The sequence below is a fragment of the Lichenostomus cassidix genome, chromosome 1 (assembly GCF_008360975.1).
Source record: "Lichenostomus cassidix isolate B80296 chromosome 1, HeHo_3.0, whole genome shotgun sequence".
NCBI lineage: Eukaryota > Metazoa > Chordata > Aves > Passeriformes > Meliphagidae > Lichenostomus > Lichenostomus cassidix.
This window is the reverse complement of record NC_139479.1, coordinates 36,403,084-36,547,262: the sequence shown is the minus strand read 5'-3', so window position 1 is coordinate 36,547,262 and position 144,179 is coordinate 36,403,084. Positions and strand designations below refer to the sequence as shown.

Below are 144,179 nucleotides of genomic sequence, written 5' to 3'. Positions count from 1 at the left end.
AAAGAGATGGATGTGCTTACTGTGGGTATGTTTCCTGACATGAGATCTACATTTGTAATTATTTGTCTGCTTCAGGGTTTACGTAAAATAGAATATATTTTGCATCATTGATTTTAAGGGCTTTATACATAGCTGAATATTGACGATTGCATTTGAAATTACTATCCATTTAGTTTGTTGTTGGATTTTTTTTCAGTAATGAAGTGTTTGCAACTTTCTTTGCTAAAAAATATTATGTTGTGATGATCTATGATTGAACCTTCAGTGTCCTTGATCCTTTTCTTTTTTTTTTTTTTTTTTTTTTTAACTTGACTCCTGAAAATCTTATTTTGCAGAAAAAGCTTAGATTAAATCCAGGTATGGTCAGGTTGACTGCTGTGTAAATGCTAAACTTTTTGATATTTGAGTCACTATGCAGAGAGAGTGAAATTAACATACTTCATTCATTGGAAAACATATACCTTAAAGACTAATAAAGAGCAACTAAAATTTTCATGTATCAGGAATCATAGACCCTAAAATTTTATTTTGTATGAATGAAGAATGAAAAACAATATTTTTTTGCTACAGAAGAGACATTGAACTGTGAATTTAAGGCAAATAATGACTAAAAAAAATAAAATAAAACACAGAATATTCACATTCCTAAGTGTGATACATACATTCAAGTTCCTAGATTACTTGGGAAGGTATTTTCAGAACCAGGTCTGAAGAAGGATGTAGCCCACTCAGGGATTTATATGGAATGGCAGTTTCTGAGCACACTATTAGAATACTTGCCATATTTTGCTGAGTCTCAATGCAGCAATCATTGAACAATTTCATGTTGCTTGAAATGTCTTGGAAATATGCTTTATTTAATTGCATGGCTTATGTTGTCCACTAATACTAATGAATGCAGAAAGCGTTTTTAACGTTTCTGAAATTACATCTGCTTTACAACTTGTTTTGAATTATCACTATGTATTTCAACTGCACTTTTTTTGTGTAACATTTCAGTATCTTGTTTGGGAGATGCTTTAACTCAAAGGAAAAGAATAGAAGAGCTATCTTCAATTCATGCACAGACTACAAATAACTTTACCATTTGAAGAAAATGTTCTTTATTTTGATGTATCTAATTTAGTCTTCTTCTTTGGGGACTTGGATGCTAGAACACAAAGGATGCTTAGAGTGAAAATTATTTAGAGTCTGCACTGTGACTATTTTAATCTCTGCATTTTGTGTTGGAGAGGTGGACAAAGACTTTTCCCACTATGAAAAGCATCCACCAAAACTGAAGGTGAGAGATGAAGGATTAGGTCCTTCTGGTAGATGATTTATCTTCCTTGTTTTAGTCCCAAGATTAATAAAAGAATATATTTATGAGACTAAGAGCTCAGACAAATCTAGTGCTCTTGTCTCCTGCTTACATGCCCTTAGTACTCTCATTAGATATTGATGAGTATGCTCATGGTCACTTTGTACAAATAGAGAAAAAATCAAATTTTATATATATATATATATGTACATACACATACACCCTGTATTGCAAGAAATATGTGTGTGTACAGTCCTATATATTCCTATAGATACACAGACATTCCTTTCCTCAAAAAACTGCATGCCCTTGTAAGAAATCCCACTCTATCTTTCTCATAGGCTCCCTTCAGGAACTGGAAGGCTGCAATTAGGTCATCCCAGAGCCTTCTCTTTTCAAGGCTTAACAAACACAATTCTTGCAGCCTCTCCTCATAGGAAAAGTACCTATATGTGTTGTTTTTTGTTTTTGTTTTTTGTTGTGTTTTTTTCTTTTACTTTGGAGTACTACTGGGCTGATGGTCAAAATTCCCATTAGTGATTGACTTGAGCACACTAGGCAAGGCTCCAAATTGCACTTTCCAGAAGACTTGCTGTTGAAAGGACTGCAGCTCATGTAGCTAAGACCATGAATCAAAACCCAACAGATCACACCTTCATCTTCCTTTGGATCAGGTGTGCAATTTGGAAAAATATTCCCCAGCTGTTTTCCTTCATTGCTCTTTGCTTCTTATTGCAGGGAAATCTTAGAAAGCAGAAAATGGATCCTCTTAGATGGAAATGAATTAAAAGGTCACCTGAGAGACAGTGACTGCCGACCAGACTTGAGCTACTTCAAGGTCACCTTGTAGTGTGTTGGGTCCCAAGTAACCTATTTAGTTTCATAGAATGGCTTCTATTCCACTGTGCTCCTTGCTTTGTGTGGATGTCTGGAAGATTTGCTTCTGGCATGCACTCCTGGCACAGGCTGAGCTGTTAATGTCAATGTATCCATAGAAAATAAAGTCTGGTTTGAATTGCAATAAATATCAACAAAATATTATTAAAATAACTAAAGCAATCCTAAAAAAAGAAGACAGAACAGATTTTGATACCCATAATGTCTTTGAATTTATAGGCCAAAAAAAGCATTTCTGCTGTTTGTCATCATGTTTTTTATTATGAAAATAATGCATCAAGTGTTGTTGACAATATTTGCACTGGTTCTAAATATGAACTAGTTTGTAATTAGTTCAAGAACAGAATTTGACCTTGGGCTGTAGAAGAGTTGTGAATGAGGGAAATATGTCAGCAGCATGCCTAAAATAAGAGAGGAAATAGAATACAGGATTTTGAAGTGACAATGATTGATATGTATACATCTCTATGAAAATGAATGAGCAAGAGTTTTCTAAACACTGGCAAAAATGAATTAATAATAAATAATGAAGAAAAAAAATTTACTAAATATTTGATAATGAGAAAATTTGATGTAATAATTATTGTTCGGAAGGAGGAATGTGAGACAAAAACAAAGTAGCTTTGTATGGAGTCCAGAACTTGATCCAAAGCCTTTGAAGTCAGCAGGAAGCCACTGGCTTCCACACACTTTTTGGCAGCCTTGTACTGTACTCTCAGTGGGAGAAATCTGGCACATCTCTCAGTTGCTCCATAACTCAGTCCCAGTCTTATAATACTGCTTCAACAGTTCATTCCTTTACCCATCTTCCTAAATTAATCTCATGACAATACATTTTATAGACTCTTCCTGACCTCTATAATCATGATGGTGCTTGTAACCTAAATGATGATTTGAAGAAGATTCCCCTGTATTTGTCTTTCCTCCCCAGAGTAGAGAACATTTGCCAGGGTCAGAAATGAAAAAGAGTTACTTACTGGAGAAAGCAATTTCTATAACATCACAGGTGCATCAATGAATTAATGAACTTTGTTAAACTAAATATTTTGGTTATAGACTGTTGTATTTCTGTCCATCTAACTTTTTGCTTCACATCCTGTCTGATAGGCTAAATATTTACCTCCTGCTTGGAATTTCTGCTCTTAACTAAAATCATCCCTTTTTTTTCCCCAGAAATGTCAGGTTCCTCTAGAAATATGCAAACCAAAGGGAGAAGAAATATCTTCAAATTCTCAGAGAAAGAGCTGGAGCTGTTCAGCAGAAGTGGCAGAAGAGCCAGGAGTGCTGCCATGCTGTGAGATGCACAGCTGAGAGTTCATGGCTCTCTGTACTGGGATACCCTGACAGCTCCCTTAGCTCCACAGACATCCTGACAGGTGTAGCTCGTGCTCCCATGGGATCTGGGCAAAGCTGGACAGCCCTTCCACTGCCTGGGCCTCCATCCACATCATCACTTTTGGTTGCAAAACAACTACACAAGAGAACAGTAATTAGTAAAACAGTAATTTAATCATCCAGTAATTTTAGAAAGTGCCAGTCTGGTACTGATGCATTGGTAAAACTACAAAGCTGAGAAATGTAAGAGACTTAAACCAAACCAAACAAAAACAACCCACAGAAAAACAAAACCAAAAATAAGCAAAACAAAACAAACAAAACAAACAAAACAAAGCCCAAACATTTAGCCATTTCTTTATTTAATATTGTTCAAATTGTTTAAGGTGTAGGAAGCTTTTCACAGTAACTCATTTGTCCTCAATATTTTTTAAAATGAAGTATTTTTATAATGAATGCTTATAGAAGAAATATATATTATAAGAAAAAAAGTGATCTGGAGGGAAATAGGATTGATTTAATTTTCCAAACAGGATACATTATTTTTGGCACAGAATTTCAAATGCGGAAGTTTAGTACTGCATTACAATGCTGCTTCTCCCTGATGGTACTGGTTTTATCTGTTCTGACTGACTTTTAGGACTAAAATGATTTTTTTTTCTGTTTCTCACATTATCTGAGGATCTGTAACTAGTTCAATTTACAAAAGAAAGCAAAAGAAATGACCAAAAAAAGGAAAAGATATATTGCTAAGTCTGTTAGAGGGGTTTTGGTATGTGGTTTTGTTATATGTTTTTCCCTTAATAAACTGGAAGGCTTAGAAGATTATTTGACAGTCATATGACAACACTGTATAGATCTGTGTTCTTACAGAGAATATTCTGAACACATATATTTGTGTATAATAATAATAAATAAATAACCAGTAATAATAATAATAATAATAATAATAATAAATAACCAGTACTGACAGACAATCACCCTAATGAAAAATTTTAGGTGAAAGGAGGCGCAAGTAGGGTTACAAAAATGAAACAGTCCTTGTTGTTAAAAATTAGTTAGGTACAGAGATTTCAAATTTGATAGGTGAACATAAGCAAAATACAAGCAATCAAAATGAGGGAACAAATGAAGTTGTAGGTACATGGCTGCTAACAGGTAAAAAATCTGTATGTATAACACAGAAGAGCAGTCATTATAAACTAATACACATATATACGATACATAGGTAATACAAATGTAAAAAAAAAAGAAGTATTTCTTTTTTGGCTTTCACATGGCACAGATGACTTTGACATCACTATTTCTCTGATAATGAATATAATTTGTGATAATTTATCCTTTTCTTCTTTCTTCCATTGTTCTAATTCACTCTTTTTTGAGAAATTGAAAACTTAATAGAACTACTTGCTTGTATAAAGTGAATAAAGTTACATTTGCTACATTTCTTGAAAATATAACCTCATCTTACCTTAAAATATAGTTTATATATAAAGGTAGAGTAAATAAATTCTTTTTTTTTTCTGTCATTTGAAAGGAAAAATCCCAAAGAACTTGTGCTTTGTTGCTCACAGAGATAAATTTATTTGGACTTTTAAATGTCAGACTATTGCAAAACAGATTTACATCACTTCATGATTAGAAGCAGCTCAGGCTTATACAAACAGAAAAGAAACCACTCTGCAGAGGTCACTGAGAATGCAAATACAAGTTGTTCTACAACTGCTCCTTTTAATTGTCTTAGATGTCTTTGTAACCCACAGTATTGTAAAAGAAGAACTATTTGATTGTGGAATTTATAAGTTAAATTGAAACAGTTCGTTGTTTTCCTTGTCAGAGCCATCAATGAGAAACTGAGACAGAAGCAAAATGCAGTAAGATCCTGACAACCTGTATTTCTCTTTCCTTCTAGCTGGTCCCAAGACAGTTCCCTAAATTATAGCTGCACAGGTGATACCTAAAGTAAAACAAGCACAGGAAAAAAAAAAAAAGATAATAGTTCAATTACTGATAGTTCCTTTCAATCATCATTACTGCTTTCTTGTAAAAAAAGCATGGCAGAAAGAGAATAGAATTCTAGTGTTTCAGAAATAAAACTAGATGCACTTTGAGGCTTACTTTCTTGCAGTCCATTACCTCTCAGTGAAAAGGTGGAAAAAGCAGACTTCTGGAAACCCTGCAGATCCTGAGTACTATAGTGGAGGAGGTTGTTTTTAAGTAAGTCTTCACTAGAAAGTAGATGGTCTGGTAAAATGTAAATTTAAACAGCTAAATGAGTAATAAAGAAAATAATAATTGGAGACATTCTGCCAAATAAATGCTTCAGGTATATTTCAGTCTGTTATGGGCTAGACAGTCATCTGACTTGTTTGGTCAGTTACAGGTTAATTGTAGGAATGGGACATGCTATCGAATAAAATTAGTACTGGTCTGTTAGCCACACCCTAATCAAAACAAAAGGACTCAATTAGTTGCTACTGTGATTTCCGACAGCATTTTACATCCATTTATTGCATTCCTGGGATGAAAATCAAAATTATGAATAGATATATCCTTTAGGAAATTATCAAATAATAATACATTTAGCTATAAATGTATCAAACAATTAAAATTTTGTTTTGCTACACTGACTGATGATGATAACTGATTTTAACAAAACTTTTCAGTAAATGACAGATTTTCAGCATGTGGAAAAGAAAGAACTAATTCCCTGACCAAGTTCAGAAGGGGATATAAAACTTGCAGAAAGGTACATGGGGTGTGAACACCATCTTACATTATTCCCTATAATACTTGAATCTGATGATTTGAAAGCATTTATTTTATATTTATTATATTTGCATTTACTTCTGTTTGAATTCCCCCAGGCATCGTCCCTTGTGCAGGTCTGTACAACATCTCCAATGTGTTTTTCTGAGTCTGCCTTTTCCATCTGAAGATGCTGGTGCAGGTTTTGCATGTTTGTTCCCTTTTTTACCCATTTGCTGTAACATGTAGGAAGAGGTAGAAGGTGTTTACACATGAAGAATGGATACACAAGCAAATGCAAGCAGACTTACAGCTTGTGGAGTGGAAGGATTGTGTCCTATCAGTACTTATGGACTCATCAGTGAATAGACTTAAGTAACCCTGCATATAAATATTGGTTCACATATATCTTGTATCTGGCAAATTGGGTGGTAAAAACTAAAAACCATCAGAGAATCATGCACACATATTTGTACACAGAAATAATACAAAAAAATTGCTGTTGATTCTACTTTTTACAATAAATAAAATATATAAAATGTTCATAAGTACTTTTCTAGTTGTAAAAGAGCACATCTAGAGAATCTGGTTAAAAGAGTCAACCTACTAAATGTGCTTAAATCTTTCTGTGACCCAGGGCTTACATGGGTGTTCAAGACTGCCCGCCCTTGCAATAGAGATAATAATTTCCTTTTACTTGACTGAAGTACATTAAAGCTCTTAGCACATTTGAACTTAGGGTGTGAGTCTACCTTTTAGGTGAACAGAGGAACAGAGAGCTTAAAAGGAAGCAATGACCAGAAAAGTGTGTGTTGAACTGCCTGAATGATCTCTTTTTCTTTTATTATCTCAGCCACACAGTCACCACAGTCTCCCCTACAAAAAAAAAAAAAAACAAACCAAAACCAAAACCATAAAAAACCACCACCACAGAAAGCCTGACATATCAAAACTAGTCTATCAACACCAAATTCCATTTAGCTACAGAATGTACAGTGCACTGTGCTGTATTTCAAATGAATAAATGAATGTCAACTCTCTTCAGCTTTTCATTTAAGGCACGAAACTGAAATCCATGCTGGTACTTAATACTGAAGAAGTATCACTGAATTAATAGAATTGCCTGAGTGAATGCTATTCACAGCATGAATGAGGATTGTAAAATAATTTTAATCTTGTTGGAATGAACAAGTGCTTCAGTAATGTCACTGAAAAAGGTTTCCTATATATTAATTCTTTGGTGCTTCAAACATAATTTCTTTGTATCTTACCCCTCTCTCATGTCCCCTTCTTTAAATTGGTAAGTAGTATATGTAAAGACTTAAAAGAATAATAAAATCCTCATGCATTATATGAATAACATTTTGAATAGTTACTTGATGCAGTAAATCCTTGGTCAATGACTCTTAATTATTATTTTTAATTAAATACAAGATTATTACCTTTGATAGATTTAAAGTTTTGATAGTAAGAATTGGCAACTTCTCATCCTTCTGTTAATTCATTTTCCTAATTCAAAGGCCAGAAGTAACTTAATGACTTTTTTTCAAAGTCTAATAAGATACTTTCTGAAATTAATTTAATTTACTTGGTCTATAAGCAACATATCATTGTAGCTAAGCATTTTCATCAATGTACACTTAATGATTGAATGGATCACCATAGGAAATTTTATTAACTTGACTACTGACTCCAACTCTAATCTAGTTCCTTTTTAAATTTCATCTATTATACATAAAATATGTCAGAAATTAATTTAAAGAGAATTATATCTGGCTAGTAAAATAAAGACCCAAAAGGCAGATTTTAGATTGTTTTTTCTAATTTATTTTTTCTATTTTACCTATTCTTACTTATTTTATGAGTAGTCAGATCTTGCATTGTGTGAAATAGCCACGACAGGTAGAAAATTTTGGTAAAGACATTCAACTCTGATGGGTTTCCTCTCTGATGATATTCTCTTTGCTTCTATTTTGATGACAAACAAAATCAAAACTTGAAATTATTGTTCATCTATATTCTCATGAGGAACTTCAAGGGGAAGATAAATGATTACAAGTAATATTACCTGGTATAGATTTATACATTCCAAAAAGTTTGTTGTGTCTGCTGAAGATAAGCACAGACCCTCCAAAGGAAATGGGAATAATATTCCAATAATATATCAATGTATGCATTTAACACACAAAGGACATACTGTATGAAATTTGATAATGTATGTTGATTCAAAATGAAAAAGTATTTTGCTTTTAAATAATTTTATTGTCTGGTTGTTCTTATTTATAACCATCACAGAATCACAGCATGGGGGAGGTTGGAAGGCACCACAGCAGGTCATATGGTTCAGCCTCTCTGCCCCAGTATGGCTATCCCAGAGCACAATGCACAGGATTGTATCCAAATGGCTCCCGAGTATCTCCAGTGAGGGAGACTTTCCAAAACCTCTCTGGGCAACTTGTTCCAGTGCCCCATCACTCACCCACACAATAAAGAAGTCTTCCTCTCTAGTGATATTAATTTTGGAGTTTTGTGGGGACAGTGTCAAAACAGGCTGAACACACTGGAACACTGTGAAAGTTCCTTCAAATATTTCGCATGGTGTAAAACACCTGAGTTTCACTATAGTTTTTGTTCTGTTACTCAGTCTTTATCTGTCTATCTTGTCTGGATTGAAATGTATCTGTCTGAGAGAAAATATGGAATCACCATGGAAGATGCACTTACCTGGTCTGCCAATATTAATTATTTTTAAAAATCAGCATTTAGTAGGGCTGAAGAAGATGAATGTGGTAAAAATGCCTCCCAGTTTCAAAGGAAAGAAAAGAACAGGTTTATGGTAAAAAAAAAGAAAAGAAGAAAAAAGTTGGCTGCGAGGATGGAACAGTGAAAATGGAGAAAGAGAAAGGCTAAATTATTGGTATATTGATATCCCCATATGAGAATAAATATTTGTGACTTGTTCCTGAATGAGAAGAAAACAGAGTTTGTCTCTGCCTAGAAGTAAGGGAAATTGAATCACATCAAAAGGAAGATAGGCCACAATGATATCACACATGCTGACTGAGGGTCCTTAAAAGTTTTGTGGAAATCTCTCAGTGCAGTACCATATTGGAATGCTGGGATCACAGCTGAATTACGCAGCTCCAAAGCAGGAAGAAACCTAGCCACATTTGTATACCATCATATATGGGCTAACTAGCACTACTGAAAAATACTAATCCTACTCTTTCCTTGTTTTATACATCACACTACCATCTCTGCATTTCCTCTACCTCAAAATTAAAAATAAGCTTGCAGCTTTGTTCCTACTCTTTGGAGGAGAACAAATGATCTGTTAAAAAAAAATAGAGAAAAGAAGACAAAAAAAGAGAAAAAAAGGTATTTTGTTCCCTGTCCCATTTATAACAACTCTTACACTCTCACATGGAGGCTGCCAGACTCAAATTTTTTGCAAAGGTTGCAAGTCTCTTTTTTGTGGTCAAAGCTGTGAACAGATGTACAAAGGGAGAAGACAGACATTTGAAAGAGTCACAAGGAAGGAACAGATACTGTGAAATTTTTAAACCTGAGATACTCCTACTGTGCAGCCAAATTCACTGCCAATAATCCACAGATGTACAGCACATGGGTGTGCAAAGCTGTGACTGTTAGAGGTGTGAAAGGAGTTCTTAGTATGTTTATTGAATAGCAAACGTACCCATCTGTTCTGCTGAAATAAGTAAGATCTACATCTAAAATCTCATACGTTTGGAAAGTTAACATTTCTGGGTAGTGACATAACAGAGGTAACAAGGTATGCTCCCTGATAGTGACATGGACAAACTTATTCAGTATCTAAAAGTAAATATTCAGGGCTTGTAAGAACCAGTTGCGCATTTTTTCTCACTTTCTTTTCTGTCATGTTTTTTCCCATCTCTTCAATGTCAGCCTATGTTATCTTTGTAGGGCAGAGCAGCAACACACCTGGCCAAACAGCTCTTTTATGTAGTATGAATAGTGGCAAGGAAACTGAACAACAATCCCCATGGTAGATATTTATAGAATGGTGAATCCAAAAGGGAAGGTTCTTTATAATTTAACAACTATTGGATATCCTGAGGTTTGAAAAAATAGCAAGAAATATGAAAGCACCTCTTTGATTGAGAGCCCTGAAATTTCCTTCACAACAAAAGATGGCATTGCAGATTACTCAAAAAACCCCAAAACCAACATACCAAACCAACCAACCAACAAACCAAACAACAAAAGAACTAGCTCCAAGCAAGGTGAAGCTGGGACTCCAAATTTTTCCATAGAGCAGCTCCCTCAAGTTGCTGCATGTCTGAGTCTGAATCTGAGTAAGCTCTTGTCTAATTTTCATTGTTATCAATAAGGAGGGGAACAGATATCTAAGTTCCCTAGGGCGCAATCACACAGACATTTCTTGAGCATATCATATATATGTATACAGTCATTCTATATTACACTCTATTATAGCCATAGATCTTTACAGAGACCATAATAGCTAGAATGCTCACCAAAACCAGGGATAATAACATTAATTTGTCTCCATCATTCAAATGGAATTCTGCCCTTCCAGAAGAAGAGGCTTCAGCTGTGAAAAAGCTATAAGCTATATGTTTTCTAGAAGGGCTGTACCTTGTTCTCCTTTTATAGTTTTAAAATAGTCCTAGAGAATGGCAAAGAGTTTATAGTATTTGTAGTGAGGCCAACATACAAAAATTATCACGGGACTAGATTAATAGGGGCAAAGCAGAATTCTTAATCTTTCATGTCTGTGCCAAGATTCATTTATGTGCTTAAAATTAATCAGTTAATTGAACTTATTAACGATAATAAGAATAGTAAAAACAAACAACAACTAATAATAACAATAACAGTAATAATTAAAAAAATTATCTACCCCCATTTATAAAGATAATTTTAGAAGCAGGATTTCCATATCTAAGTTGAATTTCCGAAACACTGGATTGAGTTGCATCTCCTGTTAAGTGAATACTGTAGAGTGTACTATGGTCTCTTTATTATATATAATTTTCCAACTTAAAAGTGAATTTTGTTTCCTGTTGTACACAATGACAAAATGAAATTAAGAAATATAGAATTCTGGAACAATTTCAAAGCCTGAATAGCCTTAATCAATATTAACTGAGAAGTGCTTTCTTCCTCTATGCTTTAGAGGTATAAGCTCCCACCCCCACCCTCTTCCCCACCCCAGAATATTTATCTTTCTCACATAAGACTGAAGTCAGATGCAAAACCAAATCTTTAGTGATTTTACCTCACAGTGATTGTAGCAACTCCACTTTTCAGAAAAAAAATCTTGACTTATGACTTGTTTGTGCTTCTACTAATTTTACTTTCCATGTGAATTGCTCTCATTTGACAAAGTGATAGGAAATTATTTTTGTGGGTTTTGAGGCTGCACAGAGATATCAGACTTCTTTCAAAAGAAATAATATAACTGGATCAATGTTGTGCTGTTTATCATTTTGTTAGCAATACTGAAAGGTCACAAAACAATAGGATTTAAGAGCACTGTGCTCAAATCAGACATCTGGAAAATGTGGCATGAACCTTCTCTGTGTAGTCTTCATTTATTCACTGTTTGTGGCCAGTCCAATAAGAACTTTTGATGCTGCCAGGTTTCATAATTTTTCCTAAGAAATCTTCCTCCCAAACTGCAAGACTAAAGATTTTGTGCTAAAAATGAGTCAGTACCAAGGTTCACTTTAAAAGGTACTTGATCAAATTGAAATTTAAGAGGCTGAAATGGAAAATCAGACATAGTTAAAACATGGAGATCAGCATCTTGTTACTGGGAAAAACACTTTATAAAATCAGTAAAGGGGGCCTGAAGGCAAAAGAAAGATGTCAATATTGGAACTGTATATAATATCACCAACCAGTGGCCAATGTCACTGTGTAGGAGTTTACAAAATGGAAGCACATTGGCAGCCTTGGGCACTGAAAACAATGTATTCATACTGACCTGCAGGTTGCACTAAAAATCACCTGTGGTTACATGCAGCTCTTTCCTACAACAGAGACATAAAAACGTTGCAACTCAAATCAAAAGCAGTAAGTAATTCATTTGAACTTTGTGATATTCATGTTACACATAATTTGTTTTATAACATTCAGACTATCAATAGAAAACACTGAAGGGAGACATTTGTTTCGGAAATATCTCTTCATTAAAGTATAGTGGTCCCTTACATTCATCGCTACTATAGTTTTCTTCATTATTCAATAGCCCTTTCAACCCCCATGTGTGTGACTTTCATTATTACGGATCATTTTTCCTTAGGATGTGTGATTTAATTTTAATGCAGGAATCTAAATCAAAATCCTTTGCTATTTAGTGGCTCTCTGGTGTAATAAAAGAGAGTAAGGCTTAGCCCTCTGCTTTTGTACTCAGAAGCATTTTGCCATGTATTTGAATTATGATAAAATCAATTGGAAGAGCCTGACAGTGAAAAGTAGGAAGAAAGTATCCATATATAAAGCTAGAGAACAATTACAGCTTTTTTTTTTCCCCAGCACAAAAATGCTGCTGGCAAATAACTTGTTAATTCAGCATCTATCACCATTTAACCTTGTTTGTCCTCTCGTTGATAAAATAACACAATTAAAAGGCTTTCCCTTTGAATCATCAGTGTCTGAAGTTAAAATGGCCTGTGTTTTATGAAAGCTGTGTTCTCTGTTAGTTCCATAAAGACATGTCTGAATTGTTCTCTGAGGCTTGTTCACTCTTAGCATCTCTGGGACTGCAGCACCAATGAAAGCTTTTCTCTTTCTGGCACATAGCCAAGGCGAGCCATGATCTAATACTGCAAATTATTTTTTCTCTTTTGCACTGGGGAACTACTGTGTTAAAAGCTAGCTTCCTTTCCTAGCTCCGGGAGAGTGAGGCACAGACAGGTGTAGCCCCTTTGATTGCACTGAAACCAGTCTCAGGGCCCTCCACAGTCGATGCTTCGGTGCACAAGCGTGAAGGAGAAGGAGCGCATTTTCCCTTACTCTCCATTTTTAAACCATGGCCTAATCAGCAGCTTCACAAAAGTGTCTTGGCTTGTGAATAATTTTTCCCTCTGTCTGAATACAAAGCTGAATACATGGGAAATTACAGCACTGAAAGAATCATGTCATTTTTACCCAGGTGCTGTCTGTCAGTACTGGCATGATCTTGAGCTTGAAATTCAAGAAATACAAATGATGTTAAAAAAAATCACACTTCAATACAGGTAATGTTAAGCAAAAAATACTTGATCTAGGGCTTTGTGCCATAGAAGATGAATATGCTCTCTGTTTTTTTTTTTAGCTTCCACCTCCCATCCCAGCCAAAGAAAAGGGAAGGGATGTGGAAAAAAAAGATTCACCTGTTGAAAATACTTTGGGAATGACAAGAAACATAGAAACAGTGTTATCTACAATTTGGAAAAATAAATTTTCTATTTTATTATATTGACCCTAGGTTTTCATTCTGTCTTCATGCCAGTTCACCTTAAGCTGGTGAATACAGCTGACAATTCCCTATTTCTAAAGGTATTACTGCTGCTGGTCCTGTTGCTGTTCCAAATGATGGTCAATGCTTTCACTGTAAAGTGTTTCCCAGCTTGTAACTTAATGCCCGCTATTGTTAGGAGCTTTTTCCTGTCTATAAGCTTAAATGATCTTCTGAGGCCTCTGCAACATATATAGCTCTATTCTAGAAGCCTGTCATTTCTCAGGAGGCAAGCAAGGTTGACTGGATTCAGGAGGTGGGTGGGTGTGGTAATTTGCTCAGTTTTATGTCAAGGGGATATTGCTGTTGGGTAGTGGGGTCTGTTCTTCTAACTGTATCCCTGAAACCCTTTCCTGGTGTGATGTAGTGTTGGAGGTAATACACATTTCTGCAGGGTAATGACAAAAGTCATCGTTGATGATTTATGCCAGTTTTGTGATGGAATAAGTGACATCATGCAAAGAGGTGCTGTGAAGAATCAGCTCCTGCTGTATTATAGAATAAAGGCATAGATGAGCCTTTTATGAGCTGATGTTCTTCTACCTGAGAGTAGGGTTGAACACTGGCTTTGATGTGGTGTTCTTTTCTTTCTGCTCTCCCCTGCAAGTATGCTACTGCTCTCCACTTTTCATGTCTGTCACTATCCCACTGTCGTGAGTATGTTTCTGTAAGGATGAAGTAAACTGAATCCACAGGGTGCCTCACTGTGCTCTTCCCACCAAACTCCATCATCAAACTCTGATTTACCCCCAACCAGACAAGATGAAGAACTATACTTTTGTTTCAGAAGCCAGATTTTGTCCCTGCTTTGACCTTGAATCCCCTCTATCGCTTCTGTCCCTAATTTTGAACATTAGAAGTGTGGCTTAGGCTATTATGTTCTTTGGCTTCAAGTTTTGTTTTCTCCTTAGTTGATTCAACATGTCATGTGACATTTAATTTTGGAAGTTATGAGTTTGTCTTTTCCCTTAATAAGTGATGATTTTTGTTCAGAAATTTGTGCTACCCATTGTTTTCAAAGCTTTTTTTTCTTTATGTGTGTAATTAGAGATTGCAAGTTGAGGAAAAGAAGTCTGGTACCAAATCAACGACTGTCTGTCAGCTCTGGCATCAGAGGCGCTCCATCATCCTTCCAGGGACTGAGGTGAGACTGGCTGGTAGTTCCCTGGGTCCTACTTACCCTTTTTGAAGATGAGGGTGATATTTATTTTCCTCCAGTCCTCAGGCACCTCTCTAGATCTCCACTACCCTTCCAACACCGCTGTGTTTTAGCTGTGCTGTCCGACAGTTCTCTCAGCACTCATAGATGCAAATGTATTAAATGTAGATTTTATACCTATCACTGATATTGGGTCAGCACTGTACCAAAGAAACATGCAGCTTTCCTAATGAAAATAAATGAAAATTGTTGCAAACAAAGTCTTCCTTTTCTCCTGTTGGGAGCTGACTGTTTCACAGCTTCAACCCTTCCTGTTCATCTGACAAAATCGTCATGGACCAGACATTTCTTGGATGTGTGAGAGAGCCACAGAGACAGAGAAACTGTTCTGAATGTCTCTCTCCAATATGAAAAATGTTTAGCTCAATTTGTTACTGCCTTATAGCCCATCATAGGCACTCCTTCAGTTATTAGGAATGCCACGAATGCTTCATAAGAGTACCAGAGTTGCCTACAAAGAATATCTGTTTTTCTGAGGATTTTTTTTAGTTTTGTTGGTTGGTTGGTTGGTTTGTCTGTGTGGGTGTTTTTGTTTCTTTGGTTTTTTTTGTTGTTAGTTTGTTTGGTTGGTTGGTTTTGGTTTCGGGGTTTTTTTTGTTGTTTTTGTTTTTTGGGGGGGTGTTGTTGGGGTTTGTTTTTATTTGTTTTTGCTTCTCTTTTACTGAAGAATTTCAAATCGGAAATAATATATTTTTGCCTACAGAAAGGAACATTTTAGAGATTCTCATTCTTTGTTACTCAGACAGGAAACCAACCATGGAATGCCATCTCCCCCTTCAAATAGGAAAACAGTGCAATATGGAAAATGTCATGGTTTCTATGGTATGCTCCCGCTGATTAATCTTCTGAAGAAAAAGACACTTTAGTCAAATTATAAATAAAAAGAAACAGAGCAGTATCATACACAGTGTAAGTATTTTTTAAAAAAAATCTATTTCAGAAGGAAGCATGCTTTTCAATTAAAAAGAAAAAGTTTGAGATCTAATTTTTTGTTAGATAATAAAGTCAATGGAATATAATTAATATATTATTCCTATTTTTAATTTGTTCCTATCTTGCACAAGACATGCCATTTAATTTTTAACCTGCTAGGTCAGTTCTGGAGCAGGATTAAGATGGTTCTAAGAAATGTAGTCCTATCAGCTCATAAGAATATGGATCCTCTGTTTGCATAATGTTATTCCTTCTTGCCTTTTTCACTTAAACATCTTGGAAATGGTGTCAAAATTGATGTATTTATCAATGTTGACAGATGATAGGTGCTAGGGCAGTAAATATTTCCTCCAGGCTATCTCTCCTTCAGAACACTCTTCAAGCATCCAAGGCATGGATACAGTCCATGGTGCCATGTATAAGGACCAGTAGAAGAATAATTCCTGTCCAGGGTCTGTCATTCCTAGGAATGAATGTTTGAATCTAGATTTTTGTGAAGTCCACTAGTTTCCAGGCTGGATGCCCTTTGGAAATAAGTAAACTTTCATAAATCATGCAAACAGTTCAGAATAAGGGCATTCTCCAATCCTCATACAATATCTCTATGCTATTTATTTAAATTATGAAAAGAAAAAAAAAAAAGAGACCTTTTTTCTTGCTTTCCTTTTCCCAAGCTTTTGTCAGTGCTTTCAGAATGCATCAGCACTCTAAGACAACACCCTGTCCTCATTTCTACACATTGTTTGTGTACCAGGCTCAGAACTGCCATTTCAAATCACAGTACATTGATCTTTAATGTTCTTTTAATTTAGGCTAAAGATGCAGAAATCTTAGCTCAGTTAGGCTGTATGCTGACCTGCATCTGAACTTCTTACCAGCTGCTGTTAGGTCTGTGACAATGACTTTTTTTTTCAAACCACAATTAAAATAAAAAAAATAAATTACATTCTAGGCTGTTTTAAATTATGGTTTAACATTATTTTTGTTCAGTCATTTACAAATATGTGCTTTCAAAATAGTTGTAAAGGACACAGGATTTAAATAGATGCAATAATCTCACTTACTTCTGTCTCATTCGCTCTTTAGATCTATTGCTGTTATCTGATTTACTAAGACATAGCAGCTGGTATGGCCTTTTTGAGCTTGCTTTGCAAGATTAAATTCTACCACCTTGACCTAGCATAAATATTGAGAAGTGGCACAGGGCAGGTTCATCATGGGATCTGGTGCATGAAATTAATGCTGGAAAGTAGGATAACAGAGTGACAGTGACATGGATGTGTCGGTCTGGATAATCCTGGAGTTCTGGAAGAGGGGAAAAGTTCAGTATGACAGCATTACCTTACTCACTATTGCAAAAGAAAATAATGTGTTCCCACATAAGCTGTTTGGGGCAGAGAAGAGTAGCAGGACTAGGATACTACCATATTTAAAAAGATTTATATGCTCTGAAAAATGAGCTTTTGCATTCCTCTTCTCAGCCTGATATTACAGTTTTCACTTAGCTCAGTTAGCAAAAGAATAGAAATTCCCTGAAAAAGTTGGAGTAGCAAAACTGGAATCTAGTCCTGTGATATCAATAAGTGGAGCTCCCTTCATTGGATATTTTAAGCAAGCATAGACTGCAGAAATAACTCTTTATTTCTTTTTTTTTTTTTAACAGAAAGTATGACTAAAAATGAGGGTATTTTTAGTATACTTCTATTATTCTTGCAGAGCCAATTTTAGCTTAACCTTCTCTTTCTGAGGCATGATGGAAAGCCGCAAAAACTGTTGAGTTCTTGGTTTCATTCCCAACGGCATACTGGCACACCACTTTCACAAGACTGCCTTGAGCAGTATTCTGTAAACTAAATGATGATTATGCATATATGAGCACTGGGCCAATAAAGCACAGAATTCGCTATTCACTTTTATAACTGCTGCGTGGCATCTCTTTCTGTTAAGGCAAATAGGCATAATTTTATATTAACACGCTGAAGAAAACAAAAATCAACTTGAAAATCTCTGTGTATGGATATGCACACAAACATAGTTTCATTTAATCATATATTCTTTGGTGGACGCAAGCGAAAAGGAATGATTTGGCTGGTTTGGTACTATAAATCTTAAGGTACCAATTTATTTGCAAACTGGAATTTTGCTGTTTGTTCAAACTAGATACTGTAGCTCCTAATAAAATAATAATTTGGTCTGCAGTAAATGTCATTCTGTAGTACTGTTCAGAATGTAGGTTCCTAAAGGGCAAAATCGACTCAATTTTAAAAAAGAAAATTTACAAAAAAACCCCACCTATAACAGATGCTCTAGCATATGGCTGGGTTTTAAGTGAGTGCATAGTTGAGCACAGAAAATAAATAAGGGCATGACAAGACCCCCCCTCCCCTTCTTTTGCCCCATAGATACACTAATCACATGGTCACCAGATGGCATATACAGAACTTTGAATGCAGTACAATATTTATAGCCACCAATTTGCAGCCTTAAAGTCAGAATATTAAACTATTTATTTCATATGGCTGAAAAGAGGCACTTTAATGCTGTTTATTTTTGTTGTCATTAGTATTGAGAGCCCAGGAAAGAACTGGTTTGTGCAACTGAAGTGGGCAACTATGCCTTGAAATTGCCTCAGTGATCTTGCAGCCTTGGTGAAGATAGCAAAACTGGTTGTAAATTAGTCTGGGAACCTCTACCACCTTAATTTATTCCTATATTGGAGTAGACATTCCTTTTAATTTTTAACCTTCTAGGTCAGTTCTGGAACAGGATCAAGATGCTTCTAAGAAATGTCAGCCTACCAGCTCATTAGAATGTGGATTCTCTCTTCACATAATGTTATCCCTAGTTGAAAATCTTAGTTGAAAAGCACTGGACCTAATTTTTTTTGCAAAGTGGGGGAAGTTGATCAGCTCCCCACTGCATCGCAGAGTCCCCAAGGGCAAATATGGCAAAGATGGCTTTCCTCCTGACCCTGCAGTCATCATTATCCCTGTGTCCCTCTTGGCTGGAGGGAATCACACTGCACAGAAGCCCCTCCAGTGCTGAGGTAGCATCTGCATCCTATGACACTTTCCCCAAAAGTCTGGTTTTCTCCCGAGCTGTTACAGGAGCAAAAGCCATGCTGGATGTCAAAATGTCTTGTTTGCTCTTCCTATTGGAGGCCACAAGAGGGAGAAGGAGATAACGAAGCCACAGCACCAACGGTTGCGTGCTCCAAATCCTCTTTGAGCTGCACAAAGTCTGTCTGCTCCTCCAGCTTCCTGGGTTCAAGTAAACAATCATTAAGCTTTCAAAATCTGAACATCAGAAAATCGCAGCTGAAAGGTAAATGAAAATGACGCTGGAGCAATGTTCGCCTTTATGTTGCACCATACCCTAACCGACAAAGATGGAATATTTCTTCACGAAATAATACTAAATGCCTCACAGAAAAGAAAAAATTAAAACACTTTAATACAAGTAGAAATCCAATTAACCAGAATGCATTTCTGCCTGGAACACATTTACAAAAAACAGTATGTAGGTTTTTCCTTGATAGAAGATACTGCAGAAGCTTGCATAGACTTTGGGGGTTTTGAGCCTTTATGAATTAAAAGAGAAATATTCAGTTTCTTTTGTGGATGTTCTTTCATATCTGGAGAAACTGATAATCCATACTCTGAGTATTTTAAAGAAATTAATTTGCATTACAGCACAAATTTCTCAGATGCAGTTGAATTAAAAAAAACTACAACATCACTATAAGGATGTACTCTTGTGAAAGCAAAATGTAGGAAATGTATAGTGTTTCTATATATAGACACTATATCAGCCCTGCTAGTATTAAAAAGCACAATTTCTATAGGTGCATTATCATCTTTTATATTGTTTATGTAACCATTTGCATGAGTTTACACTGTCAACTAGAGACCTTTAGTGAACCCACTGTTTAACAACATTGCTGAAGAAAGTATGCAAAGATGATGTATAAAACATATTATCCTGGGCTATAAAATACCCCTTCAATTTCTTCCTTTTTTCTTTATTGTTTGAATGCTGTGTTTTTAACATTGTTTGAAGACCACCAGGGGACTGTGGCAATTCATAATGTTGCAACACTGAAAATAATTGTGTTTGATTTATTTTTAATGTGAATACAGCAGTGATTTTGTTTGTCAGAAGCCATGGGGAACAAGTTGGATATTATACACTATCAGCATCCATTTAATGTAACAGGAAATGTAACTAGATCATAAACAGAGATATGATTTTAAAATGCACTCTTTCATGTCTAATGATATGATATTAAAATGTTTTGCTGTTACAAATAGAATCTATCAAAGTTATAAAGCTTCTATTGCAAAAGAAAAATAAAAAACAATATGGAGAGGAGAGATAGAGGGTAAGAAGTAGCAGAAACTGCATTTTTTCACAGAAAATTTTATTCTGTTTCTGAACTGACTTTTTTGTTTTGATTGATTTATTCTCTCCATTTTATTTTTCTGATCTAAAAAAGAATAAGCAGCAAAAGAGAAGATGTGGACATAAATAGGCAGAACAGCTAAATTATTTAAAAGATTTTGCCTAATTTTGTGCAGGTACTCATGAAAGACCAATTAAATGATATATGCAGATCTTTGTAACAGGAAGCCAAATCAATTTAGTATTTAGTTGGGAATGACAGCATGATCTCAAACTACATGGGTTTTTTTCTCTTTTATTCTTTTGTTTTGTTTACTCTTTAAAAATATAATTCTAAGTTATACACTCTGTTTATGTCTTATAGAAAATAAAATATATATTTTCATCACGAAACAGTAGGGTTTTTTTCATCTCTTATTGTCTTAATTCCATACTTTTCCTGTCATGTCTCCACTGCCGATTGCTCAAAAGTTGGCCATTCAATCTTAAGAAAACAAGATAATTTTGCTTTAATGTAACTAGAGCACTAATTTTAAATTCTAAGTTTGCATGACTTCAGGATTTTTTTCCAAGAACATCTTTGCTTTTTCCTTTCTAGATGGAGACATCTTCTCTAGATCTAGGGATTAAAGCTTTCAAACTCAGACTTTGTATTCTATAAAGACCACAATTTTTCTATAGCCACTATTTCAGCTTACTTATTTAGCACATTGGCAAGCTTGATCATGGTTAGATTTACTTAAAAACTATACAAAGCAGCTGTACATAAATGTGGGCTTTTTCATTGTTTTGCTTTGTTTTATGTTGTTTCTTTTACTGCAGAGGGTTACAAAATGTGCTGGAAACTCTAAACTGGTCTCAGGCTACAACAAACGGTGTCACTGCTCACCAAATGACAGATGCTTCACTGTTGTGACAGCAGTAGTTGTGTGGGCCACCTGGAAGACTAGAGACCACCACTTTCTTGCAAGCCATTGTCATAAAATACTCCTTGATTTACCATCTGCTTTTATGAAATGCCCATGAAATGAAATATCTTAATGGAAGTGTGGAATAGGATGGTATGGGGTGGTTCAGGGTAAAACTTTCCTTGTAAGTTCAGTGAAGGAATAATCCACAGCTGCTCTTGTCTGTGCTGTGCTGTGATGGTTTTCAAAACCTGTACTCTGCTTCTTTGCCTGTACTAAAGCCAATTAACAGTGGATTTCAGTTTTTATTGTAAAACACCACATTTTTATGCACTATTCTTATTTTTTCTTAACAAAACAGTGTTCAGCTGTGTTCAGAAACTGCAAATGTATTACTCAAATTGTTAGTGTTTATATAATGTCAAATACCACAATATTTATGATACAAATTTGCAGGCAAATGAGCTATTTATTTGAGTACAGATGTATGTGTTTCCTAGATCCGATTTATATTACTGTAATGGATTTAATTATATAGACCTTGTTTTCATATCAGTTTATAGAGAGAGTTATTTAGATGCAAGTCTTCTTCTGTAAGGAAGAGTTATGTAGGAGAGGCTTAATTTATAAAAATATATTTCCAGAGAAAACTAAAATGAACGTGAAAGGAGTTGGGAGGAATACTTCAATGCATATAGTATTACTAAGAGGAAATATTCAGTTTTTTATTACATCTTATAATTAGTAGACTCCATGGATTCACTATAAAACCACTAAAAAATATGCTTGATTAATAATAGCAATTACAGGATTTTCCTGAGTACTCATGTGAAAAAAAATATTTGAAAGCCAAAGCAGAGAGATTTTTTAAGTGCTAAGGGCAACAAAAGAGAGGAACATTTTAGCATTGGTAACTGCCACTTGTGCAGGTGAGGTCTATTTTTATACGTCATCTGAACTCATTTCTTTTCTTTATAGACACAGCTAATATTTGGAAAAATGTTTAATATCTTCTCATAGTCAAAATAATTCCATTCTATTTTTGTTGTTGCTGTTTATTTGTTTTGTGGTGGTTTTGGAATGGTTTAGTTTTGTATTGGTTGATTTTTTGGGGGCTGGTGGTTGGTTATTTTCTTTTTTTTTTCCTTTTTTTTTTTTTTTAAGCACCTAAAATCTATGCAAATAAAACATCCTGCTCTTTGGCATAAGAAGTACAAAGCTTTGTATATATATGTGTATAAGCATTGATAGAAAATTTCTATGTGCAATGGATGAAGCAGGATTTGCAGGGAGAAACAGCTGGTGATCAAAAAATTCATTTGCAAACAATACTGGTTGGAAGCAATTCCCAGTCGGATGTGCTTGAGCTGGCTGAGTGCTGGAAGGGCAGAGATGATCTTGCTGGAGTTCAGCAGCCGACACACAGCCACATCCAGGAGGCATACACGGGAGTTGAAAAGTTCAGGGTAGGCCTTCAGCATTCCAGCATTTTAGGAGAGGCAAGATTTCTAGTTTATTTAAAGTCAAAGAGTTACTGTAAAAAAGATCACTGCTATGGACTGTATGTAATGACAAAAGATACTGGTTTTCTTTGCTGAGTTACGGGGTTTTTTTGCTTCTTGGATTTTTTCATATGATTCAATTCTATTACAGGTTCAGTTATATAACAGAGGTAGGCAAAGATATGCACTTTTAAAACCCACAGTTGTGCTTGGGTTGTGGAAACTGAGGCAAAAGTGGTATAGCTTTGTGATGTGTGTGGGACAGAAGATTATTTCTTGTGCAAGCACAGAAGGGAAAATAAGGTCTTTTTTCTTTCTTTGCATTATAGCTTATTTGTAGAAACTAACTATCCTGTGGAATGTCACACAGAAATATTCTTTCAAATATTTAACAGAAGTTTTCATTGAATTATATAAAAGAACATCCAATGCTCTTTATTTTATCTCAATACTTTTGCAGTGACAGCAACTATGCCTTTTTTTCTGCTGTATTTTATAAGAGAATATTAAACTTGTGACACAGCCACCTGGCTTTATGTGGTATTTTCTTTCCCTTTTCCATCAAATTACTCATATTTTTAAAAATAATTCCTATAATTATATAGCTTTATAGAAAGATTCTTTTTCCATTTATGGTCTGTGTGCTAGTCATTTATGCAGGTAAAAACTCTTCCAGTCTGTATCCTCAAACACATCTTATCAAGGAATAGATAGATGGTTGTGTTTATGAGTGTATCAGAACTAAGCCCATAACTGATATTACTTGTGAATGCCATTCAGTGTAATTTTAAAACAGCATTTTACAAGTATGATAAAGTGAGGGGATATAGCTGAAGATGAATAAAAAAGAAAACAATCAAAACTTGTAATTACCAGCAAAATAGGAACAAACTCTCCTTTTGCTAATGATTTTGCAAAAAAAAAACCAAACAACCTAGAAAGCATAAGTTGTTCACAGTTACATCCCTGATTCCTTTGAAAATGGAAAGTATTCTGTGGGGTATAAAACACCTGCTATTACACACATACTGACAGACACAAATATATACATTTTAAAACACTTTGCTGCAGACCTCCCTATCTTCAAATAAACCCAAATTAAAAATACTATTCTCTCTTAAGACAGTGAAAATAATTGATCAAGTTAAATAAGATAAGGGTATAAATGATAAGAATTGATATATTTAGTCCTACCATGGAAAATGCCTTCAGTTTAAAACTGAGGGATAAAAACAGTTTCCCTTTGCCAACATTTTTGTGTAGCAAAATTTTATATGAAAAGGTCCATACAAGTCTAAGCAATCTTTCCCTACATGTAAAAACAGCCTTTCTGTCTCAGAAAGATATACTCATCTGTGAGACCACTGTTGTCACAAAGAGTGCAATAGGGGTTAGACAGAGCATGAACTTATTAAGGGAATGGCAAAGAGTCTTGTTATTCCCTTTGCCTGAGGAAAGCAAGGTTTGCAGTCCCATGTCATGTGGCACAGACCCACATACACATCTAACCAGATATCTACATAGAGCAATCTTTGGGCTTGGCTCTTTAACCCCAGGGTAAATAAGCAGTCTTTTTTCCCAGCTCACTTTGTGGCTCTCACCCAGAGTACTTTTTTAGAGTCAGTCACCAGCCCTTGAACAGCCATCTGAATGATGCACATGCAGGTAGAATATTGATGAGATGAAGTGCACGCATCTGATGTAGAAATTAGATGGACCATTTTTCATTTCTAAAGTGGTCTGCAAATATTAAAGGTCATTAAAATGAAATAAAAATAAATTTGTCTTTATGGATTGCTGCTCCTTTATGTCCTGGTTTTGCAAAGAGCTTCATGTAGGCAGGCAATTTTGTTTAAGTACAGCTTGTTTGCTGACTTCTTGCAAGATTATAGATTTCAACAATGTGAAAATGTCAATACACAGATCCCACTTTTGCCTTGGAAATGATTTTTTTTCAGTCAAAGCAATTATTTACGTTCTTTAACAGAAGTGTAAGACTGACTTTTTGTGCTCATGAGTGAAGCAGTCAAGTTATGCTACTTACTTGGGTGAAACTTCACCTCCAAGAGAAAGACATATGAAGAACTCCTCAAAAGACAAGAGTAGATTCTTTCTGGTGAGTGCAATGGATGTAGACAGAGGATACTGTACCAAATCACTTATATCTCTACTCTTGCTTTCAGGGAAAAATGAAATATAGTGACAGAAATATTTCAATATTGACTTCCCCCCCCAAAAAAAATTTATTTAAGGAAGAGAGGGAGGAATTTTATTAACAGTCCTCATGGAACCTTTTATGATTTGAACTTATTTGTGGCTATACAGCTTTTAAAAAAATCTCCATTCACTGTCCATGATCTAAGTAAAATCTCCCATAAATAAGAGACATAGAATACGCCTTGATACCTCTCCAATTTCAGTATTTCCAGGGCCAACAAAACTATTTGTTTTTTATAGGGTTGGTAGGCACACAGGGCTGAAATTTTCTTGCTCACTGTCAACTGTAAATAACAATTTGTAATAGAGTAATAGATTTCCTTTTTACATACTTATTCTGCTATGAACGAGAAACAGAATATATATAGTCTGTAAATATAATAAGGGGGATAAAATTCACTGTCTGCATATAATTAAAGTCAGTGTTATTTTTTTACTCAAGTATTTCCATCCCAAGGAAAGGAAATATATCTTTTTAGACTGTGTTTATAATTTGGAGAAGTTTTTTAAGAAGTGTAGAAGAAGAGAGAATGAGACAGAGGGGATATATTTTTTGATAGGACATGTCACTTTGACTCTGCGTAAACTCTGACTGTTACTCTAGACAGGAAACACTCACATTTGTTGTATGACAAATGAATTTACTTATCTGAACAGCAGGCACTCAAACTAGTACCAAAGGTTTGAGACAAACACTTGTGCTCCCTCCCTTAGTGAACACTGACATTTTTGGTGGCAATGTCTTGCCATTTCTGTTCAACAGGGAGCACTTCAGTACCTCCTCTCCAGCACTGACAGCCCTCAGCAGCTGCTCACAAGCTGTGGGCTGGGCTGGTCTCTGCCCTCTTCCCATGAGCAGAAGGGAAAGCACAGAAACTGGGCATTAGAAATCATCCACTGCTTAGCCTATTAACACCCACGATGGAGTGATCCTATATGTTAATTATATAGAGTAAATTCTATTTAATATCTGTTTACCGAATCTCCTTGGATAATTTCTAATGGTTTTTATGGCAGACCCTCCCTTGTCAGGAAGCCCTTCGGTTTTACCAGCATAATTTCCTTCCCTTCCTGACTGTACTGTTCAACATCTTTCTTTTGTTCTGTTTCTCCATGTTTTACAGAGCTGGTAGAGCATAGAAATAGTTCAGATTAATCAAAGAAACTTAATGCCTCTCTATGGCTTAAAAGAATGTTTAAGGTTCCAGCACTTTCCTTCTTAAGTTTAGGAAATGAAGGCTTATATTTATTTTTCTTTAAAAGTTAGATGAACTTCTTTAGTTTCTGGCTCGGTTTTTCACAGAGGGTTTTTTGTTTGTTTTTTGCCTTTCTGAGTCGTCAAGAAATCTAGCCCTTAGGAGATTAGCTTCTTTCTCCCAGTTTCTGAAATACACAGTATATTTTGTTTTAAAAATCTGACTTCGGTATTACTCTAGTAAGTAGAGATTTATCTCTACGTTTTCAATTAAGTAACTTTAAAAAGCAATTATCTTCAATAGTTGTACTCCTGGAAAAGGTATAGAAAACCATAATGGCAATTTGTATTACATATGTTCAATGGGGCTATGATAAAATCGTTTATTGTACGTCTGAGAAAGTTTGGGAAAAGTAAAGTAGTGTGTGTAAATCTTTAAAAAGCTACTTTAATCCAATGTGCACTGCTCACAAAATGCATTATCTTTAAATTTAAACTCTTAAATCTTAAAAAAAGGAAAAAAACCCTCTGGTGTTGATACACATTTTCCCAAACTTTCAAAAAATGGAACTTTTTATAATTTTCATACTCTAATTAGCTCTCTGTAGACATGAATGAGGTTTTGAGGAAATAAATGCATATCATTCATGGGACTCATCAAGTACTTTTTTTCTCCTTCACCATTTCAAGTTCAAAAAATGCTTTGGAGTCAAGTATCATATAGTGCCTGCTTCTGACTACATAGTACATTTGTTTTCAATGGCTGTTATTTCTGAGATTACCATAAGAAAAAAGGTTTCAACCCAGTCCATAGACCGATCCAAAATCTGTTAAAACTGTACAAAATCTTGCTGTTTCTGCAGACAGTTTTGAAACAAACCAGGACTGAATGTTTTTGTCTTTTAGAGTTTAATTTAACTATGGGTACTTCCTGTCTCCTTTCCAGTTAATTTCAAGTTGTCTACACAGGTTTTATATGAAAAATAGGGACAGAAATTGCTGGAACAATATTCAGCAGCTGTTTGCTTTTGATTAAGCCTTTAAAAAAAATGCCCTTCCGAATAAAATATTATTTAATGTTAATGTTTAGAGGTGAATGGTATATGGCTGAGAGTAAAGGAAGTCAGGGAAGCCTATTGCATTCACTCCCATAGTTATTAGGAACAATAAGGATACTACCACTGAGTAAAAGGAAGGTGATCCAAGCTGTTGTCCTCTCTGGCTTTCTTCTGGATCCAAGTTACTTTAGAACTCCATGGCAGAATTAAACTTTTTCTACGTGAAGCTGCTCTATAAAGTTTTATATTTTTATTACATTTCATTCAAATGATCTTCTGCGCCTTGATTTTTAATTTGATAAGCCATGACTAGCAGGAAGATTTTTTGCTGTGTTTAAAGACATTTTCCTCCTCTTAACATGATTAAGAATAAGATATTTTGCCTTTGCCCTCTCCAAGTTGTGCTGGAAGCAGATGTTAATATTTTATACACAATTTTCCTTAACCCATAATTGGCAATAAAGACAAAATAATGTAATGTTTCAAGATTCCTCAGTATTAACTAATTAAACCAGCAGCAGGCCTCAAGCATGGGACAATGGCAAACTTTCAGATGAATTAATTTTATGGAAGACCAGCTGAGTAATTGGACTCCAATTACAGGCTGTTTAGCTCCCTCATCACCTTCACATATAATTAAATTCAATTGGTTGATACAGCTTCTATTTTTATGAGGGCACTTACAAGCTTTTTGAACCCCACTGTGACTTTGGATCTAGGCCAATCAATTATTACTCATTTCTCTTTCATATGTAAATTCTCTAGATTAGTCATATCTTCTATAATGCACTGCTCACATCTAAAAGATGTCTATAGCACATTGCAGCTGAGAAATGGATGAAGAGAAATGTTTATGGAAATTTTTTTTTCTACAAACAATATATAGGATGCAAATGTATGTTTCTCATTGATTTTGATGACCAAGGGCCACGTGCTTTTATGCACTGTCTAGAGAGATATGATACTACATCTCTTGAGAGATATGATGATACACAGTATATCATTATATTTGCAAATGCCATGCTTGTTCATGTTACAAATAATTACTGAAATCGCTCATTAGATCTAAAATTGTCTTTATTGGCATGTAAAAAGTGAGTCATTATGTATAGCTAGCTGTGAATCCCTTAGTAGTCCAGTTTTCCTTCTTTAATTATTTTAAAAATTAAATTAAAACATCATTACTAATTAAAACAAAAACCTAAAAAACTAAAAATCCTACATTACTGCTTATCTAGAGAAAAAATTAACAACCTCTGACTTTTGAACAGGACCATAGGTTGTTAAACAGTTTGTCTAAAAGAAAGAAAATACATTTTTATTTTGAGAATGTTAGAACTGTTGCTATTTTGAAGCTGTTGGCTTTGAATTAGTCCATATTCTCAACTGCCAACAGAACATGAATTAATAAGTACGCTTGTAGCACTTCACCCATAACTAGTCCATAAGGAGATTAAACAAATGAGTAGAGCTGGTATGGCACTTTTGCCTGTTCTTAGTATATTGCCTCCAGTGTATTTATTTCCAAAGAGAGCAATATATCATTGTTAATAAAATAGGAAGCAGAGAGGCAATAGTGACATCAGTGATCTTTTCCAGCTCTACTGAGTGATCAATAAAGAAAAAGGCAGTGTCAAACATGAAATATTACTTTTCTTTAGACCTTTCAGTTAGGGAAATATCAAACCTATTTTTTCAATCCTTAAACTCTTGAATTTGAATAAAAGCCATTGATTAGCTATGTAAAAAAATGACACTGAGACATGCCAAATTACAACAAAGTCTCTATGAAACTGCGTTACTACTGATTGACTAGCAAAATAGAACATTAATGATTAATGGATTTGTAATAAATACCAGAAAAGTAGTGCTCGCTACCTTCTCTTTTGGGGTTTCATTTCCCACAAGAGCAGAAAACTCCCCTCTAAAACCAGCAGGAAATTCTCCTTTTGGGCTTTTTTTTTCTCTTGCTCCCATAGAATTGAGACAGTACACATTAGAAGATGGCTACTTCAAATCTTCACTGCTTAATTTTGATTTTTTTTTCCTGATTATTCTGTAAGAGAAAAAAGAAACTCATATCCTGAACAAATCCCCTCACCTATAGGCACATGATATATAGGGGAAAAAAATACAATGCAAAGATTCCTGAGGAAAATGCTTTTCGTTTTTTAAGATATGTGTGAACATCATATTAGATTTTATCAAAATATGTTATTAATGCTAGTAGCCTTTATTATTTTAGAGTAAAGCAAAGGTGGTAGAAATGTTAAAATCATGTCAAGTCTAGGTTTGTCTTTTGTTTGTTTTGCTTGCTTGCTTGCTTTTATTTCTGAATATCCAAGAAGCAACTTTAAAAGAAAGTAAGTAGTCCATGTATCACGTCAGTATTTTGATTCTTCCTGCAAGAATAAATGTTAAATTACTACTACTATTAATGTTGTAAGTAAAGACAGAAAACTAATTTTCCATATATGCCTCCTGTGTCAGGAGCATTGCAGATGCTGTCATTCAGATCTAAAAGGTTCTTATGATGTGTTTGGTGCCCCTGGTGCTCCCAGTCTAACATGTGTATCATCCATTAACCCAGTTGGTGCTCTTGAGGTCACCACAAGTTTATTAATACTTACTTTCTGCTAAGAAGACACAGCATTTATGCAACAAAGAGCATAACTAATAAGATAGCACAGACCATTACATTTCCAGGAGAGAGCAGAAAATTAGTAGTGCTGTCACAGACCTAATATCAACTCAGTTAAGGTGGAAGGCAGGAAAGAAAACTCTCTAGATATTTTTTTTGCCAAATTATAGATGCTTTAAATCACAACATTTATTAGACTTAGTCATCATTTCATAGTTTTGCTTCATCAAGCCTCTTGTGCCACATGTGTTTTGAAATATTTTTTCCTCCCTAGGTGGGTTAACTGAGATCAGAATGCACAATTGGCATGTCTTGCAGAGACAAAGTCAGAATCGATTAAGTTTAGAAGAAAAACTGCACAGAGGGAAGGAAAGGAAAGACCTCATTCAGGGTATAATTTTACAGGATTTGTTATTCATAAGTGAACAGCCACCTTTTCATGGATTTCTTTCTGAATAATGACAAGAATTAAAAAGAGAGTAAGTAGTTTTGCTAGTACACTTACTCAGGAAATATAAACAGGCATTAGAGGTTTAGTGAAAACACCACCAGTACCACTAAGAGGAAAAAAAAAAAAGAAAAGCCCAGGAGGAGCATTTCTCACTATTTTTAGAGGTGAATTTTCTGCTCTTCTGGGAAATGAAACCCAGAATGTTCATGATGTGGCTCTGGCATGTATTGACCAAACCATAACCTCATTAATTGTTCTCCTGCCAACCAGAATTTTTTGTTTCCCTTTTTTTCCCTTTGCTTTCCCTAACTCATGATTGAGAGCATATACTGCATTTTTGGGAAGCACCTTTAAATACAAGACAAAAAACCCCCAATTAAATCAGTAAGGCAAATTCCTTGCCTCCCTTTCTGGTTTCTTTAGAGGTTAATTTGGCAAGTATGTTGTTCCTTTAATAGTATTGCTGATCTTAAATTTTGACTCCCATTCTGTACAGCTTTGAGCAATGCTAAATGAGGAAAATTTAAACAATAAGAGAAGAGAATCAAAAAGTGACTGTAACATGCATAGTCTGTGAATTTAGAAGCACATAGCTTTCTGTTATGTAAATGAAAGGCACTTAGGTATGAGGAAAAAAATCTCCTAACTGAATATCTTTTAAGTTTAATCCCTGCAATACAGTGTGTTGGTACTGCAGCATGTTGCCTCTGTGGCTTCGAAGACACTTTAACTCCTAATCGTTGATACCATCAGTGTTCCCCTCCAAAAACATTCCTCATATACAGTACAACAAAGAACAGTGTGTGCCCATGGCCTGAGCTTAACAAAGTGCATTGAGGAGGATGGCTTCCTGGGCAGAAAAGCACATCAATAACACAGTGGGAAGTGGCACCAACAGAAGGTAAACACGGGTCAGTCAGGGAAAGCTCAGTAGGTGGTGGGGCACAGATCTTCACATACAATGAAGGGAATGACATCAGAGAGATTCATCTTTCTCTGTGCTTGAATTCTCAGTTATTAACTAAGGCATAACATCATACGGGACAACAAAGGCACAGAATCAGCCAGTTTTTGACTGCCTCACAGATGGCACTTAAATGTAGTTTTCAGTGCTGCTGAGAGAATGACTGTGGCAATTGTGTTAGCTGCACCGTTCAGCTCAGGGAAAACAAAACAAAACAAAACAAAAGTGATGCATTAATGTTCTGGTTAAGTAAATATTATTCAGATATGTAAGCCACTAGGCTTACCCAGTTCTCTGTCATTATTTATTAGGTACATGTGAATGGTGTATAAGAGTTTCAAATTCCCAAGCATAATTTTTCTGTCAAGGACTGGCAAAAAAAAAAAAAAATAGTTGTTACATGTACGTAGCTGCTTATATTTTATAGCTGAGCAGGAAACATTTTTTTTTTTAATTTTAGCTAGATTTAGCAAGAGATGAGTCTTTACAAAAGAGGCTTTTCTTTTCCATGCCACATTAAAGTGTATTCATCTGTAACCCTTTTTATCTCTGACCTTTTTCCTAATAGGGAAATTGTTAAGAAATAGGGAAGAATTTAAATGGCACTCATATCAGACAGGAAGATGATTTTTACAAGCTGCTTTGATTATGGAGAGTGTTTATTTATGGAACTGTTCACAGATTTTTAATGCACTGTCTTGATTTTGATTAGTGCTTTATACTGCAATTTTTAATTTTGCTCACAAAATTTAGACAAGAGATTTCTGTACATGAAACTTTTTGTACTTTTAAAATATAAAAAGGTTTTGTAAATGCCATTGATTCTTTTTTGCAGAGGTTTCTAAACCTTTTTGACTGCAAAAATATATTAAAAAAATTATGAGCATGCACTACCAATATATGCACATTTGTGTTTTTCTTTATAATTTGTGTACATGTACTACTATACTAGCATATTATATACATTATAAAACATATATAAAATTAGATATTAAAAGTAAGTACTGAGAAAAGATGAAATAAAAACTATTTTTAAAAATATATTTTTTTAATAGTAATTAAAAATAATTTGTCCTGCACCCCAGTGGACTGTCTTGTACACTTCATTGGGTGCATATACACCACTTTGGAGACAACTTCCTTGTTAACAATTTGCCACCTAACAATTATATTTTATAAAAATCTAAAACTCATTGTAGAAAGAATATCTTAAAAGCAAATATGTAGAAGCTTTATAAATTTATCCAAACTTAAGTTTTTCCCCCAATTTTTGAAGTACTAGTTTAGTGGAACTTCCTGCTGACCCTAATTGACTTCCCAATGAGACCTTCATTCAAACTGTATGTCTGAGAAAGTTCAAATTAGATGTTGATAGCTGCAAAAGGCTATGATTTTGCAGGAATGGAAGACTAACATGGAAGAAACAGTGACGTACATGCTGGAAAATGGGTTACTTAATTCTCAGCTTTGTTATAGTTCCAGTAGTATAGTAAAAACAGAAGCCAAAGTAGATTTCCAGGCCTAGATTGTAAATCTGAAATTAGGCCACCTGCATAAGAAATTTTAGCTATCTAGAATGTCAGTGAGTCAGTCTTTTCCTCAGACAAGCAGCATATGCTTTTCCAAGTGCTTTCACTTATCAGCATAAATGAGTTTGTTTATCCAAAAGAGTTCAGGAAATTAACTAATTTATTTGATATGAATTTTCAGATGACCACAACCAAGTACTGACACTGGAGATCCGAGCTATTTAATGAAGCAGACTAAAGGGTAGAAACCTACTTCATGGAGGCTGTTATCTATTGTCGTGATGGCTTTTGCCAAGTGAACAAAGTCCATGATTGACTGGGTTTTAAAAAGAGCTGCATTTATCAAAAGTTATCTTTAAAAAATGAGAAGACAATCCTCTTGGTATTTATATTTATTTTGTCTATCTATTAAATATGTGTGGCTATTATTTGAACAAACAAACCAAATCACTCCATACAGAGATGGTGCAATGAGGAACCACCACAAAGAAAGCTTTTTGCTGAATTCATGGGCCTATGAGTTGTGAGAGTTTTGTAGTTCAGGGTCTCATATAATGGATGTGCCAACATGCTATCCTCTGGAAATATTTTATTACACTGATTATTATTTTTTTTTCATATTTTTTCAATATTCACAGCAGAAAGATATGAAAATACTTTTAAGAAAAAAAACACAGAAAGGTCAGGGGAAGGAAAGAATTTAAACACCCAATAAGAATTTCTGAATTTGGAAAGCGATATTGTTTATATAGTCAATGGAATTTTCCTAGAGTGATTTGGAGCATCTAAACTTTAGAAATCAATCTCTGGAGGTTCCATCAAATGAATAAGGAGCCTAATTAAGGCACCCACACTGATATTGTAATCTCATATTACTCTCTGCTCCTCCTCTTTTAGGTTGACCATTATAAGTAGCTTTATAAAACCATTGATTTCTCATTTCTAAGTTGTATGTTGCTTTGAATATTTCATGGCTCATGGATGTTGAGAAAAGTCAGCCAAGGGTAAGGAAGATCTGGGATTAAAAATACAATGCATTGTTTAAGGAAAGTTAATGCAACTTAAATGGTAATAGCTTTCCTGAAGATATTTTGTTCTGATTACCTCCTCTGAGAATTTTATGAAAATGTCTTTGTCAGTCCTTACATTTCCATGCCTTCAAATCCAAAGGATAATAGAAAACTAGTTTTACATTGGAAGTATTTTTTGTTATCTATTGGTTGAGAAATTATTTCGGATGTGAAAAGTAAGCAAAAAAAAAAAAGGCATTTTGTTCCATCTTAGAAGAAAAGAATCTTACAAAATTCAAGAAGAGAGGAAAACTTTTTATCTAAATGAGCTTCAGTAATATAAGAATTGATGCTATTCACACATACCAATATTTTCAATTTTTCTTGAAATGTCTATGGAAACAAGATGTAGGATATATTGATTTATCAAGGACATAAAATGGAGACGTGGAATTACCATCTTCATGAGATTCTGCATGAACTGCAATTAATCAGGAACAACAGGTCAAAGCTGCAGCATGTTCTCTTTTTCTATGCAAAGATATACTTCTGTTGCTGTCACCTTAAACCTCTCTTCTCCGCCTATGGATTTATTTTATCCTTATATTTCATTTAGTCATGATCAGCATAAGACTCCTGCAGAATGGAGAATGCATTTTTTAAACTTGAAATCTGGATGCAGCCCTGAGAGCTGAATAGGGGCCCCAGCTATTCTTGTGATATATTGCAAGAAGAAAAGCACAACATGCTTTCTTCAAGGTTAAGCTGTAAGTTTTCATAGACATAATTTCACAGATAGGTGGGGACATTACAGAATCTAATGATTTTACAAGACACAGAGGTGATTGTGAGAAAGCCAAATGTCATCTCTAGTTTCCATGCAGAAGCTCTGCCAGTGTTACTAGCATGATCACCTTCCTGTATCCTCAATGAAGCACCTGGTATGAATGGTACAAGGTGAATCCTGTTTATCAAGGAAATCATACAACATTCAATGCAAAGGCACAGAAAAGTCCCACTGGCTATATAAAATGCTATTAAATAATATAATATCTTATTTGTATGAAGTGGAAGGTATGACTTGATGGACTAACTAGCAATTCTGCCCAAGCAAAAAATATGACTGATGGAGGAAAAAGATGTTAATAGATTTTTTAATTTATCAACAAAAGAAGGTTGTCCAGAAGAGTGTAAGTGAGTTGAAGGGAAATGCTAGATTTTTTCAATTTTATTTCAGACACCTTTTTCCTCTCTTCCTTTCCCACCCCCACCAGAAGAATGTGCTCATGATAACATTGCTCAAATACTTTTCAAAGAAAGAATTTTTATTTATCAGTTTTGACAGAACATTGCAAAAAAGTGGATTTAAACACATCAAATACCCTTTTTTTAATCTCATCTAACCTCTTATCTGGGTTCAAAGCTTTCATTTTAACTTGTGGGAACAGGTAGCAAAATCTGTTTAATGACAGATAATTATTGAGAATAGTAAAATTTAAATGTGGCTGTAAATGCTTGTGCAAAGATCGCACAACACTGAATGGGGGGTGATCAAATGAAGAGGTGACAAATTTGTAAATGAAATTACTTTCACATGAAGTAATAAATAAAAGTAATATTACCAATATATGTACAATAGGACACTCTAAATTAGTCCTAATTGCAAAGAAGTTCTGTGAGTCATTGCAGATCTCTGAAACCACCAGCAACAGTCAGAAAAAGACCTTATAAAAAGGTATGCAGAAGAATGCTAAGTATGATCAACTATTTGAGGGAAGACTTAATAGATTAAGGCTTTTTGTTTAGACAAGAACAACTGAGGAAAGGAAGCAATGCATTAACAGTTTCTTTTAAAAAATTATTCCAGACATTATTCATTTGCTAAAGAACTGAAATCTGGAACTTGTTGGCACAAAATGACACAAGGGTTGTTAAGTATAGGTAGGTGTGGGCAGTGCAGTATGAGTAGATAGAGCCACTCATCTGTCCATTAAAATTGTGTGATCCATATTCAATGTTCAGTAAAATATCCAAGTCTTCTACCCATCAGGGGATGAAAGAGTCTGTCAGGGGGGCAATCATTCTATAATTTCCCTCTCTGTTTTTTTTCCCTCTTAATTTTTCACTGGGTTGGACTTTTTATTGTTTTGTTTTGTAATTCTTTCCTTAGGTATCTCTTACTGATCAGTAACATCAGAGTTTTGATTGTTGCATAGCGAGATCCTTGTCCTGATCAAGCATGCCTGTTCTAATCCTATTTCAATTTTTGTGTATTTTATTTCAAATTTCTAAAAAAAATATAAATTTTAAAAAATCAGACCAAAATCAGATAAACATGTGTTAAATCCATTTTTTATACATCATTTTAGCCTTAAATGCCTCTGCTGTGCTTACAAAAATGCTTTAGATTGACACAGCATCTTCTATTTTTTGTTCAAAGTTTTCTACTCAGACTAATTTCATAATCACTTTGATGCATAAATACAGATGTATGCACTTTGTACATAATGTGTTTGTTTATGAATGTGTATTTGTGGAATATATTAATGTGTGTATGCAAAATAGATTTGCTTTTTCTGTTAGTGAAATATCTGTTTAATTGATAGATACGGGAGAAAAAAAACCTCCATAGATATCATGGTTAGTCAAAATAAACCTGTAGCGTTTGTAAAGAAACTCACAATTTGAAAGGTGTTTGCCAGAAAATTAGACTCATGTTTATGAATAAGAATTCAGCTGAGCTATAAATTCATATTTAATGCTAAAAAAAAAAAAAATACATGTGCCATTAATTGCATTACATTTCCCAGTTAGATTTGCTGATCATTTGCATTAAAGATTTGTAAAACTCCTTTTCTATGGGGCTTAAAAAGCAAGCCAGAAATTCTCTGGATTCATCACAGCTTATCATATCACAGCTCCTATCTGGAATCTGAAACACAGTTTGACTCTAATATTTGGCGTTGACATTTCAAATTTAGTATTTTGGAAAAGTCCAAACTAGTTTTATCTTCCAGTGCAACAACTCACTTGCCTCTGAGTCTTTCAGAATTTTCACCCTCTCCAGTTCATTGAAATTTCAAATAAAGTAATTTTCAACATGCTAATGCATTACTATTGTAGTTTCCAGGAAGTGCTTTCTTTTTAGAGTGATATTTCTGGAACTCCTACAGTATTTTATTGCAGTAATTGCAGGCTAAGACTGTGAGAGGAGGAGGGGAGTACCCTATAGAGAGATAACATTTCACTAATAAAGAAAAATACTACAATATCTTTTCACAAAAAACTTTACCACAGGTGCATTTTCTGTAAGAGAACATATACTTCAAAATTAAAACCATATTATTTTCTTGCATCCATAAAATTATACTTGTTAGTCTTGGCACATATGACCTTAAAGAAAACATGCTTTTCTGAAATACTGTAGAGTAGCTAGTGGTTCTGGAAAAAGTAAAACATCAAGGGAACTTTCAACTTAATATATATTGGCACCTCATGACATTTTAGTCAGTACTGCTTATTCAAGGAGGTAAGGAGATTTTGAAAGACCATTTAGCAAAAATCAGTCTGGTGGTGGATTTATAAACAGAGCACATTATAACTGTCTGACAGAAAGATAGAAATAATATCCCATTAGCCATTAAAGCTGCTCCAAGAGAGAGAAAAGGAACAATCTGTCTGGGCATGGTCAGTTTAATTTTGACAAATTCTCAGAGCTCATCAGATTGCCAAATGACATTGAGAAAGAACAGATACACCCCTTCCTACCCCTTCTTTTCCTTCTTGGTTCCTTAACATATTGGACCTTTTCCATCAGCCAATTGGACTGCAAAATATTGTTATCATTGGCAATACTCTCAAAGGGAAGGATTAAACAATTTGGGTTCAGAAGCACATTGCACTATAAAAAGCAGATCTCCAAGAAGTAGTGTGCCTTTCAATATTTAGGGTACTCAGAGACCACTGGTGATTGAGCTCAATCATTTCATTCACTAATAAGTGTATAAGGAGTCAGGCCTAACTGGACAGACATCTGTTGCAACATCAATTTGGAATTCTTTTTAATATTAAACAGTTAGGGGGAAACAAAACTAATAGGTGTTGGGATCTAAAAGCTGAAATAACTACAAATTGGCTCCATCTTTTCTTTACTAGTGAAGTTTATCTTATCTGTTACTTTTTACTTTCGGTACTTTGCATTTTGTTTGCCACAGAGTTGACAAACAAAAGCTATTAGTTGGAATGCAGAATTAGTATTAACATTTTACCAGATATTTTACCAGATATTTAATAATTATTTAGGAGATCAAAATGCATTTTCATTAGCAGAGATATTTCACCAAAATAGTGTCATTTAGCAAAAAGCCCAGTGTTCACGCGATATTTTTTCAATTCCTTTTCCTGGAAGACAAGACAAATTGTTTCAGTTCATTTTAATTTGTTTTGTAAGCATTATCTCCCCACTGCTTTTACAGAAATAGGTAAAGAATTCTCTTGAAAACATATTTGGAGTAAAGACAAATATGATAATATATTTTGCTACACTTTTTTTTTAAGGTTTTACTAAACTATAAATACCACCTGCATGCAACAGTATTAGAAAATTAATGTATTAAGAGTTACATTTCCACAGACATTGCCACACAGTTGATTTTATGTCCTGTGTTAATAATTTTACAACAGTGGTTTCCAGAGCTCTTAGTCAGAAATCCCCTTAAAGTTTCAGTTTATGACTTTTAATCACAAGGACTCAAAGACAGAAAGAATATAGGCCAGAGTTGAAATCTGGGCGGATCTGTAAGTTTGGAGCAGATTTTCAAGAGACAGTCTCCTCTAGTTGTGCCAAAATTCCTCTGCCAGCAGTGGACTGAATATGCCTTGCCAAATAAGAGTGTCTCTTTTTATTGTCAGGTCCATGAAAAGCAGCAGCAGCATCTGAAAACCAAGGAAAAAAAAAAAAAAAGACAAAAAAGAGGAAAAAAAAGAAGACAGCGTCTCAGTCAGACTTCATATCCAATATTTCCAAAACTTTTGGTTTTCTGTCATCATGCAGAAATGATGATTGAGTTACTTTTATTTACTTTTCTGGATTATTTTTAAAGAATAAATGTGAAGGGACAATTGGAATATCTGCTAACTATTGAAAATCCATGCTACAATGCATTAGTCTCTAGAATGGTAACACCAAGTGAAACACTCTTCATTTTGCCTTGATACCATAAAAAACAAGTTCCTGTAAAGGAAACTTTATAAATGATGGTCAAGACAAATAATTAAATAGAGAATTTGAAGAGGATCACTGAAATGACTTCCCTGTTGAGTAGTACTTATCTTGCAGGTAATGGCATGCTTTGAGAAATTGGAATATTGCTGTTTATTTAACTGTATTGTACTGTGGGTTTTGTTGGTTTGTTGTTTTGGTCTGGTTGTCAGTTTGGGAAGTTTTGTTTGTTTGTTTTCCTTACAAAGCAGGAAAATATCTTTTTGAACTGCTTATCTATTTATTTTCGGAGTGTCTCTTTTCTGGATGGTTAGTCCAAAGTGATTCAACATGTCTTTCCAGCAGTTTGATATGGAAACTTTTGCTAAAATTTTGTCTTGTATGAAAGAGAATAAAGAATATAAATGAGGAGATATTTGGTAAGGCAATATTGGTAAATTTTTTTAGGATAATATCTAGGTTACTGCTTTTACCCCAAATAACTGAGGACAAAAATTTGAAATGTGTCATCCTCCTCCTTTTTTTTTTTTTTTTAACTGAAACAGCTGCTATAATTAGAAAAAATACAGTCTTTCTTGGCCACATAATCCCTTGTTCAGGGAATCAGACAAATATTATTGGCAAAGGAACAAAAATGATAATAGAATCTCATTAACTAAAGGATAGTCAGAGAGCATATTTTGTACTTGACTACAGAATATTATTACAGTAAATCAAGATCAATGTCCCATGGGATGTGATCTTTATTTAACATAATTTTTCTGATGTCATGCCTGTGCTATTATACTGAGCAAGCCCTGTTGGTCTGGACACCTACAGTTGCAATTGCCAAAAAAGCTGTAGGAAGGCAAGATCCTGGTCAATGTCACAATGCAGTTACATTTGTGAAAATGGATTTTTTTCTTTCAATTTTCCCAGCAGTTTGATTCCACTCCTTTAGGTTTTAGTAATTTTTATTCTAGTATTGTCACTTGTAAAAAGGTTCTATACTCCAATCTATGTTAGGACACAGCTGAAAAGATTGGATTGAATTCACTCCTTAGGCAACTCTGCTAATTTGAAAGAAGATAAATTGCAAGTGAATTTGTTTAATGAAAATTTGCTCGACATCAGTGAATTAAACTAAAATATTTCCACAATTATAGGTGTGCTTATCTTTGAAAAACTATTGGACTGACATAGAAAAATCAGAACACATTTGAAAGAAAAAACACATATAAGTAACATATGCATACAACTTTTCCAATGCCCCTATCCTATATACTTTAATTTTTGCTTACACTAATTGACTTCAGACTTTAGGATTACTCTTGAAGCTTGAAGCTGTGTTGCTCATTAATCAGAGTAAGAGCATGGCTCATGAGCACTGGACCATGAACTTCTCTTCTACCTAATTCCTCTTTGTTTTTTGTCTGTTTTGGTCTGTACTATCGAGGCACAATATAGGAGAAAGCAAGGTCAGGCATTGTCCATCACAGCCTGTGTGGGCCAGACCACCCCACTGTGAGAGAAGAGAGACTGCCTTCAGGACCAGAGAAAAGACACCCTCATCCATTTTTCATGTTAGTACACATGTGATGTTTGTGACCAAGGAGAACCACAATGGGTAGAAGCCTGCTCATCATTAGCAAAGGTCAGTATAGTGCTGCCATGATATCTAAAATTATTTTTTTTTAAAAAATATTCTCTGATGTTCGCTGATGGAGGTTGTGAAAACTCCCTTAGGCCTTCCAGTTGGCCTTCATCTTTTTTCTTTCTTTTACAGAATTTTGATGGGCTAATAGCAAAGTTTCAGCTCACAGTTACTTATTTGGCTTTCTGAGAGTGATTGCCCTTTGTTTAAAAAGGAATCTTAATTGATGATAGAATACATACCTAGAATATGTTCTCAGTCTGTTCACACATAACAGTGTGTATCTGCTGGAGAAATGTAAATGACAGAACCTCTGTTTCAGCAAAGTAATTACTGTTTTACAGAGATTGGTAAATGTAAAACTCAGTACAAATGATAATAGTTATTGCTACTATTATTTGCTTCCAAAGTACACATGGTAAATGTCCTTAGGTACTAAGAGAGAAAGTTGTACTACGTGTTGAGATTAAGAACTAAAATTTCCTTTTACCTCTCTATTGACTATCCTTGAGTTCAGATCTCCATTAATAGATATTTGCTGGCTGTCTATGTGTTGGCTAAAAGGGGAAGATGGACAAAAATATAGGTGGAATTAAGATTGTACTTCTTCGCTGATGTAACTGATATAGTTTTGATCAACAAATCCTTGTATTCACTTTAAAAGAAATGAGAGGAAAAAAATATTGTCTCAGAAAAGTACCATCTTCTTTCAGTTGATATGCTACTAAGATTGTTTGTGAACTTTTCCCAAGAAATTCTGTGAGCTGCTTAAAAAAAAATGTGAGCTTTGGTAAATGCATGTTATCCTTTATATTTTCTTCTGTAAAATTTTGCAGTTTTGATCATCTAATAGTTTGTCTAAATCACTTATCTAGTGATGAATGGAAATACAGATAGGTAATATATTTCAGGATTATATTTCTACTGTACTGATGGAAACAAATGATGCTCCTCAGATCTAGTCAATGAGGTACAAAACTTTACTGAAAATGACTGCCACGGTGTACCAAGAGGCAGTCCCTGTCTCTGCTCTGCTATGTTGTTGCCTCTAATTTTGTGATACTGATTTCAGCAGTGCACGGGCCTTTTCACAGAATCACAGGTTGGGAAAGGTCCTTAAGATTGTTAAGTCCAAGTGTAAACCTTACACTGCCAAGTTCACCTCTAAACCATGACCCTAATTTTAATTTTATTTGTCCTGTTACCCTTCTTTGAGAGGCATACCTTCTAGAACAGTTGTCACAGAATCACAGAATAAGCTGATCTGTAAGGGACCCACAAGAATCATCGAATCCAACTCCTGCCCCTGCACAGGACATCCCCAAAAGTCACACCATATGCCTGAGAGTATTGTCTAAACACTTCTTGAACTCTGTCAGGCTGCTGCTGAGACCACTTCCCTGGGGAGCTATTCCAATGTCCAACTATCCTCTGGGTGAAAAACTGTTTTCTACAGTTCAGCCTAAACCTCCCCTGACAGAACTTAAGGCCATTCCCTCGGTCCTGTTACTGGTCACAGAACAAGTGCTGGAGACTGAAATGTTACAATTTATGGCTTAAACATCGTGATGAAGGACTTTTGCCTATTATAGAAAAACTGTTCAAAAACTGCAGAGAAAACCATCAAAAGCCTGAATGGGGCCCTGAACTGCACTGCTCACTGCCTGTTGATGAAGATAAGCTAAAGTAAAAGCTCAGGGCCTGGGGAGAAGAAAACATTCACAGATGGATCAATCTTAGCATCTTTGGAGTGCAGACCACAGCCCTAGGGATATCAGCTGCCAGGCCAGCACAGACCGTCACACCTAAGGGTACAGGGAGAAGTGAGGCTTTGGGTGTGTGGTGAGAAAGTCTCAGGTTAGAGGCAGTGAGAGCCCACCCTCTGCTGTGCAGAGAGGGGAGCCCAGCTGCAGGGCCCCCTTCATCCTGGGAAAAGCTTATCCACTGCCCAGGGGTTTCATGGCCCATCAAGGGCCTCCCCAAAGGGGTCCCCAGATCCTACACCTGGCATGATACAACAGATCCACAGTGTTACTAGGGATAGTGTCAAAGTTTCCCTTCCCAGGGGAGGCATGTGGTGTTCCCACCTGCCCAAAACATATATTAATCCACTGGATTCTATACTCTTCAGCATGGTGGCAGCAGGAGACCCTCACTACCTAGAAGATCAGGTGGAGGGGAAAAATGAGAAATTTTTGGAACGCCTGAAAGGGTGATATATTTCTGTCTAACTCCTGTCACTCTCTCCCTATCCCCCTACCTGCCATGCACCCTTCCTTCCTTCCTTCCTTCTTTCCTTCCTTCCTTCCTTCCTTCCTTCCTTCCTTCCTTCCTTCCTTCCTTCCTTCCTTCCTTCCTTCCTTCCTTCCTTTCCTTCCTTCCTTCCTTCCTTCCTTCCTTCCTTCCTTCCTTCCTTCCTTCCTTCCTTCCTTCCTTCCTTCCTTCCTCTCTCTCTCTCTCTCTCTCTCTCTCTTCCTTTCTTCCTTTCTTCCTTTCTTCCTTTCTCTTTACCTCTTTTGCTATTAAATAAAAGACATCAGTTTTTTGGCACCAATATCTGACCTTGTTTAGTTTTAATAATATTTTTGGGTATATTTCAAACCTTTCTTGGTTTGATCTGTTTTATTCACAGAGACTTAATTTCCTTTGCTCTTCTGTGTTTAAACCAGTTCATAACATCAAGTGACCTCAGCTGCTCCTCATATGGCTTCCCCTTAAGGGCCTTCACCATCTTTGTTGCCCTCCTTTGGACATTCCTAATTGTTTAATGTCTTTCCTATATTGTGGTGCCCAAAACCGCACACAATATTCAAGGTGAGGCTGCCCCAGTGCAGAGCAGAGCAGAGCAGAGCAGGACCATCCCCTCCCTTGCCCGGCTGGTGATGGTGATTGCCTGATGCCCTCCAGGACAGGGTTGGCCCTCCTGGCTGCCAGGGCACTGCTGACTTATAACTTGTGCACTATGTCATGTACACAAAACAATGATATCAAAGCTCCTGTTAAAGTTGCAGTTCTATGGAAGTAAAACTCGCAATAGCAATATTTTCATTATAAAATATGCTTAATCTTTTAATCTTGCTTATCAGTTATGAGTTAATATTTTAAGTGCCTCACTGGAGAAAGTATTGCAGTAGTTTTATATTGATAGCAGTGGCAACCTCTCTCTCTGTTTTAATAATATAGATGGTTAAAGATGGATGTAATAACTGCTATAGAAATTCTGTAAAAATTAATCAGGTTTGACACAAAACTCTATTGCTTTACTGCACAAAATGAAACTATAGATATGATGATTTCAGCATGATCGTGACATGGAGTTTTATACCTCTACCTCACTCCAAATAAAAAGCTGTCAAATATTCTTCTGCGTCTGGGTAAGTCTCAGACGCAGATGAGAGCAAGCTGGCTAAGTCTCGTACAATTCAGATTTAAATGATTAGTGTGGGATGTGGAAAGCAACAGGAGGCTTTGGATGAGGTTATATCATCTCCTCTGCTTTGAGTGTATATGCCTGGTTTTTGTTCATGAAGTTCTCAACATAGGGATCTGATTAGATTTGCAGTTACTTCTAGATGATCAAACAGTACAATAGCACTGAGCCTTCTTGCTCCACCTGCATCTGGTTAAGAGCTTGCGTGATTTCCTCTCTGAGCAGAGTCTTTCTCTGGTGACTTAAAATTTTATTACCACAATGGTGGAGTACAGCAAAAATAGAAGGACACCTTAGATTCATGCTGAGGATATAAGTGACAGAATACAGCTGCCCATTTGATAGAAATGGAGCAATTTATAGCGAGCACAGGGATGTTTTTATGTAATGATATGTATATATTGATGGACATTTGGCTTCTTTTTTGTATTCTGAGGACAGTTTTGACTCAAAAAATGTCCAGTTAACCTGCCAATGATCCATATGGGACACATTCTCTCAGTTCAATGTTCAACCAAATCAAACACAGAAGTATAGTCTGGAGCTCAAGGATATTTGTCCCTGGATTGCACTGAAATAATAAGATATTTTACCTTTCAGTTTTGCAATATATGCAATACATATTTATAATCTAATACACTTATACTGTTTTTGGCTGGGATAGAGTTAGTTTCTTTCCTAGGAACTTGTATGGTGTTATGTTTTGAATTTGCGATGAAAAGAGTGTTGATAACACAAGGATGTTTCAGCTGTTGCTGAGCAGCACTAACACAGAGTCAAGAGCTTTTCTGCCTCTCATTGCACCCCACCAGTGAGAAGGCTGGGGCTGCACAAGGAGTTGGGAAGGGGCTCAGCTGGGACAGCCAACACCAAATGGCCAAAGGATGTTGTTCTTCATCCCATATCATAGGGTGTCATGGTCAGCATGTAATACAAGGACCAGAGGAAGTAAGGGGGGACATTTGGGGTGATGGCATTTGTCTTCCCATCACCATTACATTTGGTCGATCCCTGATTTCCTAGAAGTGGCTGAATGCCTGTTTGTCCACGGGAAGTAACAAATGAATCCTTTTTTGATTTTTTTTGTTTTCTGGGTTTTTTTTACTTTGCTTGTAGCTGTCTGCAAAAGCAAAAAAAAAAAAAAAAAAAAAGACTGTTTTAATCATTAGGTCTCTGTATCATAACTAAACCATGGATCTATCTACTCTTTTATCCATTTCTAAAAGATAAAACCTGTTCCAATTGCAGTTTTGGAGCAACCCAACCCCTGGACCTTGCTGCGCACCCTTTGAAAATTATGTTACCTCAAGTGCTTACTCTGTGTTGTTCATTTATTACACTGGAGCCAAGTATGGATCTTCTATACTTGAGACAGTTTAGCAAGGAGAAGGCAGGCACATAGAGAAATTTGAAACACCTGGAAATACCCAATATGACTGCAACCTGTACCTTATGTCTCAGTCTTCTATTGGATATGGCCTTAAATAAATTGTATTTACTTTGCTCAGCAGTTCAGTACAATTTCAAGCTCATCACATTTAGTGTTGTTGGTTTCAGTTCTGTGTTTTTCTCAATAGCAGCTGTGATGTTAAAATTGTGTTGGAATTATACAATTTCTTCTTTTTAAGGGATTATTTAAGACTTTTCAGGTGTTTGTTTTTTATTTTATTGATCGTTTCATACAAAAAGCTAAGCTAAACTTTTCCGCTTAGTAGAGCATAAAAATTGGGTCATTCTGCCATTTTCCCCACTGGTTATCAGCTGTGCAGCCACTAAATCAGTTAGAGGGTGCTACCTTAGCAATGAAAATTGCAATTTGGTAAAAAAAAGTTAAGCATTGAAGGCTTTTGGGAGAATTGCCTTGGATAACAAAGCACTTTTGGAAATTTTGACTAACTAAGCAGCAATATAATTATTTGGTCCTTACATGAGGTATCAGAAGCAAACCATCCAAAATAATAATGAAGGCAGTAGTTTTATGGTTTTGTTTTGGTTTGGTTTTTATTGCCTTTTTTTTGTTTTTGGTTTGTTTGTTTGGGTTTTTTTTAATGCAGAAAACAGACACCTGAGAACTGGCTGCAGATTTACTTGATTTAAAGAATAATGAGCATCGTGTATCAGGTACTAGAAAAAAGAAATGTGTTGCAGCTGGAAATGAGTCTGTTAATTCACATAAGTATTGCTACTTAGATGGAGGGTTTTCTTTATGTTGGATGGAAAATGTTTTTGCTTTCATAATTACTTGGCAAGGAGTCTAATTGTAATTGTTGCCAGATGGGTGGTCTCAGGTGAGTTTAAAATAGGCAGCCTTCAAGCAACACTTTAATATTCTGACCTTCTAATTGAGAAAATTTCACTTATCGGCCCTGTAGGAAGTTGGTTTCCACAAATAATAATACTGGGGATAGAGGGAAACTCCTCCCCCACATTCTAGTAAGTTAGTAACACTAGAATTACTCCACTCACCTTAATAGTGCTAAATTTCATCCATGTCTGCTATACTCAACTATTTCAGGTCATTTGCAAAATTTGTAACTGCCTTCTTCCTGTAATCTGCCTGTCTAGCATAGCACCAGAGCAGGAATTGAAGTGATCTCCTTAATTCTTTCTGCAGTGGATTGACACCAGTAAAAAACATCACATCCTTAATATCTTGCTAGCATAGGCAAATTCACTTCTTAGACTTGTGGAGTAGCTACACTTCCATATGAAAAAGGTCAAGCTTTAATTATTTTATGGAGCATAAGTTTCAAACGAACTAAAGCAACATTATCTACCCATTTGAGCTACCTCAGATGTCTAACCAGCTGCCTGGCTACAGACACATTATGGATTCTTTCACATTAAATCATAATTCCTAGCACAGAATCTAGTTCTTTCTGAAAGCTGGTGGATTTGTGACCTCCCTGGAATACTTGGAGCTGTAAACCATTGAATGGATAAATGATGCACAACAGTAGTTTCCTCATCTGTGACAGATGCACTAATGGCCTGGCCATATTTTTCAGGTAATATAAGCAAAAACTTTGTCCATTCTTCTATCCCAGAAGTCTTACTTCTTGGACTTTTGTGCTAGAAGTAGAATGTACTCGCTGCTTTTAAAAAAACCCCTTAAAACAGTATCTACAATGGTTATAGCAAAAAGTACAAAACCTTATTTATCTTTACGATAATACTCCCATCATTTTTATTTTCAGTTTTTCTTAGCATATTATACCTATTAATTTATAATATCAGGTGACTAAAATTCCTTTAGAAATTTCTTTAGGAGAATCTCTCTTTTGTAGACTTTAAAATGTTTACTTTAAAAATGCTCAATGTTTTTAACATTTTTATATTTTCGCACCTAATTTATATGACAGACATATAAGGCCTTTTATCTATGACTGAAATATCTTCTGCTACTGTGAAAAGAGCCAGTTATATTGCCAAGTTTGGAACTAGGACTTAAGCAGTTTCCAGTTTTCACTGTTTATTGCCTTTGACTTACTTGTTTTCATATAGCATTTCTCTTTAAGCTTTTTTTTGACATTAAATTGAAGAAGTTTTATATGTTAAAGTGGTTTCATTTCTTTAGTTAGCCTAGAAGGTCTTCCCAGCTACCAGACATAAATTCATGCCTCCTTCTGCCCTGACTCCATAAAGGGGCAAGGTCTTGACACAGAACATCCTCTTCCCTATACCTAGGGAAAGGAAATTCAGGAAAGGGATCTGGACAGATTTAGACAAAGTCTTGGCTGTCATGGTATCCTTATTCAATGGTTTTAACCCTTGCAGGTAGGTTTGACACAAACACCTTCTAATATTTGCTTTAAAATTTATGACTATCTGCCAGCAACCTTATTTGTTTCATTTGGTACAAAGTGTAAGGACAAAAGATAGGTAGAAATTAATGTAACTTTAGTTTAAATACCTGTTGACATTAAAGTCTGTCACACAGGGACTCTTTTACTAGAAGGGGATACAAACAGGAGTATAACCCCATGATGTTTTCTCTTCCTTGTCTGCATGTAGAGGATAGCTTGGATAGTGAAGTAAATACATAACTAAAGGGACCCTACTAATCCAAAAATTTTAAACTATTTTACATTTAAAAATGTATTTTTTCTTCAGATTGATCTATTCCAATTAAATTAGTTCTTTCAATGTACAATTTTATGTGGGTTTTTTAAAAATTTTTTTTCAATATACATTGAAAGAAAAAAGTAAAATTATGGTAAGAAATGGACACCTAATTGTAGAGAATTCTAGAGTACCAAAAATCCTAGAATAGTGTCATCAGCTACTGTCTGTATTTAGATAATGGCTAGAAAACCAAATAATGAGTTATGACCCTTCTCAGCTATGTGTGAAGTAGACCTAAAGTATTTTCTTGCTCCAGTTGAGGAGACAGTCTGTGCACAGAATGCAGGATGAAAACAGAGCACTGCAAAGAGACCATGAGACAAACATTGCTTAGCAATATAGACTATGTTTTACTGCACCAATTGCTTAGGGGATTTGGTTTCTTTTATGCATCATAGCCAATAACAGCTTTAGGAAGAGAATTGATGGTGGATTACAAGATAGCTCTAGGGGTCTTTTAAAGGAGATCCTCCCAGGCATGAAAGTCAGTATGAGAGTAAGCCTGAAATTGCTTGCTGCAAAATGTCGCAGGAGTGATGAAGGAATGCAGGCTTGAGCTCATAGAAAACAGAAGCGAAGGTATGTAGTGTGAGGATTGGTCATAAGGGTACCTGTTAATAAAGAAAAATAGTGTAGATTTGATGAGATAGAAAAATCAGTGGAAGGGCATAAAGGGAAGAGAAGTGAGCTAGGGAAATTTTCCTTACGGTAGCATTCTGAATAGATTTGATGGAGGCAAGATCATCTCTCAAAGCTGAAAAGAAAGACTTTCCAATAAGCAAGATATGAGATGATGAGGATCTTGGGAGAGATTTAACTGCATAGAGAGAGAGGATTATGGTATCATATAGCTATTATGCAGAATGAATCAACAAAAATTAGACATAGCTTGGCTATGAGGCTCTGGAGAGCAGACTGAGTCAAAGATGATGCCTAGGTTATGGTCCTTGCTCTTACACTGAACCTGATAGGTTCTTTAGCATTGAATTTGTTGTTCATCATAATTTTTAGAATAATCATGTGCATATATTTCTGTAGAATAAGAAAAGGACAGGTGTCTTTATCAAAGCAGAAAGGAAAAATTGCCTAGAAGTGTGGAGGGACTAAGGGAAAACTTCCTCAAATACCTGCCCTAAGTAAAGCATATAATAAGCTTCCACCATTTGTGACAACAGAGTGCTAGGATGACAAAGGTAAAGGAAAACATGAACAATAATTCAACTTCACAAGCTCCGTTCGGCAGCTCAGCACTGACTTTGAGATTTTTGTTCTCTGTCATGTTCACCACCAGGAACATTTTATTGATTCCCTGCTCACTGTGTGACTACCCATCCCAAGCTGGGAAGCAGCTTACCTTTTCTCATGCACCAATTCACCTGGGTCTCTCAGATCCTGAAATATGCAACATCCTATAGAAACATCTGTGCTTGCTTTTTGCACTGACAGTTTGGAATGCCTGTGCTGTAATGTGGTCACTGTAGGTCACTTTACTGGGAGGCTGATTTTAAGTTGGCATCAATGATGGAAAGACAGTTGTAACTGTGGACAAAAATTAATACAGTTTTTTTTAGGTATGGGCACAATCTGACTTGTTTTTTACTTTTTTCCCCAACCCTTATCTATCTCCGTTTCACTTCTTACTTTTATGTTATCTGTGTGTCTTATTCCTCATTAATTTGGGTTATCTTGCTAACATGTATCTTTACTTTCAGAGCCATGAATCCTCTTTCTCAGTGTGCACAAATGAAAAAGAAATCCTTTTTTGATATAAATCTGGCAATGTCTACACCTACTTTTCAGACTAGGAAATTGTAAAACTCTATGGCTGCTTCGGATTACATCTCCCTTTATCCCTAATATTGCATTACATAACCTTAATTAAACAAGGAGATAAATTGTTTGGGTAGAACTTGCATAGGGATTTTATTTATTTATTTACTCCCAGAACTTTTCTATAGAGTGAATACCTAGCTATAAGTATGAAAAAACAGGTCTGAACTATGTACTAGGTATAATTCCTTGGTCAAAAAGATATTTTAAATCCACAAGGTAATTTTCATCAGTAGATACCATTTAATGGGCAAGTGATCTTTTTGAAAACAAAACAAACCCTCCAAAAACCTCACAAAAAGCCACCTTCAAAAACAAACAAAAAAAAATCTCAAACAATTGAAAGCATGATACACAATAACTCAAGTCCTTTAACTGGTTGGATTTATTCACTTTGATTGGTCCAGTGCACAGTTCTGTGTGCACAATATGATTCCAGATACTTCTTGATTTTTTTTTCTATCATATTCCCTATTGCTTTCTGTTAGAAATCAGGTTATAAAGGCCCACATATTAAAAAAAGTTTTCAATCAAGTCAGCCAAAATATTAAAATATTAAAATATAAAATATTAAAGTAATGACAAATAAAAATCCTTTCAGATACATTAGGACCAGTGTGTATTGGTTTTTATTGTTTATTTACTTCTCTTTTAAAATATTCTCAAAGTGCTGCTTGTACTTACTCCCGAAAATAATGAACTGTTACACAGATTTTACATGCTGGCCCTCCCATGAGTGCATTTAGGAAGCTCTGCCTTTTGAGCCGCCTGTTTTAATGCAGACTGAGGCAGTGGAGACAAGAAAGCAACAGAAAAATATTACAAGTTACGAAAAAAGGTTGTGATTAACTATCTTGACATTCACTACCACTTTGGTACAAGGTGGGGAAAAATGGTTCCTGTGAAATGGCTGCAGCATTTAGAGCTGCTCATATTTGTGGTAAGCCATTCACCTTCAATTTTTGTTTTTATCTACAATTTTTACAATAATACAATGCTAAATATAATTCATAACAATTGATTAATATTTTAAATAGATATGATCTTTTTTTAAAAGATCTTTGTGTTGAGAGCCGTTCCTTCAGCTTTTCTGTTATTTCTGGTTTTTACTATTCCAAGTCTATATTCACTCCAAATAACCTTCACAAAGGGTGACTTCTTGTTTCCATATACTGTGGATAGGGAAAATGACTTATCATTGAATGCAATTCACAAAATAATAATGCAGGTAAATACTAAGCTAACTGTTGTGGTGAAAACTTATGAAAAGACTATGACTTAAATCACGTGATTTAAATAGAGTGGCATTTAACCTCAAGATATAAGAGAACTGCTTTTTACAGATGTGAATCTACATTTGCAATCTCAATTAGCCATATTTAGCACTCAACAGTCAAAGAAAATCTGACTAAAATTGAGTCTGATTAGCCTTTAATAGGAAAATTTAGGGGACACTAAGTCCTGTTGTTGCTGAAGATTTTAATTAACCATATTGTAAGAGGATGGAACTTTCTCATATTACCTGCATAACTCTAGAGACAAAAATATTGATAGAAAGAAGATCTAAAACTGGTATTTTTCTTCTCATAAATATGTTACTGTATGTCCTAGGTTGCAATATAGATGTAGTTTTCTATTACCACCAGCTGTGGGCTGTTAGCTGCTATCACCTGCTAATGACCCACCCCGGATGACAGGCAATGGGCCATCCATTAGCTGCTATCACCTGCTAATGACCCACTCCGGATGACAGGCAATGGGCCATCAGGGACCCACCTTGTGACTCATGGACTTATCTCATCCCATTGTGGGATGCTCTGCCCAGGAGGGTGGAGCCAGGTGTTCCCACCTGGATATAACCTGGCCTTGGAACTGCCTGAGCTAGCCCTGTCTACTGGGTTCCCAGAGGACCAGAGCTACCACTGGATCTTCAGCTGGAGACTAGACCTTCACAGGATCACCGCTTCAACTGGACTACTTCAGTTGGACTGCTACTACCACCCTAACAGGGTGTTAGGTTGTATCTGACTTTGTCAGTGCTTTTTCCTTGTATTATTTCACTTATTTTTAATTTCAATCTTGACTTGTGGTCTCCCACTGGTTTATTTTCAAACCAATACACTGTAATACTAAATAATGTCTTCTTTCCTTCTCTATATCTCCCCAATTAATATTTACATATTCAGTACTCATGCGTATACACATTACACAAATTTAAGATCATCTTCAGAGGATGTATGACCATTCTGTAAATTACACTGTCCCTTTTTCCAGATTTCTTTGTCACTACTTAAACTGTTACCTTTCCCTCTGTTCTTGCTAAGCAAAGAAACTATTTCTGCTTCAGAAACCTAAAAACATTTTCTATATGGTGGTGGATTGATCCTGTCATGCATCTAAAAATCACATGGCCAACTGCTTGCTCCCTTCTGCTCCAGCTAGACAAGGCAGTAAGCAGGAAGGCTAAAACATTCCTGGGTCTGGGTGAATAAAATTTAAAGGGCAGAAGAATAAGGGAAAAAACCCAAATAAGCAAGTGATGCAAAGCTAATCCCTCATCACCTCCCATAAGTATGCCCAGCTAGTCTCTGAGCAATGGCTATCTCCCCACAGTTTTTAATGAAGAGCATAAATACTGTTATGTTACTTAGAATATCCTTTTGGTCACTTTAGGTCAACTGCCAAGGTTTTGTAACCTCTCAGCTTTTTTTGCATCCTCAACCTACTCATTGCAGGGAGCAGATTGGAAAAAGAAAATGAACCAAAACAAACAAAAAACCCCAACAACAAAATAAACAAAAAAACCCCCAAAACCTTACTGTTGCACAAGCACTGCTCAGAAATAGCCAAAACACTGTTTTTACCAACACTGTTTTTAGCAACACTGCTTTAGTGAGAAATCCAAAACACAGTACTATACAGGCTACTATGAAGAAAATAAACTCCAACCCAGCCAGACCAATAAAGTGAATATATTTATATGCATGTTTAAGTTATATACATTTAAGTTCAGTCATAGTACCTGAAAAAGTGAGACACATATTCAAGTATGTCCCTTTCTTTTGTCTGACCTTTTTCCTTTCTTCTTTCCTTGCCCCTTCCCTCCCCTCCTCTTATCCTTTCCCTCCCCTCTTCTCCTTTCTCTTGCCCCTCCCCTCCTTTCTCTTGCCCCTTCTCTTACCCTTCCCCACCCCTCTTTTCTCTTGCCCCTTCCCTTCCCATCAGATCAGTATGAGTGGCACAGTACGCACCACACACAACTGGCAATCTGTTATTCCTAACTTTATATTTGCTGCAGAATTTCTACCAAATTCAAGAAGCAGAACATTTGTCTGTGGGTGATTAGAAATACTATGGGAATATTGCTGTTTGTTTGTTTGTTTGTTTCAGCATGCTTTCTCTCTCCTGTAAGAGATAAAGTGAAGCAAGTACTAGGGAGATGAATCATGACAGTATATTAAAATTTTCACTTTTTCTGTCTGTCAAGAAAGGGTAGTCCTTTGGGAGCCATAAAATAATCATAAAAACATCATTCTGAAGAACCGAATCTCAGTTCTTAATACTGTTTCTATAATGGCATTTCACCTTTCATTTCCATTCAACTGAAAGCATTTCCTGCAGTAAAACAAACTGTGATACTGATGAACACTGACATTTGCTAACAGTATCAAGTAGTAAAACAAAGGCTGAGAATATAATAGACCCAACAGAAGAGTACCCTCAGAGTAGAAGAGAAACAATACCAACAGCTCTTAATTGTCAATTCAGCCTGCTAATCTTGGATTAAAAAAGAAAAGTGAAAATTTGTTTATTATTATTTTCTATTGAAGTTAGTGTCTCTGGCCAAAAAGAGTCAGAAGAAGAGTGGCAGAAGTAGCTTGGGAGTTTTAAGACAAAGAGAATACAAGGCCAAGGGATAGGGAGCAACAGCAAGAAAGACAGCTCAGTCTTAAGAATTGCTTCTTGATTTGTTGCAGTTTTTTGCCCTGGGGTGTGCTGTGCTATAAAGCAAATAATAAATAAACTACAAATTTTAAATTGAAAAACAAATAAACCTCTGAACATATATGGAAGAAAAAAGAATTTCTTTTCAACTAAAACACTGCAGTCAATTTTCTTGGTCTTTGCTGAGTCCTTGTTTTTTGGTCTGTTAACAAAACGTGAGTAGGGGATTTAGTTGAGCTGTGTAAAAAACTGAACAGCAACCAGTAAGTATAGAGTACATATGAATCTTTCAGGTCTCAAGCTTGTTTTGTATTCATAAATGTCAACTTCAGCATTCTTTGGAATCAATTTAAAGTTAAAAATACAGTTTCTGCATATCACTTTATATAAAAACCTTCTTTTTTAGCAACTAATAGATGTTAACTGTATTCGCAGTAATAAATATATGCTCCAAAAGTCTGCGTATACCCATGTGTGTGCAAATACAATGGAAACAGAACACATTTAAGTGGAATTGAATTTATTTGAAATGTCAATTACTTTTTTTAATGTAAAAGGTTGTATAACAAAATTTGTGCGTGAAGCATTAGGAAAACAAAAAAACATCACCAAAATGAATAAATGAAGACATCCAGAAGAAAATATTAGAGATCCAAATATCTGTTATAGAAAGTCAAAGAAAAAATATTACCTTCTGTTTTAGGTTTCCACCCTTCTGGTTTCTCAAATTCATCTCTCAATTTTCTCTAGTATGAGTTTACATTCAAGGACAAAGTGAATCTCTGTTCGAGGAGATTTATCTATATCTATATCTCTATATGTTTATCTTTGTAGTATATTCCATTCTAATTTCTTTTATAAAGAAGAATTTAGCGTGCTTCTAGGATTGCTGCATAAATAAATGAAAATAAGTATGCACTCACAAACAATTTCCCTAATACTTCACTTGAAGGAAATTTGGATGAGAACAGTGTGAAAAACTGACTAGAGGAAACCTTTTCAGCTGAAATGAAACTGTGCTGTTGAAGAGATTGTATATGAAGATGCAGTGTAGAGGACTGAGGTTAAGTTGAACTGGAGGTATCATAAGAAACAGCATTTGGGAGAAAGGACACAAAAAGAGAAAGCAAAGATAATAAGCATCAAGAAACAAACAAGTTGTGCAGTCATATGTATGAAGGCAGAAAATCTCTATGTGGGATGGAGAGGGCAGAAAAAAAAGAAAAAAACAACTAGAAAGACAAAGGACCAATTGACACAGAGTTTGTAGTCCCCAGCTCCTTCCTCCACCAGCAGCAAGGAGGTATTGAGTGAGGCAGACACTTACTGAACCTTCTGCTCTCTCATGTGAGGTCACAGCTTCTCCTCTCTGCTGACTGTTGGGAGGAGGTGAGTAATGCATACCTCAGAACCCAGAAGAATGATGCATAGACCCTTAACCATAGACAAGGAATGGCATGAAATCCACTCAGGTAGGAAAAAGGGATGCTGATTTTGTCATATATTGTTTCAAAATATACATTCTTCATTATTCAGATGAGAAATAATAATGGAAGAAGTCAGTGAAATCCTTTACATAATAAGTAAATCATCTCACATGACACTTTGGAAGACTTTTACATTAAAAATGTTCATCAGAGTTTTTTCTTCAGTGTACTCTGAATATAGATGCTAGGGAGTAATTATTTAATTAGGAATACTAGTGATCTTGTGCAGTGGAAGATAAAAGTGCACTTCTAGTCTAATGATCTTGAATATTTTGAAAAGCAGCATATTCCACTGACTGTTCCATGATTTCAACTTTCTGATCAGTTAATCGTAGCCATCAATTCCATTTAATCAGATGGCACAAGTACAATATGTTCTTTTCTTTTGTATTTAATCTTTTGTCTTTTATTTTTCAGCTGCTCTTTCTGTTATAAAGAGGAACAATTGAGTAGTTGCTGCAGTATCTCCATTAGGATTGGCCTGGGATCCCAGTGTTCTGTTGCAATAATTTGCAATTAAGCCTTCAGGACTCAATGCATTTACATACTGGACATCATAAAGAATTCACATACATATGCCCTAATACAGTCTGATTTCTTTGTGAAAATGGACTGATTGAAGCAAAACACAATTCCACAACGTTTCTCTGCATCTCCTTAACCCCACGCCCTGGTCATTCTTTATTGAAAACAAACCAGTACTTCATAGATGACAAGCATTTTCATGTAATTAGTGTTGTTCACCATTTCAATATACCATAGTATTTGTAATGGTAACTAAAATGTGCACTTGTATAAGCAGTGCCCACATATAATTATTAGAGGTACTTACACTCTCAGGTTCTGCTAATGCATTTAAAAACAGAGTTCAGTCAAACAAAAGGAGTACAAATTGCTATAAGAAGGATTATTATATCAAATTTGTGCCTTATTTATACCTTCAGACTGCAGAGCTGTAGCAGAAAAACTGCCATTACATTGAAATTTGTACTTCACTCATCTTCACCATCACAAAGCTTCTGTGATTTCAATTTCCAGTGCAAATCCTATAATTTCCACCACATAAATAAGTCTTTAATGTGTAGAAGGTCTCCTTCCTCCTGTAATTATAAATTCGTATGTTGTGAATGTTGGATTTAATACTTTCTATTGTTAGATACTTGTGCATTTTGGAAAATGAGTGGAAGTCATTTGGGTTAAGTAAACTCAACCTTTTTTTCCTGTTGTTTTGCTTCTGTTCTCATATCCAAGGAGTAGCAGTGCACATGTCATAATGGAGTGGGGAGACCTTGAAGAGCCCTGCTATTAAACAGTGCATTAAGCAAAGCCTCTCCAGACAGTCCATTCTGAGGAGAGGTCTGCTCCATACAAACAAAGCTCTTGAGATGCACTTTGTTGTGTTCTTACCATTTAGAAAAGCACTATTATCCTGTGCCTGTGACTCTGTGCACAATATTTCAATTGGTTCCATTTCATTGGTTTTACAGGGAACAATAAAAGAGGCCTCTTGTTCCTGGCCATCCAGCATGAGAATAGACCATGCTGAATCTCTGTCATCAAGCATTTAAAAGCCTCGTAAAATATTTAATGTATTCATACCTTTTAGAAGTCATAGACAAACAGCCTTGTTCCATGAAACCAAAATTATTTTTTAAATTACAGCAGCACTAGTCATTTACTATAAACCTAAACAAAAGTTTTTAGGAACTAGTGCACCTAAAATTGCATATAAAACAGCAGAGGAAAGTATCCATGGTATTTTCTCAAAGTTGTTTGTGTTGCAAACATGAGCAGCTGCTTTCTGAATAACTTGAGAAATTAGGAAAATAAGTCCCTTAGTCTCTTTTCAAGGAAAGCTGTCCTAACAGTATAGAAAGAGCTCTGTGGTGTAGTGTTAGCACTCTTGCTACTCTCAGATGTAATTAGAAAATAAATTATTCTCATTAGTATGATGCAAAATCACACAAGAACAGTTTTATTTTATGATTCCAGTGCACTTCAGATTTCCTCATGGTCGTTAGGCTGACAATCCCCAGATAAGCTGCATTCAGTTTGGAAAGAGATGTCAAGGGAAAGTTCAGGTGATGAGGTCTGGTTTTGGTACTCAAAATGCCCTCAGTGCAATGTGAGGAGCATCTGGACAAGCATACATTTACAGCCCGGGGTGACAGGGCAACACTGACCTCTGCAGTGTTGGCTGATTTTCTTCCTCCCACAGCTGGAGGCTGAGATTTTTCCTCAGCCTTCCTGCCGGACACATGGCGCTCTCTCAGCAGGGGGAGGCACTGGAACTACTTAAGAGCCACATGCTGCTCAAGACACTTGCTGACTATCTTGCTTTAATGATGATCTATTTTTAGCTTCACATGTAACATGTCCAGTCAGAAGGAAGGCTCTTTGTCTTGCTTTTGTTTTATAGACTTTTCTGCTTTTCAATGGGGAAAGGAAGTATATTTTTAAGAGCAAGTACCCTCTTAAAAAAAAAAAAAAAAAGAGCAACAGAGAGAGAAGAAAAAAGCTGTGCCTTCTTTCCCACAGTATTATCTCTCTAAACTGCTACATGTTAGTACAGGTTTCCATGGCTGTGTGGGATTGCTTTATTCAGTCTTTAGTGTTATTGTCAATGCCTTTAAATTATGGAACATAAATATCAAATGCATTCTCTAGTTTCATGTAATTACATGGTAACTATTATACTGTTGCAGAACACATAATTATTTTTGGCTCTCAACAAAAGTGCAGGCTGGGCAGTTTTCACTGAGGTCTGCTAAATGCAGCATCTAGCTACCTGAACTTGTAATTATCAAGCTGCATTTTTTTTTTTTTTTTCTAAATCTGTGTGGTCATTAGCAATGAAAAAATCTCACCCTTTTCAGAGTTTGGCTGGAATACAGATCCAAAATGCCTACAGTAAGCTTGAGTTTATTTTGCCAAAATCTTAATTTTTCACTCACTTTTACTCTCAAACTGTTCTGTAAAAATCCTATTCAGTAACAACACTCTTTCCTCTGAAAAGTCCAATCACACCAAAACTGTTCCAATGTCCTGAGTTCTTTTCCAGCGTCCAGTGACAGGGCAAAGCAAGGTATGAGATATAGGGAAATATATTGTTTGAGGAGCAGGATCGTGTTTTTGCCTTAATTTTTTTCTGCCACAGCCGCCTTCTGGCAGTGCAAAGTGGTTAACCTGTCATTTTTCACGACTTCAATTAACCCCAACAGGATGTGTCTCTTTAGAGATCCAGCAAAGGGCCATATTTTAATTTGTCAAGTAGTAATGTTTTTATCATGTGGGAGGTGATCAGGGTTAATTACTACAAGAAGCTGGACAGGTTGTGTTAGAAATGTGTAAGGTGCTTATGGTATATGTGTAGCTCTTTAAACGTTATTCTTCACACTGGGGCGTGTGAGCACAGATCTTATGCAAAGAGTACTACTGTGGATCAGCACTTCTGTAGGACCGAATAGCCTCCCAGTCTCTGCTGCTGGTACCTGAATCACTCTCTTACACCCTCATGCTTGTCTTCAGATTGTGCTTTCAGTGCCACAAGAATGTTACTGTCCTATTTTTCACTGAACTTTTCTTATCAGGAAGAAACTTATGAATAAAGCAACATGAATAAGCTCATCAGTGGGTAGAGACCAAAGGGAAGGATTTATCTATCTAGGTTTAGATACATATACCCAAACTAGATACCCTCAGCTCTCTAAATTTATAGTCCAGATATGAGAAGGAAAGAAAGAACAAAAATTCAAGGGTGTGTGAAGTTCTTCTCCAAATTAGTTCTGATGGATTATCCTCTAAGCATGTCCTTTTGTTCCCTGACTTAAGGAAACCTTGGGTGACTGGCTCAGGCATAGGAGTTTCCTCTGTGATTTAGAAGGGCCAGAGCTCCATCAGTGGAATAGATGTGTATTCTCTTCCCATGCAGAAGAATTATTACTGATGCTGACTTTGGAAACACAAGGACATTATAGATATGGGAAATACTGCTGATAGCAATACTCTTACCCAGAGATCTTACAGAACTGAACTAAAATCCTCATTGCTCCTAGTACGGTGATTTTTCTCAGTCATGGGTCACATATCCCACCAACTCAATTCCCCCTTTCCTCCACAAAAAAAAAAAAACCCTAACAAGAAAAGGAAATAACTCTGTGAATTTTGTTAAATGTTACAAGGCTGAGAGAACAAAATAAAACCAAATTCTTGCATATGTTAAAAAAACCTTTTCGTTCCTCATGGAAAGATTATTCCCTAAGGCATCTCCATCTTCAGCCATTATGCCATAGGAATAAATTGACCCAGCCTAAGCTTTCAAGTGAATAAAGAATCTGTATATGGCTTTTTGTGAAATTGGTAGGACTAATCCATAAGATAGTCAAAACATGAGAATAGGTCCTCAAAAAAAAAAAGGGTTTACTTTTGCTTGAAAATAATGTGTTTCTATGTATGAGTTTTCTAGCTATGTTTACATCTATTTATGTGCATAATTTATTGATTCCATATTAAAAAAGCTATACTGATTTAAAAAGTATAATTTTCCAATCATAGAACCACTATCTTTATATCATTGGTTAACTTTCACATGAAAATAGTATATGGTGCCTCTAAACTAGACCATTATCCCCACCTTCACTGTAGGGAGTATTTTGCATAATAATCAATCCATAACAAACAAAGACCATCTTTTAGCTTCATTATGCTAAATGCAGTGGTTACCCAGACACTCATAGCTACCATGGGAATAGATATTTCCATTTTAAAAGAATAGAGCAATCCTCCTCTCCTTAAAAAATAAAATAAAATCTAAAAAAAATCTTCTGACATTGTAGAACTAGAATTATTTAAGTGTTTTGGTTGGGTTTTACTTCTATTTTCTTTGCTGTAGTAATTAGTTTTGCTGTTCAAAGTACAAGCAAAAAAAAAGTAATTATATGGAAGTATTATCTGGTTTCACAAAATAATTTTATTTGTATGTCTATCATAGTTATGTCTGGAATACTTCATGGCTATATTTAGTAGGCCAGAATAAGACATAGCATGTTGATATTTCTGAAAGATTGTTTTGAGTAAAAGAAAAAAGCAGTTAAAGAACTAAAAGAGGTGTTATCTCTTATTTTGTCTGGCTCCACTAAAAAGACTTTTGATTAAATTCTGAGAAAAAGAAACGGATGGGCTTTTACACTGAGTTGCTTGACCCACACACCATGGAAACCATTTGCTCTTCTGTCCTAGAGAGGGGAGTATGGCTAACTCTGGAGACATACAAGGATAACCTCTTCTTCCTGACACAGGTCAGAAATGCTTCAAGCAGGACTTGAGGTATGGCTGGAAGTAATCAAAGAGGATTGGTGGGTTTTGAATCATTTTGTGGATGCCTGAAGCAGGTCACCTTCCTTTCCTGAGCTCTGTAGTGCTTAGGGCAAGCTGATACTTCTGAATTCAATGAGCACAGCAACACAGATGAAAATCTGTGTACTCAGATTAGATTTATTCAGAGGAAGCTATCATTTTAAACAGATGAAATGAATAAAACTAAGATGTAAACTGGTCCAAACAGCAGAAGAACAGTTCTGGTTGTGAAAGAAAAAATGCAGCATTTCTCACAGGAAGAAGTAGAATGTTCTGTTAATTTAGTTAAGGCCTAATTAAAAGCTCTGGAAGTCAAGGACTTAGCATGACAATGAGAAATCATATCCCTGTTCAATGCTGTATATACAGTAAATAAATCCTTGAGAAATACGTGAGGAATGCCTGGTCTAAGGGCTTTGAACTGCATCTGTATCAATCCTTAACTAAGCTAGCCAGTCAGCTTCTCGGTCTGTCTGTCCTGTTCTTCTCGTTATGTTGTATGGTCTATAAACTAAATTTCCAAAGTCCTGAGCAGTGATGTATAAAGATATATATCTAATCATGGGGATATCAGGTACAGACCAGATTCACCAGGATGCTCTTGCTGCTTTGTGTCATGATGGCAGGAAAAAGCAGCTGCAAATCCAACCAGTGCAGAGAATTTACAGCTGCTTTGCTGTGCCAGAGATGCAAAACAGCAACAGCTCACTGATGGATCTTTCACACAGTCTCCAAATAAAATTTGCCATCATAAATATGATGGTTTAAGCTAATATTTTGAATAATTCTATAGCCTCAAAAGAAAAAAATATATAAAAATAAGGTTGTTTTTTCTGTTATGACCATTTATACATGGAAATCCCATGGAGAATGTCAAATAATAAAAAATGCTATACAGCATAGTCAATCTCATAGCCATTTTGAGGTTGCAATGAGACTTACAGATGAAATGAGAAAATAATTATAATTTAAACGAAGTTTTATGGAGACTTCCTCTGAAAAAATAAAGTTACAAAGGGCAAGGGAAGGGGAAATAAGATAATAATTCCATTCTTCTAGCAAATATAAATGCATTTACAATTTTGAAAATATTTCCTTTGGAGTTACACTTTTTCCCCCCCTAACAAATATCAAAACCAAAATAAACCAAAACATAACTTATAAAGAAAACATATAGAAAATATTAATAAAGCTCATGAAAGGCATCTCTCTGCATCATAGTTTATCTTATTTACTGATCATAGATGCATATGAATGTTCTTTTCCCTCCTCTCCACAATTTAGATTGACATTTTGGAAACATGAATTTTCTGACACTTCTCTTGTGGCATTTGTTATGAGTGTACTGTGTCATAAATTTGTTCTCGTGTTGAAGGTGGTATCTCATGACTATGCTCAGATTTTATGGTTATGTGTGACAGCAACAAATGATTAATTCAAAAGAAGGTCTTGGTTCAGAGTTAGAATATTGTTTTTCATATCTTATTTCTCATTAACCATTGAAACTGTTTTAGGACTTATATCTAAGTAACGATAGGGAAAATGTCCATAATTTTGTGATGATAACTTATTTATCAGAGTTTCCATTGGAAATTAGAAAAAATTTAGAAAATTCTTTACAGACAGAAAAGATAGCTGTGTATATTTAGGCTATGAACCTGTGTTAATGACTATGCACCAGACCATTCCAGTCCATATTTTTGCTAACTTTTCCCAATTGAAGACTGTAAAATATAATGGTAGAAATGTAATTTTGGTGCAAAAGACTTAGTGATCAAGTCTTCAGTCTCAATAGAGTAACGAATATGGTATAGTGATGTTTTAAAATGAAAAACAAACAAACAAACCCCACCAAATCCACAACTTTAAAAAAGTTAACACTTGTTCTTATTTCATTAATATATTTTATTTATAAGAATTCAGCAGATATGTTGCTGTCCAGCCTTAGGTGAAACAACACAATTAAGAATATCACAACTTGTAACATTGTCTTGAAACAAGGAAACTATTGTTTTTTTAAATGGATTATCTAAACAACTGCACTTCAACAAGGCTTGGAAATCCATGTAGACATGGAGTAATTCCAGGAGAGAATGCAGGTGTATTTCTCTGAGTAAGCTGATCTTAGATATTACTCAAATCTACATCACGCAACTCAGCTTGCCACGCCCAGTCCATCTGAACAAAGAGGTTACGTTGAAATAGAGTTACATCTAGGTACATCTAGAACTTTTGGTTGTTAATCCTTCCTGTAAATGTTCACTGCTTGCTGCAAAATTTGAGCAGGGAACTGCTTTCTCTTTCACCATCCTTTATTCTTCTCTTGACCTTTCTTAAAAGTGCACCAGAAAGAGAAATGAGGTCGATTCTGGTGGAGGATCCAGAAATCTATAAGTTCCATTGCCTGTGCTGAGTTCCCAGGTGGGCCAGAACAACTCTACTGCAGTTGTGGAGAGGTGTCTGGTCACCTGGGAAGCCAGCAGAATGCTCAATTTCTTTACCACCAGGGTATATATTCATGGAAACCGGTGAGTGGTCCCAAGGCTCATAATTTTCTTGGTTTTACATAGGTTTGAAATCTCCGGTTCTGTCAGAAGCAAGCCATAAAGCAATGTTTGATGGCAATATGTGAGTTGAAACAACAGAGTTCTTTCATTTTTTTTGCCCAGTAACACGGCAGTCACCTCTAAGATTTCTTCACAAAAGAATGTTCTAGTTGATATAATTCTGGATTACACTCAATGGGTCTCAATCTGCCAGCAGAAAAATATAATGACTTGCTATTTTTTGAACTTTTCAAGAAACGAAGAATGAAAAATAATACTGTGGAAGTTGAGTGACCTTAACAAATGCAAACAGCAAGGTTATAATAAAATTCAAAGATGAAGAGCTATGCAGCTGCGTAAATTTGTGGATATTTGATCTGCAATGAAGTCTGTGGTCCTGCTGCTGTATAGAAAATACAGCCTCTTCTCCAGTGTGAGAAGGATTTAGTTTAGTGAAAATGTGCTTTCAAAAAAATCATAAAAGATATATGGAAAACTAAATTGCACTTCTTCAGAATAAGAACTGTGATGACCCACGCAATATACGTCATGATGACTTTGAACTCCATTCTCCCTAGTTAAGCACATAAATATTTACAGGGTCAAATCTGTAAGATTTACCTCTAAGTATTTTTTGTCATTTCAGGATATGAAAATATTGAGTGCAAAATAATGCACACCTTTACAGATGGATACAGATGTGAAAGTTAATTGTTTTTCTATACCTGGTGCATGCAATGAAAATGGTTAGCTTGACCAAAGTTTTTGCACCTTCATTGTCTTTTTTATGTTGGGGCTTCCTTAAGAATACATTAATATTGTGGCTGGGCAACATTAAAAAAAAAAGTAATGAAAAAAGACTATTTTATAAAGATATTCAAAAATGTGGTCACAGTTGTAGCTTAATTTGTTGAAATACAGTTGAGCTGTATAAAAATAATCCACATTAGCATCCAGCTGTCAGTGATAAAAATGCCCAAATAATCATTCCCTGGGCTCAGTTTCATAACGTTATAATAATTAACACAAAAGAACTTCAAAACAAATGCAATTGTGCAGCACTTATTAGCAGGAGGCCATTGTGTGTATTCTCAGGAGTTTTATTTGAATAGTATTAGTGTATCCATATCCATGACGGCTCTCACTGGGATAAAAAATCTCTCTCCCTGAAAACATTTATAAAGAAAGGATTCAAATCCGATTTTTAAATGTGTTTTAAATCAGCTGAAGCTAAGATCCCAGATAATTAAATACCACTTAAATAATAATGCATTGTCTGTAGAAGTTCACAACATTCAAAACAGTTAGTTTTTCCACAAGTTTTTATGTTGTCCTCTGTATGTGGTTGAATATTTTACTGTACTGCTGACAAGCTTTAAGTAATATTCTCCCTGATGTTTGCATTTAGATAATTATTTAATACAACCTTGAATGTTCCTCATACTTCCAGTCAAAAACATTATTAAGGCTTGGAGATGTAAAAGATCATGACAAAAAGTGCGCAACTTTAATAAAAAATTATATTATGTAGTAGAATTACTGAAGAAGGCATGCCCTAAAATGAGTGTTGATGATAACAAATGTCAACTTTTGTGTAAATAAATCCAACTTCACTATATGGTTGACAAACATCACTAAACCAATGAGTTGTGTGATACATGTTAATTTGATTTGAGATACATACATGATTTTAAATAATAGCAGTAGTAAACATTTTCAAGTCTTTACAAACAAGAATGACGGTATTTGTAATAATCTGGCATAATAGATTCCAATCAGGAGGAGGTTTATTATGAAAGCTTAAATAAATATAATCTATTATTAATGTGAATAACTGTAAATTACTTCAGAAAGGTTTGAAACTTAATCTGCTCAGGTTTTTTGTGGTTGTCAAATGGTTATGTAACATATTAAAGCTGCTACAGTTGCATGTCCTAAATTTTTATTTTTCAAAAATACCATTAACGTTTTTCCTCCATAGTAGTGTGCCAATACTACCTTACCTGTCAAAAGGAATAGGTAAAATTTTATTGTCAATGACATACTGCATATGGCCTGAGGGTTAAACATCGAAGTTCTGTAGAAACAAGTCTGTTTGAGAGAAGAATCCTGAAAATGACAATGCAAACATTTGCTTGAATTCATGAAATCACTGTAAATAAACAGCAATGGTGAATTACAGAGGTAGCACATTTTCAGACTAATAGGATGGAACATTGAGTTCAGAAAGCTGGGGGGGGACCGTAATTATTTACTTGTTTCTTTTGATGAATGGAAAAACACTCATAAGCTGCAATTCCAGAACTCAAGCTAAATGTAGCTTCCTGGGGTTTTTTTATTCATGGGACACCCTCAATGTTAGTACTATGAAATACTGATAACTCTTTTGCATGTTTTCAAAGTTCAGAGAACAATCCAACAACAGAATCTTTAGAAACCAGATATCTCAGGCACTCAAGTTGTTACAGTATGATGAGTTGCATGAGGGTGTTTTTTATAATAGCCTTCAATGGAGTTGTAGATTGGAACATAATAGCTTTGTGCTAGAAAGAGGCATAAAATAGAAAGATTCTCTGAAAGAGTCTTGTACTTGCCATGTTGACTAATTTGTCACCATTAGCTCCCTTTATTGATGGTGAGGATAGATTTTTTTTCCTTGTGGTTTAAGTGTTTGAAAACTGAGATTGCAAGGTAATTCACCAGGTCAGCATGGAAAAGGAATACGTGGTAGTTGATGTCTTTAGAACCCCAAGCTGCCGAGCTCAAATTTAATTTCTCATTTTATTTAAGGCAGATGATTTTAGTGAAAAATGCACAAAATTACCAATGTAGGTAGGCAGGTGGGATCATGGACACAAAATCTCTCTGAAGCTGGAAGCTCCAAATGGATATTCAGCAACATGAGACTGTCTTGTTTTCAGCTGACCACTGCACATAAAATGTTAAACTAGCACAGTCAAAGCTTTCAAGTCTTTGCTGTGTTGTGCTAATGGAAATTTGTTTTATTCCTCTGTCTTCAACAGCTTTCTGTCTCTTTCTAACTGAAAGTTCATTCTTTGGATTCACCACAGATATATGCTTGGATGGTAACACCATTTCCATTTGTCCTTCCTGTGGCACTCTGTAATAATTCTGCAGGGATGTAGTGGCTGGGTTGAGGAACTGGGACCCTTACTCAGGGTAGAGGATGACTTTCAATGAGAACAGATGCTCCAGCATTTCCAGCAGTGGCAGGCTATCTGCACAGGCAGCAGTGTATCCACCTTCCCCAGGCAAGCCTTGGCTCTTGTGGAAGAAATTGTATCTTTTCAGCCATCCTGCAAAAACACTGCCTCTTCCTGTTTTTCCCTCAGCAGTCCTCCTGCAGTGCTGGCAGGTTGCTGAGTAGGGAAGGGAGGTAAACCAGGGTGGGCCAAGGCATGTCTGCTGCAGCCAAGCACACCAGGTTTCCTGTGGGTGTCGAGAGTAACATAGTGGTGGCACTTGCATCTGTCCTACTCCCTTCTCACCCTTCTGCCAGTTTCATCAGATGGTTCAATTGTTGCCTTCTGATCTTGCTCTTTTTTCCTTCTCTTCAAGATGGATCCCATGGGTAAAGTTCAGCACCTACTTTCAAGCAGAAACTTTTCTTGTGACCATATCTGTGATTATGGTACAGGGTTCAGAACACACTGTCACTGTTCATTTCATTGGCAGAATAAAATGGAAAGCAGTTTAGTCCTAGACCCAAAAATGTATGCAAATACCTAATACCTGCTTAATTTGCTTGAAGTCAGGTACTTAAGTGCCTTTTGGAGTCTGAATCCTGGTATTTGCTCTCTTCTGAGTATGTGTGATTTTCTGTAATTGCATTACACGGAAAGTGGAGTTTCAAGATCTTTAGACATCAGAATGAGACATTTTGTGGTTGGCTTTGAATGCTGATATGTTATACTAATACAGAGACTTTTATTCCTATGATTAGGAATTCAGAGGTTTATTTGATAACTCCATAGTCTGAATATACACAATATAATCACAGACAGAGTAAATGAAATAAAGACTTTAACTGCCAATTTACTGGTAAAACTTTATTACCATGAAATTGATTAATGTTTACATTTAATGTGAGGTTTTGGTTCTTACTATTAAATTGGCTAGGGATGGTTTAAAGTACTGATTAGCTCAATGAAAAATGTTAGTCAGTCTTGCCTCAGAAATCTGAAAAGGTAAACATTTATATGATTTGATATGTGATTTTAATAACTAAACAGATCCCCACTGAGCTGCTAAGTTAAAGAGGATAAGAAAAATGTTATAGGAGCAGCATCTTTTAATTTAATTTGGTCTTCACATTTTGAGGACACTAAGTTACTCAATTTTGCATTGTTTAGTTATTTCACAAGAGGCACTGATCCAATAACTACAGTTTCATTTTTTTACTGATTCTGTTGAATCACATGGCTACAGAGGAGTCTGGTGTTGGGATTATCAATGGCAACATGGTAAATAAATTGTTAATATGAGAGACATTTCAGTACAGGTATTAGACAACACTGGTTTTATTAAATTAATCATCCTCCAGTTTCCCTGATTGGAGATTTCATATACTTCTCATAAACAAAAGACTGGGAGATAAAACACATGGATCCTCTTTTCAGGCCACCTTTCTCTCACTCTCATGCCTCCTATCTTGACACTTATCAGAATGGAAGATAGGTTGATCTGGAGATGATCTTCTTTGTTTGCCCTTTCCACAGTTTTAGATATTTCTAAGACTTTGATGAGATGCCTAATGTAGGCTTTAGAATTAACACACAGAAAAAGAGAATTAGTCAAGGACTGTCCCTGTAATTTAGGACACTATACACTAAATGAGTGAGGCTCAAATCTAGGGTAGATCACCTAAGAGATTCTAAGCTTTCTGTGTCTAGTGTATGTAGTAGTGTATGACTTCAATATTCTGTTAACCCATTTGGATTAAATCTCTATCCATTTTTTTCTTGCAATTGCAGTGGGCTGAATGGGATTCTCCAGTTATCCTTTTCCTGTCTTTTGATCCAATTTGCATATGTAGACATATACATGCCAGTCAAGGTGGTATAAAAAGTTTCAGCAGCATGAAGTTTTTTCACTCCCAAGTAATCTGCATAGTGAGGCACTGGAAATAACTTTTGCCTCTTAGATCTGTGATAAAAGCATGTTGTTAACTCTATTCAAGTTTAATTACACGCAACTTTGGGCGAAATTGGGTTTGCATCCATTCCAGTGGACATTTGGCCCAAAACCAGCCATCTGAATTAGTAAACAGACAGCAGCCATATTTCACAACAGAGACTTTTCTGCTCTCAGCAGTTTAAGAAATACATTGAAAAGATGGTGGCGGGTTTTGGTTTTTTTTTTTTACTCCATTGATTGGGATTCTTTGATTTAATCATGTCCTAATTATTTAATTTGATACATTAGGTGAACGGATGAATGTTCTGATGTTCATGAAGTCAGTTTGGAGTATGATACTTAGTAACCACCTATGGTTTAATTTGCTCTCTTAGGCTGACAAGAGGGTTATGGTGGGATGTCAAAACTGAGTGGACAAGACCTATATGAATGTGGTTATGAGTTTTCCAGGCATTTTCTGGGAAAAGGGAGTTCCTTGCCATATATGTAAACACAAAGCAGTGTAAAATAGTTGGAATAGCACTGGAATGCCATAGCGAGATACAGAAGATAAGGACAAAAGTTTGAGGTGGCTGGATGGGCTTGGAGCAGACAAAGCTGTATGGTTACAGGCTCTCTGGTTCTCTGAACCTGAACCCTAAGCAGAATAGTATCTTGGCACTACTCCTGAGGTCCCCATCACCTTGGGTTGCCCAGATTGGATAAGTGTTGAGGCAGCCATGTGGATGACCTGCTGTGATCATCTTGACATGCCTTTTCCAGTAGAAGTATCCTAGGAGCAGTAGGCTGTGAGCCCTAACCTAACCCTAACAAGATCTTGGTGCCACTGTTGAGCTCCCAGTCTCCATGGGTGTCCTGGATTTGAAATGTGTGAAGGCAGCAATGTTGGTGCCCTGAAATGATGAACTGGGCATATATTTTCCAGCCCCAGTTTCCCTGGGACTGTGGACTTTCTGTCTGTCTGAACCATAAACCTACCCATAAATAAGTCTAGGCTCTGTTCCCAAGTTCCCTATCACCAGCAGTATTCCAGATTAGATTCAGCAATATTGGTGTCCTTTAACAATTTTTTTGCATGTGTATTCCAGCCCTACTATCCCTAGAGGTGTAGGCTCAATGACTCTCTGAAACCTAACTAATCTGAACCATAATGGAATTATGACACTGCAGGCGAAGTCCCTATTTCAATGAGTGGCCCAGACCGGAAAAATGTGTATGCAACATTGTTGGTGCCCTGCTGTGATTCTCATGGCATGCCTTTTCCAGTACTAATGTTGCAGTCCTTGGTGTTGCAGATCTTGGTGTTGCAGTTGAGTTCCCAGTGTCCATGGGTGTTCCAGATTTGAAAGGTGTTGGTGTCCTGAAATGATGCAGTGGGCATGTGTTTTTCAACCCCAGTGTGCCTGGGAATGTGGGCTTTCTGGCTGGCAGAACTGTTAGAGTTCAGTGAATACTTTTGAAGCACAAGGAATCCTTTCTAATATTCCTTGTTTCTGTAAATGCCAAATACACCATGTAATACCAGTGTCTATAGGTGGAAGACAGTCTTAAGCTGAAAATTTATTCTTCATAACATGGCTTTCAATGTGCAAGGTAGAATGAAAAAAGGTGCAAAGTAGCCTCATTCTGAGTTCATTATATTGTGAAGATGTATAAAGCTCTATTTAATTATGAGTAACTCGTGAGCTAAGCTATTTAAAGTGGACTGATTTAGGTCAGGAAATGCTAGTGAGCTTAAAACTGAAAGAGAAAAAACAAATAAACAAACCCAAAAAACCCCCAAACAACAACCCAAACAAAAATACCCCCAAACCACAGATCTGTGAGCATCATAGCAGCTAAGCTGATCTTTCCTTCTAGCCAGAAAAATTCTCTAATCGTGTGTATGCATTAGGGATGGTCTTGGGGCTGTCCCATAGGACAGACCACAGTGTGCAAGCACAGCTGTAGACGTGCTGTGAATGTATCAGCTAAACGTGTTAGATGCTGTAGGTCTCTGTGTCCTGTAGGACAGAAAATGCAAAGCATGCCAAGGAAATACCAAGGTAATGAAATGGGAGCTGAAAATCTGGAGTACCTATTGTGGTTAATGAAATAAACTTTTTAGGCTTGTAAACAGAGATATAACAGGAGCCATCTGTAGTGTTTCTGGAATATTAAAGTTATCACTTAATAGTGACCATTTTTGATCACAATATAAAAATTTATGTGATTTTTAATAGTATTGTTTATACTGAAAACCTACTATCAACTTTCTTACTTATAAAAATTAGAATTTGAAAAGTGAATAAAAAAATCAGTATTACACTGTAAAGACATGTCTTCTCATTCTTGTCTTAAATTTTTGAAGGTCTTGTCATACACCTGGTTTTGCATCCATGAGCTTGTATTCACTTCCCTTCTTCTTCTCCTTCATTAGATAATAATTAATTTTAATATGTCTCTGGCATAGGTTTTAAATTTTCATAATGTCACATTCAAGTGCATTACACTTCCTTGATCAATAGAAATGAAATAGCAATCTTTTTTTTTTTTTAGTTCTGAAAAATATTTCACAAAATGTGTGACATTACATAATCTTCTGTATCAATAATTTTTTTTTTTATTTTAGATGTAATTGATCAACTCCTTGTCATACAGTATTGAAAGGGTCAAGCAGCTGACATTAGAATAGGAAACTGCAAATATAGCTTTGTGGAAAACACACAAAAATATATCAAATTAAACAAATTAATATTTATTTCCCAAAACAGAAAGCAAGTGCTTGAGATGCCATAAAATAAATGCCTGTAAAAATTGTTACAAGTTCCTATACAATCTAGGTCATTATCTGAATGTATTTTGGAGAGAAAAAAGCAATCATGTATTATCCTAAGTTATAATTCTAGTATGCAGATACATACATGTCTATCAAATTAGTACACAGAATCACAGAATCATTTGGGCTGAAAGGGACTTTAAAGGGCATCTAGTCCAACCCCCTGCACTGAGCAGGGACATCTTCCACTAGATCAGGTTGAGCTGAGCCTCACCTAATCTGACCTTCAAGGTTTCCAAGGATTGGGAATCGGGCAGCTTTCTGGGCAAACTGTTCTGCTGTTTCACCACTGTCATTGTAAAAAAACTTCTTTCTTATATCTGATATAAATTGACTCTCTTTTAGTTTAAAGCCATTGCCTCCTGTCCTATTGCAACAGGTCCTGCTGAAAAGTTTGTCTTCATCTTTCTTGAAGGCTCTCTTCAGGTACTTGAAGGAATCTCTATAATGAATCTTCAAGACCTTCAATCACAATTATAGATAAAGGGGAATAATGCTGTTTTCTTATAGAACACTTCCAAATACTGGAAGGTTGCTATAAGATCTCCCTGAAGTTCTTCTCCAGTTTGAACAACCCCAGATGTCTCAACCTGCTTTCATGGGAGAGGTGCTGCATTCCCCTGATGATTACTCTAGCCCTCCTCTAGACACTCTTCAGCAGCTCAATGTCCTTTCTGTTTTGAGGATTTTTTGCCAAATGCAGTATCCCAGGTGGATACTGCAGGTATCCTCCCAGGTGGAGGTCTCACAAGAACAGAGTACAGGGGCAGAATCCCCTCCCTTGAACTCCTAGCCCTGCTCCTTTTGTTGCAGCCTCTGATTAATTCATTCATCTTGCTTATTTATTTGCTTTACTTACAAGGTTTTCCTGAATTGTCACACTGAATGGTGAGGTTTGAGAAAACCCACATTTTAACTGAAGTGACTTTAGAAATGTCTAAGAAATATTTTTCGTATAGTCAGCAGTAGCAGCTGCTGTTTATTAAATCAAGCATTTTAAGCCATGATATATAAAATATGTAATTCAACAATACTGATTTTCTAAATTATGGAATTCTAGCTTTTGACTGCAGAAGACCTCGGGAATTTTAAAAATTCTTAACTTTTTTTCTTTGAAGGCAAAAAGACTTCAAAAGAGATTAATTTGGCCTGACAAGATAATTTCTAGAAATATTCTATTCTTCTAAAATGTTGAGGTTATAATTTCTTTTAATTAACTCTTATGATTTGTTTTCAGGATATCTAAAGGCAGAAATAAAATAAGGTACAAATATTTGTAACTTTTTTTTTATTTCCAATTCTATAAAGATTAAAATAATATATTGTTATAGATTTGGAAGGGAAGGAAATTTTTTAAAACTGCTCACTTTTAAAAAGTGATTGAGGAAACTTACTTAACTGACTAAATTTTAAAATTTCATTTTTGTTTCATCCTAAATTTGAATGGAAGAATAAACACATTGCTTTTTGTTCTAATTATTTGCAAATAATCACACACCTTAAAGTTTTTAATAAGAAAGATGGAGTTCTCAAGCAAAACTTGCTAGGAGAAGACATTTGTACTTTAATCAAAATTTTAATGTTCTAAATCATTTTTCAATACTCTCATATGACCTATTGGAGAAAGTGTTTAAGGGTATGATGCTTCTGTCTAGGCAATAAAGGACTTGGACATATTTCCTTGATTATATAATTGTAGGGACAAGGATTTTAGAATACTGTATGTAGGGGGAGTGGATTTATACTGCAGATGGTGGATGCAATATAAGATAAAGCAGTTACAGCATTAGGCTTGTATAAACCAGACTCTTGCGCAGCTGTCTCTGGGTTGGAACAGACAAATTTGATTTTAAGTCTCAGTTCAAGCTCAAGAGCTGTACTTTATATTTTTTCTGCCAGGTTAAGACTTGCTTGATTTAGAGACAGAATGTGGAGGAATCTCTTTAGTCAGAATCTTGGCAAGAGTCTCAGACAGACACCATGTAGGAAGGAAATAAAGGCATGTATAAATACAGTCTGGCTGTAGAGGACTAAGGTTCATTAAAGAAAATAATTATGGAAAATATTTAATTTTTTTAAAATTTAATAATAAGAAAAATGAGAACAGACATTTTTGGGGTTTTCACTTCATAGATAGAAACTGTAAAATATAGTTCAGAACTTGAGATATTAGAAACTTGGATCCTTACGTCAGTGTTCCATGATGCCAAAAGTGCTCTTAATGCTCTTATTATGTCACAATTCACTACCTTACTTTTGCAGGGAAGGATTGACTCATCTGAGTGCAGTGGAGCACAAAATGTAGTCTAACCAGGATATTCAACTCACAGAGACAAGAGGAAGCATATGGCATTACTGAGCTGACAACAGCTGCTCATTGCATCAATTTTTTTTTTCAAGTTTCTGCAAAGGAATTTTTTTAAAAGCACATCTCATTTACTGACCAGAATGACCTAACAGGTGGTACTTTCAGGTGGTCTCTTTTAGGAGACACAGGAACGTACATTTGTTTTCTTTATCTTATGATAACTTTTGGGAGGATATCTCAGAGGAATGTTTGGTCTAGTTTATGAGACACTGTAGTTTTTGATCTCCCTTGAATCAGATTAGAGTAAAAGCAAACAAATGTGGGCAATTCCTCTTTAAGCCTGTTCCAAGAATTTACCATTCCAGCGGTCCACTTCTAGCATTAAGCAAGATATATAAACACTTTGATGGCTTGATTTCTTTTTAATTAAAGTTTAATTATTGGCCATTCAGTTGCCAGAGATGAAAGTACATATGTAAGGCTTTTAGGATGTTCATACACAAAGGCTTGAGGAAAGAGTATGCCCACGTAGCCATTAAGGGAAAACACTCAAAGAGCTGGAAAGCAATCTGTAGAAGCAGAAAAATAGGCAGTGGTGGCCAGTTTGAGGATGCAAAGGGAACACTAAAGACAAAAACAAACAGCAAATAGTTGATGTTTTGAGGGCAGAACAAGAAACATAAAAGTAATGCTGTGTTGCTGTGGACAGGAGTAGAATGCCCTCCAGAGAAAAAGAATATTTTTGAACTAGCAGAAGAAAAAGTTATTTTGACTGCTATCTTTGAAATGAATTATTTGAAAGCAGTACAAGAAAGCAGAAGAAGAAACTAAGAATATGACAGGGATGAAGCTGTCCTTAACTGTTAGCCCCTTTATTTTTTGCTTTACTTATTTTTTCCAGACTTAGGAAGGAAAGCCAACATATTTGACCAAGTTCTTCTTATTTAGGGGAAGAAACAGTAAAACGTTCTTGAAGAAAGGACAAGTTTTTTATACTAAAAGAGATTACTGAGATCTTACTGCCTGGGAAACATAACTCTATGACTTTGTAAACTAAGATAATAAATATTAAAAGAGATGAAACAACAGCATGCATCTGAAAGTAAATAGAAAGCAGTGGAGAAGTAGAGAGAAAAAGTATTGTTTTTCTGCATTGTAAATACAAGCCTGTTCAATAATAGGTTATGAATACAGTGTGCTGACCAGGGGAATGTAACATGAATATTGTGGCATATTTATGATCTGTTTTTGAATTTAAAATAAACCAAGATTTAAGTGATATAAATGACTTTAAGCAGTTATGACTGTTAGAAACTGCATTCTAATCAGTTTAAGAGGAAAAAAGTCTGCATCGACTGTTAATTGCAGACCAGTTGCGAGCAAGGTGTGCAGATTCAAAGTCTGCAGATAAAGTATTTTCAATAATGATAGAAAAATAAATAAAAATAAGAGTGGAAAAGTCCTAAGTTAAAGTATCATAATATTCAAAATAGAACAGAAATAATGTTCTGATGTTACATGGCCTAGACCAGCACCATAGACCTTCCTGGATAATCTATGCATCCTGGGAACATGTCAGATGGCCAGAGCTGACCAGTCCTGCTTTATAATCCAGTATAGCACAAAAAGTTATAGCATTCTTATTCCAAGTAAGCCTTTTGATACGAATCTTTGTTCTCTGATGCATACAGTAATACACAGAATAAATGAGTCATGAGAGAGGGCAGGTTGGCTAGGAAAGCCCAAGTGGTGCCTGTGACAGAAAACAGCTACTCTCTACAAATATATCCTCTGTGTAAAGAAGCAGGAAGGAAAATTACAGGGCTAGATAGCAGACAGTGCTGGCATGGGAAAAAATTCATTTACTGACTCTGGAAAACTCACCTTGAGGACATTGATAGCATTGGAGGACTTTGAATTATTTGAAGCATTGGGGAAACAAGAATCACAACTAACTTTTGCAGGATACTTTCTTACCGTGGAAAGACAGCAGGCTTAATTATGTCCTGTAAATCTATACAAATTTTTCCTAAAAATTCCTGAGCAAATCTTATATTGAGATAGCTTGTAATTTCATTTCATTTCCTTCTGTTCCTACTCCTAAAATCCCATTGTCAGTCTCTGCCTTTTCCATAATGCTTTATTTACAACCCATTTCAGGAAGACACTGCTTTTGTAACGAAGAGAAATATTACTCAGGAGTCAGATTTGGACCTCAATGAAGAGCAATAAAAATTGTCTATAGAAAAAGGAAGGAGAAGACAGACTTGCATGAGACATCGCAGCACAGACCATCAAATGCCTAAGAAATCAGTAATATGATTTTGAGAACTGTAGGGTTGACCCTGGACGGATGCCAGACACCCACCAAAGCCTCTCCATCATTCTACTACACAGCTGTACAGGGAAGAGAATATGTTGTGAAGGGTTTGTGAGTTAAGGACAGAGAGAGATCATTCACCAAATACTGCCAGAGGCAAAACAGACTCAAATTAGAGATATTAATTGTGTTTATTACTAAAAAGATCATACCAATATAATTAGAAGTAACATAAGACCACAAAAAGGCTTTTCCCACACCCCACCTTCCTTCCCACCTCTACCTCCTACCACTCAGTGGTGCAGGGAGATGGGGAATGGGGGTTATGGTCAGTTCATCACACATTGTTTCTGCCATTGCTCAGGGAGAGGAGTCCTTCCCCTGCTCCAACGTGGGATCCCTCTCCCAGGAGAGATAGTTACCCACAAATTTTTCCATTTGAGTCCATCCCACAGGCAACACTCCTTCAAAAACTGCTGCACTATGGGTCACTCTTCATGGGGTGCAGTACTTCAAGAACAGGCTACTCCACTGTGGTCCCCCACTGGGTTGCAAGTCCTACCAGGAAAACTGCTCCAGTGTGAGTTTCTCTCTCCACATATTGCAGGTCTCTGCCAGGACCCTCCTCCACCATGGATTCTCCATGGATTCACAGCCTCTTCTCAGACATCCACTTATTCCAGTGTGGGTCTTCTCCATGGGCTGCAGGTGGATCTCAACATCCCTGTAGTCCTCCATGGGCTGCATGGGGACAATATCCTTCACCATGCTCTTCACCACGTGCTGTCAAGGAATCTCAGCTCGGGCACCTGGAGCACCTCCTCCCCCTCCTTCTCTGCTGACCTTGGTGTCTGCAGAGCTATTCATCTCACATTCTCACTCTCCTCTTCTCTGGCCACAAGTACGTCTTCAAATACATCTTCACGATACCTTTTTTCTTTCTTCTTAAATATGTTATCACAGAGGCATTGCCATCATTTTTGATTGACCCAGCCTTGGCCAGCAGCATGTCCATCTTGGAGCAGGCTAGCATTGGCTCTGCTGGACATGGAGGAGGCTTCTGGCAGCTTCTCACAGAAGCCCCCTCTGTAGCCCCTGGCTACCAAAACCTGGCCACTCAACCCAGTACGAGAATAAATAGGATTTGTTGCTCAAGAAAGGGCTAGAGAATAAAATTCTAATTTAGGGGGAAACCCAGAGATTTGGTGACTAAATTTCAGCCATCCTATTTGCAGCTCATCTTTGACAAAAGTTTTTAGATTAAGTCAAATGATGCCATTCCTTTCAGAAGAAGCTTATTTACTTTAGAGTTTCTCTCTAGATCATTTGAAACTGTTGTTATCCTGTTGATGCTATCATTTGCCTAGTGTGTGTGCAGAAATATTGCCCTATTTGATTTCAGAAAATTTGGTCAGTGAACTAAAGTTATGACGCTTGTCTAAACAAAGCAACTGTCAGCTCATATCACAAGCTCCTTCTAAATAAAGAGCTGCACTGCTCCAAAATTTGTTTTTCTTTAATGAATCCAAGCCTTTCCACTGTCATTATTCATTCTTTCTAAAAACAGTGGAAAATGCAATACATTACTCAACTGTGACCTAGCATGTCCTAAGGTGCATATTTTATTGATGTAAATAAATGAGATTCTCGTCTATCCAAATGCTGATGTTTTGATTTAATAGAAACAGTGTTTACCTTAAAAGTTGTCATTAATGCAATGATTATTTTCCCTGGAGGCTCTGACAATAATCTGGAGGACAACTGCTAGAAGCCTGCTTAGTATCTGCAGATTCAATGGGCAATTAAACTATTTGATTATGGAGTAAAAGGAGAAAATAGTTAAAATATTTGCTGCTTTCTGTGGTTTACTCCAATATATATATTTCCTTGCATTGAAAGAAAGAGGTTTGAAAGTGCAGTAGTTTCATGCTTGCATAAATGCGAAACTCTTTAGATAAAATTACAGTGTTAAACTCCATTATTACTAGGTATGAAATGAAAATGAACCAGACACTGGGAACTTGCTATTATTTCAAATTAAAATCAACTAAAAATGCATATTTTACAGTGCTCAGAGCTAGAAGAACTGTTGTAGATGTTGTCTTGTACTTTTGATGTCAGCTGTCCCTTTAGTTTTCTTCCTGGATATCAATCTTGAAAACCAATACACATATACATTTTATTTCCCTTCTTTCTGCCTTTAGGTCGTATCCAGTTTTATCAACAGGAATTCATTTTATAAAGGTCACTGACTTAATGAAATAGTTTTCAATGTTTATGCCCATACGTCCCTTTGAAAAATAGATTTACCTTAACTAGGTATTCATCTGTACAAATTAACTGGAAATATTAAATGCCATATCCTTGCACAAGAAACAGAAATGAAAAATGTGCTGTTATTGCTCTGGGGGAAAAAAAAGAAAGAAAAAAAGAAGAGGTAATATGCTGAATTAATGAGAAGGAATAACTAAAATCTTTTATGGTTAGGATATCCAAGGAGCCTAGATTACTCCTAGTGGCTATTGGCTGACTCCTGAGGTTGTTGGAAGATAAACAGGTAAGATAGGTTTTGACAAAAGGTCAATTTCCCTTCAAAATATATATGCCACATATATTTTAAAGATAATAATGCTGGAAAAATTGGGGTAAATGAAAGAATAAAAATGGTCACACCACTATAATTTTACCCCCATCTTGGAAAGAGTTGTGGGTGACACTGGGCTTCTTGCAAAGACATAAAGTAGGAGATAAAAAGGAGCTGATTTCTGAAATTATTACCCATTCAGAAGTTGAAATTAGTTATTATAAGGCTACAGTTGTTTCAATGTTTTTGAGAATTTAGATAGGAAATAAACACATAGGCCATTTAAGCTGGCTGGCATTGAGAAATCAAATGAGATCAAAGTGCAAAAATTCTAGAGTTTCTGCTTCAAAGACCCTCTCAGTATTGAAGTACAGAGAGGAAATATAATCTTGATGGTTAAAGTACGCATCATAGCCAGCACAGAACAATAAATTCCAGGACAACCAAATTTTTTGTTGCATAGTTTTTGAGTATTTAATTCTTCATATGGAATTAGCTTTTTGTTTACCTCACATATTTACAGTAAAACTAATTATCTCTGCTTGTACAAAGTCTTGTTAATGATCTTTATGACAAGATATCAGATTCCAATACTCTTCAATGGGATTATTTTAGATATTCCATACATGAAATTTTAATATGAAATGCACTTAATTTATTTTGTATTACGTGAGATTTTTGATTTAGCAGAGTGATACCAAATATATAAAGAGCATACTATAAATTTAAGTTGCACTTAATAAAATACACTAATTGCAATATACAATTCAATCTCAACATCAATGTGATTCACAGAATGATTGAAGTTGGAGGGGACCTGTGGAGGTCATCTGGTCTGAGCTCCTGCTTGAGCATAGACACCTAGAGGCAGATGCCCAGGACCATGCCCAGGCAGCTTTTGAATTTGTCAAAAAATTGAGAAGCCATAACTTCTCTGGCAACCTGTGCCAGTGCTTAGTCACCCTTACAAAAGCATTTCCCCATGTTCGGGACAAAGCTCCTGTGTTTCAGTTTGTGCCTCTTGTACTCTTCCTGGACATCAATGAAAAGAATCTATCTCTGTCCTCTCTGCAACTGCCTTTCAGTTTTTTATATACATTAATAAGTTCCCCTATGAGCTTTTTCTTCTCTAGGCTAAGCAGCCCCAACTCTCTCCATCACCAGGTGATACTGATTGACAGATAATTCCCTGGGACCTTCTTCGTGCCCTTCTTTTAAATATGAATTGCTTTCCTCCAGTCTTTGAGCACTTCCTGCTGTTGCCATGTTCCATCAAAAGTTATGGAGAGTGGCCTGGCAATGACATCTGTCACCTCCTTCATCACTCATGGGAGCATCCCATCAGGGCCCATGGACTTCCCAGGCAACCAGTGACCAGAGAAGAGGACACAGTCTTAAGCTGCACCAGGGGAAGTTTAGGCTGAACATCAGGAAAAAATTCTTCACAGAAAGTAATTGGGCACTGGGATGGGCTGCCCAGGGAGGTGGTGGAGTCACTGTCCCTAGAGGTGTTTAAAAAAAGAATGGATGTGGCACTTTATGACGTGGTTTGGTTGATAAGATGGTGTTAAGTCATAAGTTGGACTCAATGATCTCAAAGGTCTTTTCCAACCTAGCTAATTCCATGATCCTGGCATTTTGTGACTCATTTATGTCCATTCCTAAACTACAACAATCACCTTTGCCTATGTCTATTGACCCTTCTTCCATTTTGGGGGGGTTATTTGTCAGTCACAAAAGAAGGAAGCAGTTTCTATAAATTTGTAATATAGAAAGAAATCTTTGTTACATTACATATTAAAAATTGCCAGATTATATACATTCAGAAAAATAAATTGAAATTGCCAATAAAGGCTCCAACTTTATACTCCTGGAGTAAAAGCTGATTCTCTTTTCTGAAAAGTCTTTATTTCTCTAGTTTGATTATAGTATGAAGAATTAGTTACCACAGTAACAGAACAAGACAGCAGATATTTCTGCTGACTTTTACTAAAATGTGAAACCATTGCTATTGCATGGCAGTTGCTGAGATATAAAACACATCTAATTGGCAGGTGATACAAAATGCTTTCAAAAAGTTTAGTACTAAAAAGTTTATGATATAAGTCAGCCATGTAGTTCAAGTGAGAGAAACCCATGGAAAATATATATAGATAAGAGATAAGCTACTTATTTAATTAAACCCACATCACAAAAAAACCCCAACCAACCAACCAAACAAAAAAGGAAAAAGACACAGCACAACCCCAAAAACCTCCAAAGCCAAACCAACAAAACAAAAAATATCCAGAACAAATAAGCTTAATCTGTACTCAAGCTGAGAAATCAGTTCCTATGCATGTAGGGTGTGATCACAGCTTTAAGTAGGGAGACAACTGAGCGTGAGATGTGCCATTCTGTGGCATTCATTTTGCATAAATTTACTAGATCTCCTTAGATGGTTTTAATTGTTTTGACCCTAGGTCAAGAAAGTGGAGCTAGATAATTGGTCTGTGCTCATTTGCAGCCTGATTAGTCTATTGCCATACAGCTGTGCATCACCATAGAGGTTGAGATTTCTAACTGCTCCAATGGGTAGTATTAAGAGAAACTAAGCAAAGTAAAGTAATCTCTTGCCCTTCTATTACTGCTCACCCTAGAAAATTAAGCATAATCTGACCTCAAGATAATTAGGTAAAGAGATTTAAGTGTATCATATACTTTGAGTCATTATCTCTTTTAAATATTATTTTTACACCTGACTTCAGAATAATTACTATGGTCAATTCACCATGGTATGGAAGCAGACTCAAGTCTAAATTGATTTGGGTGTAAAAAAATTATCTTCCTGCAGGAGACTGATAACTGCTATCTTTATGGTTTTGCCAGAAATATTGTCATATTGTTTTCACTAAACTTATGCTTTTGCCAGAAACATTGTCATGTTGCCCACTCCACTTTGCACAGTAAAATTTCTGCTTTCACTTGGCCATACTGCTACCATTATTGTGGAACAAACATATTGACCTAAGTCTCAGTTTTGGCTTTGACAGCACCAGCTCAAATAGTCTTTGTTTATTTAACTCATGTCTAAAATAATTGGTTTGGGGATGTCTAAACGGTGACTGAAATACATCAAGATTGGCTGCGAAGGCTGCTAAAGGACTCTGTTAAAGTTAGGGTTGGTTAATCAGTCTTTTGCCAAAACAAGCTTAAAATTCCACTGGAGTTTTCTTCTCACAATATTGTTGATATAAGTTGATATAATGTATTTGATTCTTCCTTATAAATTACTGAAACTATTTTGTATTTCTAACTAAATTCTGCTTTACAGAACATTTATTACTCTAGAGCAAAATTTAAACCATTTCCAGATCAAAAAAATCAGAAAAGGTTTACTTAATAGCAAAACAAATCTATATTTTCTTAGACATATCTTGCTAGTGTAAAAAAAAAGTAAATAAATCATCATTCTGCAGAAGTATTTTTTTCCTTTACATAATTCTCTGTGTTTTCATAACCTGTATAATATGCTCTGATTCTAGAAAGATGTTTACATGTGTTTAACTTTATGCACCTGCATGACTAACATAATTTGAACTCCTGTGTTTAGAGTAAAAGGAGGGCAAAAATACTCTGGGCTTTAGTTTAGTAAAAGATGTGTGGAAGTAACACTCTCCTGGCTGAAACAAAATTGGAGACTTTTGAAAAATAAGCAAGTGGGTGAAAAATTGCATAGCTAGATAAAGATTGATTAACTGATTTAAGTTTTCAAAAATTCAAATTAAAGAAAAAAGTTTAACAAACCTCTGCTTTAGAGGGATTATGATATACTGATGCTTATTTCTAATTCCCTTAGATTAGTGTAGACATATGTATCTCACAGAGTTATTTTTCTTACCTTCAAATTATAAAAAATACATTCAGAAACACATTTTTAATGTAACTTTGCCTCTTTCTGCCTTTAATATAAGAATCATGTTTGGTTCTCACCTTGTGACCATGAATGCATTGGTAAAGCAGGCTGTATAGTTTCACCTTAGTAGTTCCAGGAAATTTTGTGATTTCCAGCTGCTAGTACAGGACAGAAAAAATTCTTTCAAGATTTTTCATCATATGTCAGAGTCTGGTGCAGATGTCTCAGATATTTGAATGTCTCAGATATTTGAATGTCTCAGATGGAGCTAGCTGCCTCTGTTTAGGCTCTTGAAATCTCACCTGACAAATTGCAGCAGATGAAATCTTAGCTGCAGAGTGTGAGCTCAGGATTCACACTGTATGACTAAATTACCCTAACCAATTATAGTTTGCAAGATTTCAGATGGGAAGAAAGGGGTCCAATTCTTCACAGAGGCAGGAAAAGGACTTGTAATAAGGAGAAACAAGACAGCATATGAGATTTTGGTCCGGGTGATAGGAAAGAATAAAAGATTCTGGGGCAGCAGCCAAAAATCATCAACTGGTTATTAATATTGTTAGATATGGAATTTAACACAAATGTACCTATTTCTTCTCCAAATGTTATAATTAAGAATGAATTAGCAAGATCTTTAGCAAGGAAGACAAAAAAACTTGGCATAGGAAGAGAATAAGACAGAAACTAAAGGCCTCTTAATTTCTTTTTCCTGTTTTCCAAAAATATAATTTTAATGTTGAGGGGGTTTTTGCTTGGTTTTGTGTGGTTGGTTTGGTTTTTTTAAAATTTTATTTTATTTTCTACCCTGATTTTTCCTACATTGCTAAATTCCATTTTTTAAATATGTATATTGAGATAATAGTCCATATGTTATACCTGCACTGTTCATATTTTCTATATTTGAGCTCTAAGAGTTATTTTACAAAAGATCCTAGTATTTCCTGAGTCTCAACCATGTGTTTTGTACAGAGTTCTTGCCCAGAGGAGTCTAGAGTCTAGTTGGGCTTAGACAAAACAATTTGAAGATCAAAGTAAAAGACCTAGTTGTAGCAGAAGCCTGGGGATCTGGAAGAATTTGCCTGCATCAGTAATGCAAATGCCTAGGGGCTGATTTAAAGACAAGAAAAGAAAAGGTTTATGAAAAGGTAGATCTAGTTTACTCCACAAGAAAAAAAGGACAAAGGGTAAAAAAAAGCATGTTAAAATGTGCCAGCCCTACTGATTATTTCACGTTAGCAACAAGCACATTGATTCACAACCATCTCCCATCAGCTTAATGCATGCTTGTTGAATTTTCACCATTACATTTTCCATCATGTGTGGAAAAGCACTTCTTTATTCTTTAGTTCTTCTTTGAAATCTCTTTAAAAAGTTTATAGAAACCTTGACCACCTGTAGATAGAGGTGTGATAATGATTAATGTAGTGCTCCATGGTCTCTGTACTGCCTATAACATTCTTGCTATGATCATGTGGTCTGCACATCTGGTTTCAGTAGCTATTGGTTGGCTCTGCCTCTTTAAGCCAACTATTTGTCATCTTAAAAAAAAAAGTAAGTTTATTAATTCATGACATGGTCTATCAAATTTTCTAACCCACAAAGAACCAGTAATAATAATGGAAATAGAAACTAAGAGCAAAATGTTTTGGTTGTATACTTTTTCCCAGAAAAGAAAATAACAGATAGTATTAAAATAAATAAAAAACCTAACAATAATAGAAAATCAAAAGAATGAAGGTGATTATTTTGCTAAAAAACAAGAAGAGGATTTTTTTTAACAGAGGTACAACTTAAAAATGGAAACAACATTTCACAGATGTTTTTATTATTATATTCTAAAGCAGAGAACTCAGGCATGATCTTGAATAACTAGATATCATCATAGTGATACACTATTCATTTTTAATATATTCTTATTTTTAGATATGTTCCTATAATTGCTCCTAGAAACAATGTTTTCAGAATTAAAAATATTATACAATTTTTTTCCCAACGTGTAAAAAATTTCTGAAGCAAAGATGAGTCACAGTAGCATGAATTCTCTTTAATGAGACTTAAAAAAAAAGAAAAGGGAAGGGAAGGGAAGGGAAGGGAAGGGAAGGGAAGGGAAGGGAAGGGAAGGGAAGGGAAGGGAAGGGAAGGGAAGGGAAGGGAAGGGAAGGGAAGGGAAGGGAAGGGAAGGGAAGGGATTCTGTATCTGTACAAGTAATATATAGGAAACAATAGGTAAAGAAATAGGGTGAGGGGGTTTTTTTAATAGTAATTGCAGTAAATGCAATAAGTGATGCTTGTTCATGTGTCTTTTCTTGCTGTTACCTGTAACATCATTCAGATTAGATTACTCTAAACCATGCTTAATAAAATAAAAATTGAATCTGTGACAAAATGGGGTACATGGGAGTGGACATTATTATCTCTACTTCTACACATTACTTTTGGGCCAGACACGTGAAAGCAATTTAAGAAGCAGGAAAACATCAAGAATTCAATTTTACACGTTGTAATTCATTTTTCAGTGCAGGGAAGTAATTTGCTTTAGATCAGTTTCTAATCCAATATACAAATGGCAAGCCAAATGCAGGTCTCTTGACCTTCCTCTATGGGGGTATGATCACGTATCTTGGATTATTAGTTAGACTGCAAAATCATCCTGTGCCAATTAGTGTCTTTAAAGAGCTGATCTGTCTTCTGATTACTGTTTGGGAAAAGATCATGCCAGGTGGTTTTGTGTAATTGACCAAAGCAAATCTATGTACAAGAAGATGCATAAGATGCCTTGCATTTTACCACCATTGTTTAATGACTGCATTCTCTGAAAAGACTTACAGAACAGCTCACTGTTTAAGATGGCTTCCACATGAAACTACACCAATGGAATGCTAGTTGATTTTCAAAATGACCTTACAAAAACACTCATGCGGGTTAAACATGCCCTCACACAAATTCAGTATATAGAAATTAAATTGTATTGTGTAACAGAGAGGTCATAATGCAAATTTTCAAGGGTTTCTAGCCATTATATATACATGCTGCGGTATAGCTATACTATATATATACCTGAAGTGTCACAGGTACCAGCTGAAGGACCTGCTTTCCAGCAAAGTCAGCATATTTGAACAGAGGCATTCAGATCACTGTGGACATTTTAATCCTTTGTGATGGGAAACCAGTGCTGCCAAGAGATAACTGAACAGCTTAATTTGTCCTTTTCAGTTGATAAAACAGTTAAAAAACAGTTATTCTAAGACTTTCACACACTATGCAAAAACAATCCTGGATCAAACTAGTAGTAAAATTGTCATTTAAAGGTAGTAGATTTAAACAAAAGTTTGATCTCTTCTCCCAGGCAAGGACAAGAGGAAATGGGCTGAAGCTGTGGCAGGGAAGGTTCAGGTTGGATATGGGAACAGTCTGCCCAAAAACATGGTAGACTCACCATCCCTGGAAGTGTTCAAGAAACAACTGGATGTGGCACTTAGTGCTGTGGTTCAGTTTAAGGTGTTGTTCAGTCAAAGGTTGGACTCGATGTTCTTGGAGATTTTTCCAGCCTTAATGATTTTATGATTCTATTTTATGGTTATTGGCAATGTGTCTAACAAGTTACTTGAATGAAACTCTTCTTCCAATAATACCACTTCAATTCTGATTCTACTGACATTGGCCCAATTGACTCATGCCAGAACTGACTGTTAGACTCAGGCTCACACCTTGTTAAAAATCTGTTTGCATCTTTTATGTATTACCATGAAATTGCCACTAGAAATCTGACGCAGTGTAAATTATAAACTGAAATGTCAGAAAAGAGAAGCACAACAGTTAAAGCAACTAAAAAAAGGCAGTGTGACTATTTGAATGGTAGAGAGCTATTCTTAATTTAATTGTACCTCCCTGTAAAAGATCAGTATGTACCTGACCAATGTAGAATCCATTGTACTCGTGTCAGTGAGGAAGTCAAAGTCTGCAGCTTATGAAGCCTAAGTGAATGCAATTGTGGTTAATTATGCCCCTTTTCTGAGTCTTTCAGCGGAATTTTGTGGTATTTTTGTTTTGTCTAATGCACAAGGTATAAAGTGCCAATGTGTTTATATTTCCTTTCAAGTGCTGCTTTAGGCAGGAAAAAGGATTTTTTTGCCTTTGCACATACTGCTTGCTTATATTGATGATAACCAAGCCACCCATGTTCTCAACCCTTGCTCTTCTCTCAGTTGTCACATTGCACGATTATTCAAGGGCCCAGAAAATCCACTGCCATGGTTATACAAGAGAAATGTTAATGGGGGAAAACCACAGATTTTAAGGTAACTGCATGTCTGTTTGGAAAATGGGATAAATTCAGAACTGCAATTTTGAATTCTGCAGTTGACTTCTCTGGGCTATGAGGAAAGGAAAAAGCTGCACAAGAGCAGTGCTAGCAGCCTCTTCTATTTTTACCTGGAGTCAATAGAATATATGACCTTTCTTTTTAAGAAAATGCCATTTTTGTGACGTGCTCCAGCTACTATCACACATCTCCAAGGTGAATGCAGTCCCTCACAGAGTTAGATTATGCTCTGAAAATAGTAGCTCCTTAAAATAAAATATCCTTCATGGTTGGGCAGTATTTTCTTACCTGACAGGGAGGCTACATACCGTTGTTTTTAACTTACAGTCATAAAATGAGGAATCTTCTATAGCAGAACTCATGGTATGTGTGAATCTGGTTAGCAGAATCACTTTTCTCTCTTATTTTTGCACTCAGGATGAAAAGTGAAATGTGAGCTAATAAAACCTAGTGGTAGCTCAGCTGGAAATTCTGAGGGCTGATTTAGGTCAGGAATCAGGATTCATCACCTGAGAGTTTGAAGTTCAGCAGAGTCTGAAGTTTTGATTCAGATACAGATTTAGCCAAGTTTATGTGCTGCTTTGGTAAATGTATAATAGATGAAGAAACTTAGTAATGGATTTATTTGTTTTTTGGGGTTTTTTTTGTTATTTGTCTACTCTTATGGTTGTGTATAGAACTTTAGAAATAAAAGTTCTATTCATCCACCTAAAGTGGATGCATTTCACTTGGACATACTACCAAAAGAAAAAGTAATAAAATAATATCATGCTGTATGGGTTGGCTCTCTTACAATTTTTATTCATCTTTTCTTCTAGTTCTAGAGCATTAGGGTTTTATACTTATGTTGTCATATTGTGAAGCATTTTCACAGTGGTATACCATTATAAGCTACATTCCAGATGTGGTGAGGAATGTTATTAAGAAAATTATGTTTTGGTGGAGCAAGTAGATAAGAAGTGTAGATTTAGTGACCTCAACTAAAGAAGCTTCTCATTTTACTGGAATTCCCAACCATTTTTCTCTACTGATCCCCTCTAATCCTCCACCCCAATACCAGACACTCCCTTTTGGATTTATCAGGAGACAATACATAGGTATCTCCAGAGACAGACTGTGGACACGCTAGTAGGAAACAGCTTATTGAGTCATTATGAAATGGTGGTGGGGGAGGAGAAAAATAAACAACAAAAGCCTAGAATATAGATATAATTCTTTCCATCAGTATATTCCAAAATAATTTACAAGGAGACATATGGGGAAACTGATGAAGAGCAACAACTACTGCCAACCACTTTTTCTGTACTTTGGTCTGTTGCTCCCTTTCGTAGTTCACAAGTACTTCATCAGGAGTAGAAAATGAAGGAAAACCAGAATTGAAAACCTAGACAAACACCTGAAGAATGAAAGAGAAAAGGAGATCCCAGAGGGAAAACTGTGACTCCAGATGTTTACAGTGAACTCCTATAAACTGTGTAGCAATCACTTAGGCCAGTGCAACTGTTCTTAACCATGCAGAAGAAGCAGGAAAGTAAGTGGGAAATAAAAATTTCCATAACATGGAAAAAAAGTAAAAGTGTATTTGTCATGACCAAGGAACTAGTGGAATCTTAGGGAAGAAAAATAAGGAAAAGCAGTCTGAAATGAAAATAACATCAAAGTTTACCATAAAAGAGACAAAAAGTTTATTCAATTTGTCCTCATTTCTTTCCCGAAAATGACAAATTTAATTATCTTTTTAATCAGATTTAGAAGGGATTTTTATTTTGGTTCTATCTTTACTTGTCTCATTACTTGTAGGTTTTGTCATTAGCAGGCAAGGAAGAGTTTGAGTAGAAGGGAAACTTTGTTAATAGCTAAACATGCCAATTTCCTAAAAATCATAAACACGGTGTTTTTATATGCTTTGAATCCTGGGAACAGTTGGTGCCTTCCAGACCAGCTGACTGGAAAGGAGGAACTGACTGCTTAGGAGTCCCTTTTGACTTCACTGGACAGCAAGATACAGTGAGACTAACAACATTCAATTCATCACAAAGAAACCAAAGACAAACAGATCCCCTTAAAACTATGGTAGCATTGAAAGGTTCTCCAAGTAATGTAACTTGTCTCCTGAATTAGGAAAGAAGAACCACTCCCAATTAACAAAAAAGTGTCAGGTTGGTGGTATATAAAGCTGAAACCTGTCATAAAGACACTGTATCTGTGTTGTTAACCATAAAAAGCTACTAGTCATGATGCTGTCAAAAGCCTGAAAAGTTACTGTTAAAAGGTTTTCCTCATTAGCACAATAAAAACCAATGGAATGTGAAAAATCAAGGATTACACAATCCTTTCTCTAATAGATTACTTGGTTAGCACTTGGTATCTTTTTCTTCTGGGCAAGATACAAACAGTTTTGGTTTTCCTCTGTGAAATAACCTAAATTTTATATTAATTATTCTGAGGCTATTATGTATCTCTTCAGAATAACAGGTGATAGTACTCAGACTTTCTTTCATTTTCTTCGAGTGGATTTTTGTCTGCTGCCAACCAAGGTTTCCCAGTGTATACATTTGATAACTGCCATCCTGCATAAAAAAATAAAACAAAACAAAATAATAAAATAAAATAAAATAAAATAAAATAATAATAATTGAAAGAAAAAAAATACAAACCCCAAGTCTTTCACATATGCTAAAAAGATATTTAAAACTGAAAAATATTTTGAAACAATAGTTTTCTTTAGTTTTGGAATAGTAATTGATGCCATATAAATTCTTATTGTCTCTGCTTTAAGATATAGCTTAACTTAGTGGAAAAAGGACTATGAAAAAAGGAATCTATCTTAGATTAATTACCCCAACTAACAGTAAACTAGGTGGCTTGCCTATGTGTAGCAAATTAGCCATGAAAGCAAAAAGCTCCTTTCAAGCTAATGTTCTTTGCTTCTTGCTAACCCTGTAAAATACAGGATCCTGGGACAAGGAACCATTTAAGGCTTTTGTGTTTGCACAGAACAGAAGTTTGGCTGAGGATTGGTGTTAAGAGAGTGCAAATAAGAAATCCCAAAGCTATTACTATCTGTTGTATTTACTCTGCGAACACTGAACGTAGTTGGTGCCGTTAGGTCAGAACTTGTAAGAATACAAACAAGGTTTAATTTTGCTGCCAGAAAGTTGAAAAATGAGAGAGTGAGTGCTGGAGAGAAAGTGACCTGGGAAAATGATTATTTTGACTTCTGTTGGACTGTGGACACAGAGAAACTGCTGTATGTTAGCATGCCTCCAAAAATATCAATAATCCAAAGTCTCTTCTTTGATGGTACAGAACTTTGCACACATCTGATATAAGGCTGGGAAGGTGGGGAGTAAAAGGATCATTGTTGTCTTGGTGTCTTTAGGCATCTGCTTTTTCAATAATTTCCTACTGTGCCTGCTGTCATATCAGACCTGACTGATCAACCAGGTGTCTGTGGATAGTAAAGAAAAGAAATGTAATAGGAAAATTGGCAGTGTCTCTGTCTTCTCTCTAAAGATAGACTGCTAGGAGTCTATTAAATGTGCAAAACTACTTATTGCTTTTTCAGCAATCAGCCTAAATGTCTGGAGTGTGACAAAGAACAGGTTGAAGAAACTGCACTAGAGTTTCTTAGATCAGCTCAATATAGGGACTTTGTAAATAATTGTTGTTCTCCCAATGCTTCTTAGAATCTTTCTAAAGTAAATTGAGAATTTACTGCGTTAGCTTTTGTTTTCAGTTTAACTGAAAGCTTTTACAACTTTCAGTACTCATTCTGAAAATTTACCTGCAACACATAGCCTAATAAGAACAGAAAAAAACCTTTTAGCTTGTACATCTAAACAAACCTTCTACATTTTGAACATGTATAATGAAAGGTGAGTCACAAGCCAGGAGTTTAAGGAAAAAGGACTCATAGTTGTTACGGTGGGAGGTTTTTTTTTGATAATGCAATAGCAATAAAAATAAAACCAAAAAATTGCTTTCAGATATTATGAAAAACAGATTTACTGGCATGGAGACATTATATACTAGTGTCTTCTGCTAACTAACTACTGATAGACTTGAGCAAGTTATTAAAGACTCTGACAGAGTCTGGGAAAATACTATTCACAATTAGTTAACTCTTATATTAGTAGGGGAATGGTGTCTACATGCCTCATAGAATAGGCATGAAACTAGCTCTATAAAGTTGTTCTTAACTGATGAAGTCTTTCTCAAATCACTGTAAATATTTTAGTTTGTTGAGCAAATCTTCCCTGTTCTTTACTTCACTGGAGTAATGTGAGGGTAACATTATCAGCCTCAAGTGTATTGATATTACAGAAGAGGTGGACGTTAGTCCTCAATTAGGACTCAACTAGCCCTGCAATTAGGTAGATGGTTTGTTTTGCCAAAAAATATTGCTCAATATTTTCAGAATTCTTGTCTGCTCTTTCTATCCAAACCATGTTACCAGGTCTAACTCACCTCATAGATCTTGCAGCCAAAGGAACCAAACACTTGTTTTCCCCTATCTAGTCTGCTTTTTCTTTGTATTTTGGCTTGTTTTTTTTCTACACAGTAAACTAAGGCTGAAGTCAGATACTCATATATCTCTTAAATTCAATCCCAAATCTTAATCTCTGCATTTTACCAAATTAATATATATTTCCATCTGCAAGAACATGCATTATAGGATAATGAGAGCAAAGTTTTAGTTTGAAACATGTTCCTGCTTAAAAAAAAATGTTTAATGTGAGTCAATAAAGTGATCTGTGGCATACATGTGATTGTTCTACCTCCTCCAATGGCCCTACAATCTCTATCAAACATCAAAACAATACTGAGGATTTCAGGATGTAATAGTATGCTGGTCACCTTATGATTCACCAAGAATTAATATCATATTTACTTACAGCAATAGAATCATAGAGTTTATAAGGTTGGAAAAGACCTCTAAGGTCATCAAGTTCAACTGCTAATCCTGCACCACCCCATTTGCCACTAAACCATATCTCCAAATGTCACATCCACAGGTGGTATGGACATTTCCAGGTATGTGACTCAATCACTTCCCTGGACAATCTGTTCCAGTGTCCAATGACTGTTTTGGTGTAAAAGGTTTTCCTAATATCGAATCTAAAACTCCCCTGGTTCAACTTTGAATATTTCCTCTCATCCTGTTGCTTGTTACCTGGGAGAAGAGACTGCGTCCTCCCTCCCCCACTTGTTGTTGAGAGTGATAAAGGTTCCTCTGAGCCTCTTTTTCTCCAAGCTAAACAACCCCAGCTCCCTCAGCTGCTGCTCGTAGGACTTGTGCTCCAGACCCTTCCCCGGCTCCATTGTCCTCCTCTGGACTTGCTTCAGCAGCTCAATGTCTCTCTTAGTGAGGGGTCCAAAACCAAACGCAGAATTCAATGTACAACCTCTCCAGGATATGCAGGGATTTTAGCTGTAGAGAAGCTTCAGGGCATAGCTTTCTACAAGACTTACCTCTAGATATCATTCTGATCCACAATAGGTTTGTTCAGTCAGATCAGATTAGATTAAACAGCATCCAATTACTACTTTTTACCTTGTCGAGTTACATGATGTCATATTAAAATTGCTGCTTCATACAATGTATTTTTTTAAATGCAATACCAATAAGTTAATGATCTTCATTGCAAAACAATGTTTACCTCTAGCACTGCTTGACAGAAAGTGCACCACAATATGTATTAGCAGGAGTTCTCAGGAGAGTTATTAGAGAAGGATGTTTCTTATACCTTACAATGTTTCTTATACCTCTTGAATCTGTTTTTTTTAAGTTTATTTTCTAAGTTTTCCCCAGCTTTATGTATGAAAGCTAATTTCTGTAGCTTGCAGCAAGAAAATTTCTTAAACTGATGCCAGAATTTAGTGTTGTATGAAGCTTGCATAAAAACCATCACCATATTTTACTTATATAATTCTCCATTATCAAGCAAAACAATTGTAACAAACACTGAAAAAACTGAAAACATTATAATTTAAAATAAAATGCTTTCATTTTATTCCACTTTAATAAATAAGTTCCTTCTAATTTTTTGAAGGTTATCAATATATCAACATATGGTGAGTTTAATTTCTCCACCCTTCATTTTTCCGATTGAATTTTTGAATGATTAAATTACCTCCCATGACAATACCATATTTTCAAAAAGTATGGTTTCTGTGTCTGATAAAAGCCCAGAAATACCTAAATCCCACAAGGATCCTAAATTTTCTATGTGAAGTTTTTGTCTCTACCTTTAGATATCTATTCAACTGAATGATCTTTCCTACAAGTTCCTATAAGAACTCCTGGCTATTCTTTTCAAAATTAGTGTCCGAATTGAGGTCTACATACAGAAAATCTATGAAAAAAAGTCTGTTATTAGATACTCATGCTCTTTATCCAGCCTCTCTTCTGTTTTTTCTATGGACCCGTTCAAATGTGATATTAATCATCTAGGTACCTTTGTGTCTACAAAGGTAGACAGTTCATTGCTGTAAATACATGTTAATGTCATTCTTGGTTGGTGACCTTTCAGTTACCATGAAGATAAATAAAATGTCTGAAAATCTTTCGGTAGAGTCCTTTTATTATATGATCTGCACACCCACAATTATATCTTTAGTGCATATTTTTAGCATTACTAAATGCATAGTAATAGTTAGCAGTAATGTTTTACTGCAGAGTGACTTGACTTTATGAAAATAAACCAAAGGCAAATCTCAGTTTTACATGAAATGGAGATTGATGGTTTTGAAGAGGAAGACATTGTAAAGCTTTTGTAGTTCTGTACTAAGTTGCAGTGAATTAACTGGAACTCTATGCTTTGTGATTTGCATCATGAAAGATGAAAATGTGAGAGACATTGACACACTCCATCTTTGCCTGAGGCAGTTTTCTTCCAACTTATTCATAGTTCTGGGCATATATAAGGCAAGTATATTCCCCCATGTTCCTTGAAAATAGTACAACTTCATAATAAGTTTTACTTACCTTTTTTTTACAGGGAAGTTTATATGCACAGAAATAAATACTCATCCATTTGGGAAGTTCCTTCAAACACTAGGTCCTTGGTGTACCACACCAAGGTCTCATGCTTTTATTAGAATATTTTCAGAAAAAGCTTGTCCTGTATCCCATGCTTTTGTTTGAGGTTTTTTTAATATGTCTCACTGCTGGTATTTTGTTTTTTTTTTTGGTAAACTAAACATTTAAAAGGGTAAAGGTTAAAGCTAAATTTTACTCTTATCAGTTTCCAGATTTTATCAGAGATGTTCTCTTCACAAAAAGACTAGGCCCAAACAGTCTACAAACATAAAGCTAAGTGTTAGGTTAATTTCCCTAAAGGTAATGGGAATATTGGCATACTTTGGTAAAAATGAAGAAAAATGCTATGCAGTTTTTAAGTGTAAAAGAGGAAATGTAGGCACAGTTAACCCTATACATTATCTTTGGGTGTAAAGCTGACTTTTTTGTACTTAAAAAAACAGACTATTTAAATGATAGAATTATTTCAAACTTGCACCATATTAATGAAACCTTTACAGTGTAGGCCCTCAAAGAGCTTTTTCACCACAAGTGGTAAAGTCAAGGGCATTTCATTTATATTGCAGAGCCATGAACAAATGGCTGGGGAGTGTGGAATGGGAGTGTGTTAAACTGGCTTTGCCACCAAAACCAAGGCAATATATTACTCTCAGAATAAGAGAATGTGGATGTATGGTGAAGGCTAATATTTTAGATGATATTTTTCTTTCTTTCTGATGTTTTATTCTAGAGTCAGCATCAGCAATTTAATTTACCTCTTGTGAGTTGCTCTAACAGCAATGAAAAGAAAGGAAATACAAAGTCCGATATTAGTTGTTGATCTCCTCGTGTGCAACTTTATGTTCTTAGATTCACATAAGTATGTTTTAAAACATATGGATTTCATATTTTCTTTCATCTGTTTCTCTTTGGCTGTGTCTTTGTAGCCTGTCTCTCTAAATGCTCAGGTCGAATGATCCCTGTCATCTCCTTATCTCATGACAACACTGTTGAACATAGTCAATCACACAACAAAGAAAGAAAAGAAACTTCATAATGTTTCTCTGTGACCACACAACTTCAAACATTTGCAATACCAACATTTCTTAGTGACTTCTCTGTCATAAAAGTTCAAACAAAAAGCACTGCTTGTGAAAATGACATATGCTGCAGCTGAAACAGAAGTAGAAACACTCTGCCCACAATTTCAGCCTGAATTTTGGGAGGGCTGTACAAAGCTGGAAACTGAGTGTTCACGTGGAGAAGGCAAAACATCTTTTAAGATGAAAGAGAGGTCCTCAGAGCTGGATGCAGGACTCCAGGTAGGGTTCCATATAACAGTGGAGGGGGGTATCATCTCCCTTGCCCTGCTGGCCATGCTTCTTTTGCTTCAGACCAGGATACAATTTGCTTTCTGGGTTACAAACTCACAATGCTGGCTCATGTTCAGCCTCTCACCCACCAGCACCCCCAAGTCATTCTGGGTATGGCTGCTTTCAATACCCCCAGCCTGTGTTGGTATCAGGGGTTGCCCTGACAGAGGGGCAGCATCTTGCACTTGGTCTTGTTAAACCTCATAATATTCCCATGGGTACACTTCTTGAGCTTGTCCAGGTCCCTCTGGATGGCATCCCCTCCTTCAGGTGTGTCAACAGCACCACTCAGGTTGGTGTCATTTGCCAATTTGTTGAGGGTACACCTGATCCCTTCATCAGTATAACTAAGAAGATATTAAATTGCACTGGTCTCAATACAGAACCCCAAGAGACTCAAGTTATCAATAATGTCCATGGGGATTGAGGCAAATCAAAAAGGATGTGCTTGCAATTGTAATTTTATGAATGGAATAACTGTCTGAATTATTTTTACGTTTTTATCCTTTGCTTTTACATTTTCATGTAGCCAATCAGTAATTTTTAGAAATATGCTAATCATTAGTCACTTAGTCCTATTCTATCCCAATATGAAAAGTGACTTTTAAGAGAAGCTGTAAAAATACAGTCATCTTACTGTGGAAGGGGAAGGCAGAAGTAAGACTAACCTAAAACTTAAATGTGTGGTTTACATATCAGTAAAAAACATTTTGAGACATATACTGATTAGATATTAAGAGCTTTTTCAAAAGTCTATGTTCTTTATTATCCCTCAGACCTCTGAGAAATGTCATTTTCTAACCTGAAACAGCAGTTGCCCACTTTAATTTTCATCTATATATAGTTTAGGCAAGATAAAACTGAGGCTTATGGCTTCACCATGCTTTTTTACAGGAAAAGACGTGAAATTCAGTGTTTTGAAAATGGTAGCACATTGGTAAATACATGTCAAGAGCCACAACTTGATGTCTTTTCTAAGCTTATAATACAACCTTAAACCCTTCATTTCCTCTTTTCTTACAATGAAACTTTGGAATTGGAAGGCATGTTATGAAGTATGGTCATGTCTTGCACAAATAAAACAATATGAGACTAAAGGAAAATGATTAGGAGGAAAAAGAAGCCATACGCCAGCTGCAGTGGCTGATGTGTTGATATACATCCTAAATGAGGGGCAACATATGGCACAGGTTGTGCTGCTTTTATGATGTGCAGAAGTACTTTATTCCCTAGCCCCATTTTTTTTTTCCAAAACTGACTTCAGAATCCAAAGCCTAATGAACAGCCTTACCTTTTTGCCATAAAGAAAATTTCTTGAATGGGAGTTTAAGTCAAACTGAAAAGCTGTAACTGTTGTTTATTGTTATAAAATAACTTGCTCAACTCCTCTAATTCAATGTGTCATATGAATTGTGGTTAAATAACCATAGCTTATTTTGAAACACAAATTAATTATCTATTACAAGCATGCTATTGCTTATCTCTTTCAAAGTCTCATTAGTATGCAAATGACTCTAATTAGGTCACTGTCAGACAATATTTGTGTAGAGTCACTTTCCAAGGTTTAATGTGATGGTTTTGGTTCCTAAATATTCATAAACAGTGCTCCCAAAATCAGCTTTACTTAATAGGGATCATTCTGAAAGTCTCATTAGTTCAGTGGAATTAATCTCAGATGGTAAAGAAGAAAAAATACGATTTTCTTTTTTTTTTTCTCAAAGATGATATCTTCCAATTTGCACACACAGTATTAACAGATTAGAGAAACAGCATTATATTTTTAATAGGAATTAAATTTTAAAAGTCATGCCATAAAAACTGGATATGTTGTCTTTGATCTCTTTTTTTGCCTTGATAAAGAGGTGAAGACAAGAAATGGAAAACTTTCTAAGACGTGAAGAGTCTGATGCCCTGAAAAATAGGTACCACAGTCTAGAATTAGCATGTGTAGTTGTAAATATAAACTTATTCATTGCTTTATTGTGTATCACCTTTAGCATATGGAACTTGGATGACTTTTTAAAATCTTGTACAAAGACAGGGAAACAGAATAGAAAATATTTAAGAATCAAAGAAAATTACCCCCAGAAAATAGAGTTTTGAAAGTCAAAACTTTGTGATAATACCTTGCAAAAATAGAAAGCAGACATTTTTTCTGTCCTTCAGGAAAGGGAGGGGAGAAGGCAATGGGAAGAGAGGGAAGGAATTTTTTTTATGGGTCATTATGTCTGGGGTAGAGCTAATATTCTTTGCAGTGATTGGTGTGGAGCTGTGTTTTGGATTTGTGCTGAACACTGGGTTGATAATAAGGAGATGTTTTTCTCATTGCTGGGCAGAGCTTACACAGAGCCAAGGCTTTTCTGCTTTTCCTACTGCCATGCTTGCAGGGAAGTTGGGTGTTCATGGGAGGGTGGGAGGAGTCACAGCCAGGACAGGTGACCCAAACTGACCAGAGGGATATTCCAAATCATATGACAGCCTGTCAGCATATAAAAGGGGTGGGGGGGGGGGGGAGGGGAGAAGGGGCAAGTGAGGGATATTTGGAGTGGTAACATTTGGCTTTCTAAGTCATTGTTATGTGTGATGGTGCCCTGCCCTCCTGGAGGTGGCTGAACACCTGCCTACCTTTGGGAAGCAGTGAATTAATTCCTTGTTTTTCTTTGATTGTGTGAGGCTTTTGCTGTCCCTATTAAACAGTCTTTATCTCAACCCTTGAGTTTTCCAGCTTTTACCCTTCCAATTCTCTCCCCAGTCCTGCTGGTGGGGGAGGAGTGAGCGGCTAAATGGAGCTTGGTTGCTGACTGGGGTGAAACGACAACAAATAAAAAAAGAAATAATTATAGTAAATTCACTGTTACTATGTGAAACCTAATAAAATATTTTATTTCAGATTAGTTCTCCAAATATTTTGGATTCCGTGTCATCTGGAAACAAAATCCTTCTTCCTATAAAATATATGGACAGCAACAGGCCAGGTAAAACTATGTTGGCTTTGAAATATTTCATAAGATGGTAGGAAGTCCTGAAAATCATTATTTACTGTTTTTCTCTGTGGTCTACTGTTGACTGTTAAGCCAAGTGAAAATGTTCTGCATAGCTTGTTCACAGTCGTGTAGCAGGGAAGGGTCAACTCTCTCTCTCTTTCTTTCTCTCACTCTCTCTGTCTCTCTTACCTAAATAGTACTTTGATGCTTCTCTCAGGTATGGATCTGCCCCTTTGAAATTAAACCCAGTCTCTAGACAGCTAAGTGAGAATTGAGCAACACCACATTAATGCCTTATTACTAAAAAAATCAAGAGTTTGGACACTGAACAGTCTGTCATTGAAGCTGGGATTCCAAAGAGAAAAGCTTAGAGGATTAACACAGAAAGAAATTTAATCTTAAAGCCCCTCTTGAAATCCTACATCAAGTCCCAGAAGAGAGAATGAAAGATAGAGGCAAAGAAACCATGAGGGAGATGTGGACAACAGAACTATTTTATTTCACTATTTATTTCACTATTTCTGGACAACAGAACTATTTTATTTGTGGTTTTTGGGATTATTTGTTTGTTTAAACTATACTTCGACATAATTTGATTCTTGTACTAGGAAAATGATTACTTCTTAGTGTGTTACATGTCCATGGACACTGGGAACCAGCAGACCTTAATGATGTATAGCATTTAGAAATATTTATGTGATATTCCTACAACATCCATAGCCCAGATTTTCCCTTAAAGAGAAAAATTGACTGCAGGTTTTGTTTGGCCCATTTGTTAGACACTTTGCATTTTTACATATTGGAAAGATGTTACAATTATATTTTTCTGCTGTCAATGTTTTTACATGTGAAAGGTACACACATATTGAATAGATGTCTTGTTACTTTCCATATTAACACCATATTTGAGATGAGGATCTCCTAGTCGTTCATACCACTCATTCAATATTTTATGTTTTTTTTGACATTCCACCTTCTTTGAAATCTTGCTTGGAGTATGTGATTTGTTTTCTGACTCCCAGTTTTTCTGGAGAGAAAGGTCCTACAGTCTTTTTAAAAGTCCTACAGTATTTTTATTTTCTTTAGGCTAAAAATGTGAATGTTAGCAGATAATTGCATCTTGGAAAGATGTAAGAAAGCTTTGCATCATAAAAGTCTTCATGCAAGAACTCATTTCAAATTAGAACAGATTTAACCTTTTCTTTCTTTTTTTCTTTTCTTTTCTTTTCGTGGCATCTATTTTAAACTGTGTTCCAGTCTAAACAGTCTAAGTATTATTGTGGGAATGAACAGTCATCTATCTAGCTGCCTATTTTTAGGACTAAAATGGGATTTGGAGAGATTATTAATCATTATTATAAATACAAGCAATTAAATTGGGAGATTTTCAAAGTTAGACAACACCCCATTTTGCCATGGCATGAAACGATGAAGTATTTCTGTCTTTCATCTGGATGAAATGAGTCTATAACCAGAAATCTCATTCCATACTTGAAGTGTTGATTGCAGAAATAAATTTTTATGCCTGAATTGCCTTCCTATCTTTCATCCTTTCTTTGCCCCTGTTGTTCCTCCTCCCTTCCCCCTTCTTTCCTTCTTAGGGTTCTTACACAGAACACAATATTTCTAGACTGGGACTTGTGGAGAAACTTTAAGAATGTTAAAATGCTGTCCAGTTCTTCCTAAACAAAGTTTTAATGCAAGATTTTCATTTATCAGAAAAAGTGGATTGAAGTCACATTCCAATGCCTGCTGAATTGTACATTTGCAAACCAAGTGGTTTTGATGCTGAGTTTGAAAGGTTCAGGATTCACACCTGCCTTCTTGGACATTTTGTTGATACCTGGCATTGTAATACTACTTCTCTTAGAAGTGATGATGCTGTAGACTTTGTTATGTAATTATAGCTATTGTATGTTAGCTGCTTGTATTACAAATTAATTGTTGTTTTCTTGCAGAAAATATGTTCCACATGAGAATTCTGTAAAAAGTCACAGGCACCTAAAGTTTATTTCCATTGCATTTTATTTTTCACATAATTTCAACATTTACTTAGAGAGCAATTACTTTAATTGTTAATGTTAAATCAGGAAAAAGTGTGACTCACTTTATATTTCACTTGGTAATTTCTCCTGGAAGAAGGGAGGAAGACCGAGAAGGAAGAGTATATAAGTAGAAATAAGAAAGTACATTTAAGGTTATAGCCAAGTCTTTACAAAGTGTGTGACCCTAACTAGAAGTGTCCTCTAATTTGATTTAAATATTATGAAATAATACAAAAAATTCAAATTTACATATTGTTGGGGGGTTTTTTGGTTGTTTTTGTTTTGGCTTTTTTTGGGAGGGGTGTGTGTGGTGTTTTTTGTTTTGTTTTGTTTTGTTTGTTTGTTTGTTTTCTACATTTGATGCCTGAGCTTCATAACTTTTAGAAAAAAGTTATAATAATAAGCAGAATGCAACTAGGTAAGCCCTTTATACTGAGAGTGCAAAGAAATTTTCATGTTCATAATACATGGTTGATCCAACCTCAAGAAGGATTAGGGTGATGTTCTCCATTTTGGCTACTGGAACACCTCTATCTCTGCTTCTTGCACATTTTTCTGTCTCTTCTTGCTCACAGGCTCTAAGGAGCTGCACTGCAACTCTTTATTCACTGTGTCTGAAAAAAAAAAAAAGACATTTTAAGTTTCAGGGCACAAATTTCAGTTTTCTAGTCAAGAAATCCTCAGTAGCTATTACTTCTAATCATAGAAATACAGTATTATTTAATATTTCTAATACGTAGTCAATATTCTTACAGATTAGTATTTTTAAAAAATTTAATTCCATTTAAAATAAGCAGGATTTATTCAATATGTAAAATTGAAATGTAAAGACTACTATGCAGCTATAGAATGGTTTCTGTGTTTGAGACAAGAATTCTCATTCCCCTAAAATTTAATTGCAAGAACGTTTTAATCTCTGTAGCTAATTGACTTATCTGCTCAGACTGCTCTACTTGCTCTCTCAAAAATAAATAAATCTTCCCACTTTCCCTCTCTCTGCAAACCACAGTCCTCTCTATTTGCCTGCCTATTTTGTGCTGGGTAATGAACTCACCATGAGTTGTCAACAGGCTTTTGAACTGCTCCATTGTTCACATGTGTCAATATCAGGCATTACTTACATTAACTTGCTGCCTCTCCATTAGATGTTTAGCTCAGAATTGTTGCTCAGACAAAGCCAAGGTTATATACATCTCATGTGAGCAAGAGGAGAAAAGAGAAGGAAATATGTGCCATTTCACTTTCAGAAAAGGTTTTTACCAATGCAAATTAAATCATCACAAAGATCTTTGTTGTTGAGAAAAATACATGCTCCAGTAGATATTAACACCTGAAAAAACATCCCTATGAATATGACAGACAGTGGAAAATGCTTATAAGTGGCAAAAAGTAGCAGCAACAGTTTGTATGTTAGACCTGGAAATCTTTTTCTAGTTTTTGCAAGGAATTTTATTGTGATTCTACTTGTTTTATATTTAAATTAATTTTGAAAGAAAGCATATTGCTTTCTAAAATTGCTACTATATGTAGAGTATGACAGTGTGATGTGGTATACAAGTGCACGATAAAGACTGCCTAGTTTTAGAATCTAATATGCACCTAAAGTTTGGTTACCTCTTGAGAGACTGATTGCTTGCATTTAATTGCTTGTCAGTGAGGATCAGGGGAAGCCACACAAAGCCTCCAGCAGGAGACACTGTCTGAAAATAAGGTTTTTCTTTATGAGAGCTAGTTTAGAAGCATTTTGGTTTGGCTTGCTCAGACTACCTATTACAAGAGCATGGCTTGTGCTCAGTATTCACCATCACACCTGCTCTCTCCACCAGCAAAAAATGCTTGGCTTCACTGGGCTTGGCTTGGAGGACTGCTCTCCATTCTCTTCCCTTTGCCTGCTTAGCTTGGATTCAGAAATGCTTTCTGGAAAAACCATTTTGGGGATGTTCTGAAAGAGCAGGAGAAAAATCCCTTTTCAAAGAACTTATTTTAGCTGATAATGTAGAGTCAGCACCTAGTTCCATACAAGAGCTAAATAAAACAAAATACACTACTTGCATTCTGACAGCGTGCAATATCTCCTGAAATGGAGACTAGGAAAAAGTAAAAGTTAATACTTTAGACTACCCAGGGCTTTTATTTGGAATTATTTTACCTTTGTATGTGATACTAAATTCTTTACCTTCGTGGCAATGTTTTGAGCTTCATGGAAGAGGACTCAAAGAGAGTTATAAAAACCTGTTAAAATTAGAGACACTTTTTCAGTACATAAAAATGTCACAACATTACAGTTCATTATCTCTAGTCCTCTAGGAGTAGAAGTGAGAGCTAGCTCCTATTTTGAAAATGTCTTTCCTTGTACAGTGAAATTGCTCCCCAGAGGTGGGGAAATCTAAAATGTCTTTTTGAATATGCTGTACCCATATTTTTATATGACATTTGAAACCAACAAACAGTAGTAAAATATCTTATATGCATGTTTAACACCAAAATAAATTAGTGATTACAGTGATCTGGTTCTGTATAAAGTATCATGAAACCACTGTTTCTATTTTGTTGTCTTTTACAGCCATTTTGAAGTATTGAAATAATACATGATTATGCATGGAGCAGTGTAGAAATCAGCACTAGTGGGTGAACAGAAGAGTTTAAGACTTGATCAGGATTTTGTGGAAGTCAAGAAGTGGAAAAAGGAAGATAAATATTTCATAACTAAAACACAGCTTATAAACAAAACTCTCTTGGAAATGGCCTTCTGATACCAAAAAAAAAAGAAAATTAAATTATGGATGTAGAGGAAAGTGAAAGCAAATTATTCAAAATATTAGATAAAGCTAAATGTCAGGTAAAATAAACTGAGGGTGAGCTCTATTTCCCCAAGGAATACAATCTCAGTGATAATTCATGAACACACTCATATCAAGTGTACATGATAGGGATATCTAAATTATCAACCAATTCTTCAACAGCAGTAAAATGAATCAGGAATTTAATAGGAATTTTCCATCATCCATTTTTATACTATGAAAAGTCACTTAAGTAATGGAACCATTTTGCATTATGAAATAACCTTTGTGTTACTTTATTTTTCAGTGAGTACTGGGGGAAATAGTCTTTGCATTCTGTTAGGAGGGTTGATGGCACATGCCTGTGGTAGAGTCATACTCATCTTGTGTCTTACCAAAATTACATTAAATATCAGAATTCATATTACGTTTGACTATCTTTTCTATTCTACAACTTCACCTCCTGTGTTTTGTGGTTCCCTTGGTATTTCTGAAGGCTTTGTATTAAAGATGTGGTTTCCTACTATTTACTTTTTTCCTCCAGCTGGCCTTTGGAAGGTGACCCTCCCACTGAACATGAAAACTGTACCATCTGGCTGAGAAATGACAAAGACTTTTGACCTCTAACAGAAACCACTGAAGCTATAAATCCAATCAAAAACAAAGAACCAACAAAAATAAAAGCACACCTTTCACAATGATCCATGATTAATTTAAAAAATTAAAAAAATATACCATACACTTTTCCATAAAGATATGTTATTAGATGGTTTTAAAATTCTTGCATTGTAACTAAATTTTATATTGTTTTAAATTTTAAATATAATAATGGGAAGAGAGCAGTTGTAAGAAGTTTACATTTTGGGACAGATTTCTTACTGAAGAAAGAGTTAAAGTTTTAATAGATACATATCACTAAGAAATATGCTTTTGAATTAGGAAGTAGTTGAGGCAGGTAATCTTAATATTATATTTCATAAAACTTCTAGGCTTCATGTGTATAGCTACAGATATTTGATATGTAATTTAGAATGTGAATATATACAGATATTTACATGTAAAATTTTTCTGGTCAGATGAGCTGTTAACAAAAAAATTCTATATATCTGTTTACCTTGCTTTCTATGTTTGGTATAAGTTTTTAGTTTTTGTTTTTTGTTTTTTTTTTTTCCCACAAAACTTCACAAACTATTTAATTGCATACTTCCACTTTCTAAATGTTTTATTTGATAGCTTTTTGATCATTTCTGTATGCTAGCTACACTCTGATTGGATAAGTTGTTTTTTAAGTTGAAGGAAGGAATGCCAATTAATTAGCCACTACATTCTTTCAAAGAAATTTTATTACTCTTTTGTTCTTTAAAAATGAGGACATAGAGCTGATTCAGAGAATCAAATCTCTCACTCATTTACAGTGTATATGTAGATGTGTGGATGGTCTGCAAACTAAGTCTGCCCCAGCTTTTAATGGAAGATACTACTTCTGTCACAGAGTTCTCTAGGAATTTAATGGACTACATTAAGGAGGAGAAAAGTTGTATTATTTCAATAGGAACTATTATTCAAGAATTATCTGCAAGTACTTGGGTATGCTGAACGCTTCATTTGTCATTGCTTTTCTCAAATACTGTCCATAGGCTCTGGTGAAGTCTGTTTGCAATTCTTTTGCTATCCATTAAGTTTTACTGCACTCTGTAGGGTTATACTTTACCTGTGCAAATCTGCAAAATGATTTTCTTACCCCATGACTCCTGTAAAGGAGTTCAGAGTTGTTATATTTCCCCCTTTGACAAGTATTTATATTATATTAATGCAAATAGATACAGAAAGTTGTGTGGAAGTTTTAAAGAAAATTTATGAAAGCCTGAGAAACATAACCATTTAAGTGAATCAGCTGATGGTTGGTTGGTTTTAAAGGTGACTCTACATATTTATTGCAAATTTTACAGACACAGAATATAAACTATCAACCCAATGTATAAACATGATAAATCATTCCACTTGAACATGTGTCTCTCACCATAGCTATATGGTTAGCTAAAGTGTGGCATCTCCTTCCTGTGACAGAGTAATCAGAGCTGAACTAATTTAAACAAATTTGACCTTGAAAAATATAAAGCTCATTTATTCTAGGGAGTGAATGGACCATATTTAGTTTAAGTTGGTTGACAGATGCATATAGATTATCTTCAGAGGCAGAAATCCTGGCTGTGCTGAAGTCAGGGTAAAATCCAGTGACTTCACTGGAACCAGGATTTTGTCCAAAATGTTGTAAGCAACTGGTCTGGTGACACCCAACTCTGTGATGCACTTGTGAAGAATTGAGGATGTGTTTGATTTTTGTTACCCTTGTAGCACCAGAGACAATCTGTCATCGACTCAGTTAACATTCCTTTGATAAACAGTTTCTACAGCAATTATTATAAAGGAGTGTCTTCTCTGACATGGCAGAGAATAGTGCTCAAAGTATACTTTGATGGCTAATTAGACACCTTTTTTTCTCCAAGATGTATTTGTCCTTCCTTGCCTCAAAAGAATTAATAAGCATTCCAGCACCACAGAAAATAACAGGGAGATATGATTCAGTTTTTCTTGTCAACCTAAAATTTTTATTGATAGGTATATTGTCCTGGGGTTTCTTTCATGTGTGATGTAACAGCAAAGTATATTTTAGCAGTAATTTCTAGCTGAGAACAAGATTCTGCTGTGTCTGACATCCAACCAGCCATGAAGAGAGCTAAATACAGTGGCTGCCCTGGAGAGAATCCAGCAGCCACCCCACATGAGAGCAGTATATAACAGATGGGACTAGGATGACTGATTTAATTAGAATATTTTAATAGAAGAATGGAGAAACATTACACAGCTCTATCAGTTAGTGAAAAACTCCATTAAATTCCCCAAATTAATTGTTCCATAGGGAGAATATGTCAAATAAAGCATATCTCACTGTAATCTCTCTCTCTTTTTTCCCTCTTTCTCTCTCTCCGTCTCTCCACCCCCTACATGGTTTTGGTGGGGATTTTTTTGCTCATTTGGGGAAATTCCAGCTGATCATCATGGAAATGAATCTGTTACATTCCAATTTCAACACATGTAAAACTCTAAAGGAGAAATAAGCATTTGGATGTACTTAAATATTTATCTAGATCTATTAAATAAAATGCTGAATGGCTTAAAGCATTTTAATTTTTATGATACATTCAATTCTAAAGATTTTCTATTGCAGAAGATCTTTCCTAATCATAAAATCAAGAAAAACTATTTTTATATTTCAGCTGTGATGTGAAATTTGTCCAAAAGAAAAATAACTTGGGTTTTTTTTAAGAGTGTTTTTTTTTTTAGTTAATAAAAAATAGGTAATGCCACACATTTTAGTGCCTATTAGGATCATAAGAATTAAAATAAATGGATTTTTTAAAAACTTTTTTTTAATGAAATCTTAAAATAATGTAAACCCTTTCAAATCTCCCAGTAACATCTGATTATATTGGCACAGGAGAGAGACTTCTTTAAACTATTTTTCCAGTTCTTAATAAAATCTGTATTAAATAATTTTAGTCAGATAATAATTTCATATTGAGGTTTGAAAAAAAGAAGTTATATATTAGGAAATAAAGCAAGCCTGCTGATGTTAATGAAAGAATGACATACCATAAAGCTTAGCAACACAATGCTTAATGATAATTCAGTTGTTGGAATACTGGAATCTATATCAATTAAGCATGACAGAATCTCCTATTCAGTAATTGTTCAAGTGCTAAGAAGAACAAATAGTCTTGCTAACAGCACAAGAGGAGAATCTCAGTATTATTTTATAGGACCTTCCTATTAAATCAAATTATAAAGGGTCAGTAACTACTTTAAAGAACATTTAAAGGAGACAAACAGCATACTTAATAATAATCATCATTATCTTCTTCAGTGGAGACAGGGTTCTTTTTATTTAAATAAAAGGTTTACTTGCTGAAAATGATTAGTCACCACAGGCCATATTTTTATCTTGCCTATTGCAAAATGAGGATGTTGCATTACTTGAATGCCAAATTTAGCAAATCCAGATTTTAAAAAAAAAAGGAGGACATGTTTAGTTGTGGGGGTTTTTTGCACATGCTACACAGTCATTTCATTTTCATTATGATTTCACTGAAACAACAACTTTCAGGTTGGGTTTTTCTTTTTTATTTTCTTGGAAGATTTTTATATAAGAGTTTAATTCCACAGTTTCGTAGCTTTTTAGTCAGTATTACTCTTAGCCTTCAAAAATGGTACCTAACAAAAGCACATATAGTCACTCCCCATTCAGGAGTAGCTTATGACTGACCTTTAATTTGTTTTTTCTATATTTGGAAGGTTACCTGTTAAACAAACAAGCAAAAAACTCATCGAAATTAAAAAAAAAAAAAAAAAGAAAGGACATACATTTCTTCCTACTGTGTGGCCTGTGAATTTGAGCTTCTATACTTTTCACTGCTGAGTGATTCAATATGACATATACTAGTTTATTTTCTCTTCTCTGTAGTTACTGTTTCATCAGCAGCCTTCATCAGAATCCTGCAGACCTTAAAACCAGCACCTCTGCCATGTCATTCTGACATTGAGAGTGTCCTAATAAAAAAATTATTGTAACATGGAAAATGCAAAATGCCTCAGTCAGAGCAGCAGATCAGGTTAGAATTTGCAACTTTTTATGCCTCACTAAGTCCAAGTTGTTCCTTAAATATTAGTAATACCATGCTCTGGCTTTTCTTGCACTCACCCAAACTCAGGAAACACTGCTCCTCTTACAACTAAGGTTTCTTGTCAAATTTGATAAAACAACTGAACATAGTCTTTTACTTCTTTGGGGTATATTGTTCTTCTTGGGAAAGATAATTTTCTCTTCATATGCCTATGACTTCAGGATTAATCCGTTTTTGCCCGCCTACTTCTGGACTTGGAAGGCCACCATTGCTCACAGCTCAAGGAGAACAGGAGGAAACCTGAATTTTAAGTATAAGATAAATGAGTTGACCTTCAGAAAATTTGGTAGTGATTGTTATTGAGATCAAGTAAAATGGGCTTATAAAGAACTGTCAAACATACAGTGGGTGAGAAATGATAACACAAAGGGTGACATTGGTTGACTAGTCAACATCTTGCTTGAAGTTAATTTTTGATAACCACTTCAACATTGTCTTTCCTATAGTATGTAGAAATATTATAAAGCTAAATTGTACAGAATAATCAATGAAAGGTATATTTCATCACAGATTTGAAACTACAGACAATATGCAATTAAGAAAATGCATATAAAGACCTCTAAAATCTCCTAGACCACTTACTGGGTAGATTATTTTCCTTCACTGCTTTTCCATCACTTAGAAATCTCACAGTTTGAAGACCAAAAAGAAGAAATCAGAGGACAGTTTTGGTTTGGTTTGGTTTGGTTTGGTTTGGGGGGATTTTAACATCTCTAGAAGATAACTAAGGTCAAAGCTGTGATTACAGATTTTTGGTATGTTTTAACATACTTGAAATCATGCCTTTCCAACAAAAAATAATACTGTTTTTAAATTCAAAATTAAGATAAAATTTCATTGAATTGTGAAAATTTGAGGAATTAAACAATATATACTATATGAAAGAAAAACAGAGACTGGGGTTTTCTTTTAACTCCTTACGACTGGCTATCATTTCTGTGATTTTTCAGTTGTTATTTTTCTGATTAACAGAAACTAGGAAGAAATATAAAAATATAATTAGAATTTTGCTCATATTGTGCAAAAATACCTGCTATTTTTAAAATAAAATAAGTATTTCATGCATAGAACTATCTTTATATAGAATATATAAGTGAACCTACACTAAATATTCAACTGTCTCTTAAATACAAAAATCAATCACTGCTAAGCAGGAATATATGTTGGATGGAACCATCAAAACATTAAATGCTGAAATTTGATATTTGACATCAACACAGGATCACAGGATCATTCACATGTGAAGGGATCTTGAGATGTCCTCAGTTCAAACTTATGTACAAACAGGATCAGCTGTGAGATCAAGTCAGGTTGCTCAGGGCTTTTTTGAAACATATTACAAGAAACTCTGGGAATGGAGACTGCTCAACCTCTATAGGCAAATCTGTTCCACTGCCTGACTTTCCTCATGGTGGTAAAGCTCTCTTCAGCTTATGTCCATTGTCTTTTCTAGTCCCACTTGCCCCAGTTCTTGTTCCACTGTGAAAACACAGCTCTGTTCTCCTTTTTCAGAGTCTCTTAGGTGCTGCTGAAGATTTTTCTACTCCTGGTTGGACAAGTCCCTCCCTCTTTCCCAGTCTTTTTTCTTGGATTTCAGAAAGATTTTCTCTATCTTAAAATTTGCTAAGGAAAAAAACCTCTTAATGAAAAGCTTGATTAAAAAATTTCACATGAGCCTGGCCAATATATAAATGGTAAAATCTTCTGTAAAGCAGCCTATTTAGGCTGATCAAAGTTTTAAATAAGGAATATGAATTTAACAAAATCTTTACATGTATTGTGAACTTCTCTTAGCATAAGATGATCTATGAGCGGGGGAAGCGTGAGCTGTTTTTAATCTTGTAGGTAGCTCTTCTAACACCTGGACATTCTGTTACTCTGCATCTCACTCCATACGAAACTTCCCATGGATCGATGGAGGTGAGATTTCGGAATTCAGTAAATTTAAACCCAGGTTATTTATTACTCACCATGATTTAAATTTTTATAATGAATATAAAAAATGCATGCAGGTCTACTTAAGTACACTGTACTGAGCAGCAGCTAAGATAATTAAACAGAAGCTGTGAGAAAGAACATTAACTGGCTCACTGAAATTTTCATTAGTATCTTTACTACTCTACACAATTTTTGAGGGAAGTAGGCAACAGTCTGATTTCTAACATTTGGCAACAGGGGGGCTCAAAGCTTTGTTCTTGGTTTCAATGCCACATAGAAAAATGAATTGGTAAAGACCTGTTCGTGTAATTTGGAATTTGCTGAATGTCATATTGAAAAATATTTTCTTTTGCTCTCTCTTTGAGACTGATTGTTCGTTTGTGCACACTATTTCTTAACTGGCAGTAAATTCACTGGCAGGATATGTCCAAGTGTGTTTAGTCTGAGGCACTGGAAGAAGTTCAAGTATCATATAAAAGTCCTTTCTTGTCTTCTATTAATCAAAAGACAAATAACTTTTTCAGCAATGTGCGGCAGCAGGAAACACACATGTTAGACAATACCTCTTTCACTATCTTTCTTAATTTCTTGGTAAATATACCCTTTTAATCCACCAGACACACTTTCTAAGACTGATCACTACATATATGTATACATAGATCACTCCAAGAAAAGCATAACATTTTTTTTCTTCAGTTGTATCACACACAATCAATTCCACTTCATGCTTTACACATTGCATTGTAAAAGATCTCGTAACTCAATTTATGAACCCCTTAATGCTCAGCTTCCATTTCCATATCTCCTCAAAATAAATGACAAAGGTTTACCTCTTCACAAGAGGGTCAGACAGTTGGAAAATCTATATGGTGACCTAATTAAAGGGTCACTATATAGTTCTATATGGTTGTAAGGGGGTCATTTTCAAGGGTCGCAATGTCTAGTGTGGTCATCACTGTAGAAGTCTAGAGAATAAAGGGTTTCTTGTGTCTGTGTAGACTGTGAAGCACTTGCATACTTATAAGTGGAGAACACAGAATTATTACAATTAATTTATCTGGTGATTTATAATTTAGCCTTTGTTCTCATTTTGAATTATGCATGAGCTATGACAATTTTGAAGAAAAAATGTTTATTTGTAACTTTGCTAATTTTAAGCTACTGTTAGTTCAGTCATTGTAGCTGCATTTGCCTATCCCTGCTTATGAAGTGCGAAAATAGCTCTGTAGAAAAACTTTCCTGATGATTTTTACTATTATTTTTTCCTAGAATAGGAGGATTTATTTTAAGAGTGATTTTACATTGTCAGAATTGTTCATTGAGAATGGAATTATTAACTGACAATGACAATCTTGTCATCAAACTGCACAGGGCTTTTCAAATCCCTAGCAAGAAGCAGCTTCCTTCATTATTAGGTATTTTAAATCACAAAAATGACTTTATACAATTAATGAAGAACATATTGCCTTCAATGCATAAAATGAAACATTCTTGACCACCCTGTGGCTTGTTGTATTTCTTTTTTGCACTGTGATATCCTGCACTGATGGTTTCTGAAGCTTTTTTTTCTTGGTCCCCAGAGTTAATAACATTGAACAATAACAGTTAAAAAGTGGAATGTGTTTGAAAACCAGATATACTTTAGTGCTGGTTTACAAGCTATTTCTAATTAGAACACTTATTTATTCCATCAGAATAAAATACACAAAAATATCAGTGTTTAAAAAGTGTGAATTTATGGTTTTATGGAGCCTTTTTGTTTTATATTTTAATTTAGCATCTCAGCTTACACACCTATTCAGCAATATGCTAAAGTCTGGGTTTAAAACTAAATATTTGATAAATCTCACTCAAGTCAATCCCAAATTTGCTGTGCTTTCTCACTAATTATACCTTAGACCTCAAAGCATTTATGTCAGGTTGACAAGTGCTGTGTGACATTAGAAGCTGCTAAAATTACTGTAAAACATTTCATTTAAAAATAAGCATTCTCATAATGAATAAAATTACATCCTTGAGCTTTCTCATTTGAATGTTCAGGTAAGTGATGTGAATAGTGAATTGACAATGTTTGGCACTGTTAGAAATTGCTAAAGATGGCTCAATAAAGCAAGCCTAGTCACAGAAGACTTGGACCCTACTAAAAGACCAGCCAAAAATTCTGGATGAAATTTAAGGTTGATAAAATCTAGATAATCAAACAAGGAAAAACACTGATATTTTATATATAATGATGATTTGTAAATTAGTTATTGCTGCTTAGAAAAGAAATCTTAACAGCACTGTGAATACAAGAGACAATACAGCATATTAGAATTTACCAGGGGAGCAGTAGAAAACAAAGCAGTAAGTTGATTATGCCAATAAATTACTGCGAATTTGTCTTGGGGAAAATGAGGAAACCAAGGGTGTGAGCTAGTGAAACAGGCAAAGACCATCCAGAACTCGAGTGTTCCTCCTGTCCCTCCTAAACATAGAAGTACAGAGGTACTCCTGGGGAGAAGGTCATGGTCTAAATGAATTTTTGTACTGAAGCACTTCAGCTGTTCTGACATTCCTGTGACACAAAATGGGAGTTTAGATGTGAAGCAAAATGTCAACAAACATTGTACACCTTTTTAGATTTCCTTCCAAAGGACAATTGCAGTAACATGTATGTTTTTATTAAAAATCTATGCAGAGACAGTACTTTTTTTTGCTATCACAGATATTTTCAGATTCCATTTTGAACAAAGAGCTCTTTTGACTGATCTTTTGGGAGGGAAAGCCCTTTTGCATAAATGTATTGCTTTGAAAGACAGGTTGAAAGGACAGATGAAAGGTCTACCAGGGATGGGATCAGTCAGATTGATTTGGATGCATTTCTAGTGATTTTTAGGGCTTTATCTTGTATCAGAAGCAGACAAAGGTGATGGACCAAGAATCAAAGCATCTGTCCCTTTCGTGTTCTCATGGGTCAGTCAAAGAGAGCTCTTAGCTGGATTGTAGCAGGAAAAAAGCAACAACATTCAGCTTATGCTCTAACCTTGCTTTGATAGTCAGGCTGCTCAAAGCCACTTTTTGTGACATTCGAGGCCCACAACAGAGCCTGTGGAAAAGTGGCATTTCCCAGCTGGTGTGTGGGATAGATGTCTTCTGTAGCAAAAAGAGAGAAGCAGATGTGATCTCAAGCAAGTAAAGGTGATCCTTTTTCTTTCAGAGCCCTCTTCCACCAGCGCCTGAGTCAAACCTTAAAGTTTACTGTAATTTAAAAGAGCAGTCTTCAGAGTGTTGTAATGTTATTCAGAGGAACATCAAAATGATCTTGTGATGTGGCAGAGTGTTTACTTTCCTTATATACCAGTCTTTCCTCTCCATTTTTAGTTTGTTTCCAAATTATTTTTAATGTATTCATTGTATTTTAATAGTCTTTCAACTAATGAAAAAGAGAGGAATAGACATGGCTTCCAGCAGTTACAAAAGCTTAATTAGACATGGTTCTGATAAGAAAATGAATAACAGCACTATGTTGATTTATGTTTTACTTGATATTTTGTGCTAGAGGGAGTGTGCTCTGAAAGGATGTAAGTTTTAGAAGAAAGCACTGTGCAAGAGTTGCACTGAAAGAAGGCTAAAATGCATTGGCATTTTCTTTTTTGTTTTTAATTAGGAGTCCTATTTTTTTTTTATTTATTCCAGAGAGGCAATGAGATTACTGGTTGGTAAAGTCAATGCAGAATGTTGCAAATAACAGTCTCTGGGTTTTGCTGGATGTGAATGACTTTTCCCTGTTTGGCTTTGCTCTATAAAGGACAAGTGATAAATTTGCAAATAGAAGTAGAACTGCAGTGTATATTTTAGACTAAGATCAGACTGAGGAATCTCACCACTTTGTCAGAATCATAGACTTTTTCCTGTGATTTTTTTTCCAGTTTATAATTTTTTTGGAAATATGCTGTTAAAATCTCAACATCTGTTTCTTTTGCAGCATCTTGTTACCTTTCCAGTGTTCCAAATATGACATTTATTTTCCCATTTGCTAATTTTGAATTTTTAAATGGAGGCTTTAGTAGCACCCACAGAGAACCATTCAAACCAATTTTCTGTCTTATTATATTCTGCCTAAATGAACAATGTTTTGTGCATTCACTGCAATTACAGAAACCCCCATAATTACAAGTGAATAATCTTTAGTTTCTCCAGGTCCCTGATTCTCAGCTGGACTGGAACTGCTTCCAGCAAAAATACCATAAATTTATGAAAATTTAATATTAGTCTCTTGGATCAAGTATGTATAAATGTCAGTTTATCTGTTTTTTTAAAAATTGCACATTTTTATCCTGCTATATCTCCTATGCCATTTGCTCCTATTTTTCCAAGTTGTTATTTCTTCATGTTGACCAGGGAATAATTATATCTACTGTTTTAAAGAAGTATGTTATGTAAACAACAACTGTTTAGATTTGAGTCACTTTCTGCAACATTTTTTAGCTGATTTATTACCTGTGAGATTTTTGCTGTAATAAAGTTCTTTGCAACTTAATATAAATTCAATTTCTATTAAAAATAAAAATTTCACCCCCACTGTACAACTAATAATTTTATAGATAATCAACAGCTGCCTGCAAGAAATAATCCAAGCTCACCCTTCATACAGGTTTAAAAGTTGGCTCAATTTTGCAAGAGTTAAGCTGGAGAGCCTTTCTACACCAGAGTTACCAGGGTAGTTCCCCCATTGTGTACAGTAATAATTCAGGGCAGGCTGTTTCAAATCAGAGGAAATCTGGTTCATAAATTGAACAAGGAAGTCAGTTAATAGAAAAAATACCAGAACCAGAAGACAATGGAAAATTTCAGGGATTGACTGGCAGCTCCTATAAACCATCTTTGAGTTTTCAGAGAACATTTAATCCCTGGTTTTAACTAAATACACAAATAAGCCAAAACTGCAAGTTTGTAGCTTTAAGTTTGGGGTATTATAATAAAAATATTTTTGACAGATTAAATTGTGCACATAATGTCTATCTGGATATAAAAAATAAACATTATTATATTTTTTGAGATTTTTGAGTATATTTCTTAAACTTCTGTAATTACTTGTTAAATTTCATAAATTAAGCAAATTAATAACGTAGCAGACCAGGTTTTGTAGTCCCATGCATTATTATTGCTGTTATCATCTGTATTGTTAACTTTCTTGAGTTACAGAACCATCTGAATATTTCACCAGACAAAATCTTATAGATTCTCATTTTCCTGTCTAAAAGCAGAGTGAAAACAATCAGGAAACTTAACATGTGGAAGTACTCACTATCCATTGAAAAAACAGTTCCCAGACCATCTAAACAGAATTCCCACTGGGATTTCAATAACAGTCTTTTCTATAGTTAAACAGTTTAATGGATTGGGCAGCTTAACAAAATCCATTGCTTTCTAATAGACATGATTTTGGGGTTGTTGTTTTTTTTTTCCTCTAAGTCCATGATGTAGCTCATGCTCTCCTCACATAGAGGGCAGCTTATACCTCTCTATATCAGATCCATATGCTGCTTGAATCAACTTTTCCCCAGACAGACAAAACTGACTAATGTCCAAAACATTATAACAACATTTGTAGCTGTAGCTGAGAAGGGCCAGCACATATTAATTTGTCATTTGGTGCATATTTATCAATGTGATTGCACACAGTTGCCATACTTACACTGTTAAAAACCTAAGTCCTTATTAAAGCTAGTGCTGCTGAAATCAAATGGCCTTCATTAGTTTTATCATAAGTGTACACTTATTTTCATGAAAATTTTATTATGTATGTTATATTGTGAGTATTTCTAAAAGACAGCAGGTTTCAAAAAGATAATAAAAAATTCCTCACTGTGAGATCAAGAAGGTATTTTCCTTTTCTTTGTTGCAAAACAACTCTAGCATATCCTTAACAAAACTGTATCACTGGTGGAACTGGTACAACAGCAGCTGGTAGTTACCATGACAATCATAATTTTAAAATATTTTTTGCCAACAATCTTTCTGATACTGCATCTATTGAAGTAAATGTATTCAATGTCAGGCAGGCTTATAGTTTAATAAACATTTTCATATTTTTTGCAATGGATTACATCTAGAAAAATAGAGGAAACATCCATTTTGGATTATCTTCATCCTTGTGACAATTCTTACTTGATGAGAATGAGTTGGTACCCATTTGTAGAATAAATGTGCCTATGGGGAAAAGAGTAGTATCAATATTAAAAGGCCTACTATGCTTTACCTATATCCAGTATGTCCTCACTGCATTTTATCACATTTACTTTTCCCTACCATTAGGGTACCTTGTCTTGAAAGTGTTGTTAGGGAGTGCATAAAGATTTTTAAAAGGCAAACATAAATGTTATATATATGGTCCAGATTGTTGCACATGAATTTCTATTTTACAGTAAAATGCACTTCTCCATTTTACCTCACCCAAAATAGTTCCAGACTGAAATACAAATTTGGTAAATATCAGAAAAGGTTGGTTTGCAAATCAGATGAACTATGTTTTTTTTTCCTTTCCTGTTGCTCTTTATTCATGAGTGTTACAGTGTTGACAAGAAGATACTTCAGAGCAGAAAAAAATGAAGGTATCCATGTTATCATTTCCCCAAAATTTTCAGTGAAGATTCTAGTGAAACAAATTGTGGGTTTGTCCATTTAAACTAGCTGTGTGTATTGAATATAAATCTCCTGATTCAATCAGTAGTGGTCAGTAAATCACAGGACAGCATATTCTTATGCATGGTTCTACTTATTAAGTATAGAGCCAGTTTCTCAGATAGGTGCAATTTTATTATGTAAATATTTTTCTCCATAAAAAATATTAATTATAGAAAGCCCTAATGGTTTTAAAGGTACTATTTTTATTAAAAGAAATATTGGTATACACAAATACATTAAACTGCCTGTGAAAAAATTATTTGAAATTATCAAGTAAAAATTTTATGTTGTTAGATTATAATATCTGAAAACCTCTTAAACTTGGCTGTAGCAAGTGCATTGAGGGTGACTGGCAGATAATGCATGATGAGTGACCTAATCAAAAAACTTTGGTGCTACCAAATTGTCTGGAAGACTAGATAAAGTATGACAGCATTTGCAATTTGAGTGTAGTTTTCATAAACTTTTTTTTTCACAAATGTTACCATTAAAACAAGTATAACTCTTCACTGCTGAAAGAAATTCTTAACTTTTGACCAAATGACATTTTGAATTATTTTGCATCTATTTGGTAATGGGAAGGGTATGCTTTCCTTGTACAGGTTCTCAACACTATTCCAGATAAATTAGCTTTCTGAAGTTCATCATTTTAGATGTTCAAGTCTCTCAGCACTGCATACCATCCTCCTCGATATTCACACTGAAAGTTAAAAATTTTGAACAGTGATTTCAGTGAGGGATAGGCTCAGATGTGGATAGCTCCCATGACAAACATATTTTCTAAGTGAAGAAGGATCATCTCTAGATTTTTCTGGAGGATCAGGATTCTACTTAAGATCTCACATAGCCTCAGATCATGAGGAGATTTTGAAAATTGCTATTAAATACATTTAGTTGCCTTTTTGCACATGCTGAATTCATTCTTGCTAAGACCCATTTAAGATTTTCCTGCAGAGTCTGTCTGGTACACTTCCAACAGCAAGGGGAAGTACAGTACACATACAGTACCAGAGTACAGGAATGAAGTAGGGTTGACGTGATCTCTGAGGTCTTATTCACCCTCCTGTTGAAAGCAGTTAGATCAAATACCTCAGGACCTTGCCCAGTCACATTCTAGCTCGAAGGGTGAAAACTCCTTAGCCTCTTTGGGCAACCTGTGCCAGTATTTCACCAGGCCATGTCTAAAAAGTAGATGATAGATGGATAGATAGACAGACGGACAGATAGATAATATATCTAAGGCCTCTGTTTCCACAATTTCTTTTACATATATGAGAGAAATAATTTGTCCAATATCAGGCAGTCATTTTAGAATTCTGGTAGTCTTACTGTTCAAACACTGCTTGAGAAGCTGACAGGCTAGATTACTCCTTTACCTGCCTGCAGGTGTTTTAGATGCGCCTCTAAATAACAGATGCCGTGACTGCCATCTGGCATCTGACATTAAATGTACCCTGTAGCTAGAAACTTCTTATTTTAGACAGATGTGAACTTCTTCTTTCATTATAGCCCAAGTTTTCCTCAAGGAAACAGACAGTACTCCACATACTGCAGAGTTGTAAAGACCTCATTCTTGTTTGATCTGGGACATATGTATAGAAGATATCAAGAAGCAACCAAACTCACCTAATGAACTTCTGATACAAAAAAAAAAACTTCCCAAAAAAAAACCCAAAAACCCAAAACCAAACAAAAAAAAGGGCCCAAAAACAAAAAAACAAACAAACCAAAACAAAAAACAAATCAAAAAAACCCAACCAACCCTGCTCTAAACACAAAATAATACCTTATGTGACAGGAAAAGTCTATTTCACACTTGATTAAACATAGATAAGTTATGGGTTTCAAAATTAAAACACTGGTTATCATCTTCATGACAAGACAATACAAGTGGAGCACTCTCTCAACCACTAATATATATAGTTAGTATTAATGCAAAGTGCAAAGTAACAGCAGCAATTAGGTGTCAAAAGTGCATTTTTCCATTGTGCATTTTTCCATTTTGCATTCCATAGAATAGAAATATTTACAAAACAATCCTATTTTGTCTTTTTATTGTGGACAATTTTACTATCTTCACACTGAAGAAATGAAGAGAGGAACCAGATGAATTTCAACGTGAGTAAATGCCAGTTCTGCACTAAGGGGGAACAGCCCCATGCATGCCCATGCTGGGGGTCACCATGCTGGAAAGCAGGAAATCCTGGTGGCCAAGGAGGCCATGAACCAACAGTGTCCCCTTGCCACAAAGAGGTCTGGGGCTGCATTAGGAAGCACATTGGGCCAAGGGATGTGATCCTTCCCCTCTACTCAGCACTGATGAGACATATCTGGAGTGTTGGGTCCACATCAGAGCTCCCCAGTGCAAGAGAAATATGGACTTACCGTTCACTGAAGAACCATATAGATGGTGAAGGGCCATGAAGATGATGAATGCACTGGAGCCTCTGGAGGAGGTGGCTGGGAGAGCTGACACTGCTCATTCTGGAGAAGGGGATGCTCAAGGTTTCTGTCAATGTATATAAATAGTCAATACGGAAGTAAACAAGACTGAGAGAGACTATTCTCCATAGTGCTCAGTAAAAGCAAACAAGACAGAAGGCAAACATTGAAGCACAGAGGTACCTTCTACTTGACCAGTAGCAATGCCTAGTCCAGTCTGGAAGTATTTCAAGAATTAGGAGTGGACAAATCTTGCAGTTTCTTTTGGAAGCTTTATTTTACTGAAATTAAAGCTCTAAGAGAAGTGTTCAATTTGTTTTCTTCTGTGGAAGAAACATCACATGAACTATTTGTCTATTAACTGTTTTGAAAAGCAACAGTAGGAAATATTTTCAACTTTCCATCATACAGCACTTATACACTTTAGAATTTTTTCTAGAATCATTTCCAGGAATATAGTTCCAACTAAGGCTAGTTTAATTCTTTTCTACTCTTGGTCAAGCATTTCAGAGAATACAGCTTGATGCGTCCAGCTCTGTACACTCTCATAATTTCAAGAAACATTTCTTATTGAGAAATGCATGAAAACTTTTTATTTGAGGTTATAGTAGATTTTTAAAGATACTTAAAAGAAAACTTCCTTTTTGTAGCTAAGCTGTGAATAATCATTTTCATTATGTTTTTGTATGTATAGAAATTTTTCATCACCTGCAGTGATGAATATTTCGCAAACACTTAGTCAATTTGCTGGCTACATTGCTTCCTGTATACACTACATTGCCATTGCTTAATTGTTTGATTACCTCTGAGGTGCAGCACATGCATTTTCTAGAATCTTCTATGTCTGGAAAAATATAAATAGAAAAAAAGATTTAAGAGTTTCTTAAAGCAGAGGATGGTTGGGTTTTTTATATTTTTACAGAGAGGGATAAATGTGGTGGCTGACCAGGTGGGAAAAGTTAAACCTAACATACAGCTCTGTTAAACTGAGAAAGGATTGTAAAGTTCATTGTTTCAAAATGACCAGTGAAGTAATATTTTAGCTCAGCTAATAGGACTGGATTTTACAATGGTCACAGCACATAGCAGATGAGTGTCAAGCATCCAGCTGAGGTCTCCTACAGCTATATCCCCCACCTACCCTCTATATCTCCAGATGTAGAGATATAGACATTAAAGAAAGTATCATGATCTTTTCATGCATAGAACTGACATAAAATTATGGTTTAGGACTCAATTTCCTGCAGAAGTTGAAATGTATGTTCCTCTGGAAAATTTTATTTTGGTCAGATGACATTGTCCTCATTATATGAGTGGCACACTAGCTAAATAAGAAGTGAGAAAGATCATAGGAAAACACTAGCTGGAAAGAATAACTGGGTACTAGATGACTGTTATAGTATGTCCTAATTCATAAAGCATTCTCTCTACTCTTATCATCACCTATTTTTTTTAATTTTAGTAATAGGTATAGGGTAAAATAGTATGCATTTCTAGCAGATCATGAGCAGCCTCCTAGTGGCACTTCATGAAGACTTTTGCAGTAAAGTAAGAGCCTATTATAGGTAAAATGAGAGTAGGTTTTTGCATCACTTTCATCTTGGGCATAATTTTATGGAGTAAAAAGGAATTCTAACATAAATGACCCTTCAGTGTAAGTTTCACAGCACAGAATGATGCCAAGAGCTTTATAGTTGCTTAAGGGCACGCATAGTGATTTCCAAAGCTTTTGCACTACCTGTGAAGTATTTAGTATATATCCTCAGGAAAGCTTTCAGTATTTATTGGACATAAATTTCTGGGCCAGAAATTCAAAAGATAAGCCTGTGTGGATCATATCTTCCCTTATTTGTCAAAGCCCAAGTTGTTTCTACTCTGCATTTCAATCTCAGGCATGTTAAATAGCTTTCTGCTGTGTAGAAATCAAACATGAAAGATCAGAGATATTTGCCTTGACTTCTGAGAGGTCAGCATACCATTTCCTTTTGGAAGAGAAATGAAAGGGTGAAGATGTATAATGTTTTACTGAGTCTGCTTTTATGTACAATATACACAACCTCCCTGATGATTGTGTTTTTGAACAGAGGTATGAAATAATCAGAACAGACTTCAGAAATAATTTTTGTTAGAATTCCCAGTGAGGCTCTCTGTTGAGAAACCGCTACAAAACAGAATTCTATGGCCTAATGTACAGAGTCCTCTTTTAAGAACCACATGCTTTTGTTATCACTAAATAACCACAGAGCTGGTGAGCCAGATGGACATCAGTTAAAACTCATGTTCATGGATTTAGAATTGTACTTCTAGGTGTCTTTTGCATCTTCTATAACTACAGCATTTTCCAGTAAATAATTTGCAATATATATTTTGAGATTAATATAATAAGATAACACTAAATAAAACTATTTTGATTGTGGTTTTATGCTGGTTTTTGAATAAAAAATAGTAAGTGTATTTTGGGCAATTGGAATGGTTACTGTAAGACTGACTTTCAAATATTTAAATATGTTTCTACTAGGAAGTTGGTACTAAATATATGTTGATCGTAACAGGCAGCTAAATCATACAGGATGATTTATTCCTTTTATCAAAACTGATTGAATTCCAAATATGAAGTGTTTATTATGAAACCACAAAAGCTCCACACCATATGTTTTATTAAATTTTATAATAAATTATTTGAAGAATAAATGAATTTAAAACTTTCATTTATTGACAATATGTGTCTAAATATATATTTTTTAAAAATTATTTCTACAATTCTAATCTATGCTATATTGAATATATTTCACATCCACTAGCATAAAATTAACACTTTATTTTATGAAACAACCTGGATACTTGCAGCCACACTCAGAGAAAAAGAAGTATTTTTCACTTGCAAACTTTCTTTGCAAACATCAGAAGAGAAATATGCTTCATATATCACTGAGTTAACATGATTATACTTAAACTGTGTGTCCTGGCCTTAATTGACATTTTGCTTTGCTTTAGTACTCCCATTGCTACCATGTAGATCTTAGAATTACATTAAATGCAGGCATATGGATCTACTTAACATGGTTTCACACTAAATTTGTACAGTGCTTGATCTTCCCACTATATAATGACACTTTTTGTGTTATCAACACATTCATGGCCTACAGCTGACTGCTTTTATAGCTTTCAATTAAAATCTGAAGTGGAAAGACTCTATTAGTCGGTGTGTGAAACCAGTCATAAAGAAGAGGTTGTAGAAACCCTGCATAAGATGGATAGCATTTACATCACTTTTCCCACCTTTGTCTTCGTGATGAAAAGAAGCTCATTCAAGTTAATGATATCAAAGTGGGAGGTCTGGGAGGCAGAGCCTATTTTGTCAAGGGCCCTCAATTATTAAGGACTTACAAATAAATCTGCAAGCCAGAAGTCTTATCAATATTTTATTTGGTTTCACAGACTTGATAGAGAATCTCTCCTACAATTTGTGGACTCATTTTTATTCATGTGGTTCATTTGCCTTTAGATTGGCAGCTGACCTTGCATATCATGTTGCATCTTTGGATATTAAATTTTTCTCTAAAAGGTATGTTTTCAGAATGCCTGGAATCTACACACACATTTCCACCAATGAATTTGAAGAATGTGCATTTGTCACACACTCTGTAATTCATTTCCGTGAGTTTCTTTACTTTATATGCCTGTTTGACCACTAGTCAGCCAGTTTCATAGTCTCTTCCCATGAGTAGCACTGCTGCTTCATTGACTAAGCAAATGAGACTGAAATTTATATCTTCCAATTCATAAGCACACATTAAAATGCCCACGAAATATTTGAAGTAATTTCAGAAAAATCTTAATGTACTGCCTTTCTTAAGTACATTTTTTATTCCTTTTTGGAAAAAAAATAAACCACCCAAAAAAACAGAAAAACAAACCACAAAACCCCAACAGTAAGAAAAGAAAACCTATTGCCCATTCAAATAATTGCTTTGTCTTTCAGATTCATACCACTCTCTTTCCTTCCTTCTCCTTAGTCTGAAAACAACTTTCTGCTTTTTAAATGCCTTTCTCCTTTTCTTACAGAAATATCCTTTGCTGCCTTCCCTCTGCTGTGTTACTTCCCTTGCATGTCCTTTCACCCCTGACAATATTTTGTTACCTTTCTTTCTTTTTCTTCTGTGAATGTATTTGTGATTAATATAGTTGTTGCTTTTGGTGTCGCTGGCAATAGACTGATTTTTTTTTTAAGTTTTTTGATTGCTTATGGAATCTGGTTTTATTTTTTGTAGTAAAAGAAGTGGCTGTCAAGAAAGAAATCAATATAATGTGATGAACTCCATATGAAAATTGAAATATTTTAAAAAGTCTTCAATAAAAGAGGGTCATGTAAACTAAAAAGGTTTTATTGCAATGATCAAAACTTTAAATATCATATTTAAATAAAAATCTGGTCACATTATGTTAAATCAAAGTAAATAATGTATATGCTAATAAAACAATTTAGTCTTACTATAAATTTGTAAATATATTAGATTACATTGAATCTCATATATAATCTCATTTAATATATGAATATAAATATGTGAATGTATATCACATTATTTTACCAATTTTAATTTAATAAAAATAAGATTTAATTGTATTTTTTCCAATAAAAAGTCACATTTTTCATTCTTTTGAATTTATCAAACCAGAGCCCAATTTAAGGATTTCAGGCACTGAATGCCAATAGGCACAGTCTATGGTAGTAAGTACAGAATGACTGGCAAATTAAAATGTGGAGAGATCCTTACACTACAAAGGTCACATGGTATTTGACTGGATTCTTTTCATTTTGGCATAGAAGATGAACTGTCTGTTACTTAATTCTAAGTAACAGAGGAAACTTGAGTGCTAGAACTTTTAAATAAAAATGAATTTTTTTTTTTTCTACTCTTATTCCTAAGATTTTAGTTGTTTCCCATCTTCAGGTAAGGAATTCAAGAAATAAAATTATGGAAATGCATAAACCTCTCCAGTGTTCTGCATCTGGCACAAAAGCAGATCTCAGTGTCCAGGTTGAGGAATGAGTATATATTTATAGCAGGAGTTAAGCAGAATTAGTCCATCTGGGAGGACAACGTGAGTGTGTGCAAAACATCTTAGAGGCTGAAGATTCAGCACAGACCAGAATTGTCATGTAAGGATATTATCAAGATTAGTCTATTGTGCTTGTGAGTACAAAGAGGCAACTGTACTGGTAACTCAAGAGGGATTTGAGGATTGCACCTTTTCAAATAGCTGGGGAATTTTTATCAACTGCCTTCTGTGCACTACATATTTCAAAGGAGTGTGTTTTGTAGAAGGTGCTACAGTGACTGAAAAGTGAGTACTTTGTCCGTTCTCAGAGAATACTGTCTTAAAACAAGCAGTTGCTGCCATGCAGACATTCCTCAAATTACAGACTATCACCAGTAAATGTGGTGGAGAAGGCCACGAGAATAAAAAGGATGTTAGCAATGTGTATTTGATTTTAAAAAGCAGTCAGGGACAGCTTTTCTACAGAAATTAAGCTAGACTTTGCTTTCTACAAATTTTATCTTTTTTCAACTAAATGGGATGGTAGAAGAGCAAGATTTTTTTTTTTTTTAATGACTTACTGAAAAGAAACATAATATCTGTTACAGGTCTTCAAACTGTGTGTTCTGTTTATATTATTAGTTTCTTAAGAATGTGTTTCCCAACTGATAGCTTTAACCAAGAAATGAAACCTACTGTGTTGTCACATGCATAGATTTAACTCTGAAAAAATAAGAGAAGATATTTATTTATTGATTTCAGTTGTAGACTTTGTAGTTAGAGTATGAGGTATTCTAAACTTGACATTTTCAGACAAAAGCATAACATTAATTGACAGTATGCCTTTATGTTGTGAAATGGGAACCATAGGTAAAGGGCAAAATAAAATTGTTTCCGTGTAACAGACAGCCCATTAACCAGCAATAGCTTTCCTTTTATATATTTCATGTGTGACCTGTTGGGGAAAATCACTTTGTTCTCTGAAGCATCTGTGGTATACTGCTGAGGAGCGATGGGTTATTCTGTTATGCATTTTTTATTATTAGTTTTTCATCCTGGTGCCAAAGAGCAAACTTTAGGAGCATACATGGGGCAAATCCAGTCACTATGACTCTATTTTCTCCTCCTCCACCCTCTCAAAGAGTACTGTCCAGTTCAAAATAAGCACTAAATTTTCTTCCATATTGAACCATCACTTATATTAAGACAACATAGCAAAGAACAAGTAGCAGAAAAATAAAAGCAACACATTCCCAGTTTTCTATATGTTGTTATATGACAGATAATATGATAGCTTTATTAGATTTTTTTATATTGTGTACTTCCAGGCCTCGGTGACAAATGGGTATCAATGGACTTTCCACAGTGGTTTTGGAGATTTCCAGATTTATCATACACTAGGTTTGAGAAAACAACCATCCCTCTGCTTCATTTTATGAAGTGTCACTGTGAGCCCTGGAGCTGAATGGAGCCAAGTATTTTTCATACTTGTCACCTTCCAGCAGCAGACACTACAGGTAAGTGATACGGGCAGTTCTGTCATGCAGCAGGAATGTCCAGAGATCCCAGGCAAGCCTGAGAAGAGTTTATTGACCAGAGCACTTGTGGCAGCACATCATCCAGACCCTTTGTGGAACTTGGCCTGGCTCGGTGCTGCTTGTAGTACATCTACTCCAAACAGAACTGGTGTGTGTCCAGAAGGCTGAATGGTATGCCAATTATTGTTTCTATGGGATTACTTGAGGTTTTTTTGTGATATGGGGCTTTTATGCATGTTTTGGATTGTTGTTTTTTGGGTTTTTTTAATTTCCCTAACAACTATTGCCTTTTTACCAGTTTTCTCTGAAAGGCAGATTGACTGATTTCGTGTTTTCTTTTCCAGAGATGAAAACTTCCGTTTGTAATTTTCATTATGAATCTATGTGGCACACAAAAAATTGCATCCAAAACTGCCTGGAGTACTCCATAATCTACTCATAATGCATATTTCAGTTAGTCATTAGCACTGACTATTCATGAAAATGGAAATTAAATACAATTGGTTGTTTCATCATTTAAGCATTGTTCTCACATTCTCACATAAGCCTTACTATCAACCGAAAATGAATGATAATTTACATTAATGCATATTAATGAATCAGATTGTCATGGCAACATTTGCATAAACATTATCTGTGGCATCAGATGGTCATATGACAGTTGCACCCTGAATAATTATCTTTTAATAAACCAGTAATATAGCTATCCAGACCTTTGGCCTTTTTGCAGATTTGCAGTTATAGGTGTTGTGTGTGTACAAAGCATTTTCTGGTGGACAGCAAGGTTTTGGAAACTGTAAACCCCAGATCTGCATATCATATTAAATGATGAGGACCCAAAATAATATTTTTTTCTTTAAAAAGTACATATGCAATTTGGGATCTTAATCTATGCAAATGGCATCCAGAAGTCACAGCCAAAGTTCTGTCATTCTCTTTCACTACCGTGGTATTAAAATTGTGATAGAAAATATGTGTCCTTTGCACTTTCCCCGTTCAAGACTCTGCCTCCAAATTAGTATTCATCTTAATGTTTAGGGGCTTAGCCATTGTAATTAATCATGTTGTAACTGTAGAAAGATACCTAATACACCATCCCTATGCATTATTTAGATTATTTTCTTAGTGAAAGGAGCAGGCAAGAGATTAATTAAATCAAACACTTTGGGGTCTGTTTTCTCACTGATGAATAGAGGATTTATATGCAAAATTCAGGTTAGCATTAACGTAAGTTTGTTGCATAAATCACCTAGGAATAGATAGGAGCAATAAGATTTTTAGTGACTTCCTTAAACACTTTTGTCCATCACTGCTGCCTAGATCATAATTTTTATTAGTGAAGGAATACTATCATAATGTTTTATGAGACAATGCACCAAGTCATTTTAGTCATGAACTATAGGTGAAAGCTCAATGTACAAGAAAACTATGCATACACTTACAATAAATAGAGGCACAAGCAAGTTTGCAATGACATTATAATTGTGAATGGTTTCTTAAAAACACTACTAGTTATTTTTTGTTGTATTTTCCTCTGAAAGATGCTATCTTTTCATATTACCAAAGAGGGTAAAAAGCAATTAATCATCTAAAGAATTTTGTTGATAGGTAGTTTATTTTTTATACACTGAACTGCATAATTTGCAAGGTGAATCACAGTGAAAAGAAACCCTAGACTATTTTCTGTACATGCTTGAAACTTCCACTAACATCAAAGTCATTGCTGAGTATGAGTTGATTATTGTAACATTTCCTAACTTTGTTTTCTGGGGTGAAACCTCTGCTCTTGGTCATTATTTCTTGATGGCTCCATTTAATAACAGCTTTTTTCACTGTTCTCCAGGCTGATAGTTTACTCACTCTCAGGATTTTTTCCTGATTGTTTCCATTAGGATTGATAAAAGCAATAAGTTTTCCTTTAGTACTGGTAATAGCAATATGAAATCCAACGCAAATTAACGTTTTGCCATTTACTTCATTTGTCTGCCATTCCATTACTTAAAGAAAAGCTTCCCTCATTTGCAGTGATCTTTCTAATGGGCTTTGTAAAAACACCATATTTTCTGACACATCTGGGCATGCCTTTTTCCAGGGTTTGACCATATTCCTCGCATTCTCACCAGTGAACACAATGTTTTGTCAAGTTTACACATTGACTGAATTTTGAGATAGTTTTTTTTGTGTTTAAAAAGAAATTCTTTGTGAGAGATTAACTGATTTGATAATCAGATGTGAGTTTTTACTGGTTTTCAGCTGCAGTAAATCAGCTTACTCAACTATCATCTTCATAAAGCAATTATTTAAAAATATTGTTTTAATTTTTTTAAATGCTGAAGTATATGTGTCTGTGAGTAAATTACTACCAAAGGTACATTTTTCAATGTTCTTTAACCAATTCTTTAACTGCACATCTTAAATATTATAAATGTTCCTACTCAGAATAAGCCTCATGTTTTTATGTTGTTTTAAACAGAAAACCTTTCTCTAGTTCACTCTTTTTTTTTCCTCATAAAGCAGGCAAAAAATAAAGACTGATACTGTAGCCTGTCTCTTCACTAGGAGGAGTTGCTAATGCAACAAGGGGCATTGTATAGATAACATTATTCTAGGAAGGAAATGTTCCATCTTTACTCTTTACTGAGATAGTTTTGTGCTCTGTAATCATTATTTATTTGAATATATGGTGGTAGCCAGGGGAATAATCTGCACAAGGAAAGCTTACTTATTAGAAAATTTTCCTATGCCATCATAGGGTTATTCTCCAGTCCAAAATCATTAGTATAATCATGACCTTCAGTGTGGCTCCTTCTCTTGCAACACAGATGAAGAGTAGCTACTTAAACAATCATGAAACTGGCATCCCTCAGCTCCTATGGCTCATTGCTGCATATGCATATGAGTTGGAAACTCACTAGCAAATAATTCATTTTTTACCTCCATTAGTTTCATCTCCTGATTGTTGGCTGTATATTTTCATGGTATTTTAAAGACAAGTACCATTCTTTAATGAAAATGCACAAATGGGATATCATAAGCTATTAAAAGAAAATGATTATTATGCAAAGTGAAACAAATGGCTTGGTATTGGAGGTGTACAGTTTTGAATCCTGAATTGCTTGGGGGCTTGTGGGAATGCAGCAATGAATGCAAAATGTGAAAGCAGAAAAAAACCCCTAGCGTTTTTGAAAGATGGATGACAGTAATTATCATGAGCAATGACTAACTATTGGTCTCCACTTTGTTTCCCCATATTTCTTTCTCTTTTCTTTTCCTTTTGTGAAACATTAACTCCAGGCAGTCAGTTACAAAATGTTAATATCTTTCAATGGTCTAAAAGACATAGTCTTCACTAATGCTTCTAAAACTCGCTCTGTCTTGCACATATCAGAGAACATATATGAATACATAGTTTATAACATTGATAATAACTCATGCTTTAATTACCACCTTGTAAAACAAAGCTTACAAGTATTTTTTTTCCTCATGCATTAGAATTGTTTTAACCATGAACTTTAGCTGAGTTCTATTGCTTGTTCAAAAGAAATGTTTGCATAAACATACTTAAAATGCTGAACAACTTTGTCCCCTAAGTGATAAAGTCTATATTGCTGTTTGTTCTTATCCTAGTCATATTTATGGAAACAAGAAAAATGTTGGCATTAACCCTTTAAAAAAGAAAAGAACAGTTAAAAATGAGTTGAAAAGGGGTAGTTTGCACAGAGGAATTTGTCTTGAAAATGTCTGTAGGTGATACATATCACTGTATCTAGCAACAGTTCTAGCAACAATTCTAGCAACAACTATTTCAGAATCCATTTCCAGTAAAAGTTCTAATTTCTCTGAAGCAGCCATGCAGTATAATGAAAGGGGGGTGGGAAAAGAAAGGATATGGTGCAGAGAAGATGCAGAGTGGTGGCAAGAACCATTGACCAGAGAAGCACTTTGTGGAGGAGCAATAACTTGGGGGAAAAGAAAAAAGAAAACCAAACAGGAAAAAACCCAAATCCAACAACAAATGCCAAAATTAACCAGCAATCCCCGAAAGAATGAAACCAACCAAACCAACAAAAATAACCCCAAAAACCAACAAACCCACATATTTTTGAGAGTGGAGTCAATGAGAAAACTCAGGAAAGACAGATGAGATAGTAGCAATAGCAAGAAGAAAGAAGACTCCATGAGAAAGAGCAAGGATTTGGAAGAAGGGAAATAAGACCTCAGCAAACAAAAAGGCATAAAAAAAGAGAGCTAAATGGAGGAACATAGCACCAGAAGTGCATACAGAGGAGTAATGCAGTGGGAACAAATCAGCTGCGAAGAACTTAATCCCTTTCAAACCATGACACCGTATTATGTAGAGGAGGATTTTCAGACAAGTGTTGTGAAAAACATTTTTTTTTCTTTAGGAAAGTATACATACTATCTGGAAAAAAATAACTAGGAGACTGAATTGGAGGATGGAAAAAACATTAAGTATAGAAAATGCTTCACTTTTACATAGTAGACTGGATGTGGAGGGATGACAGGGAAAACCTAATGTAAAATATAAGAGTAAAGTTGTTTGGCAAGACAGAGTAATAGAATAAAGAAATAAACAAATGTAAGTAAAGTGGCATTTTCAAGGAGGGAGAAAATGAAATTTAGAGGTAGTCAGAAAAAACATTTAAAATAATGAAAAGCATCAGAAGAAAGAAGACAAAAATATAAATGGAGTAGGAAATGAATAGTAATTAAAAAAAAAAAGAAAAATGGAGAAAATATACCTTCACATACAGCTTCATATAATTTAATCTTTTAAAAATATGGCAAACCCACAACTTTCTGTGCTAAGCTTAGAAATGGGTGATTTCAGCCTATTAAAAGTTAGAGACTGTTAATCGTCTGGTTATTCCCTGACTCCAGAGATTCACACAGCTAGGGAAATAGTTCTGAGTTAAACAATTCCCCTGTCATCTTGTGTGTGTTGCAGCAGGGAGCTGTGAGTAGGTAATGTTGGCAACCAGTCTCTCTCTTGAGATATGGAAGGGAATTTTAGCTGGAAGTTGCTTTTTATGTTCAGTGCTCACATCCTGGGAGAGAATAGTTTTTAATGTTTTCTCTGAAGTACTTAGTACACTTCTGAGTGCTGTAAACCAATTAATAATTATGTATTAAAAAGGTCTGATTGAATTAAATTTATAGATATCTATATTATTATCTATATCTATTAAAATCAAACCTTAAATATTTAAAAATCATTTTAGGTTGAGCATCAGATGCATCCTAGAGTCTCAAGTTGTCGTTGATTGTGTTTAATGGACTAACTTCTAAAAATAAGGAAGCATCTTTCAAAAATTGTCTTCACTTCATCTGCCCATGAGAACAGAATAAAAATAAATTGAACAGTTGTAAGCCATTGATTCAGATCTTATAGCTTAATTAATTCCAACGAGAAACTGATAAACATAAAAGTCTGGCACAGGTTTTTTTTCTTTTTCCCTTCAGACTTTGCTGCCACAAATACTTTAGCAGTTACCTCTTTCCTCACTCACCAGTGTTTCTAATAGTTTCTATATTTCTAAGATTATGAAATTACAGTTATGATTAGAAAGGCAGTGTGGCATGTCTTCTAGTTGAAAATTACTGATGTTTCTCTTCCTGGTTTCTTTTGCCAGGAAAAAAATAATCAAACATTACAAACTCTTTCTAAGCCTAACTCTCATTTTACTTTTAATTTAGTAGTACTTTATTTTTAATGGGTCCCCAGAATTGTTGAGCATATTTTTCAGAAATTTTCAGAGCTTTAAGAGTGAAAGACATTGTGTTGTGTCTGACAGGATGGAGTTTCACAGCAGCTTCTATGTTGTCTCAGATTTTTTGACATAAACCACGTCAATAGCACACCAGTATTAAAACAGGTTGCACAGGAAAGTGTTGAAATCACCATCTGTGGAAGTGTTCAAAAGGCACTTGGATGTGGCACTTGGAGACATGGTTTAGTGGTGAATGCTGTGGTCCATCCGAGCTTAATGCTTGGACTTGATGTTCTTAGAGGTATTTTCAAAACTTAATTCTTCTATGATTTTATTATTTAATTTTTTTCCTGAAATACTGAGTGAGCTGAGTTGTGCCGAAGATGCACAGCTGTAGTAGATGACTTCTCCAGCCTTGGAAAAGAAACAAGAATGGTTCTTTGTAGCTGATTTATCTGAATCCCTCTTCAAACTATTTTTTGTCTGTCTGCACTGGTCTCAAGCTGGTGACCAGCCTCATTCCTATCTTTATTATTCCTAGTAGAGCACTGTATAGTATGCATTTTCATACTTTGTTGTAGAAATCTGATTTGCATGTGTCTAGTCCTTGAACAGAGTAAAATCAGTCTAACTGGAAACCTAAAATGCTGTGCAGAAACACTCATAGCTATCTGTCTGCAGAAATGTGTATTAGCTAATACAGACCTTTTTAACTGTTGGAGAAAAAGTGAGGGAAAAGGGAAGTTTTAGACATGGGACCTGAACTTGATGAAAACCTTTTTTTACTGTGGGGGTGACTGAGTAGCCCCACAAAGGGAAACAGGGGGAACAGGAGGAACAGGATGTTCAGTGATGCTATGGAATCATCTTTGGAGCTATTTAGAAACCTGTCTGGGCACAATCCTAAGTGATGTGCTCTAGGGAGCCCCTCCATGCAGGACAGCTGAACAAGATGACCTCTAGTGGTGTCTTCCAATCTTACCCATTCTGTGATTCTGTGGTTTGGCTAAGTAGGTAACACATAGTTCTCCTTCTATTTCAACAGTTCAATAGTTACTTGCTCTTTTTCCCCTCTGTAATAAACTGTGTTGCACTGTGGTGTGTCATAGTTGGAGAGTGGTGCTTGCAGTCGAGACAGCTAAGATATTATATCAGTGACTATATGGAATAATTCATTTTCTGCATGTGGACAAACACAGATTTTCCATAATTTGTATCCAGCTCATATAGCCTTGGTTTCCTGTATAGAAAATAGATAAAATTCTTCTCGTAAGCAATATTTTTTGATTCAGTCACTATACAATATAGAAGGGTGGACTATTTTCTAGTAATTAAATCTACTTCCTGTTTTATTTTGTTCTGATATTTGTTGTGGTTTGTTTTTGTTCTTTACTTTTACAATTGCATTGGGTTAAGGATCTGTTTTCTTGAAAGTTTTATTATTATGTATGTACTTAATAAATTGTCTCAGCAGTATGAGATGAAATACTGGGTGTACTGTCACTTATGTTTGTTCAATAGTTTACAGTACTGCAAAAAGTACAAACTGTTAATTAAGAATATAAGAAAGAAACAAGAATGGAATGAATTTAGAAACAAACTAGTGAATTACATCACCCAACATTTTAATCTTGTTCCTAGACTCTGAAGTTATGCAAATCCAGTCTTCTATGCCTATATTATCAAACATCATTTAAAACCTGAAGTGTGTTTTAAGAATTAAGATTCTTATGGGAGTATTATTTTCAAATGTCTATAAAACATACAGAGAAGTATATTTTCAGTATATTGAAGCATCTAAATTTGGTGGCTACAGTAGCTGCAATGTTTACATATTACTTCAGAAATATGATTTAGAAAACACCTTTGATACAGCTGTGTTTTTTGATTTTTCTATGGTGCAGCCTGTTCTTAGAGATGGAAAAAGGTACTGAATGTCAGAGACTTGACATAAGTTAAATAATTCAATTCAAATATTGACATGTATTTATAATTACATAATTTTGAATGTTTTTTTATCGTTTAATGAACTGTGGTAACATAACAAATACTCTGTGTATTCCATGTCATGGGGAAAAAACTTATCAGTGGCTTTGTTCTATTCCTTCCTCCTCCTCCCCCTACTTTAGGCAGAGCAGAAATCCATTGTTCAAGGAAAGACAGGGCTGCACTTCTTTAGTATATTCTGCATGTTCAATCTGTCTTAATTTTTTTTTCCTTTGGTACTTGATTTTTTCTAATTTGTCATCCAGTAACTTTATTTGCTCTGTCATTCTGTTCATTATCTGTTTGTGTTAATTCAGTTCTTTCCATAGCTAGGATACTTCCATGTACCTCTGCGGCTGAAACACTCATCTTCCCTAATTTATGGTCTATTTTATTTTCTGACGTGCTAAATTTTGAATGCAGAATAGTAGTAGAATTAATGTTAAATACTGTGACTATTTGCCCGTGTATCTGGGAAATTAGGAACTTACCCTGAACCTCTCCTGTATCCTGTGAATAGTATATATACAGAAAACATTGTGTCAAAGTGATTTCAATGATACTCACAACATCCTGAAGGCACTGGCTGCCCAGAGCCTTTACCCTCTGAGCCCATCCACCAATTTGCAGATTTAATCCAATATGAGAAAATATTGACACTTTTTAAAGGCTTTTGAAGGGCTTCATGAGGGTGGCAGAGAGAATAAGGCAGTCAGTCTTGAAGAAGCTAATAAAGTATATTTTCAGAATTCTTTACAGTCAGCTGATAAAGAACCAGAGTTATACATGTAAGTGATTAATGTGTGGTCATAAATTAATTACATAATTTGTGACAGCATGAACAGTAAACCTGAGGCTTTATATATAGTTCAAGTGTAAGTATTGGCTGATGTAAAATTGACTGCATATTTACAATTTATAACTTCATTGTTATGAAAAAAAATCACATTTTTTTTTTTTAATGTCAATATCAGGTCAGTGTTATAGCTACAATAGTATGTCCCCCCTAAAAATAATAAAATTGTGAGAAGTAAACTGAATTCAAGGTGGGTTATTTTTGTTTGGTTGTTTGGGTTTTTTTTACCATTATAGGGACTGGGTTTTAAATTAAGAGACAGGACTTCAACATGGTCTGCTATCCCCATTATCCTTCTTAACAATGAAAAACGTGGTGGGATTTTAGGAAAATATTTTTTCTCCAGGTAGATCACTGAGACATTTGAAAATTTTAGTGGTGGTACTGGAGGAAGCACACTCCATTAAATGAGACTTTGATCCAAATGCTCAGGTGGTATGAATCAGTGCAGTTCATTGATGAGGACAGCACAGCCCCAGTGTCTTTGAAGTTTTCCCTTTACCTGGTTAGACTTAGGGGTTAGACTGCCTCTCTGAATGGAAAGTCATGTGAGATGCTGATTGCAGGACTGAAATGCTCTTTTTAACAGCAAGTAGTACAGTAAGCAGACATGTCTGTAGGAAATGAAATTAAATGAAAGAAGAAGCAGTTACATGAAACTACCTGTGACCAAATCTATTTTCTCCTAGTGAATCAGTTTACACATACTTATTCAGAAACTACTGTGCTCGTAGCTCACACCTATTCCTGGTGCCAGGAATGCTTGAACCTGACTGTGATTTCTTCAGACAAATAATAGGGATATTAGGTACTTCTTGAAAGTTATTATGACCCTGTCTAGACAAGTGCTTACCCATGAAGTAATAAGCTGCCACTTTAAAATCAAAGAGATTCCTTATCTTTTTAAGGTTTACCAGGTGGTGAGGTGTCTGTGACATCTAGAACGCTATGATTTCTTCTCAGCACTTAGGCTGCCTTTTCAGATTGAGGCAGTTTTGCAGAATTTCCTTTGAAGACATGCAAAGGAGGATGTATTCCTGAAATCAAGACTGAATGATATACATTTCCCAGCTTCCAGAAACCATTTTAAACAAAGAGAAATATTTTTGAAACTTTCCATTGGCCTTCCATTTAGAGTCTAGTTCTTCTATCTTATTAAGAGAAAAAGAAATCCAAGAGAAAATAAGATGCAACCACAGAAATCATAATAGTTTTCCTGCTCTTTATCCCTTCAATTCAGGAAGGCATAAAAGTGTGTGAGGTTACACTGTGCTCAGCAAATTTTTCTGTTTTGAATTTGTTTAGTTATGAACATGAGAGTACCACAGAAAGTATAGGTTTTATTCATATCTGGCTGTCTACAATTCCTGTCTAGTCAATGGGAAGATAGTATATTTATAAGGATATTTATTTCCTCATTCATTCTATGACAGAGGCCTAAAATCAGGAGATTAGCCATGATCTGAGTCTACCTTCCTTTCCTTTCTACTAACTATATAGAAGATACATGAAGAAAGCTGAGAGAAATCCAAACCAATATATGCATAGTCTAAGATTTCAATTTTTAAACCCAAAATAGAGTACATATAATGTTTTAAATCTCCAATATTTAAATGGATTGTCTTAAAGATAAATTGACTACTTCCCAATCACATTGTATGCCAAAAAATGGAGCACTGATATGTGCTAATATGTTCTATATTATTTTAGTGTAGGGCGGGTGATTATTTGTACTTGTTCATTTGAATCAGGCATAGAATTTTTGTACTAGATCTTTTATTAAATATATTTTATATTTTACTAATAGATTTTGGATTAATTTATTGTATCAAATTCACTCATCAGCCAATGAATCCAGCATTATCATTTTATAAAGCTTTGTGGAATCATCTGTGCATAATTATCTATACTTTTTACAGATCAAAAAATATGCTGCTCTTGTGGTCAGCCAAATATTTGGTGTATGTGTGTTTGTTGTATCAGGAGCTTTTTGGATTTAATTTATAGTTAAATATTTGTATACATAATTCTTTCTGATAACTGATCTTGAAGATTGGTTTGGTTTAAATGATTACAAAATATAATGAAAATTTGTTAATTAGACCTTTAGAACCTTTTCTGTTGAAGTTATATGAGTTTGAAATTATAGCAAGAAAGACTTTTTTTAAAAACAACCCTTATCTTTCATTTTAAAATAACTGAATATGTCCATCATTAATTGGGAATAATTCAATCCCAAGCATGGATCTTGTAGACAAACCTGTGGCAAATTTGGCTGAGTTAAAAACTTCTGAATCAACCCTCCATGTAAATTCTATTTCAATCTTAAATGCAGAGAAACTGAAGTTGTCTCTGCAGCTGTTTAAACCAAATAACTATTTAAGGTGAAGTAATGAAAAACCTCCAGCTCTAAAACCTTTTCACAAAGGAACAGTAAAGGTAGCAACTGAAATACAATGCTGCAGAAAGTCCCAGTAATGAATGTAAATCTCAACTTCTCTCTCAGACCCCCCCGACACCCCACACTCACCTACACAGTCCCAGGCATTAGTTACTGCACTTATATTCTGAAGAACTGTAAGCCTCTCTACAACTATTGATCTGCAGACTTTCTGAAATTAAACTGCCAGGTATCACTGTGTTCTTGATATGTTATTGATTTTCTTTGGAATGTTTTAAGGAAAAAAATATGACAGAGCTGTAGGACAAAGAGAAGGTCTCAGATTTATTTAGTAGACAACTTGATTATGCAGCAGCTGACCACAACATTTTTGTTTCTTTCCCCAGCTTTCCTTTGAGAATTGCTGCTAAAATAACGGTATTTTTAGGGGTTAAAGCGTCCTCCTGAATCATCAAATCTTTATTGATCTGATTCACAAAGGTTCTGAGCCCCTCAGGTGGCAAAACACTCACCTGCTGCTTTAAGGCGGCTTTGACTTTGCTTTATATCCTTCAGAGACCAGTGTTTGTGGAAAGAACATCCAACACATCATAGACCTGCCTCTTGTTTATAGGCATTCTTCAATTCACAGCCCTGATACTGCATTAAGTTGCACTCATCTGTAGATTTCAGGGTCACCTTTATAAAAAGAAAAAGTTTGTTCTCAACCACTTTATTGCTGCAGTATCTTTGATTCAGAATATGGAATAGGAAAAGAGAATAAGACATTTTTACAGTTGTAGACTAGACTGTTTTTTGCAGTTACGCTAAAGAATTTACTTTTTGCCTTCTTATCAATAATTCCTAACCAAACAGCTGTTTGTTGCTATCAGTCTTCACAGCATTAACTTGTTATGTTCACCATCACAGCTCACACCCATTCTTCTGTACTGGCTCTGGCAGGGATGGGGTAAATTTTCTTCATAGTAGCTTGTATGAGGCAATGTCTTGCTTTTGTGATGAGAACAGTGCTGACAAGATATTGATGTATTTTAGCTAAGCAGTGCATGTGAAGAGTCAAGGCCTTTTCTGCTTCTCCCACTGCTCTGCCAGTGACCAGGCTGGGGGTGCACAAGGAATTGGGAGGGGACACAGCCAGAACAGGTGACTCTAGCAGACCAAAGGGCTGTCCCACACCCTATGGTGTCACACCCAGCAATAGAAGTTGCAGGAAAGACAGAGTAAGGAGGGGATTTTTAGAATTGTGATGTCCCTCTTCCCAAGTAACAATTACATCTGATCGAGCTTATTTTCCCTGGAGATGGCTCAGCACCTGCCTGTCCATGGCAAATGATGAATGAATTCCTTCTTATGTTTTGGTGTTGTGCACAGCTTTTGCTTTAGCTATTAAACCAGCTTTATTTCATGGATTTTTGTGCTTTTCTTATTCCCTCCCCATTTTTCTGTGGGACAGAGAGCAAATGACTCTGCTAGGCTGAGTTGCCTGAATTTACCTCACCTAATTGTTGCCATCCAACTATTATGAATTGTGAAGGAAAGCAACACTCTTCAAACCTGTTCCAGCTCTCTGCAGTCATCTCTACCATAAATCACTTATGGCCTTCACCTTACTATATGGAAATTATAGGATGAAGTTAAGTGATTAAGGTGACCATAATATTAAAGGTTCCTTCCAACCCAGGCCATTCTATGATTCTGTGCTCCATACTGTAGACAGAGTTGAGGTCAACACTTCCCTTTCTTTTCCTGAAGAGCAGCTGTCCAAGCCATTTAAAAATACCTCCCTCTAATCTTTTCCTTGAGTATAAAATTGCTTAACAGCTTCAAAGTCTTTGGATGGCATTGCAGTACACAGTATAATAAATCATATATCCGTGAAAAAGGACCATTTCAAACCCTCTGCCAGCACCATAAAAAATCATGGGCTCACACTGCATAAACTCAAATGTATCCAGCACCTGCAGCCTGAATACATTTTTAAGAGTTCTCCATCAACATCATGATCACCCACCTGAGCTGTGCATGCATTTTTTTTCCAAAATATTTTTTGTAAAATTTTTGGCCCAAAATAATATGATTCTCTCTCAGGCAAGAAAACATAAAAAACCAATTATGATGCCATCTTGACTGAGTGTCTAGGAGAGCCCTGTCGTATGAAACAACCTTTGTGAATTGTGATTACATGGAAAGCCTGCCAACTACTAAGATATTGGTGAAAGTGTAAGACAATATGAACTTAATATGTTAAAAATTGGTTAAAAGGAAAGGACAAAGTTAAATACAAATATTTTACTACAGCTTTAAGGTTCTAGTAGATATATGGTTAGTAATGATTATTGAAAAGTAATGTAACCTTTTCACTTCCAGCAACCATCTCTCTTTTATGGCATTGTATTGTCTTAACTGTTAGTGTTTCAAAAAGTTTTCCTTGAATTATTACCATGTAAACAATTCCATCACAATTTGGATTAATACTCTTTGCTTTCAAAAATTCTGACATAGTTGAAGAAATTTCTGTTCTTTGCTGGAAAAAAAAACCTGAAATCCACACAGTCAATACTTAAATTTCTTTCTTAAAAATGCTGCATTATTTTGAGAATAAGTAACAACTGTATCTGTTTTACAAGCATTCTATGGCATCATTGCCCACAGAAGTGTTTTTTAATTTCCAGGCTGAACTTGAACTGTATCAAAAATGCAATTTCTCTTTGGTTGTTTGATAAGATCATTGCTGATACAACCACGGAGTCCTGTGCTTTCAAACCAAAAGCTGCAATAGTGGAATGCAGCAGAATCCTCAGATTCAGGTATCAGAATGGTAAGTCTACACCTATAGTAAGATGTTGGATATTTTAATTTCTGGCAGAAACAAAAATGATATTGTCTTCAGTACTGTCTGTCAGTATGCCACAGAGATTTGTAAGCACTGAGGGTTTATACAGGGACAGAAATAGGTAATAGAAACTTTTCTAAATGGGAAGGAATTGCCTTAAGTCTGTCTAAACTGGCCTTGCATTTTCCACAGAACAATAAATCATTACATCTTGAACTTCTCACTTCTCTACCCACAGATAGCACATAAAGACTTGGGAAACCTTCAGATGATATCATACTTGTGATCAAGGAGAGATTTTAAGCTTCCTGAAGCAAAGCTTAACCTTTGGCTTCGTAACTAACACAACATACATGTGAATACGTATGAAAATTGTAGTATACAAAAAGCATGGTAGAATTCTGAAAAAAAAGTACTTGGAATAGTACTTGAAGCAGTACATGTGGTTATAATCTGGTTTTTTTTTTCCTGCATGTTAAAAATCTTTTTTTTTTTAATATCTGTTCCTTTGTACAGACTATTTTTTCTTGTTGTCTTTGCTTCTTACTCTTACGGTAATGTCCTAGGTTGCAATATAGATGTAGTTAAGTATTCTATTACCACCAGCTGTGGGCCATTAGCTGCTATCACCTGCTAATGACCCACTCTGGATGACAGGCAATGGGCCATCCGTTAGCTGTTACCAGCTGCTAATGACCCACCCGGCATGACAGGCAATGGGCCATCAGAGACCCACCGTGTGACTCATGGACTTATCTCATCCCATTGTGGGATGCTCTGCCCAGGAGGGAGGAACCAGGTGTTCCCACCTGGATATAACCTGGCCTTGGGACTGCCTGAGCTAGCCCTGTATACTGGGTTCCCAGAGGACCAGAGCTACCACTGGATCTTCAGCTGGAGACTGAACCTTCACAGGATCACCGCTTCAACTGGACTACTTCAGTTGGACTGCTACTACCACCCTAACAGGGTGTTAGGTTGTATCTGACTTTGTCAGTGCTTTCTCCTTGTATTATTTCACTTATTTTTAATTTCAATCTTGACTTGTGATCTCCCACTGGTTTGTTTTCAAACCAATAGAGGTAAGAGTAAGGAAACTGTGCTGATTCCTGAAGATTATTTTTTAATTTTAATTAAAGTGACTGATCAATCTGTCTTACTAGAATAATGTTTTTCTCATTGCAAACAGTGATTTCTGAAGACAAATCAAGAATACTAAGTAGCTATCTAGTGAAATCACCTGGCAAACCAGAATTAGAAATAACTTAATCAAAATGCTATCTCTGCATAGGGTATGTGAAGTTTCTGAACATACAAATTTCAACTCTGAGTTGGATTTGTTTGGATTTAAAGAGCTAGCTGTTCACATGTTTCTGCGTGAAATACTTCTATATAGACGTAATGCCTTTCTGCCTTTCTTGCAAATGAAACATGATATATTGTTTATCTTGGGCTACTTTTCCTCTTGCTTCCCACTCCACACAATACAGTTTTATGAGTAAATGTCAGGTGAACTATTCTCGCACATAAATTTAAATGTGTCTAGGTACTTTGTAGAACCAGAACCAGTTACAGAATTTTAGAGGTCATTAAAAAAACTTCATCACATAAATCCATTCAAACCAATTAATCTTTGTATATTTTATTTTCTTTCTTTGGTGGATGTCACTGATAATATTTTTAAAATTTTAGAAATGTGAACCATTAAGACAATATAATGTCACTTTTTAAGTGACAGCTAATTCTTTAAATAACTGCCCTACATGAAGACTGCAGTTATGTAAAACCAAGATGTCTCATGATCCAGCTGAGTTAGTGTTGAAATTGTTTAAGAGTTGCTTAACTGTGCTACACTTAGCTTTGACATGTACAGTTAATTTGTAACACATGCTCTTCCAATCCCTTCAATCCAGCCATTCAATCTCTCCCAAACTCATACTCTCTCGCAACCAGCTAATTAATCCTTATCATGCATTTTTAAAAGGCCAGTTTATGAAGTCACACAAGGAAAAAAGGTCAGTGAAGTGTATTTGGCTTGGGTTTTTTTTTACCCTTTTAACATTAGCAAAAAGAACAATTACTGTTTTAGAACTGCAGATACATTTAGCTAATTTCTACATGGTTGCATCAAAGACATTCCGTTCTCTAATTACTGAAGTCTTCAAAGAAAAATACCAGGGAGAAAAAAACCCTGTCTTTCAACCATCACTGAACTTCTCGTGCTAGTAAAAGGTAGAAGGATAAGGGCAAAACCTACAAGTGCAAATATTGAAATACAGAAGCAGTATATGATCCCTTTGCCCTTTAGTATTTAGATGATAAAGATCTAAAACATCACCCAATATCCTGGTATCCCACTTATTCTTTTTATTCTTTTCTTCTTCAGATGTGAAAGTTCTCTTCCAAAAATAATGATTTTGTGATTCTGTGCTTGAACTATTTTTAGAAGAGCAGAGTAATTTTTTCTCACACTTGTTACATGTTACTAATTCAAAGGTTTCAGAAGGACTGGAATATTTCTTTCAAAATCAAAAACAAAAATGTGGAAAAGTGTAATGAAGAGAGATGGGCCATTAAGAGAGATTATACTGACTTTTAGTTTGGTGGCCAAGTTGTTAATAAAGTCAACATTGTGAAGAAATGAAGTTTAAAGTGTATGCAATGAAGATACATTATACTTAGAAAAAGGAATATAGCTATTGTTTATGACTCTTATAAAAGGAAATGTATAAAAAACCCCCAAATATTTAAAAAGAAAAATGAAATTTAAGCTATACCCAGAACAATTTGCCTTGTAAATAGTCTCCCTCCCCACTAATAATCAGACTTCACCAGTAAACAGAAATGCCCTCAGAATTGAGAACTGTAAAGTAGCATTGTTTTGGAAGTAAGAAACAGTAAACTGCATATACTATAACGGAAGTATAACAACATGGCATATAAAACAATGGATAAGTTCAGTTTTTCTGATATAAAAGAGACGATGATGACCAGGTTCTGTGATTACAAGGCAAAACAGTTTGTAGAACAAGCTTGTTAACATTGTAGATATATTTAGAGAGATATTTATACAGAGATAGGAGAGGATAGATGAAAAGCATTTTCTCATATATAAAACTGCCCAAGATTTTATGTAATGACACTCTGTCCTAAATAGTATTAAACTCATTTTAACTCAATACTTGGAATTTACTAAATTGGTATAAAGGATCAATGGTGACCACAGATAAGGTGAATCAAATAATGCAGGTATTCTGTTAGTTGTTCTGTACATGTGTGGTTTCAATATTTTAGCTTTTTAAAATATGTGGTAGGAATATCAGCACGGTTTATTGACACAAAATGCAAAACATTTCCCACTGCTGTAATGGGTAAAAAAACAACCCCTGAACCCCAGCACCCATTGCCCAAAAAACCCAAATCAAAACCACCCCAACTCTGTCCCCACAATAATGTATTTTTCTGATTTTTGGGAAGTGACTAAGCTCTCCTTAATGACAGGAGGGCAAATTTCCTTTACCTGCACTTATTCTCATGGACCATACCATGTGTAATATACTTGCAAAAAATAGTGTTATAGAAATGCATAATTTTCTTCATAAGTGGCAGTCAACATTTTGTTTTAATTAGTTGCAGATCTATTCCTTTCTCTATCCACTTGAAACAGAAAATAATACTTTGTGTTGAGGAAGGCTAGCACAAGTATAGCTGACCTAAATATAATTAATGAGCACTGAAGTGAAGAAGGCGTTAAAGATGAAACTTGTTGATGACAGAAAACATTTGTTGCAGATTAATAATCTTCTGTTGATTGGGTTATTGATGCTATTCCCAAAATGTGAGCATGGCAATTTACAGGAAAATGAATACTTCTTTGTTTCCACTCTTAAATAGCAATACGCCATGACATAACAAAAGAAGTGGTTGACATGCCACATAGGTAATTTAGTTGCAGCTCCATTCCTATGAATCACAGCCAAGTAATTAATCTTTTACCTAGGAGACAGTACTAGGGATATTAATAAAATGTGGAACAATAATAATTTTTATATAAGGAAAAAAGTCCCTGGTTTAAGGGGGATTGATACTTTGTACAAATACAAAGAAATTGAATTTTGGTATCAGTGTAAGAAATGTCTAGTTGATGGATATTGCTATCATACAACAGTTGCACAGAGGAAGGAACTGAACCCGGATAACTGCATATGAAATTTATATGTGTTGCAACAATAAAATTTGTCAGAAGTTTTCTACTTTGTATGCAGCATGTACTGTTTTCAGTCTAATTGGTTTTTCATGGATTTGAAGACACATTCTACAGATAGGAGTGCATCTGTTTTCCCCAAGACACACATTATTCTGATTAAATATTTGAAATTAAGATGGAGTGATTTCATGTGTTCGTGTTGATAATGGTGGTTGGTTCAATGAAAAAAAATTGCAATCTCATATAAATGTTTCAAAAATCTGAAGTGGCATGACTTTGTGATTAAAATAGTTTAATTAGCATTTCCTGAAATACTAGGAATTAACCAAAGAACAGAATTGCCGTAAGAATCAACTGGAAGTTTTGCACTATAAAAGTGGTTTTTTTACATTAATGCTTGATTTTTTTAAATTGAATCAGTATGAGATCAAAGTAGTTAATTCCATTTCTGTAGGTAAATTTTCCCATTAATTTCCGATGTGTATCGACTCAAAAAAAGTAGCCTTGTATTCTTTACTGCCTTGCTGCCTAAGAGTTTTTATTTCAAAAATAGTTGCTGTCTACATCAAAATCTATTGACAAAGCCAAAGCAGAAAATAATCAAATTCTTCTACTTTCAAAAATAGATTCATAGAATAATTTGGGTTAGAACAGACCTTTAAAGGTCATCTAGTCCAACCTCCCTGGAATGAGCAGGGGCATCTTCAAAGAGATTAGGTTGCTGAGAGACTTATCTAATCTGATTTTGAATATTTCCAGAGCTGGAGCATCCACAACCTCTCTGGGCAACTTGTTTCAG

At 35.3% G+C, this 144,179-nt stretch overlaps 2 long non-coding RNA genes across 2 annotated transcripts; one reads left to right on the top strand and one right to left on the bottom strand.

Annotated features, from left to right (window-relative positions):
* Positions 1 to 40,464: 40,464 nt before the first annotated feature.
* LOC146444534 (uncharacterized) lies at positions 40,465 to 103,873 on the top strand. The gene is made up of 3 exons (XR_014849770.1): positions 40,465 to 40,669; positions 98,078 to 98,162; positions 103,541 to 103,873. It is a non-coding gene; the product is annotated as an uncharacterized LOC146444534 (long non-coding RNA).
* On the bottom strand, positions 47,585 to 56,706 carry LOC146444535 (uncharacterized). Its single transcript, XR_014849747.1, has 3 exons — positions 56,425 to 56,706; positions 49,579 to 49,763; positions 47,585 to 47,782 (listed from the first exon to the last, which is right to left on the bottom strand). It is a non-coding gene; the product is annotated as an uncharacterized LOC146444535 (long non-coding RNA).
* Positions 103,874 to 144,179: the final 40,306 nt, after the last annotated feature.